This window comes from Thermobia domestica, chromosome 9 (genome assembly GCF_964235325.1).
Source record: "Thermobia domestica chromosome 9, izTheDome1.hap1.1, whole genome shotgun sequence".
NCBI lineage: Eukaryota > Metazoa > Arthropoda > Insecta > Zygentoma > Lepismatidae > Thermobia > Thermobia domestica.
Window position 1 is genome coordinate 180,163,074 of NC_137462.1, and position 121,896 is coordinate 180,284,969.

The 121,896-nt window shown below is 36.2% G+C and overlaps 1 protein-coding gene across 1 annotated transcript; it reads left to right on the plus strand.

Annotated features, from left to right (window-relative positions):
• The first annotated feature begins 67,768 nt into the window (after positions 1–67,768).
• LOC145660479 (uncharacterized) lies at positions 67,769–121,051 on the plus strand. The gene is made up of 7 exons (XM_081725551.1): positions 67,769–67,944; positions 85,088–87,225; positions 105,754–105,831; positions 110,470–110,642; positions 113,073–113,142; positions 113,706–114,636; positions 119,992–121,051. The coding sequence occupies exons 2-7, from the start codon at positions 85,197–85,199 to the stop codon at positions 120,161–120,163; spliced, it is 3,453 nt and encodes a 1,150-aa protein (XP_081581677.1). The 5' UTR covers positions 67,769–67,944; positions 85,088–85,196; the 3' UTR covers positions 120,164–121,051.
• The last annotated feature ends 845 nt before the right edge of the window (positions 121,052–121,896 follow it).

Genomic DNA, 121,896 nt, shown 5'->3' on the forward strand with positions numbered 1-121,896 from the left:
TTTGATTACTTTTTTTGACTACTAACCCGTGTTGTTGTTGTAGTTATAATCTCGACTAATAATAATATCGTTGTTGTAAACAATAACTTTATAAGGAAAATTTTCCCTCCTTTCTACATCTTAGTTCGAACACTGTTGGTGAGAAATGCAGGGTGTTTCAAAATGAATATCGGGGTTTTAAGTCTTCGTAGTACTTATTACATTTTAAGTACAATTATAAGCAATGCATCAAGTAAAAGAGCACCTCAAAGCCTCAAACAGTCTTTGCTACAAGTGTCCGATGTGAGATTCATTCGTCACATGGTACACATCTAGTCGATAGACGAGAAAGGCCCTAAACCTTCCGCCATATGGCACAAAACATTCAATTTAGGGGAGTCTCGTTTCAACTGTACCATCTCCTGAGGATTTTGTTAGATGCAAACACTATGAGTGTTCACATTAGATCTTAGGTGAAATGTCGATTTATCGCTGGAGGCGACACGATTCAGAAAATCTTCATTGTTATGCAGCAATATTTCACTTGCGAAATTGGCACGTAACCCGTAGTCTGTAGGCTTTAGACCTGTAGCAACTGCAAACGATAAGGACGTAGTTGCAAGCGTCTCCTTAATATTCTTCACACAGACGGTTGCACTGTACAGGTTCAGTCTTTATTAAAACACAAAAAGCTTTCTGCTCTCTAGTCTCCATCTTTGCTACTTGCTCTTTCTAACGGCAGACAGAAGAAACAATGCATGTGCATGCGTGCGTACAAAACTGAGTTGCTCTTTCATTTGATATAATATTTATAATTGTAAGTTAATTGTAATAGATACTACAAAGTTCAAAACCCTAATATTAATTTTGAAACACCCAGCATTACTTCAAATTCAGTCATCCTATATTCATGTCTTGTATATACATATTCAAGAAGTGCCATTATTATCAACTACTAACTTTCATCATCATACACACGGCCGGCCCTAGGCAATTTGTCGCCCCGTGCAATGGCACAAATTTGCCGCCTCCCCCTTTCTCCAGAAAGAACAAATCTTATAAGTCATGATTTTAAGTATGCTACTCCAGCATGAACAACGAAGGGGAGGGTAAGTGTATCGCACTCAGAAAGGCTTAAATACTAAAAATGCAATCCCGTTCTGTCTGTTTTTTCTTCTTTCTTTAAATATTAATCTATTATGTTAGTGAAAGACAAAGCAAACACACATGCAGAAGAAAGATGGTAATCCTTTTTATAAAATACAATATCGAGCTTCAATCTCAATGTATCGGTTTGCAATTCGAATGCAACTAGTTCTTTTATCTTTATTTCTTGATGTTTCTTCTACATCTGTTAACATTATTTAAAAAAGTTGTTTCTATCTTCAATGATAAGGAACTTATTTCTGACGAAAACAAGACTAGCTGCCATATCAAAACTGTGATAACTTACTAAATGGTACAGATATTCGCTACTATTCGAGAATTGAATTCTTGCATTTGAAAACAATCAAGCAATTTGTGCTCGGATTGATAGCAAAGTTTTTAATGCCTAAACATCCCGTCTCTACTTATAACAGATTTTGCCGGACCCTCCAAACTTGCCGCTCCATGCAAATGCACGTGTTACAGGTATGGTAGAGCCGGCTCTGCATATCATATATATCTAGTCGAGAAATTATTTATATATGATATTTAGAAAAATACTATTAGGCAAATTAGTATTAGTTTTTACCTTTACACAAGTTATTTGAATTTTATACTGTTTGTGACATTATTTTCGTACATATTAAAGGCCTACTTTCACGAAAAAACAAAATTTCATTTCTACTTTTATTTCTTAGTTGATATTGATGAAAACTGCTGAAACCTGAATTGTTAATAGGTATGGTATTCATGTAAATTGTAAAATATTTGTAGCGTATTAGTATCTAGCGTTTAATTTATGTTGCATTTTACGGTGATTACACCTACATAAAAATATTTCATACTTAAATAGACGTAAGATTCATTACAAATGACTATTTGAAAAAAAAAACGAAATTTAGAAAAAAACGAGAGGCAATGTTTTTTTTCTAAAAAAACGTACATTTCTGAAAAAATACGAACTTTTTTTCTATTTACAACACTAACCCAGGCCGAGCAGTTTTGAAGATATTTAGCCAGTGCCCTATACTTTTAACAGTATTTGGCTCGAGTGCGAATACTCAACCTAGGCCCTCAACCCAAATCAGAAGCTCGTGACAATGTCCTTGACTACTAGACTTCACGACTACCGAGGTAGGCAATCAACTAGTTTTTTAGTATTCAAAAACAAACCTCCTATCTTTCATGTTTATATACAGTGTTTTATAATAATAATTATTATTATTAATAGTAATAACAATAATAATAAAAGTTGTAGTGGTAGTAGTGTCATTGATAATAATTATATTGTCTATGTAATAGGCTCGACTCGACTCGAAACTTGACCCCAATTCGAGTCGAGTTGGAGAAAATTTTTCGAGCCGAGTTCTCGGGTCGAGCTCAAAGATGTCTGTTTCTAATCGAATCGAGTTTCAAAGAAAACTCGCTCGTGCCCATTCCTACGAGTAACGCAGTATGGCGTTTTATCAATGTTACATTATATAAAAATGTTCATATATCAAGTAAAAATTTGTCCTTGCATTTACATAAAGCAATTCAGAACGTGCAATAATAATAATAATAATAATAATAATAATAATAATAATAATAATAATAATAATAATAATAATAATAATAATAATAATAATAGAGGATTTCTTTCACATAAAGTTTCGGACCTAAAAGTAACGCGTTACTTTCGAAGTAAAGTAACAGTTACTTTTTTGGAGCAAGTAAGTTACATTTTAAGAGAAAATAAAGTAACTTGTAACGCGTTACATTTTTACAAGTAACTTACCCAACACTGCAGTATACTAGAAACTAGCTGTTATAAACATTACGTGGCGGCACCATTATAGATTGCCTGCTGTTGTGGAACTTGCAATTGAAATCCCCGAAATCATGCAAAGTTTTCAAAGATATTGTTGGTGTGTCTCCCACAATACCTTGTCGTACAAGTTGGAATTCTTATTTTGATAGTTGAATGAAGCTTCAAAATGTATAAATTAAGTTAAATGATGCATGCCTTGCACTAGGAATTCCTACTTTTAAAGATAATGAATTGGAATTTCTCGAAGAATACCAGAGCCGTAGCAGCGGTCGGCCCGGGTGCTGAACGAGCAAGATGAAAGAAAAAGTATTAAAAATGAGTAAACATGCGTCGCTTCAAAAAAAGTATTGGCGCCATATTAAATTAAAATTGTTGCCGGTTTGTGCAGAAGTAAATGTTAAAAATTTTCTTGTTCGCAACCCAAACATTTCAATAAGATTGATAACAAGTTCTTACTTTTACTTAAAATTATTATATATGATTTTGTAATGACCATATGATATACACTACAAGGTGCCGAGTAATGACTAATAGTGTACGCAGGATCGTTTTCAAAATCAAAAACGCACATGTTCAGCGTTTTGATGGTGATGAGTTTGCTTAGTTAATCAAGCTTTTCTACCAAATCCGATTAATCACGGTAGTGAGAATGAAGAGTGAAGACACATACTGAGAAAAATGATTGGGTTGAAATTGACCTATTCGTGCATATTTTAACCCAACCAAGTGGCTGAAACTGCTCCGACCCAAATAGGGTCAAAGCGTTTAGTTAAATTTGGTTGCAATACATTCAAACCCACGTGCAGTTAAATGTAGGAGTCCAACCCAACTTGGTGTACAATATGACCCAACGAAATGTAAATTCCATTAACCCGATAATGCGTTTGACGAAATGTATAGTTAAAAGTGAAGAAGCGTGGGGTAAGAAATGAACACATTGTGTGGTCGCTTGGAGAAGGGAGGGAGTACAAATAACCCAACAATGAGGTAAAATTGATCACTGTGGACTTAAAACATGACGAAATAATGGTTTAAAAGAGTAAAGGTCACACTACCCCATGCCGTAAACGTCGGCAACACCTAGTGGCCTACTTGCCGGTAAATGTCGATCGTCGCTATAGCGACGCGTTGAAGGACTGCCGCTAGTGTGCCACTGGCGGCAGGGTTTCGACGAGTCGAAAGAGAGATCTAGAGTCGGACTATTGAAGTTACCACCGCGTAGCAGCGAAAACTTAATTTTGGTCAGCGCTTCTTCGATTCGTCGCGGAGAATCGCGAAGGGACCAACACGAACTATCGCGAGTCATGTGCATGCGGTTATTGTTATGTATTATTTTTCCTGGCGAATTGATCCTAAAGTGAGCTACGGGGGTCAAGAATAACCCATGCCTCTACATCATGAAGTGAAAAATCTTGAGATGAGTGCGTATAATTGTACGAATTTAGATGACAACTGTGGCCGATCATTTGAAAGTGAATATGGGAGGACCATGAGATAAAGTAAATAGACGCGCGCCATTTTGTTATAAAATTAATGGCGAACGGATTTTATCTAATCTCAAGCGGTTATCGTCGAATATACACGAACAGAAGCACTCTCATTAGCTAAATTAGAAATACCTCAACGATTTATGCCTCTACAAGAGACGTTTTCTCCATTGCCTCCGTGGCTAAGTCGGAAGAGCACGCTCCTAGTAATCCAAAGGTCGGTGGTTCGCGCCTTCTCTGGGAATTTTTTTCAAGTGTTGTTTAGGGATGCGCACGAGTCGAGTCGAGTCGAGATTTAAGCCTGTCTCGACTCGACTCGAGAAAATGTTGTCTCGACTCGTGTCTTGACTCGAAAATATGTTTCTGTCTCGACTCGTGTCTTGACTCGAAAATATGTTTCTGTCTCGACTCGTGTCTCGACTCGACAATCTCTGTCTCGACTCGACTCGAATTCGAGTCGAGACGTCTCGAAATTCGAGTCGAGACAAAATATACGAGTTAAAATATACACACACATCACCCAGACCATTATGACTACCTACCTAATTGTTAGTATGTCCACCTTTTGGCACGAATAACAACGGCAACGCGTCTTGGCGTGGTCGCAATGTTCCTCGGTGGGTCGCTGGAGAGAGTTGGCACCACATATGCACACACAGGTCATCTAATTCCCGTAAATTCCGGGGAGGGGGTGATGCGCCCTCAGGTCACGTTCAATCACATCCCAGATGTGATCAATTGGGTTCAGATCCGGAGAGTTTGGGGGCCAGCACATCACTTGGAACTCGCTTCTGTGTTCCTCGAACCACTCCATCACACTTCTGGCCTTGTGACATGGTGCATTATCTTGTCGAAAAATGCCACTACCGATGAGAAACATGGCCCTCATGAAGGGATGTACGTAGTCTGCAACCAGCGTGTGACGCCTCGGCCGTCATGGTGCCTTCCTCGAGCTCCAATAGACACATGGATGCTCACCTGAATGTTCCCCAGATAATAATTAAGCCGCAGCCAGTTTGTCTCCGCCCCCCAGTACAGATGTCAAGGAGCTGTTCCCTTGGAACACGACGGATTCGCACCCTCACATCGTCATGATGAAGGAGATTTCGGGATTCATCAGACAATGCAACGCTCTGACATTGTGCCAAGATCTAGTGGCGATGGTAACGTATTCATTTCAGTTGTAGTTGCCGATGTCGTGGTGTTAACATTCGCCATCGGTAGGAGTGTTCGGTGCACTGTGTGTTCAGACTAGTGTTGTGAAGGTCTGTGAATAAAACAGAAATTTTGGGTAAAAAAACAGTTTTTTTACGGTTTTCCCGAGCTGGGGAAAAAGCGGAAAATTTGGGTCATCAGAATCATCATTTTTGCTAATCACAGAATCATTTTAGTTAATATGTTAAATCAAACATATTTCATAGAGATATCTTCATTGTTCTATGTAAAATTCCGGAAATTTTGAAACCATTAGAAAAAATCATTTGTTCGGAAATATTGGCAAAAACAGGAAAATATAGTTTAAAAACTATTTGTTGGCCTGATGCTAGTAATCTTACTTGCTGTAACATGTCTGCAACATATACAGTGGGAAGTCGAAAATTCGAACTAATTGGGACCACAGGTAGTTCGGATTTTCAAATTGTTCGAATTTTCGAAAATGACCAAGAAAATGCCATTTAGGCTTACATATATTGTATGGTATGTTCTTCTATCGATACAGTGGTTATTCAGTACATACAGTAATTACAATACCGTACGTAAGGCTACTTACATCTGCTTGTACTCTAAATAACACTGTTCTTGTAAGTCACACTTAAAATTTATAGGCCTAAGAAAAAAAATAAAAATAAAAATACCTGACGAACAATTACATATAAATGAACTTTTGTAAAAACACTGACTTCACATAACATCGATGGACACGCTATTGTTTGTTTCTCACTAGCGTTAAGACAAAATGTAAAAAGCTTCTAGGGACCGCATTCTGATTTTTGACGTTAGGATTATCGACGTCCTACTATATATGCAATGTATTTCGCTAACGGAAAAATACTTAAAGCAACAGGTTTTAATTCTACTTTACACACATATACCGCACAAGTGAGTAAATTTGAGCAGCGAGAAATATATTAAGTGAAACTTCCGTTAGTTATTATTACAGACTAGCAGAATATCCGTTCTTCGCACGGGGAGAATACGTTTCATTTTGGACGCAAAGGGCACCAAAACTGTCACCAATGAAGTTGTGGAGCACCAAAACTATGAATTTGACATTAATACCGATAATTTTCAATTATCTTTACATGTCACCATCCCCCTTAGAGTACTAATGGGGCTGAATTTGTGGATTTAAACGGCATCTTCTGTTCATCTCAGCGAGTATGGATTCGAGGCCATTTTCGATCATATATATATATATATATATATATATATATATATATATATATATATATATATATATATATACAGAGGCGGATCCAAGGGGGCTATCGCCCCCTCTCTTCACACTCAAGTATACACTGCATAAAATGGGCTTCAATCCTGCTTTACACTGGATAAAACTGCAAACTATGGTTTAGCCCCTCTCTTGATCATATCCTGGATTCGCCACTATACTGTATATAATGCTCAAAAAAATTAGGTGTTGATCTGAAACATCACACAAGACCTTAAGATAGTCTATGAATAAGCTTGTGTTTGACTCATATATATCATACAAGAAGGAATGCTTTAAGATACCTTAGAAAAATGGGGCACATACTGGTGTTGGGGCACGGAAAACCTTGTTCACATGGCTCATGCCACAAGACGGTTATGTATGTACTCCCATGCGCAAAAAATATTGCGCGTATACTGTAACTCACGATTTTTCGCAATTATTCCATTTTCCTTATGTTTATGGGTAAAATTCAGTTATTAGTATGTGGAGATAATAGAAAGCAATCCATCTAAGGAGATATTTCCAAAAAATATAATAAAATAATAAAAATATAAGCAAAAAACAAAATTATGTTCGGTTTTGTGTATACTGGCAATAATGTTTTCGAGGGATTTTTTGCAGTAGCACAGCACGATTGCAGAGGGAATAACTTTAGTTGAATCAAGGAACTGGAAAGTGGACTAATATATTGCATTTATTGGCTTAAATCTAGGGTGTAAATTGTCTACCAAATATAAATTAGCTTCTGTAACCAAGATGTTATACGGAAGTATAGAAACAAAGAGAAAAACTGTTGTCTTAAGTTTGGAAGTGACATGCTCTATAGCCATGAGCATTTATTTGTTAAGAAAAAGACAGGCAACAAAAGGTAGTCTGTGTGGTCAAGTGGGTAGAGTGGCGGACTAGTAATTCTTATATTTTTTTGACACCAGATCGAATCCCATGCGATCCCATCCAATTTTTTCTTTAAAAAACATTGTAGAAAGTGTATAATTTTTATGTTAATAAGAACCGAAACAATATAATAATGAAATAACTTTTTGTTTTTTCTGATGACGTATTTATTTAGAATTAGTGTATTATTACTAATAGCGATTGTTTTCAGTTTATGGTATGATATGCTTAATCATTCCCTCTCCGTCAGCAGAAGTAACTTCAACTCACTGCGAGTGTCTGTGAGTCAGGAACAGTTAAAAAAAAAAAAAAAAAAAAAAATGCGCGACCTGCTGCCTTACACACAGCGTGGCGAACACAGTCACAGCGATAGCTCGTTGTCATGAAGAAAAAACAAGCTGATGTTAAATTACTGTTCTAGTGTTTCAGTGTGTGTGTTTCTTTTTAGAGTATTGACTCTCTCTATCTCTCCTTTTGTTTCATATCCACAAGTGCAACAAATGCAATCATAAGTCTGTGTAAGGAAATAAAGGGTGCTTTCTTTAAACAAAACTAAATTAACAGCTCTATTTGTGAGGAACACGAATGCTTCCAAAAGATGCCATGGGTATTAATTATAATCATACCGAATTATACAGTAGCGTGAAAAACTGATAATAAAATGATGTAACATGCATAAGCTTTTTTTTTTCTAGCGTGACAACACATTAAACATAACAAATTAAATTTTTGGGATTACAAATTATCACCTTACGCGTCGGTATAGGCCTATTCGTTTTCACAGTCGAGCGACGAAAGAAGAAAGTGTGGTGATAGTTATAAAAACCGAATACCAGATTTCAATGAATTCAAGCTACAATGTTCCTACATATCGAAAAAACTATTTTTCGATGTCTGTCCATCTATTCGTCTCTCGGTTCGTCACGCTTTTACATGCACTCAAATAGAGGCCATACTGTTCAACGTATCTGGACCGAATTCTAGACATAACGTTTTAATAACATACTATCTTTCGAATTTTATATCCTTCGACACCTAAAAGTAAGGGTAATTTACTGAAGGATTAAAATTTAAAATAATTCAATTTTCTCAAGAAAAAAAAGCTGTGACGATTTTATTTACTTTTTATAAATATATATTTTATTAACAAATATCCACCGTATATGAATATTTTTTCTGAGAAAATATATATGGTGTAATTTACTGTATGGTATGCGTTCTTTTTCCACAATTTTCTCAACCACATTTCATAAATAAACGTATTATTAATAACCTAACAATATGACAACTCGTTCGAAGGAATAGTTTACTCTTAGGGCGAGCTTTCCCCCGATGGTTTTCCCATTAATGCCTCAGGCAATTTTGTTCATATTTCGTAAAGAAATGTTTCATTAATAAACTAAGATACAGCATAAATCGTTTATTCCGTTAACATACAGAAGAAGTGGTTTTCTCAAGGGTTGATTTTTTTTTTTTTTTTTGACAATTTTCTCAGTAATAAACGAGACAAATTTCTTCTAATTTCAGTAAAAATATTGTCTGTAACACTCTTATAATATGCATAACTCGCTTGTTCCGAAAAGAAAAATCCAAAAGAGAGAGTTTACTTTGACAGTGAAATTTTTCCCGACGATTTGCTTAAAAATTATTCGATATACTGTCAAAATTATAGATAGAAGAGTTTACCTTTGGGGGTAAGCTTTTAACGATGACCTTCCTAAAAACAACTCAGGAGATGTTTGTTGTTCATATTTTATAAATACATGTTACATAAATAACCTAGCTATATGGTATAATTCCCTCATCCGGAAAATCTAGAAGTGATATAATACTTTTGACAGTAAGTTTTACCCTGCGATTTTCTCAAGAACGACTCAGGCGATTGTGTTCGTATTTCATAAATAAATGTTTTATGAAAACACTAACAATATAGCATAGCTTGTTTGTCCTGAAAAGATCCACAAAGGATAATTTATTCTTGGGGTGACTTTTTCCATGATTTTCTCAGAAATTACTCAGACGCTTTTGCTTATTGTTCGCATACAATTATATCCTTAATAATTCTAATATATGGATCAAGTTATTTCTAACCAAAATATGACCAATGGGTACTTTACTTTTGGGCCTGAAGTTTCTTCTAGCAAAGTTTTCCAAAATATTATTTTATTCGCAATTTCCCAAATAAATGTTTCAATAATAGTTGCAGCCTAACACGAGTCAGTGTAAGAAATTCAAGCGAGAAAGTACAGTGCGTTTGCTCCGTACCCTTTCTTAAATGTATTTTTAATGTTACACCTAATCACAATTTTCCGAACAAAATCGAAACCTCTTTTTAAATGTGCCTTGTTGTGGTCAAATGGTCCAAGTGCATTGGTTCTGGATTTGATTTCCAGTGAGAGCTAGTGTATTTTCGTCCAAGAGATGTTACACGTCGGTGCAAAGAAAAAAAGTGTTTAAATAAGCCTAACCAAGCTAATCAACAAAGAAATAATACAATGTTACGAAATTATCGTAGAAACATTGTTAATATTAGGTAGGTGCGACTGAAATGTCCAAACGATGATTGTCAATTCCAAAGGTAAAAAAGTGAAAAATACAATGCCAGGTTAATCAGTGGCCTCTAGGTAAAGCTATCCTACTAACATAAGAAGTGATTGAGACGCCAAAAAATGTTGTAATCGCTGGGAGACATGTTAGGAGAATACAGAGGTGAGAGAGAGTTTAATACTGCGAATCATGGATAGTCTTCACTTTCGTTTGAGGGCGAATATTGAAGTCCGTAGGCCTACATAGGTTTGCATTGAAATGAACATTCTTTGTTTTCGGCCGGCGGGAGCTCAGGTGGTTCAGATTCCACTTTAATCAGTAGGTCCACGTCTCATATAGCCTCGCTGCTGAAAGAGACGATAAACTCAAAGTCACATCACACATCTTTGTTTTCGCCTTTGTTTTAGCCCATAAATGTCTCTGTTCATGAGCTCCTTAGTGGATATGCGGTTAGCGCATGCGCCTTTGGCGTGGAAGACACGGCTTCGATTCCCGGCGAGAGCTCACGTGGTTTAGAGTCCACGTTAATCAGTAGGCCGAAGTCTCATATAGCTTCGTTGCTGAACGAGACGATAAACTGAAACTCAATGTCTTTGTTCATAAATTTCTTTGTGTATGGTTTTGCATATACGTGGCATGGATATTAAATTTTGATTTCTACGCCATATGTATCTAATTACATACACACCTATAAAACGAACACAACGAACTTGGAAAATCTACATTGTTTGCGTATGGAAAATCATCACGTTCTGCTGCACAGGAGAGCCGTGTGTATGGAATTCCATACACGTGGCAATCAACCTATTAAGAAATGTATAATAATAATAATAATAATAATAATAATAATAATAATAATAATAATAATAATAATAATAATAATAATAATAATAATAATAATAATAAACAGAAAACGATACGATCATTTACATAATTTATAAACATTTAATAAGCATATAACTGCAATGGAATTAAGTTGTTTCTCTCTCTCCCTTAACGCAACAGCCCTTATTGTGTTAAGGCGTAGAAGAGAACTTGTAGCACTCACGATTTGGGGCGGTGTGCGGTCAGAACATCGGATCCCTTTGTTGTTAGTCCTAGCTTTCTAGACGGATGCAGTTATTCCCGATAGAATATACAAGCAAATAGACTTTTGCATTATCCCTCAATGTGATACTTGTGGTTGCTTAACCGTATACAGACAGCTGTCCATGGAAGAATCGTTGATAATAATAGTAATAATAATAATAATAATAATAATAATAATAATAATAATAATAATAATAATAATAATAATAATAATAATAATAATAATAAATAACAGGAACTCGACAAATATTCTTGCAAATAATAGGAAACAGTTTGCGTCACACTGTTCACTTTGCTAGACACACCAGTGTGCCGCGTTATACCAATTGTGCCACACTGGAATATAGGGTATGGCTTTTTAATTTTTTCCAACTATTCCAACTGCTTCAATTGAAATGGATCTATAACAATAAGAGAGTGAATTTAGTCTTCTTACCCTTCGATTTAGAAATAAGGTTCGCGAGAATTTCATAAAAGAATAATATACTCAGAATTGTATATAGTAGTTTGTTTTATTCGAAATTACATACTTCCTACAACTGTTTTTTGATTGAAATGATTTGAAATGAAACCTTTAAGTTTTACGTCCCACGTTATGCCGGCTAGGCTAAAGGAGACAGTGATGATAAGAAATGAATGAAATGGTCGAATGAAGAAAGTGGAATAAAACGGGAGAACCCCGAGAAAACTCACGCACACAGTGTCCAGCACAAGGTTCACTTGGCGCGAGCATAGATCGAACCAAGGACACCATGCACAAGAGGAGAACGCTCTACCACTGAAACACCGTGGCCTCTGAAATTGCTTAAAGGAGAAAGGGACTACTTTATGAAAACTTGATGACAAACACATTTGTTAAAAAAATACATGCTTTTCGTGAAATATTGCTTATAGACATGGGCGGATTAAGGCTTTTGGGGACCTAGAGCCGACTATTTTAAGGGGACCCTATGTTAAGAATAGTTCCAGTGCATAAATTTTCTTTGCTGCCTTCCACAGCCTCATAGGTTTATGGAACTACCGAGAACTATGCTGTAATATTTGAATGTGCTCCAAGTTTACAATAATTAGTTTAGTTAAATCCATTATTAACAATTAAATAATTGCATTCATTATTAACAGTTAAATGCTGCTGATGGAAAGACTTAAATCTAGCGATACCGCGAGCGTAACGAGCGGAAAAAAATTAGCATCGGTCTGGAGCCTATAATATAAGTTGATTACTATATTTTACTGTTAAACAGAGGGATTTTAAAGAGCCCTCTGAGCTTGGGGTCTCGAAGCCTGGGCTCCATTGGCTCCGCCCTTAATCCGCTAATGCCTATAATTATAAATTAAAGGGGACGGGCAGGGTCCGTTCTAAAAATTCCGGCCCGTGCAGACCGCTAGCCCCTGTGTATATGCTATCTTCGGAAATACAGTAGAGTTTCGTTTATCCGACATAAAACAGACAGGCAGAATGCCGGATAATATGGGTGTGTTAAGGAAAGACCTATTAAAAGTCAAACTATGATATAATTTTACATATTACTCATCTAATAATCATGTTTTGCAAGAAACAAATATAATGCATTGACTCAGGGACGTATCCAGCGTGAGGTCCTGGAAGCTGTCCCTTTCCAAACCTCAAACAGTTTTTAATAAACCTACTTTTTTCCTTTTGAGGTTCTTTTATATCAGATTACTTTGAGTCAGTGTTCAAACTGTGGGCAATGCGTTGTTGTTATAATTCTAACAAGTAACACTTCCCCAGTGTAACACTCCGATTTTGATAAAATTTGGCAGGTAGATACTACACATAAAGTAAACAAATAAGTGCTTTTTTATTTTTTGCGGAAAAACGGTTTTAGGGGGCAAAAGCCCCCACCCAAAATTTTGAAAGTTGACGCCCGAAAGGCAAAAACAAGTGGACCAAAGTGAACGAAATTGTGCACAGATATTGCAGACGTAAAATTAGGGAATACGTATTTTGTATTTTCCTGGAAAAAACGGTTAGGTGGGGCACAGACACCTCCAAACCTTTGATCATGAAATATCAAAAGTGCTAGTAACATGTAAGATGTGTGTAAAGGACATGAAGAATTGCAACGACACTTTGTGTATGAACAATACGCAAAAAATAAACGAATACGGTTTTTGTTTATTTTCTGCGGAAAAACGGTTCTAGGGGAAAAAGCCCCCACCCAAAATTTTGAAAGTTGACATTTGAAAGGTAAGAAAAAGTGAACCGAAGTGAATGAAATTGTGCATAGATATTTTAGACGAGAAATGAGGGAATACGGGTTTCGTATTTTCCTGGAAAAAACGGTTAGGTGGGGCACAGACTCCTCCAAACCTTTGATCATGAAATAACAAAAGTGCTAATAACAGTATGTCAGAAGTGCCCAAATTTACATGAAGAATTGGAACAAAACTTTGTGTTAGGACAATAAGCAAAAAATAAACAAATACGGCTTTTTTTATTTCCTGTGAAAAAAAAAACGGTCTTAGGGGGCAAAAGGTCCTACCCAGAATTTTGAAATTTGACGCCCGAAAGGGAAGAAGAAATCGACCGAACTGAATGAAATTGTTCACAAATGTTGTAGAGGTAAGATGAGGGAATACGTGTTTCGTATTTTCCTGAAAAGAAAAATACTGTTGAGTGGACCGTGGTGTTGAGTGTCGGAAGGAGTGGACCGAAGCCAATGAAATTGTCTATAGATATTGGATATGATAAATAAAGCCTCTCCTGTGTCACAAGTGTCTCCATCAGATTTATTCAAATTTGGCAGATCAACAACAATCACAAACAGTATAGCGTATTTTATAGTATTTCACGAGGCAACTTTAACCCTTACAATGATTTTCCGCATAAACAAAAACACGTGCCGATTAATTTCCTGTTTGCTGTTGATGTGCCAAAATTGATAGGGACATCTTAAAAACACGAAAGTCCTTATTTTACATACAGTCTATACAATATCTACACACAATTTCATTTGCTTCGGTCCACTCCTTCCTGCACTTTTACGGTAATATTTTTTTTTTCGGAGTGGCTCTAGGCTCCAACACTGTTTTTCCGTACAAATTAAAACACATTTCATTTAATGTTTTGCAAATTGTCCCTATACGAAGTTTCGTTGCAATTCTCCATACTTTTAGGAACTTCTGACGTATACTTATTTGCACTTTTGATATTTCGTAATAACCAACTAAGAAGATCCGTGCCCCACTCAACCGTTTTTTTTTTTTTTCAGGAAAATACGAAACACAATTACCTCAATTTACGTCTAGAATATGTGTGCACGATTTCATCCAATTCGGTGCACTTCTTGTTGCCTTTTTGGCCTTAAATTTCAAAATTTTGGGTGGGGAATTCTTCCCTCTAAAACCATTTTTTCGCAGAAAAAAAACCGTATTCGTTTGTTTTTTGTGTATTGTCCCTACACAATGTGTCGTTCCAATTCTTCATGTAAATTTGGGCACTTCTGACATACTGTTATTAGCACTTTTGATATTTCACGATCAAAGTTTTGGAGGGGTCTGTGTCCCACCCAAACGTTTTTCTTTTCTTTTTTCCAGGAAAATACAAAACCCGTATTCCCTCATTTTACGTCTACAATATTTGGGCACAATTTCTTTCATTTAGATTCACTTTTTCTTGCCTTTCGGGCATCAACATTCAAAATTTTGGATGGGGGCTTTTGCCCCCAAAAGCCATTTTTTCGCCAGAAAATAAAAAAAAACAGGTATTCGTTTAGTTTTTGCGTATCGTATATACACAAAGTGTCGTTGGAATTCTTCGTCCTTTACACACATCTGACATATTGTTACTAGCACTTTTGATATTTCGTAATCAAAGGTTTGGAGGAGTCTGTGCCCCACCTAACCGTTTTTTCCAGGAAAATACAAAATACGTATTCCTTCATTTTACGTCTGCCATATCTGTGCACAATTTCGTTCACTTTGGTCCACTTGTTTTTGCCTTTCGGGCGTCAATTTTCAAAATTTTGGGTGGGGGTTTTTGCCCCCTAAAATCGTTTTTCCGCAGAAAAAAAGAAACATGTATTCGTTTATTTTATGTGTAGTATCTACCTGCCAAATTTTATCAAAATCGGAGTGTTACTTGTAAGAATATACCGTAATGCCATTGAAACCAGGTGGAATTAAAGCACACTTTTAAATGGGATTATAATTTCGTTTCCGTTTTGTTTATAACATTACTGTATTAGAACGATACACTCATAGCCATTTGCTATTTTTTTATGTGATATACGTAGCAGACAGTTTTCCTTACATGTCTCTAGAAAATATTTTTTGATTTCGTTTGTGTTACAATGCAGTTTGACCGGTTCATAAATGAAAAGTAAGAAACGTTTAAGAGAAATACAGAACTGTTGCATTATTATTATTATTATTATTATTATTATTATTATTATTATTATTATTATTATTATTATTATTATTATTATTATTATTATTATTATTGATATTTTTGAAACATTAGAATTACATGCTTAGGATAATTCGTGTTGGGCCCCCTCCGAAAAGAAAAGCTGGATACGTGCCTGCACTGAATGATAGACGTATGAGTCATGGTATAGACGGGCGTGCTAGGCGATCGAGTCCGGAGCATCGAAAACAGACCACAACTTGCAGTTCTTCTTGCCAATTGATGCTGCTTTTTACCTGCTATGATATGTCGGATAATAATGTGGAATAAACAAAGGTCGAGACCATGGCGTATTGGTGTTTCATGCACCTAAACCTGTAAAATATTTGTGCTGAAAACATCTTTCACTCACTAGCTAAATTTGTGGGTATGATCGCACATCTTCCCTTATCAAGTTTAGTCTTATAAAGAATATATATAGCATACTAAAAACCTAAAGACCAAATTCAATAATTTTCTATAGTTTTCCTTTTTAACAACGGGAAACTTGTTTAATTCATCACGATTAATCACGTTTGATACTAAGATGTCTGTTTCTGTCTATATATATTTTTCATACTTTATTGGAGACAATTTTTTCAAGAAAAGAGGATGATAAAAGAAGCTATACAACAGCATACACTAATTCTAAATAAATACGTCATCAGAAAAAACAAAAAGTTATTTCATTATTATATTGTTTCGGTTCTTATTAACATAAAAATTATACACTTTCTACAATGTTTTTTAAAGAAAAAATTGGATGGGATCGCATGGGATTCGATCTGGTGTCAAAAAAATATAAGAATTACTAGTCCACCACTCTACCCACTTGACCACACAGACTACCTTTTGTTGCCTGTCTTTTTCTTAACAAATAAATGCTCATGGCTATAGAGCATGTCACTTCCAAACTTAAGACAACAGTTTTTTCTCTTTGTTTCTATACTTCCGTATAACATCTTGGTTACAGAAGCTAATTTATATTTGGTAGACAATTTACACCCTAGATTTAAGCCAATAAATGCAATATATTAGTCCACTTTCCAGTTCCTTGATTCAACTAAAGTTATTCCCTCTGCAATCGTGCTGTGCTACTGCAAAAAATCCCTCGAAAACATTATTGCCAGTATACACAAAACCGAACATAATTTTGTTTTTTGCTTATATTTTTATTATTTTATTATATTTTTTGGAAATATCTCCTTAGATGGATTGCTTTCTATTATCTCCACATACTAATAACTGAATTTTACCCATAAACATAAGGAAAATGGAATAATTGCGAAAAATCGTGAGTTACAGTATACGCGCAATATTTTTTGCGCATGGGAGTACCTCTCGAACTGTTCACAAACAGGCAAGGCAACAACACTGATTGTTCCTTAATATGTCATATGATCACTTCGAATAGCCAACAGAGCCTCGCACCTGCGTGGCATGGATTCAATCAGATTATCGATGAGTTCTTGGGGAATGTTGTGCCACTTATCCAGAAGAGCGACTTCCAGCTCTGGAATGGTTAATGGATTTACTGGCCTAGCGGCAATTCGTCTGCCATGCATATCCCAGACATGCTCAATTGGAATGAGATCCGGAGAGCATGTTGGCCACTTCATCCGAGCGATACCCTCAGCATCTCATCCACTAACCGAGCTCTGTGAGGACGAGTATTGTCATCCATGAAAAGGAACGAATCACCAATGGCACCAGCATAGGGAAGAACAAGAGTTTTCATGATCTCATCCCTATATCTGAGAGCCGTCAAAGAGCCATTTCGGATGATGTGGAGCTCAGTACGCTCACCAATGCTGATTCCTGCCCACACCAGTCCACCACCATAATACTGGGATCTTTCTGGCACAAACATGGGATTCTGTCGTGTTCCACAATATCTCCAGATGAAAACACGTCGATTATCAGGCTCCACACTGAATCGAGACTCGTCAGAGAACAAAACATTGCCCCATTCATTGCGTCCCAACCCACGATGTTCCTCTGCCTTCGTTCTTCGATCAACACGGTGTCGTGCAGTTAATGGGACACACGCCATAGGCCTACGTGCGTAGAGATCACCTTCTCGAAGGCGATTGCGGACCGTTTGAGTGGATATTGTGCGTCCTGTTGTTGTTCGGAAGGCTTGCGGGAGCAGAGTTGTATTCTGACGCCGGTTTCGACGGGCTGTTAACAGGAGATAACGATCGTCTCTGGCTTTGGTTGCTAGTGGATGGCTCTGTTCTTGTCTTCTTTGAGCACTTCAAGTTGTTTGAAATCGATTCCACAATCGGGAAATCACACTTTGTGCCACTCCTATGGCATGTGACACCTCCCGCTGTAACTGACCAGCTTCCAATCTGCCGACAGCTCGCCATGCCAACGATTCTGGCAAATCACGTTGTTGCGCAATTTCACTACGTAGATTTGTGACGCACTAAACACAATGAGAACAAAGGTATCCTGGAGCTGGAATGTGTTGGCAGCGCCACACTACAAAATGATATCTGTTACCGCCACGTCACTGATCACGTGCACAGATGTTTCAAACGGTTCGTTTGCACGTTGGGCCTTCAGGATTTTAATCTGAACTGGACAAGATACAGTGTTCTCACATTATTCGTAAGAAGTTTTACATGTGTTTTCATCTGATTCTCTAATTTTTTTGATCAATATATACAGGGTGTTTCAGATAAAACGTCCAGTGCTTATAAATCCGAAACGGCTGAGAATAAAAAGATGAAACAAAAACTGAGATAGGAAAATCTCATAGGGCGCATCACAAGGTGTTGTTGTGGTGACCCACAGGGCCCTCCTTCAAGGGGCCCAGGGGCCAAATTCAAATTTTCAAATAGGAACATGTATTGATTCATACCTCATTCAATAGTACTTGAAAAACGAAACAACTTTTGTAGGAAATAATTTTCGATTTGGGCCACCGTTTTTAAATGACCGCAAAAAGTGGGTCCTATATCAGATAAAACGTCCAGTGCTTATAAATCCGAAATGGCTGAGAATAAAAAGATAAAGCAAAAACTGAGATAGGAAAATGTCATAGGGCGCATGACATGGTGTTGTCGTGGTGACCCACAGGGCCCTCCTTCAAGGGGGCCCAGGGGCCAACTTCAAATTTTCAAATGGGAACATGTATTGAATCATACCTCATTCAATAGTCCTTGAAATACGAAACAACTTTTGTAGGAAACAATTTTCGATTTGGGGCATCGTTTTCAAAATGGCCGCAAAAAGTCCTGTATCAGTTTGAAGTTGGCACCTAGACCCCCTTCACTGAGTTTCCTGAGGGTCACCACAACAACACCACTTGATATGCTTTATCATCTTTTCTATCTCAGTTTTTGTTTCATCTCTCTATTATCAGCTGTTTCTGATTTAGGCCTATAAGCACTGGACGTTTTATCTGAAACACCCTGTATATATATATATATATATATATATATATATATATATATATATATATATATATATATATATACAGTAAAACCTGTCTTCAACGGACCCTTTATTAAACGGAAAACTGTCTTAAACGGAAATATTTCACGGTCCCATGAATTTTGGAGAACAAAACGTGTAAACCTCCCTTCATTAAGCGGAAACTGTGTTACGCGGACAACGGAAAGAAAAATAAACATTTAACGGAAAATTCTGAGTTCCGGACTACGGCGTTTAGAAGATGTTTAGACATTCTGTGAGACATAAACATTACACTGTCTGCGATAAAATGTTCGTTCTTTTGTTAAATATTTCTGGACAGTGTTTACCTTCCCCAACCACTACTCATATTCAGCCCCACAAATTGTCCTTAATCCCCGCAATTTAATCGGAATCATACGGAATGTCGGAAAGAAGAACACGAGACAGAGGAAGAAGAGGAATGCGATACTGAGTTCCAAGAAGAGTGTAGAATAAATACATATCAAGATTCTCTCAGAAGTTTAAAGAAACTGCAAAAATTTGCCTTACGAAAAAAAGATTTTGATTCAGTTTGTATAATTTCTCAGGCTAAAGTGCATACGGAAAGTCAAGCAGCCAAGCAGCAATGTACACAGAAAACCCTGCTTGGCTATCAGAAACATAAAGAAAACGTGTGCTTAGCATAATTTGTATTCATTTTAATTTTTTTGTGTATTTATTCGTAGAAGAAAGAAGTACTGTAATCGAACAATGTACGTACAGCAATATATTTTCTCAGTATGCCCCTTTATAAGAATGTATTTTTTTAAAAGAGGAAAAGTCTACCTCCACTAAGCGGAAACCTGTCTTTAACGGAATTTTTTGCAAGTCCCGCTCGATTCCGCTAAAGACAGGTTTCACTGTATTAGATAAATATATCCATTCTTCGCATGGAAGTCAAGGCCTGTGGAAGTATTACCCTCATTTCCGCGACCGCGAAAACTATGGATCTGAGACTAAATCGATCATTTTGGATTACTTTTACGTGTCTCGGTATATCCCCCCCCCGCTGATTCTCGGTTCGCATACAATGGTAGCTGAATTTGCAAGTGATCACTAATGAAAGTGTCACCATTCATCTCAGCGACCGCGAAAAGTATGGATTTGACACTAATATCGGTCATTTTGTATTACTTTTACATGTTTCGGTATTCCCACCCCCCGCTGACTCCCGGCCCACATACCGTGGTAGCTGAATTAGCAAGTAATCACTAATGAAAGTGTCACCATTCATCTCAGCGACTGCGAAAACTATGGATTTGACACTAATATCGGTCATTTTGTATTACTTTTACGTGTTTCGGTATCCCCACCCCCCGCTGACTCCCGGCCCACATACAATGGTAGCTGAATTAGCAAGTGATCACTAATGAAAGTGTCGCCATTCACCTCAGCGACCGCGAAAAGTATGGATTTGACACTAATATCGGTCATTTTGTATTACTTTTACATGTTTCGGTATCCCCGCCCCACCGCTGACTCCCGGCCCACATGCAATGGTAGCTGAATTAGCAAGTGATCACTAATTAAAGTGTCACCATTCATCTCAGCGACCGCGAAAAGTATGGATTTGACACTAATATCGGTCATTTTGTATTACTTTTACATGTTTCGGTATCCCCACCCCCCGCTGACTCCCGGCCCACATTCCGTGGTAGCTGAATTAGCAAGTAATCACTAATGAAAGTGTCACCATTCATCTCAGCGACTGCGAAAACTATGGATTTGACACTAATATCGGTCATTTTGTATTACTTTTACATGTTTCGGTATCCCCACCCCCCGCTGACTCCCGGCCCACATACAATGGTAGCTGAATTAGCAAATGATCACTAATGAAAGTGTCGCCATTCATCTCAGCGACCGCGAAAAGTATGGATTTGACACTAATATCGGTCATTTTGTATTACTTTTACATGTTTCGGTATCCCCACCCCCCGCTGACTCCCGGCCCACATTCCGTGGTAGCTGAATTAGCAAGTAATCACTAATGAAAGTGTCACCATTCATCTCAGCGACTGCGAAAACTATGGATTTGACACTAATATCGGTCATTTTGTATTACTTTTACATGTTTCGGTATCCCCACCCCCCGCTGACTCCCGGCCCACATACAATGGTAGCTGAATTAGCAAGTGATCACTAATGAAAGTGTCGCCATTCATCTCAGCGACCGCGAAAAGTATGGATTTGACACTAATATCGGTCATTTTGTATTACTTTTACATGTTTCGGTATCCCCGCCCCACCGCTGACTCCCGGCCCACATGTAATGGTAGCTGAATTAGCAAGTGATCACTAATTAAAGTGTCACCATTCATCTCAGCGACCGCGAAAAGTATGGATTTGACACTAATATCGGTCATTGTGGATTACTTTTACATGTTTCGGTATCCCCGCCCCACCGCTGACTCCCGGCCCGCATACAATGGTAGCTGAATTTGCAAGTGATCATTAATGAAAGTGTCACCATTCATCTCAGCGACCGCGAAAAGTTTGGATTTGACACTAATATCGGTCATTTTGGATTACTTTTACTTGTCTCGGTTCCCCCCTCCTCGCTAACTCCCGGCCCACATGCGATTGTAGCTGAATTTGCAAATCATCGCTAATGGAAGTGTCACTATTGATCTCAGAGACCGCGAAAACTAAGGATTTGACACTAATATCGGTCATTGTGGATTACTTTTATATGTCTCGATATCTCAACTCCCCCTTCCCGTTGACCCCCGACGCAGTGCCGCATAGCATGAATTTGGACGTTAATGCGATCGGAGTTTTACCATTGATTTCAGCGACCGCGAAAACCATGAATTCAACACTAATATCTGTTATTTTCTACTACTTTTACATGTCCCGGTAAACAACCCCTGAGACCCCCCTGGTTCGAATTTTGACAAAATCGTTTAACTCTGGTCTGGAGCCTGGACCAAGGTATTCGTGACTAGAATTTTGTAACTCTCGGTCAATTTGTCTGGTTCCCAAGCCGGTTCCGGAAAACGCCTCCCCATGAGACTCCTCTGGTTCGAAATTTGTAAACAACTTTTAGTCTTGATCTCGGGCCTAGGCCAAGGTACCCCTGACCAAAATTTGGTAACTCTCGGTCCATTCGTCTGGTCCCCAGGCCGCATACAGACAGACAAACACACAAACAAACTGTTTATTTTATTTATATTAGACTAGATAGATTCTTGGAAATTATACCAGATTTTCATATTATCTTTCCAAACTAATTTTAAAGACCCGCTCCTACTTATCTTTATATGTATAGGGGAGAGGGGGGTACATTTGAACATCTGTTTTCGAATATTCGTTTTTGCTTCCAAACACACAGTAAATTTCCCCCTAGAACTGTAGCAAAAACTAAATATAATATACATTATATTTGACATAAAATAGAGTACTTTGTTTGATCTTGTCATTCTGTGCAAGGGCGCAGGGGGTGTCGTTCAAATGTACCCCCTTGGGGGGTAGATTTAAACAAGCATGGGGTAGATTTGAACATACGTGGGGCAGTTTTGAACAAACCATTATTTTACTAGAATAATCATTATTTTCAGGATGAATTCGTTTACGAACAACAAGGCTAATGTAACAAAGCACCATTAACGGTTTAAGGCACAAGAATTAACCAATCGCGTATGGCAAGGAAATAATAATAATAGTAATAATTGCTGAAACATATATGCAGGCCCGTATTTGTATATTGTGCGCCTCTGTGCTCTAAAAAATTTGCCTCCCTTCGGAAACACATCTGAATTGAGTTGAATTCATAGTTTTTGGGGTCACTGAGATGAATAGTGACAGTTTTAATCCAATTCAACTTCAAGGTCATACTCAGCACCCGAGTGAGGCGGGCGAGAGTTTAAAAGTAATCGAAAACGACAGATATTAGTGTTGAATTCATTGTTTTCGAGGTCGCTGAGTTTAAGGGTATCAGTTTTCATGATGTTCAAGTTCATCCTCACCCCTTGGGGTGGGAGTAGGAGAGAATGACTTTTTTAAAAATAATCAGATAAGCTAGCTAATTAATAACTACCGTAATTAGAACGAATTAAACTTTTTCTCCCTCTTGCGCGGGACTCTGAGTGTGATAGTATTAAATATAACTTTATTGTGAATCTTTAAAAAAAAAATCCAAAATTTTGCCGCCCCCTAAATTGTGACGTCCTGTGTTCGAGCAGAGAATAGTAGTTACCTAAATACGGGCCTGCATATATGCTGTACGTTATACGTTACACACACAAAAGGATATGTGGACAACATATCTATAGGCGTAGGTGTGATCTGAAGAAAAATTTAAAAGAATACGATCATCGTAGTATATCTGTGAAAATATGATTATGATTCACTTTTTAATTTTGCTCGTCATACCTGATAGGCTTAATGGAAAACCTATTACTACTAGCAATCTAAGAGATCTAAGAAATTACATTTTTTTCACCACTAACCGGGTACTGGACACAAAATTTATTCTACCCTAAAATTCTGCAAATCAACATGAAATGTCAGAATTTTTGCAGTACGCTTTGTCTCTCCAGAAGTTGTGAGATTAGAAAGTCTACACACAATATCAACAGTTGGCACTGAACATTTGTCTTCCTTGTCTGAGAACACAAACATGTTGGTGGTACTTATAAGTTTCAGAAAAGTAGAGGTAGAACAATGTTCAAATGTGCCCCCTAATTTTTGTTCAAAACTGCCCCAACCGGCATGACCAAGCGGAATTTGGTAATACCCAGATAGTACAAACTATTGTGAAATACAAAGGGAAACATTAGATAAGTAAATTAATGTACTTGCTTCTGTAATGAATGGCAGATAATATCAAAACACAGGCTTCTGTCAAAAATCTTACAAAACTTCACAAAAATTCCAACTTTCCACCCCACAAATGTAACAAAATACTGCTGTTCATAAACAGTTACACTAAAATGCCAGATAACAGTTGACCGTCACGCAACGCAGTTTCGCCAAACTAAAAATTTTGAAACCACCAGATATGCTATTATTTCTAGCCTGTTATCTTAAATGTTCAAAGGTACCCCCTGTTCAAATGTACCCCCTCTCCCCTACAGTATATCTATATTTATATCTATATATGTATATAACAAACGCAGGAATTACCCCATAAATAACGCTCCTGGAGGACCCCTTTCTCAAGAAATTGCTGGGGAAACACTTGTACAAACTTCAGTTTTCATACCGGATGATTACCGAGACCTGGTGAAAAAAAAAAAACTGCTTTTGCGTTCGAATTAAAAAAAAAATAGTTCTCCTCAGGTTAGTATTCACTGATAATATTTTTATAAAATTTAAATTTGATGGGTAAATCAATGGACTTTGAATACATCCACATCGTATCCACTGAGTTGCAAAATTGTGTACCTCCAGACATGGACGGCCGAAGAAAATTTTCTAGGGGAACATCTTCAATGTTTGCTATATTAGTCTGGCATTTAATGTGCATGGTTTGTTATATTACGTATACATTTTCGTGAGCCAGGGAGGTTCATTCTTATCAAACACGGAGATTATGAAGGAGCAGATCTACTGTACAAAATATAATAAAAACATCTCTTTCGGATTTCTATCATCCCGCAGTCCAACCCCGAGACGGAAACATAAGAGATAGGCTTTTTGTTTTTAAACAAGATAACGTGTCTAGCGAATGCTTTACATTGTGAAGATTATATTAGTGAAAATTAAACGAATATAATTTTACAACTTAATATACATATTACTAAATGTTTATCTCCCCGTTGCTATGTTGTTAGCGATACGCCTTTCTCGAACGAGGTTTGATTCATGGTAGGAGCTCATGTGTTTCAAATCCGACATTAAACTGTACGTTCACGTCTTGTAGAGCTTTGCTCCTAAAAACGACGCTAAACTATAATCTAATTTAATATTATTAATATTAAAAAATAATGACTTATCAATGTGACGTCAATTTGGCAGTCATCAAATCCATTTTATACTTTCACTTAATCTAGTGGATATTAATATAACAATTACGAGACACACGCACATATAAATACTCAGAAACAAGCACATACACACGTACAAATACACAAATATGAACACTTCAAATCTATTTACATGTGTTGGACTGCACTGCATCAAGTATCTTCTCATGTATCTGCATTTTCTGATTCATCCACAGATTTGTTATTTGTACGCATCAATCATTTTAGCATTTTCGGGAAGGTTCAGGGTTCGTTCTTCATTTAAAGAGTCGGTTCTCTGTATTGGAAACAGAATGAGGGGAGGGTGGGGGAATTTATACTTTATGAATGGATAACATTTTAAGAAATATATACAAAACATGCCGCTTCCGACGCAGCACTAAAGCATTTCTTTTAGCGGTGTACTACTAGTGGTACCCTGATGATAATACCCCCTCCCCTTTCAAGTTGTAAAGTGAGAAGGGACAGAAACATCCCAGACACTCAAGGTTCAGTTGACAATAATAAAACTATGGGTAAGTAAACATCTTGTGCAGAGTCACGTTTTGCTTATTTTTGAACATTTCTGTGAAATCAACAATACAACAGCGGAAATACTAACTGGTTTTATTACTCCAACCATCGCTTCAACAAGGGATAATTCCCAACGGTCAGTGTTCTCTTTCTCTTTTTCAGTCCTCATTCTTATTCTCCACATCTTTAATGAAGTAGGGGGCGCCCAATCCCTCGACATTTGGACGTCTTTTCCTCTTGGTTTCGCCACTTGTTGAAGACAATCACCACAGCACTCTTCGAACACCTGACAAGTCCTGCAGTTTCCGAAATTCTCGTGCCGAGTGTTTCTGAGCGAGTACTTTCTTCAAAATAATATTAAAAATTATAGAAAGATTTTCGAGACATTCGAGTCGAGTCGAGATTTTTACCAGCTGTCTCGACTCGACTCGAGTCTCGACTCGAAAATTCGAGTCGAGAAATACGTTTGTCTCGACTCGTCTCCAATTTTACAGAGTGTCTCGACTCGAATCTCGACTCGAATTCGAGTCGAGTCGAGTCGAGATTCGAGACATGTCTCGACTCGAGCGCATCCCTAGTGTTGTTAGACTTCTTAATGTAACAAATTACGCATAAAAGCAATTTAACATATTTTGGGGGAGTAATTTTGTTGTTCATTGGTGTTTCGTCGCGTCTCTGCCGCTAGTGGTATAATTTTCAAAACGGAAGTGGGGCCACCGCGGATCGTCGCTGCGGGGCTGCAAATTTTTGGCGAAATTTCTGAATTTGGCGACACCTCTGAACACTTCCCCGGAACCTCGTTCCCTTTGTCCTTTCCAGGGAGGGAACTTGGTAATGACCCCAACCTTCATGTGTAATTACAAAAATTAAATTTATATAGAAATAAAAATCGTAAGTTTCTCAACTTACTAATAAAGAATCTGTATCGAAATAGAATCTACTCCTAGAAGTTTTAGGCTAGTTTTAGACGGAAGCATTTATCGTAGCATTTCTCATAGCAAAAATCGTATCATCGACATCCTATCGTGTAAAGTAGCAAATGATATAGCATTTCCCATGCCATGGCATTTCTTGTCGATAGAACCTGCCCTATTTCGTAGCACTTTCCCCAGCATTTCTGGTCCGATTGCAGCGCCGTGTTGTGTTAAAAAGAAGCGAAAGATTTTGTGCCAAATATCCATGCTCTTTGTTTTGTGTGGGAAATTGAATTGTAGTAAACCAAAATGAGTTGTAGTAGGGATGCTCTTTGCGCATATACTTCTTTGTGATTTTCGTTTTTTAATGTGACCGGCGAGAACTGTTGTTACAATTACTATAGTTTTAGCTACCTCACGCTTAATTTCGGAGCCATAATTGCGCTCTTCTCCAGTGATTTGTTTGCTACGTCACGACAAATGCTTATCAAAATGCTACCGTTTAAAAACACAATATACTTTTGATGCCATAGAATATTATATGAAATTTTTTGGCAGCACATCTGCTACGATAAACGCTTCCGTCTAAAACTATCCTTAGTGCAGTGCAGTGGCGTATTTAGGGGGAAAAATGAAATGAAATCTTTGAGTTTTACGTCCCACGGTTATGCCAAAGGAGACGGTGATGATGAGTGATGAATGAAAATGGTGGAATGAAGAAAGTGGGAGGAAACAGGAGAATCCCGAGAAAACCCACGCACACGGTGTTTGTCCACCACAAAGTCCACTTGGCGGGGATCGAACCCGGGACCCCAAGCACCAGAGGTGAACGCTCTACCACTGAGCCACCGCGGCCCCGCGTATTTAGGGGGATAGCTATCGGGATCAAGCCCCTCCCGAAATAAATTTGATGGTTTTTCGCATTCCACGTAGGGGTACAACAATAATCCTTCTCATAATTTCTAAGAATTTTATTAACTTTCCATTTTCTTATGCTCTATGTTCACAAATAGACCTAATACTGTATTTGTCAAATTTCATTCCATGTGAGAACTATGTTCTTTTTTCTATCTTTTGTCCATTCTACTTTTCTTTTTTCTTGGTAGTTACTTTCTTTCGTTTCCCCTATCATAGTTTTGACCGTTGTTGGTTGTGATTTGAATTGGCCGTCGTCAGTAACACCAAAACTAAGAGAAGCTGATAAGCGAAACTAATGTTCCACATCAACTTGCACGAATATCAACATAATGGGACTTTAGTTATTATCGGAAAGAAATATTTACATCGTTTAGTTATAAAGAAAAGTAAATGTTTGAATTAAAGAAAATCGAGACGGGAAATAAGTAGCCCGGGAAATTAGGTACGTCAAGAAGATGCTCCCTTTTTCTTCTATGAATAGAATGAAAGGTTCGATACACTGTTAAATTTTTGTGTGTATTATATCACAAAAGATTCACAAGTCTACAATTCTTGCCATTAAAACTGAAATCAGTATATTTCAGCTTCAACTTGTCTCAACATTTTCTTTCAGATAAAAACTTTCACAGATAAAACTGAATATTTCCATTTTTTCTAACTTGAAATTAGTTAAGTTGAAATAAAGTTGCAAATATTCAACGTGTATTTGTAGGAACGTCATTTCGAATTTGCCTGAGAGGTAAGATCCTCAACCGACATACGAGTTTCAAGTTTTTTCCTAGTACAGAATTAGTAGACAATTGATTAAAATATTAATTCTCAAACTCAGGTGGGCAATTCTTCCCCGTATTGTTCATAGCCCTTCCCGAAACAAAATCCTAAATACGCCACTCGTACAGTGAGTTATCGAAACGCTGAAAAGTAAATCTCCTGAACAGTGAAGAGATTGAGGTGTGTTTCAGTCTCTCAGGTTTAGTTCTATGTTTCGTTGGAAGCTATTTTACTGTGAACAATGAATATAAGACAGTTTTTAACGAATACCTGTTCTACCTTTTCTGTATAATACACCTCTTTTAAACAAAAAGGTAAACTAGAAGGAATAATTTGAATGAATATTCATAATAATTGCGGTTATGCATATTTGTAACTTAAATTTAACCTTGGGTTCTAGTGATTACAAAAATTACAATTACGAGCACAACGCTCTCATAGAAAATACCCAAGATACTTTATACACTATGTACGTTAGAAAAACTGATTTTTTAAGTCTTTTATGAGAAAAATACTGTGAACTGAGAAACTATAACCTTTTCCATATTGTAAAGGGGTATTTTCCTGCGAGTACAAGATTCTTTTGGAATGTGTTGAGAAATTAACACAGTCCGCAAGACAATGGCGTACTTTATGGACTACCGGGCCTACCGGCAGCGCCCCTAGAATATTACAAAATAAAGTTATAATATGAACCAAATTATATTAGGCCCAATAATTTTATAATTTAGTACCGTAAAACGGGGCTACTTTGACAGGCTTTGGACTAGTTTAGATGTATACACGGGACACTTTCTGCAACCAATGAATGATACTATTCTCATCATAACAATAGGTATCTAAGTTATCACATCCGCTACTAAACCTAAGTCTCTACAAGTAAGTTTTGGCGGGAAGAAATTAAGAAATTAAGAAATACCAGTCAAAGTAGCCCCGGGGGTGGGACTACTTTGACATCTTATGTATTTGCTGCATAAGGTCAATGTTACTCAACGTATGGAGTTATTTTGACATGAAATTTATGTAAAGTGTATAAAACACTGTTTTGGTCATGTGTAAGGTACGGTATGCTGTATACTTGATAAGCACGAAATCTTTATTTTGTTGTGGTACCAAATTTCACATAAGTAAATCCCCACGCTAAGCGGGTTTGCATATCCAGGCTCCTAACTATGAAAATATTTACGATCACTCCAACCCCAATCATTTCACAGATTCAACCTGTTGTATATAAGTTATTAGGACGTAAAATTGAATGTAATTTATACGAAAAACCCTTTTATGCATTGCAAGACCTGTAACGTCCAAATATTCACCACAAACTTATAGTTGTATCGACATAAACAAACAAACAAACCAAAAAAAAAGTGTGAAGCACGAAACCACTTTACACAAAAGTCAAAAGAGATCATTGAAGACATAACAACTGGTCGAGCGGTTTGTGTCACTAGTCTATCAATCAGAAGTTTCTGTGTTCAAACCCTGTAGAAAATATTCTTTTTTTTCCTGAAAAGTGTGTTCCTCTTTTCATCAGAGAACTGAGAACATTTCTTTGAATAAATCTTTGGAAACTACTTTTCTCTCAAATTCGATTAGAAGCGAACATTATATGAATTGAAAATCTAACATCCACAGCTGAGAAAAAAATATTAAGTATGTTCAATATGTCATTATTATCATTTGATTTGTAATTAAAAACTAATTATAAGCATTGACGATTTCAGAAGATTCTCCCCGGTAATGGTCAAGATATGAATGAGAAAAAAACTGATAAAACATTATTAGTCTACTTTGAGCATGATCGAAAATAACTTATGGCCACGAAGGGGAAATTTATGTCGACAGGGTCTCAAATTCTCCGACGGGTCATGACCTGAAATTATCATTGTTTGAAAGGTTTCCTTAACAAATAGAATATTATATTTATTTCTCGTTCTACGTTTTGAAATGGAAAAATCATAATTTTAAATAGAATTATAATACGATAAGCATAAAGATTTATACAACTAATGAAGTAAATATCCTTGTGTAAGTTATCGATTTCTATTCGGATTAAAACTCGAATACTCGTTTGCATCACACTTTAAAGTAATTCCTCTCTCTATATATATTTCCTACTGGAAAGCATGTTTAACTCCAATTACTTAATCAATATTTTTAATAATATATTTTTATTGTAATACTCTTACTATTCAATGTTGTATGCACTTAATTTCTCAAAGCAAAACCTCACAAATGTATAATTGACTAGTAAATATTATCAAATAAATTATCATTTAGTTTACGTAAATATTGCATCGCCTGATTTGAAACTTCGTATTTTAAATAATAATAATAATAATAATAATAATAATAATAATAATAATAATAATAATAATAATAATAATAATAATAATAGTAGTAGTAGTAGTAGTAGTAATAAAATCATAGCCATATCTTTATCAGAATTTCAGGCTTAGTCAATAAATGAATTCAACATAGTCTCTATTCGAAGCTCTATTTAATCGAATCAGATAGAAATACGAAGAGGAACTTCGAGAACAGGTAAAAGAAAAATGTCACTTTGGTGGGTTTGGAAGTAACTTTTAAGAGTTTTTTTTTTTTTTTTTTACAAATTACAGACAAATGCCTTGGACACTTTTTTCTTTTCTTTAAGTTAACTGATTCACCGAACGTATCTGACATATGAGTAACTTGTCTCTATTTTCTACTCGGTTATACACTCTTTTCCATTAACCTTGAACGACAAGAACACGAACACAAAAACATCCACATAGGTATGACAGTTAAAATTCCTAACTACCCCCTCGGGGAATCGAACCCAGGACCACATACACCTGAGGCACACGTGCTAGCCACTAGACCAGCGGGAAGAGCAAATGAAAAGTATTTTGTAGTGTCTGAAGTTTATAGCTATTTCACCCTGTTGTAGTAGGCCTATGTCTATTGATTTTTTAATGTTTACCGTATTCGTTACTTTGAGGAATGATATATATTATTGATATAGGCTTTATTACATATTCGGCCATAAATATTATATAAATTATCAGAATTATTCATGATCTTTCATGGAAATTCACTGGTGCATGCACAGTAGACAGACAGTGTAATTGGAAGATGAGTTCAACAGAGATTATATATTCCGCCGATTATATTTTATTTAATAACTATTTAGAAGAGATAACGAAAACTAGTCTACATAATGAAGATGGAATTTCCGTAGAAGATAGAATGGTGAGGTGTATACGGTTTGGGGTTGATATGGTTGTTGTTGCAGAATCTAAAAAGAAAATTAATAAGATGTAGAAAACTTGAGAAAGGCTTGTGAAGAATATGGGATGAAAATAAATGTTAGAAAGACAAAATCCATGGTGATTGAAACGAAGCGATCGGTGTGAAATATAGAAGTAGGAGCGGGAAAAAACAACAAGTGATTAGTTTTCCATATCTGAGTACTATTACTAGTGATGATATGACATGCGAACGTGAAATAAAAGCAAGGATAGAAATGGCGAAAAGAGCCTTTAGGATGGAGGAAATAGTATTTTGAGGGGACCACGAATAGAGTTGTAAAGAAAAAGACTCATTAAAGGCTTCGTTTACTGTATTTTACTGTATTTATAGGACATAAACATGGACGAAACTGTAGAAACTGTTAAGAAGGAACTGTATCATGACGGATGTGCTAGAGCAGCGTTTCCCAACCGGTGTGCCGCGGCACACTGGTGTGCCGTGAATGGGCCGCTGGTGTGCCGCGAGGAATCGAAGCAAAATTAATAATTTTATAGCAATCAAATTGCCAAACGTAGGGGAAAATGTATATTTGTATTTCACATGACTATGAACCTCTACTATGAATCTACAATTTTAAGTTTCATACAGGGTTACTGTTCTGTACATTTCTAATGTTGAAAAATGTATTCGTTATAATTGTTATGACCATTATTGCTTGTTTATTGTTGCAGATTTCGTAACTTTAAAATTTAAAATATAATTCAATCCTTTCGACAAATTACCTACATTTGTGTTTTAAAAGTATAAGAGGTTTGTTCGTTCGTTCGTTATTTAGTGATCTTCCTTCTTAGTAAAAGGTTGGATATAGTTTTTAAAAAGCGTATTTTTAAAAACCTGAGTCCAATATTTCACTGCAATTGTTTTCTATTTTTAAAATAGAATGAAAAATAAGCATAATGATTTACCACGGGGGAAAACCTTTCTGAGAAGGAGATCAATAATCACAGAAAAAATACCAATGTGTTTTATATTTACAAATAATGTCTATAAGTGTGCCGCGAGAATCCAAGTAATATCTATAAGTGTGCCGCGAGATTCCAAGTAACACCCGTAGTGTGCCGCAAGTTGAAAAAGGTTGGGAAACGCTGTGCTAGAGGGTATGGTTGGCAGGGAAGAGAGGGAGAGGACGAATTAGACTATATAGAAACAGAATTAGGCTATTGGCGATATCAAAACAGAAAAATCGTATGTGAAGATGGAGAGGTTAACAGAAGATCGTGGAGCATGGCAGCTTCTCAGCTGCGGTAAGTGACCCGCTGGTAATGGCGGAATACTTCTGATATAATGGTACTGATAATGCACAGTAGGAACAGAAATATCCACTTTACTGTCATTGCTAATACGAATCACAATGCAAATTTCTACAGGTTTGCAAAATACCTCGCTCTAAAAGCTGTAGAAAACTATCTGTTACTATGCGAGGGAAAATCATAGGTCGAGCAACAATTAGAAAAATTGCCATTCAGATAGCTAGGGGTATGAGCTGTGACGAGAAAACAGTGAAGAAATTGATTTAGCGGTATGAAAAAGGTAGTGAATATTTCACATCTTGGCCAAGAAGTAGGAGACCAATAATAATAATAATAATAATAATAATAATAATAATAATAATAATAATAATAATAATAATAATAATAATAATAATAATAATAATAATAATAATAATACCAGGAATTTATATTTATTTCCAGCAAGACTTTTGCATACCCTCCTAGTGCAATATGTTTTTGTAAAACGGCAATTATAAAATTGTCAAGCTGAATTTGAAAGTCATAATAAGTAGTGCTTTATTTATTTATTGCACAATTCTTTTATGCCAGTAGCTTTCGCCACCTTACTCGCTCTTCATGCTTACTCAGGAGAGAGCTGCGGGTCCCTAGGTTGGGAACTACTGCTTTCCACCAAGGAATTCAGACATCCTGTTAGAAATTTGTGTTCTGACCAACATCAGAAAGTTGTGTTCTTCTGTTTCTACTGCGCATGCACCAGTGAATTTCAATGAAAGATCATGAATAATTCTGATAATTTATATAATATTTATGGCCGAATATGTAATAAAACCTATATCAATAATATATATCATTCCTCAAAGTAACGAATACGGTAAACATTAAAAAATCAATAGACATACTACAACAGGGTGAAATAGCTATAAACTTCAGACACTACAAAATACGTTTCATTTGCTCTTCCCGCTGGTCTAGTGGCTAGCACGTGTGCCTTAGGTGTATGTGTTCCCGGGTTCGATTCCCCGTGGGGGAAGTTAGGAATTTTAACTGTCATACCTATGTGGATGTTTTTGTGTTCGTGTTCTTGTCGTTCAAGGTTAATGGAAAAGAGTGTATAACCGAGTAGAAAATAGAGACAAGTTACTCATATGTCAGATACGTTCGGTGAATCAGTTAACTTAAAGAAAAGAAAAAAGTGTCCAAGGCATTTGTCTGTAATTTGTAAAAAAAAAAAAAAAAACTCTTAAAAGTTACTTCCAAACCCACCAAAGTGACATTTTTCTTTTACCTGTTCTCGAAGTTCCTCTTCGTATTTCTATCTGATTCGATTAAATAGAGCTTCGAATAGAGACTATGTTGAATTCATTTATTGACTAAGCCTGAAATTCTGATAAAGATATGGCTATGATTTTATTACTACTACTACTACTACTATTATTATTATTATTATTATTATTATTATTATTATTATTATTATTATTATTATTATTATTATTATTATTATTTAAAATACGAAGTTTCAAATCAGGCGATGCAATATTTACGTAAACTAAATGATAATTTATTTGATAATATTTACTAGTCAATTATACATTTGTGAGGTTTTGCTTTGAGAAATTAAGTGCATACAACATTGAATAGTAAGAGTATTACAATAAAAATATATTATTAAAAATATTGATTAAGTAATTGGAGTTAAACATGCTTTCCAGTAGGAAATATATATAGAGAGAGGAATTACTTTAAAGTGTGATGCAAACGAGTATTCGAGTTTTAATCCGAATAGAAATCGATAACTTACACAAGGATATTTACTTCATTAGTTGTATAAATCTTTATGCTTATCGTATTATAATTCTATTTAAAATTATGATTTTTCCATTTCAAAACGTAGAACGAGAAATAAATATAATATTCTATTTGTTAAGGAAATCTTTCAAACAATGATAATTTCAGGTCATGACCCGTCGGAGAATTTGAGACCCTGTCGACATAAATTTCCCCTTCATGGCCATAAGTTATCTTCGATCATGCTCAAATGGACTAATAATGTTTTATCAGTTTCTCATTCATATATTGACCATTACCGGGGGAGAATCTTCTGAAATTGTCAATGCTTATAATTAGTTTTTCACTACAAATCAAAGGATAATAATGACATATTGAACATACTTAATATTTTTTTCTCAGCTGTGGATGTTAGATTTTCAATTCATATAATGTTCGCTTCTAATCGAATTTGAGAGAAAAGTAGTTTCCAAAGATTTATTCAAAGAAATGTTCTCAGTTCTCTGATGAAAATAGGAACACACTTTTCAGAAAAAAAAAAGAATATTTCCTACAGGGTTTGAACACAGAAACTTCTGATTGATAGACTAGTGACACAAACCGCTCGACCAGCTGTTATGTCTTCAATGACCTCTTTTGACTTTTGTGTAAAGTGGTTTCGTGCTCCACACTTTTTTTTTGGTTTGTTTGTTTGTTTATGTCGATACAACTATAAGTTTGTGGTGAATATTTGGACGTTACAGGTCTTGCAATGCATAAAAGGGTTTTTCGTATAAATTACAGTCAATTTTACGTCCTAATAACTTATATACAACACGTTGAATCTGTGAAATGATTGGGGTTGGAGTGATCGTAAATATTTTCATAGTTAGGAGCCTGGATATGCAAACCCGCTTAGCGTGGGGATTTACTTATGTGAAATTTGGTACATCATTATACACCACTATACAAGTTTTTCTAAAGCTTTACTTTTAACGTCTTTTACTTTGAACATACACGGTGCTTTACCTTACATTGTTACTTTATTTTTACTCTATTTTTTTACTTTACTTAACTTTTAACATAATTACATATGTACCGGTATGTTATCTTTACATGTAACAATGGAAAGAAAAACCTTAGTCGTCAACATCACAGTCGTAACAAGCATATTGAGGATTTTTTGATCCATAATGATGGATTAATAGAATCCATGTCTGAAAACTCAATGTTAGTCAGTTGTAAGGTCAGTGTTGATAATAGAAAAGTGAAAATACACATAATGACCAGAATAAGTTGCTTGGAGGTTAACACTGAGCATCCTCCAGTCAGTTAAATCTATTGGAAGACGTCTTGTCTTTGAAAGGAAGAATATTTTGAAGTACCGTGGTGCAAAACGAAAGAAACTGGTTGATTTGAATTGGTTGGAAAACAGAGGTTGGCGTACCCGTAGTATTGTCGGCAGTTTCTGTAACCCGTAAGGGCACAACCTGTTCCGGTTTGTTCGGTTCAGGACGGGGACGTGCTTTGCACTTGTATCTAAAAGTGGGATGAGCATCTTCACAGGTACTACTCGCTGGTGGATTCTTGAGGTTTGGGGTTGGGTTTGGGGTTAGGTGAAAACAGTATCCGTATTTCCCAGAATTACGTCATTCGGCTGTGCTATGCGAGTTATAAATTTGGCATTTTTCACAACACAATGGAAGATGAGCTGGGGTGTGTGATGGTTTCACTCTATGGCGTTTTTTGCCAATGAAAACTCCATTGCAAAGTAAATCATCAATGATCTCTTGGAAGTTAATCAAAACGCGTACCATGTAAGTTACGTCATGCACGCTTTTGATGCGTAAACACTTAAAAATGGAATGTAGTTCAACTTTTAGTTCTTCGCTGACTTCTTCATCACTTATGCTTGGTTCGACTGCACGTGTGAAAGCATGTTGTCATCGTGGAGGAGGTTGCTGCTTCATATGTTTAGGAGAAGGAGCTTTTGCAGATTAGCGTTTTAGCCAAAAGTTTCAAATGGGTATTTATTTTGATTAGTGCTTGCGAAGTTGGGATGTGCTGATTCAATTATGATCCCGCTGCGAGTTCTAGTGATCCGAGTAACTTCGCGCTCGAGTGAAGTACTTGGTAAGTTGAAAAAAGATTCCCTTCTCGCTTTGGTACTTCGGATCGCAATTAGTAAGTAAATAGTCGATAAATAGTAAAAAGTCGATTTCGAGATGTCTTGTAGAGAAGAAATTGCTGATTGTCGTCGGGAAATGGTACTTCCATCTCGGTAGACTTAGATTGCACAGGTTGTGATGAGTGATGCTTTTTTGGCAGTGGTAACTCTTGTTGACTAAGAGTGCTACAGATTGGAGCCGGGGATCGCGAGCGAGATCGAACACCTGTCCGAGATTCCTTGCTGTTTCTGCGTTTATCGGTCTTGTTGATAACGCCAGTTAAACCAGAAGTTGAGGGTGTTGATTGTCCACTATCGATATCCAAATTCGTCTAGGTCGTTCAGATGAACCAACAAAATATGTAGTTAAGATGAATATGTACTTAATGAGAAGACGAATGATGCAATAGCCAAAAATATTTGGCCTCACTCGGGTGAAACCCCCGATCTCGCCGCACCACTACGCCTGCCTGGTTGCGTCCACAACTCAGGATCGATCACAGCCTAGAATCGATACCTACACAAAGTACCTCGGTCGTAAAGTTGAGAGCCAATCGAAAGTAACAAAAGTAGACAATTTTTGTCGTCTGCCGTTTAAAGGGCTGCGCCCTTTATTCGGGGAAGTGTTGCATTGGTATTTCAGAGGCTATAAAATCGGTAGTTGGTGTAAGAGATTTTTTAATTCATTATTTTAAAGTAATTAACATACATACAGTAGACATTAGCTAGAATAAGTGGCATACATAAATCTAACAAAATAATGATAACAAAGATAATATGTGCATGTGCATGGAGGCAGTTGGAAATATGAAACCAGAAAAATAACAAAATGTATGTACCAGTATATGTGCTTGAAAATAACAATAAGAAACAGTAACAGGAATAATAAGTCAAAGCAATAATTATTGAAATGGTCTGGAAATTAAATGAGGATGAATTGTACTGGACGCCACAATACGAGGTTCTGTTAGTGGACAGATGCAGTTATCTTCTGTTCCTAGGGCTATTCAGGAACTGATTTTGGCAGGAGAGGCCCATGTTAGTTGGTAATTACTGTCCATATGATGGATATATGGAAGATGACAGATGGGGTGAATAATATATTGCAAACACTTTTGGGTCTCGATTGGCAGGATCCATTTGCAAATGGTATAACGTGAAATAATGTTGGAGCGGAGTGTCGACGTGTCGTGGTAGTGCATCATTGTCTCGGTCATAGCATATCATATCCTGAAGGGGTGTTGTAAATCAAAACGTTTCGTAATGTAGCGAATCCGAATCTGTTCTAGATGGGTGAGCAATGATGGAAATTCAGAGATCATAGAGGAGCCTGGTTGAGCTTGGGAAGTTAATTCGATAGGCCAATGTAAAAGAATGTTTATCCATTATAGACAATTATTTATAAAATTTGTCGAAGGCTGCGGCCTAATCTGTGTGGCCACAGGTTAAAATAATCCTCATAAAAGCTTCGTAAGTGTGCAGGACAATAGGTGGTCGTAAACCCTAGCTAGTGCCAACTAAGTGTTTAAAATATTTAGTATGTTCTTGGCTTGAGTAACATTTTTTTTAAGTTGCGTAGTCCATGTAAGGTTCGTGTCAAATATCAACCCAAGGCAAGTAAGAGGCGGTTCAAGAGAAACTGGCATGTTGTCCACGTAACTATTTAATAAATTCCGATTGCGAAACACTCTGAATCGTCTGTGTGGTGGTAGGAAGACGAGAGATTGTTTTCGAAGAATAATACTGAGTCTCTAGAAATGACAGCAACGGATAAATGTGTTGAGAACTGGCTGCATGAGCTTGTTTATGTTACTCTGAATACTCTGAATAGTGCGAGCTGTTGTGAAAAAGGCTGAATCGTCAGTGAACTAATAGATTTGGACCTGAGAAGTGAGACGGAGATCAGTAACGTAAAGTACAGCAAAGGAGACAATGAGAAACTTTGAGGTACGCCAGATTGTAAGATTAGATGAGATAGAGCGTTGTTAATAGAAATATTTGCAGGATGTCCTGTTAAGAATATATTGATTAATTATACATAAGATATGGGCAGTACGTAGTTATGTAATTTGTATATCAAGCCAAGATGACCTTTCAAATGCCTTTTCCAAATCAAACGTAACTAAACAAGAAGGTAATCCTTTGTAGCATTGGTTATAAATTATAGTGTTAAGTCGTAATCTAGTACTAATATAGTGGTAAGTGATCTAGTTTACTGAAACGTGGTCGGAAACCAGCTTGATGGATCGACAGAAGATTGTGCATTAGGAAGTGGGTGTGAAGCCGTCGAATGAGTATACGTTCTAACAATTTACAGAGACAACTTGTTAAATGTATTGGACGATATAACTGGTCGTCGGATGGTGGTTTCTTAGGTGTAGGAAATAAAAGTACTTTAAAGTGATTCCAATCGAGAGGAAAGAAGCGAGTACGTAGGATGAAAGTATAAATATGTCTTAAAATCAGAATGATAGGAGGTGCATGTTTGATGAGAGAATATGTGATATAGTCGAGTCCAGGTGGCGTACTTCGTTTGGTTGCTAAAATAGCTCTGTTGTCTTCCTGGTCTGAGTAAGTGGATTATTAGGTTCCAGAACATGGTGGCAGATGATTGTACTTAAATGAACAACGATCGGATCGGCGTGACGATTGATCGAAGATTGAAGGCGTTGCAGTGTGTGCCATCCAGGAAGCGAAGTGAAGACTTCTTGGAAAATTACAGCATAAAGATTCGCCTTGTCGATGTCAATAATAAGAGCTTGCTGGTCATGAATAAGAGGATATGGTATATTAGACGTTTTGACAGTAAGTTGATTCAATTTACGCCAATTTTGCTGGGATGAGTTTCGGTGGTACGTTTAAATCCACTGTAGGCTACGATGTAGTTGTGTGTTATTCGGAGATATTGACGGTGTAAGCGAAGTGTCTCCAGGTTGTCGCTTGTTTAGTAGTCACGGTAAACTCGACGTGAAGTAGAAATTTATGCGAGATATCTCGATGACAGTATAGGTTTATGTAGATGTACATGAATAGAAGGAATGGAATGTTCTGCTGCACTTTGAACTGCTGCGGTAAGGTTCGTGATGATTGATCAAGACTATGCTGCGATATAGGTGCAGTGAGTGCGTTAATGGCGTCATTGATTATAGATCGGTATTGAACCCAGTTAGCCTTATGATAGAGATATATTCTCCGAGATGGTAAGATCATGGTGGGATCATGGTGGATTTGGTGAGATCATTGCACATCGCAGTTCCAGTTTAATAGGAACATAATCACTGCGGATTAAATCCAGTACAGTAATGTTAATAAGAGAAATAGAGAAGAGAGATTATTACTACGTCAGGTGTTGTGTTGCTAGCTGGTCTCGTAGGCTATAGCAAGGTGTGAAATTCCCCTATACTGGAACTTAGTATAAAATCAAGGAAGAGCTGTTTGTCTCGCTTTGTTCGACTATGGAAATTCAAGTCTATCATGACGATATAATGTCGCCATTGTGTATCAATGAAACGGAAGAAATCATAGTTGAGAATCTTTCCTGGGCGAACATAGATTGTAGCAAAGGTGACTGTGCGACTTCGATAGTAGATAGTAGTGTATTCAGCAAGATTGAAAGCTTCAGGCATGGAATAGAGCGATATGGTAGACAAGTGCTAATACCAATAGCTGTACCGCCGTACAGACGTGGCCCGGACGGAGCAATGTTATATTTTGGTATGTAACACTGTAGGTAAGGAGCTAAATAAGTTTCAATAAGCGCAAAGGCTGAGATTTGTTCTTCCTGTAACAACTGTGTGAAGAGTACTTGATGGGTCAATAGGCAGTGGATGTTCATAAATAATAAACTGTAAGTCATCACGAAAAAACTGAAAAGATAGGAAATGAAAGCTGCCATATAAACGTAAACTTCGAGAGGTTGGATCGGAAAATGAACTGTTGGTCCAGAGTAGGTAGCATGAAGCTGAAGATTAAACGGTATGGCATGGCGGGATGAATGATTTGATTCAGAATGTGAGTACGAAGAAATGGGTGGATGTTGTGTACACTAATCGTGAGAAAATGAACCAGATTTTCAACAGTAACTGGACGAAGTAAAGAATTATCAGATTTAGTAGGATGGTCTACAGATCTTATAGGTGCAACAAGTTCTGGTTTTGAAGGTTCAGGTTGGGGCTTAGCCTGGCATCTGTAGCTGTATGTCGGCTGTTTCTCAGAACATGTACTGCCCTGTGGTGGTGCCTTTTGATTTGGACAATCGTAGAATGTTGCAATGAACAATAGCCTCATTTAATATTGTTAGTGCATTCGGATGTGGAATGTGCGTTATACAGTTGACATTGCTCAGATAGAAAACGGTAGAGGAGGGTGTGCGAGAGGGTTCAACTTTATAACGCCATCGATAAATGTAAGCTCCGTTAGGCAAAAGTTGGTCTATCAATTGTGGCTGAACTATGAGTACCCTCACAAGATATGTTGCGCCGTTATTGTTCTTTATCCGGATACGTTGTTTAACAGAAAATCCTTATTGATCTAATTCCTCATAGATTTCCTCATCGGTGAGGTCCGGTTCCACTCCTCATATAACAACTGATAGCATTGGCGATCGCCTAGGAGGATGAGGTGTTTTGCGTGTGCTTGGAGTAAATGCTATTTTAGCTTTTGACCCAATTATTTCAAAAGTGGCTTTGTTACGCACTTGCGATACAAAATTTGAGTTGGTAGACTTTAGGATTATGTCTTTACGAGCTTTTATGATTTTGCGTATCTGAGGACGAGGTACATATTTAACCAACTCCTCAAAAGCTGCGCAAACGGTGTTGCATTTCGGAGCATAATATATTAACAAAAGGTTATGTACCTGTTCTAATTATTGGTGTATGTTGGAGCTATTGACAGAAGTTTATACCCAATCCATATTACTGCTAATACTTTGATCAATTTTAGGTGTAATTTGTTGTTTCTTCGGATCCATTGTTTACAATCCGAGATAGACCGTGAATGAATGTGATGCCCTTTAGCAATACGGTCAGAAATACTAGTAGAAATAGGGGTGTTTAGTCCTGATCGTAGCGTTCCAGTAACAGTCCGAGGTTGAGTTTTCTGGCGACCATTTGTGTCTATATTAACTGTAGCTTGCTGAGCGAAATGTAATGGACCGGGAGCATTGTCAAAGTCCGTCATGATGAGTAAGAAGCCTAAGTCGAAGATCAAATGAAAATGTAAATGAAAAGAAAGATGTTAAAATGAGGTCAAAATGCAAGTGCCCTTCAAAAGTGAAAACTTTCGTATATATATCCAAGTTTTGATCACGTCTATTTTTCATATCATCTATTTTTTTCATTCTTCTCATGTTCAGTGCTTTTTCTGTCATCCCGCGTGGCCCTCATAGGTATTTAATGTTGGTATAGGAGCAAGCGTCTGTGATGATCTCAGGTTTCTTCTTTATTTCGGTAGCATATTGTAATTGGTTGTAAGAGTAGTGTTTTGGACAAGTTTGTAATCTTCTTGAAGCTTCCTTCTTCTTCTTCTATTTGACAAACCTACTACCATTGTTGTAGAAGGTGTACAGCGGGCCACATAAATTCTTATGGTACAAAATCCGTGAGATAGACAACCCAACTAGCGCCTGCTCGAAGAGTAATTACGCCTGGTAGTAGCTAGCACAGCAGCGTGAAGTTGCCCCCAACTGTTAAAAGCACAAATCGTGAAGAGTGTTTTCGTGCAGAAGTGGAGCAAAACGCTGGCTGACGAAATGACAAAAGAGAGTCTTTGGATACTTGTACTCACAGTAATTCTTGTTTGTATGATACACACGTAAAACTACACACAGCCACTTGAAAAAATATATGGATATCAGAGGCGCTGATGAGAAGATAACAGTCGGGGGAGGATTATATAATCATATAACTATACATATCCGCGTATCAAATAATATACGGATAGATTATGCGGTATATATGGTAGGTTATTTTTTTAAAAACTAACTCAAAGCTTTGCGCTGAGTTTTGAAACTACAGGGTGTCCAATGTATCCTCGTCGCCATAAGTGCCTTTACATCGCAGTGACGGGTATGTGACCGCGCAGTACTCCAAGGAAGGGATGGTTGTATAAGAATTTGTGATTAAGTTTGAAGAGTTTTTATTTTGACTAGGGAATTAACATAGGTATAGGGAGTAAAGACACAGATTTGAAGCATCAGTGCACGAAAAGATTCGTATTCTCAGTTTTTCTATTTATTGTTTTATATATTAAGTTAAACACCACAATATGTATCACTGATATCGCAGATCGTATTATTTTGTAAAATCGTGTCTGTAACCTATTGTCAAAGCATTCATCTCCAGACATGATGTAGAGAAAAGAAAAAGAGATAAGACATCTGTAATATATGTATATGTGACTCAATAATTAATTGTAGAAATTAGTTAGACACGTAAGAGAGCGAAAAGGAGGTCTAGAAGCCTGAACATTTTTTAAGAAACGTCCTAGATAGGTGAAAATATAGTTAAAAATTGCAAAAGGTATCATGTAATTTATCTTTCTTTTCTTATATCCTAGTATACTTTTTCTTTCACATCCAAACATCTCTATTCAGAATTACGAGATAAAGGTGAAGAGAGAAACATTTCCATCTCAAGACTTATATAAAAAAAATCTTTTGACGGGCTAGATTCGAACTCGTAACCCTTGAATCCATGAGTCTGCGCTCTACCGATTGAGCTAACAATTGCTGTTGCAAAATCCTGATTTCTACAACTAACGGTTGCTGAATGGTGTGTATTAACGAAATTGGCCGAGATAATTGCTTCATATAGCTATTGCAATAATAATAATAATAATAATAATAATAATAATAATAATAATAATAATAATAATAATAATAATAATAATAATAATAAAGAAGATGAACAGGATTTAAAAAGTCGCATTGTTAAAAGTTTGGTGTGCGAAGTTAGTCCTAATATGAGATTTTATTAATTATATATAATAAATGTAAGCGTGGTTTATTCGTGCGTGCTACTCAAACTGCGCAACTCACTACCGTAGTCTCATAAGGGTTGTACACGTATGGTACAGTAGCCTTGCGTCCTCCAACCGTGAAGAAAGATTCGGTTTGAACCTATGCGTGTCCTAAGAGGACGGAGGAGATTCAAAGAAAGAAAAGTGGTTTAGAAATTATGCAAAAATAGAATATATCACGAGGTGAGGTGATATAGAGTTCAGCGTGTCTTTCAGCTGTGACTCTATACAAGATATGCATCTACGACGTAACGTGGAACCCGAACCACACGACTTCTGCCGGAAATCGAAATCCGTATCATCTCTAGCTCTATCATGAGAGACACACAAGGGCGCCCATATTGTGGTTTTCAAATGGGGCAAGTATAAGCGACATTTCAAATATAGTTGCAAATTTTGGGGTAAATATTCAAACAATTTTTGGGTTTTCGATTTGCAAAGTATAATTTCCTCTAGAGGGGGCAAGCGCCCCCTCTTTCGCCCTTAATGGGCGCCTCTGGAGACACAGGGATATGCAAAAATAATCGAAAACAAACGATATTAATGTTAAATCCATAGCTTTTGAGTACATGAATTATGAAACCTTCTATATCGTTCACATCAAAGTTTAGCATTATCGGCATGGAGGTTTAATGGGAGGGGTGAAAATTTAATAATTCTTAATTGAAAGATATGAGTGTCTATTCAATAGTTTTCGGGGTTGCTGAAATTAATAATTACACTCCAGATACCATTAAAGCCCAAAGCTTTACTCCTTCGTTAGCAGGAAGGTTATTCATTTACTTAACTCAGGAGACCTTAAAGTTAAGGATATGAAACTTAATGCATATATTTCTAATTCAAAATTATTAGATACGTATTGTAGTTTAGACTTCTAAGGAGGGGAAGGGTCAATTTATGCAATGATTTCCTTCACACTCGAATAAAATACTGTTCCATTATATTGCGAAAACTCATTTCGAGTAGTGTCATTGCTAATAGTTTTCCGTATTTGTTTAGATCCCTACTCATTTATAACAGAATCTCACTTTTCCTGTAACACCTAAGCAAGCACTCAGTAAAGTAAATGCCATTAAAATCTATATTCATAGGACAGTGGTGCAAATGCAGTTGAGCTCTTCGGCAATCTTTAGCATGGAAAGCGAAAAAAGCCACCACATTGATATTGGAAAAGTAGCTAATGAATTCCTCCCCGAAAAAGGTCACCCGCACATTTATTTTACAGATGGTGGTTTATAGCTATACGTAAGTTTGTTGAAATTGCTCCATAGTTGTGGGGGCGAGACACTGAAGCCATCCGTAATAAGGGGGGAAGTGGCATGTAAAAGTACTCAATATGAACAATATTAATATCGAAATGGTTATGGTATTAGTTTTCGTGGTCGCAGATGAATAGTGACGCTGTCGATGTTGCTTAAGTTCAAGTTAAGCGTGACCCACTGTGTCCCACCACTCACCATGACCGACTGCGATCCACCATGACGCGCTGCGACCCACCATGACCCACTGCGATCCACAGACCGACTCTGATCTACCGACCCACTCTACTTACTGCATTGTAAACAGTATCTTCTCAACAGTATATCTTTTTCACCCTCGACCCTAGCCATGGGAACTAAATACATGTTTCTGATTGGTTGCAGTTTGAGACTTCCGAACCTTCTGTTGTATGTATTGTATATTATAGTAATAGAAGAAAATTGTCACTTTCTTAGAATTAAGAAGAAAACTGAAGAAGCAACTGAGGTTAAATTAATACCATGGCAGTCAAGCTGGAACAAAACGAGCCCTGTGGGGCTTCTGACCCGTTGTTACTGCTGCTACTACTACTACTACTACCTATACTATGGAGTCGTGTAGCGAAACTGCACGCGTAACGTAAGTAAATCACTTTTTTGAGTATTATTTTTCATATTTTATGGAAAAGTAATAAAAAAATAAAATATAAGAATTAAAAAAGTTTCTCTGAGTCGGGTTTGAAACCACGCCAAAAGTAATTATAATTACTAACTAGTTGTGCTAGTAGTCTCGGAAACGAAGACTGACAGTAATAGGTCGTTCATTTCTGCTATATTTATGGTAGGTGGCGAGAAACGGATAACTTCAACTAATCAGCTCCTATTGCTATTTAGCTCCTATTGCTAGGCTCGAGCGTCTTTTAAAAATATGCTTCTGAACACTGGTCAATTTGTCAACTTCTTGTTTTACTTTCAAGGCCTCCATTACCCTTCCTTTTTCATTTGTTTCTGTTTACTTACCTGAGGTGAGTATCTCTAAGTGAAAAATGAACTTCAGGCATTTGTGGACATTGATATTTGTAATTGCAATAATAACAATAGGACTTATACTACTACTTGGCTTTCAAGATACACAGCCTGTAACTTTTTAGAGGAGCTAACTACTGGAAACAATACATTTTTCAATCACTATACTATATAAATTATTATATAAAAATGGATGTAACTATGTGTGCATGATCATCACGGCCAAATTGGAAAGTAAAATGAAATGACTTTTTCTATATAGTTAGGCCTTAATCCAAACTGGGATGTTATCATATCACTTTCATTATAATAATATTTTAAGGGGGTAGCAGAGATCCGAGTTTTTGCGAAAAAATGTGTATCTCACAAGCCGTTAAACTTATGGAGCTGAAATTCAGTATATCAACTCTTTATTGAAAATGAACACAACGTCTCATAACATTTTTAAAATTCTTCTTTATGAGGGGGCGGCACTCTCCATATATGCAAAATTGGTAGTGGGTTGGTTTGTAAAAATAATCGAAAACGATCGATATTAGTTGAGAAACAAATTCACAAACAAATTGAGAGACAGAAACCAGGTGCTTTCTACTATAATACTTGTGAAGCTTATGTTTATTATATGGAGCGCTTAGGGCACAGGGCAATCAAGCAATAAAGTTGTGAGAAAAATAGACATAAAATTTGTAATGTACACTTAATTACACGATAATTTTAAGTTTGGACGGTACGTTGGTCTACTTCCGTTGATTTGGGACTTCCAAATTTCATGCGTTTTTCCGCTGAAAAGTATAGATAATTCAACAAGGAAATTATTATAACATGATAATTCAATTTAAATTCATCGAAATTTGGCCCATGACAAACACTTTACCATTTTATATCGTAAAGGTCAGATCCACCGTCATTGTAACAGACCGGTGCTTGAGCGAGTGACCGTAAAAATTCAAACTCCGATTAGCTAAAATTTCAAAACCTGGTTTTATTATAAGTATAAACTCGTTAGTCAGTAGAGAAGAGGCTGTGTACCATGTGTCAGAGTTGATAACGATGTGTTTTGGTAGGGTCATTGTGGATGGTGGGTCATGGTGGGCGGTAGGTCCGAGTTGGTGATGGTGGGTTGTGGGTGAGAGTGGGTTGGTAGAGATTCATGGTGGGTCATGGTGGATCTGGGTTAAGTTTTCATTGACCCACGCCATCACTGCCTCAGATAGTTCAGTCCTCGCGGTCCCGTGTTCAATTCCCGATGGGAGATCCTTTGAAATTGCATATATCCTCGATGTATCTGTGTTCGTGTCCCTGTCGTTCAAGGTTACTGAAAATAAATGTAAAACGAGTATTACTAAGTATAATAAAGACAAGTTACGGAGATAGTTTTGATGAATCAGAAATAAAAAGTGGTCTGAGGCACTATATGTCTATTTTTGATTTTTAATTTAAATTTGAAGTCTCTCGACTATAGTATTCTACCATGACAGAAATCAGTGTGTTTCGTCGTTATCGTAAAAGTGCAATTTGCTTCATAAACGAGCGTTTTCTTGACTCTTACTAACCTAAGAAGTCTTAGCGTAGTGGCGTGAGCATTCGTTTCGTAATTCAGGGGTCCCGGATTCAATTCTCGCTGCGGTAAGTTGTTTTTATCAACTACAATATCCATACTTCTGATATGTAATAAAATGAAAAATACGCAATTTCTTTCGGTCTTACAAGTTAGAGTGGAGACGGCTTTCTTCACAGGGGAAATACTAGCAAAATGACGTAACACGTCTGTCTACAACCTTGATTCGCATTGTGTGAAAACGTAACGTGTTTAGCAAACAATTCATGAATACGACCCCTAAGGATCATGCTTAGGTCCTAGTATGGGTCATAAATGTGTCTGAAACGATATTGTTTCCGAGAAAATATTCCGAACGTCTTCCACTATTACTGCTACTGCTAGAAATAATAATACTTTCGTTCTCCATTTCCAACACGTTCCATATATCCGTTCAACAAAAATTTGTAAATAGGAACTGTTCTTTTTATATTGGTGTGTATATTTTGTTCAAATATCAATATAACACATACATAATCCAAAGTCTTCTATCCAAAGAAAACACGTTACTATGTATCGTTGTGAAGACAACTCATACTTAATTTCTGTTTAGGCATCCGAAGTTTCGATATTAATACTATCCAGGAGCTGACATATTCTTTCTCCCCTCTCGTTTCCTTTCAGACACTAATCCCTCGACCGTTTCCTTTAGCGTAACCGGCATAACCGTTTGAAGTAACACTCAAATATTTCATTTACTAATCCCTGGAAAGTATCTCTTATCCTTTCTTTTTCTTTGACTATCAACTTCAGTATGCTTATTTATATTGCAATAGGACGTAATTTTGAGGTCTTAAATTTTCAGTAATAATAATAATAATAATAATAATGGTATTAAAATTTTTAAAGTTGCCCTAAAATTAGGCAAAACTTACAGATAAGTCGGTATTTTGGGAGGGTGTCTGGACCTCCAGGACACACCTTTGCAACTACCAAAATTTTAAACAAAAGCGTTGCACTAAAGTTTCATGTAGAAACTATTCTACTGTACGTTTTGAGGAAGATAACCGTGATAAAAGTAACTTCCCTAAAGCACAAGATGTGCTAGGCACGTGCCATTTAGATGTCCCAGCTACTTTTTAGGTACCCGACACTTGGTACATATGCTATTCGTGTGCTAAGTATATACTTCAGCTAACTAAAGTTTTAGGTGCTTTTTACACCTGATTGATATTTGCGACTATGTACGTACCACAAATGTAGAATTTATATACCTCGTTGAATTTCGCGCTGTGATAGTCATTTGTTTTTATGTCGTCACTTGGGACAAATTTTTCATGTTCGAGGTACTTCCTTTCGGTGCATACTTTTTCAGATACTTATGACACATAATTGATATCTGCAGCGTTGCACGAATGACAGCTGTTTGCATTTGCTCATGCGCAGTAAGATGCAACGGTTCCTCGCGCTTTCTGCTCCAATTTCTGTCCTAGTCAGTGATGAAAATTATCCGGAAAATTTCCAATTCTTAAAAACATACCCCACTTATTCCTACATCGTTGTTTACTCGTGATTTGAGGTGGAAAATTTTCTTCTATATTTTTCCGGAAAATTTGCCATTCTTAACAAATATCAGTGATCAAGTAACAGTTCCTAAGTATTCACAAAATTGATTTAAATAATGTATAGAAATGTTAAAAATTGAAAGATCGTTTAAAGAATCTGAAGATTTTCATGGCTCAGACAATTTTCAGTACTATGTGGAACAAGTGAAACAATTTTTCATGAATCGAAATATTTTCTGTCTTCTATGGAAAAATTTTAAAACATTTTATGAATCGAAAAACTTTCATCATTTTGAGGCAAAAAGTGAAACAACTTTTTTTGAATCGGAAAGTTTTATTGTAAGTACAAACAAGTGAAAGAAATTTTCATGGATTAGAGAATTTTCATTACGATGTACAAACAAGTGGAAAAACTTTCATAAGCCGGACAGTTTTGGATATTATGTATAGTGATGATAGGTGGAAAATTTTCCACTATATTTAACTGCAAATTGAAATATAAAATTCAATTCCTGTAGAGGAAAATTAGACAGCAACAAATTATAATTTTCCAATTAGCTTTCGGGAACCAGAAAATTTTCTAATATTTCAAGTTGGGAAGTAAAAATTTAGACAGTGTTTCTCTCTCTCTCTCTGTGGTTGTGTGTGTGTGTGAAGTGGAGGGAACTTACATCGAGTTCGTAGAGAACAAAAATCCCATTCCAATATTTAAAATTTTTACAAGTAATCGAAAACAAACCTTTGTGAATTTATCAATTATTTGAAGAGCAGAAAATTCCACTATTTCTTCATATGTAGGCCTGCCTATGTAATGAAATAACTACATAAAAGTTCCTTATGAGGATTATTTTTGTAACAGAAAATAAGAAGAAATGCTTTGATTTTATTTTGTTTAACACTCGTAAATCATAATTTCAATATTGGAATTTTGTATAATCAACATCTTAGAGCAGATATTTGTATTGTAAAACTACAATTATTATGTATAAAAATATATGGGAAATAATGACGATTCGATAAAACAAGTACATACATATATAAAAAGGGAATATATTTTTAATTTAGAAAATTAAAATGAAATTACTTGTTGCTTTTAGAACGCAGCGCTAATACGCTTTTTACGTTTCTTTTATTATTTTATTGGAAGAACAACTACACAAATCAGATTCCTTATTAGTTATATTTCACTTTATCTTCTGAATGAATAAATGAATAAATGAATGTTTATTTCCAGAAAGTGGTCAGTATTTGTTTTTATGAGGTACTTAAACTCGAATTTTGGATAGTCAAAAATTTACAGTAGGCACTTTATATTATCTCTACTTATTTATAAATGTTGCAGTATATAAATCTAGAAAAGTAGTAAAGCTATGGGAAAACTTCGTCTTACGCGTATTGGATTCTGAGGGAAGAATGCATTGAAGTTTTTGAAACATTTCTGAAGAAATGAAGAATCGTTAGATTTTCACTTCATGAAACTTTTTAAGAAAATATTTATTACCAATAAATTTTACGGCTAACCAACGATGTGCGAGTAAGTGAAGTATGTTTTTATGAATCGGAAAATATTCATCACTTTTAATAAATTTAAATTTTAAATTATAGAATGGGATATTTGTACTCTACAAACTCAAGGTATGTTCTCGGCACTTTACATACTCTCTCTCTCTCACACACACACACACACACAGAGAGAGAGAGAGAGAGTTGAATTGAGTTGATTTTGAGTTTAACATCCCTTTCAGCAGCGAGGCTATATGAGACGGGACCAACTGCTTTACGTGAAATCCGAACTTCATGAGCTCCTGCCGGGAATCGAAGTAGGTCTCCTATGCCAAAGTCGCATATGCTAACCGCTTAGCAACGAAGGAGCTCGCAGAGGGGAAGAGAGAGGGAGCGAGAAACACTATGTAAATTTTTACTTCCCAATTTGAAATATTAGAGAATTTTCCGGTTCCCGAAAGCTAATTGGAAAATTATAATTTGTTTCTGACTAACTTTCCTCTACAGAAATTCAATTTTGTAGCTCATGTGCAGTTAAATATAGCGAAAAATTTTCCACTTAACATCACCTTAAATAACATCCAAAATTGTCCGGCTTATGAAAAGTTTTTTCTACTTGTTCCTACATCGTAATGAAAATTTTCCGATCTATGAATATTCCTTTCACTTGTTTCTACAGAGCAATAAAACTTTCCGATTCACAAAAAGTTGTTTTACTTTTTGCTTCAAAATGATGAAAATTTTCCGACTCATAAATAGTTCTTCAATTTTTCCATAGAAGACAAAAAATATTTCGATTCATGAAAAATTGTTTGACTTGCCCTACATAGTACTGAAAATTGTCTGAGCCATGAAAATTTTCAAATTCTTTCAACGATCTTTCACTTTTTAACATTTCTATACATAAATTCAATCAATTTTATGATTACTGAGGAATTGTCATTTGATTACTGATATTTTTTAGAACGGAAAATTTTCCGGAAAATATTCCGCTGAAAATTTTCCACCTCACATCACTACTTCTAGTAGGCAATCGCTTGGAAAAAAGAAGCAATAAACGCATCAAATTTGGAAGATGAATTTAGAAGAAAGAAATGATATAACTGACGAATAAAAATTAAGATGAATCTTATATTCATATATGAACAGTAAATTATTTACGTAGTTAGGGGTAAAGAATTGTATTTTTTAGATGCTAACTATCGCCGATCATTTGAAAGTGAATATGGTAGCATCATCAAATAAAGTAAAGAGACGCGCGTCATTTTGTTATAAAATTACATGGTGAACGGATTTTATCTGATCCCAAACGGTTATCGTCGAATATAAAGGGTTACAAGAGGACTCTGATTAGCCAAGTTAAAAAGACCCCAAGGATTTATCCGTCTACAAGCGACGTTTTTTTCACCGCTTCCGTGGCCAAGTGGGAAGAATTCGTGCTTAGTAATCAAAGGGTTGGTGGCTCGCGCCCCACCCCCGTCGTGTACTTTATTTTACTTTTTTAAAGTGCTTTTTAGACTCACCTTAATGTAAACAAATTACACATAAAGGCGATTTAACATATTTTGGGGGAGTAATTTTCGCTTCCAGTATGGGGAAGAACATACCTAGAAGTTCCTCAGGTACATGTCACGCATGTGCCTACGGGCGGACATAGACTGTGACTACTTGGTGTCCTTGAGATTTCTCTCTCACAGGGACATAAGGCACATACTAAGCACATTCCCATGTACCTGAGGAAACATCATAGGCATATGCCTGATATGTAATTGTACTGTTAGGGTTAATATCATTGAACAGTAAGGCATATAATAAACTAACTTTTAGGATATGCAGAAGTAATTATAAAAGCTTTGCTACAAAAATACCTACACAGACCATAATAAATTCAATGAACTCCGAAATACAAAGTAACAAAATAGCGTATGATATTCAATCTACAAAGCAATTGTTACTTAAAGAATGGACATACACTATATCGAGAATTGAGATAAAACGAAAAATGTTTACAATACTTTTCGTATCGTCTCGATTTCTATCTCCAATGCGAGACAATAATTTGAGTTAGCCTTGTCCCGTCTTGAATGTAAAATGTTAATTCTCGTCTAAATTTTGTTTGTTTTGTTTCAGAAGCGAGATGAGAAATTTTTCTTCTCGTGAGCAATACTAAACAAAACCGAAATATTCTTGCCAAATGTTACATTTCTGATTGTAATTTTATGCCGTGAGCGATAATAAGCTAAACTTTTAATGTTCTGCAAGATAATAATAATTATTATTATTAGTTTATTATTATTATTATTATTATTATTATTATTATTATTATTATTATTATTATTCTGAAGATTTGATAGTTAAAGTATTGAAACATCCGAGTATTCAGATATCAGAAGAAAATAAAACGTGTGTCATCGCGGATTAATCGCCATCAAAAATTCTAAAGTAAAAAAAAAAAGTACTGGTCGTTCGTGGATCCGATTCGATTCGACTACTTTGAGATTACGGGTTGAGCGCCTTGACCACTTAACCACGATTATTACGCATGAATTGATTTGTCTTTAGTTTGTTTACGAGTATAATACACGCACCGTATTTGATAGAAAATAAAGGAGTTTTGTATTTTGTTTTTTTAAAAATCTGTAATTTTGATAATTTAGTGAATACAGTGTTAAAATGCCTCCGAGTCCTCAGTGACATATTCCTGTGTTTTGCCAATCAATCTGACTATTAACAAGCTACTGTTTTGAGCGAACAGAAAAGGCTCTTTATTTAGGTGAGCCGGAAGAAGTAACGCTTTAGATGAGTGGTTAGGGGTGTAGTTTCCTGATCCTACAACCCGTGTTCGATTCCTGCCTTCTACGTTTACACTTTTTAAAATGTTTCATTTACAAGGCTGAACTCCAGTTGGATGCTGTTAAATGAAACATGATATCCAGTGGAGAAATTCAGTGATGATGTAGTCCTGAAAATAAAGGAAGGAAAATAAATGGAGAAAACGAGTTACAGAGTTAATTCTATCAATGGTTCTATATTTGATATTAACCGTTAATTTCATGCATTTTTAAATTATTGTTTATTGACACTATATTCTCTCCTTTTCTCTTTGTGTCTCAATGTGTAAATTTGCACAAATATTAAACAAAATCGCGAACCGTCAGCTATATTTACAACCTAAGGAGAAGTACACTTAGTACGGGTAAGTTCTCCAACTCGTTTAAGTGTTATCCAATTTTGCATTTTTAATATTTACAAATAAATTACTATATACCAATATTGAGCACTTTCAAAAGTCATTTAAAGAATAATGAAATGAAACAAGTTCTTCTTTCTAAGTAACATTACGTATCAATCAGTGGCGCCGGAACTTAGGAGCTCAGGCCCTGTGAGACCCCCAAAATTTTCATTAGAGGCTGGTTTCTTCTCCTGAATGATCAATCCATACTTTAATTGATTTGCGGGTAGGATTACTGTTAATAGTTTTAAAATTCAGCGCAAGGCTTTGTGTTTAGTTTAAAAAAAATAAACTAATACATATACCGCATAATCGATCCGTATACTATTTGATATGCATATATGTATAATCATTTGAAGTAAGTTAACTTGTTTATATAATCCCTCATTCGAGTTAATTATATGACTATTTAAGTCCCCTGACTGTTATCTTCTCATCGGCGCCTCTGGTATCCGTATATTTTTTCTGGTATTTTGCTGTGTACTGTGAGTGCAAGTATGCAAAGAATCCCTTTTGTCACTTCGTCAGCCAGCGTTTCTCCTCACTCCTGCACAAAAACACACTTTACGATTTGTTTTTTTAACAGGTGGGGAAACTTCATGCTGCTGTTCTAGCTACTCTACCAGGCGTAATTAATCTTGTAGCCAGCGTTAGTTTGGTTGCCTAACTCACAGACTTTGTACCTCAAGAATTTCTGTGGCTCGCTGTACACACAAAATGACTACTGGGAAACTTGGCGGCTTAAGTCTTTCCTAATTCTGTTACCTCAATTGGCTGCAATTTGATTACTGCTTAGCTACATTTGAGCTATGCACACTTTTGATGTAAATTTCCAGAAGCTGCGTTCTCTACTTGTGGCTTTAAACCAGTTTTAATTAATGAATACTGTGCCTCCATCTAGAAAATAAAAGAAAATACCGTAAGATGGGATTACTTTGCATTTCAGGGGTAATTTTGCACAAAATTTGAAAAGAGTTGCTTAGTCCTCTGTCGGTAATACCATAAACTGTAAAAAGAAAATTTCAACTGCTATGCTAAGATAGAACATCTAACTGTATTTTGGCTCTAATGTTGGCGGTTAATGTAAGTTCTAATTACCCGGAGAGTTTGTTGTTTCAGAGGTATGGAAAGCAGTCACTGTAAAGGCCGACAAAATTTGAAAGATATTTCGTACAAGAATTTCCGTCAAAGTTAAGTCAGTTTCGTAAAATACTACTGTGTATAATGGGACATTGAAGCAATAGTTGAAATTGAAGTAAGAAACGTTTTAAAGCCATTAAAAAAATACAACTGTAAGAAGGCGGTTTCAGTCCCTAATCAGGGTTACTTTGCACGGGTCCAAAGTAACACCTTAAATAGGAAATTACTACTGCTGGTACCTCCTGCCCCTTAATTCCTATTTAGGTAGATGTCGGAGTGGATTTCTTGTTGGAAAATAAATCGTGAACAGTGGCGGATCCAGAAAAATAGCCTGAGATGGGCTTCACTCAGAAAAGCTTAGTTTTGTTAGAAATTACTAGAGTTTTGTAGAGAGCTTGAAGCTTATACGCATAGGGATGACTAACATTAGATATTTTAAAAAGAAATCATTCAATTTAGGTGGACTTCAGCCTGAAATCCTCTAATCCCGTAAATATTCCAATGATTCCGTTTGGGATGATTTTCTTGGACATAAAGAGCAACCAAGGCAAATCAGTACACGGTGATTTTTTTCTGTTTCTGATTTGGCATATGCTGAACTATCAAAATGTGATTCCTGTGCCGGTACCAAAAAATACATAATTTTCTTTACAAATATCGATAATTCATACTAAGTACTGATACCGGTACCATCATTCTAATATCAATATTTGCAGATTGCACGCAGTTTTGTGTAGGAAGTGAAATGTATAAATACTGAAGGTAAAACATTGCACAGAAACATTATGTTGGTATGTTGAACATACTTCCTTTTGTATATTTTGCAAAGTATCCCCCACCTATGGGTAACTTTGCACCAAAGTTTATATTTTAATAACTATGGTCATACTGAATGTTTATTAATGCACTTGCACAAATGTTTTCCTTGTACAGGGTGTTTCAACACAACACCGACAATGTTTAGGAGGCGATTCCTGACACCAAGATAAGACGAAAAGTGTAGACCAACCTGGGTGCACAAATGCTTCCTTTCGGAGTTGTAGGCTGCCAAAAACATGAAAAAAATGAACTATAAAGGTCCATAGCTCCATAACCCTAGGACTTGATTGCTGTCTTTGATTTTCCTTATAGTGTTCTCCAGACCAAAGTTAAATAATAATCGCAACAACGCGTCTCCTTGTTTCAGGCCATTCTCAACGTGAAAGCTCGTGAACAAGAATTTCTCTCCTCAAAACTTACTTTGGGATTAATTTAAACATATCTTAATTAATCTACCTTTTTCGGTATTCCAAATTCTGTAAGCATGTTGTACAATGATCCCTCCTACCGAGTCTAAAGTCAATAATTGATTTGCCAGTATATTATAGCAAACAAATTTCTCAAAACTTTCTTACTTTAGAAATGAGGCTCACCTTAAACGAGCACATCCAAAAGATTGACCGTCTTTTAAAAGATCTGCGACAAGACTTCGAACTAATATTGCAAGCAACTATAAATGCTCAAAAGGGAATTCTTCAACCCCATATAATAACTCCTGCTGAGATATTTCGCCAATTTAAGGCGAGTGTCACTAGTTTACCCACTGGACTAAGTTTACCTTTTCCAACTAATTTGGCATATGGATACTTACTCCTTAACGTCATGTCTTTAGATGTTTTCATTCATGATAATATATTGGGTTATGTAATTAGTTTACCTTTAACTGAACACTTACAATTCGATATGTATCACATCATTCCTATGCCTATTAGAATACAAAATACTACCAATAAATATATTTATGTGCAACCCACTAAGGAATATCTGCTACTTGATAATACCCAGCAGTACTATGCTAAGTTAAGTGAAGTAGAATTCTCTAAATGTCAAAGATTGCAAACCAACCAATATGTATGTAAACAAAGTTTTCCAATTATGTCAACCCATTTACATGAAGAATGTGAGGTAAAATTATAACAATATACTAGAGAATTACCAGAAAATTGTAACCGAAGAATTGTTCACCTCGAACAAACATTGTGGACACAGATAAAAACGAATGGTTGTTTATTAGTCCCGATAAAGAGAAAATAACAATTCTGTGTCAAAATCAAGAACCTTATGAACTTATTATTACTAATTTAGGTAAGCTAACATTAGAGCGAAATTGTAAAGATTATGGAAAACAAATAATGATCCAGGCACATAGCATTTATGAATCCAATACTATGTCTAAGGATTTAATACCAAAATTGAATCTTACCTGTGATTGTTGTGATGTACATGGACAAACAATAAGTTTGGACGAGATACAATTAAATGTACCAATTAATCATATAATTAACAATTTTAATGATCTAAGATATGCTTCTCATAAGATTGATGATATTGAGCAGGCTATAACTGAACAGGAATGGAAACTTCCGTATTCTTCTAAAATGTCTAAGATATCTATCTTTGCTTACATTGTGTCTATTATAGTGCTAATTATTATGATATTTTGTTGTTGTAAATATTGTAAATGTTACAAGTACACTAGGTGGACTAAAGATGATAGTTGTTGCAGGGCATTGTGTTGTTTCAAGCCAACCATAATAAATAAAATTCAAACTGACCCACATAAGGTAACTGTAACCCCAATTGCGTTCTCTGACCTTAATAAAAGTGAGTCAGAATTGTTAGAGTTAAGGAAAGTTGAAGACTCAACACGCAGTGTTTCCCAGACGAGCCCTCCAACGCAGTGTTTCCCAGACGAGGTTGTCCAGCAGAAAGGCACTATCTAGAACAAGTCGCTGAAAGGGGTTTCAGCTCAGCCATTTCTCAAGTAATCTCAACATTTTTTATGGTATAAAATAAAAATGGTGTATCTACGTATCTAATTATGTAAAAAAAAAAATGGTTTATGTATATGGCATATAATCCAAAAAAGCGTTAATGTAACACTTTTTTTTATTATCTTAAGGGGGGAGGTGTCGTATCTTGGCATCTTTACCTACCTTTTTGTGTATCATCTTTTACTTTTATTTTGTTTTTCTTTCTTTCTTTTCTTTTCCACTGATAAGTGATCTGTACATTACATGTAAATGAGTCCACTAGTGTCAATAACTTTTATGACAGAGACATTGGAGAACGTAATAATATAATCTCCTTAAAAGATAAAGGAAAGGTCGCCTCATAGAGCAACAACCGGATTATGGAGAAACTACGACATTAGATGTATGTATGGTTAGGATTATTGACCGATGCATGCAAAAACCTTGTGAAGGACTCAAAGATAAAAAGTGTAATGCTCTTAAATCTCTTTGTTAAAGTTAATACAAACAGATGCCAATGGCATGTATCAAAATCATGTGATGTACGAACACTTGACTCTCACATGAGGCTTACGTCAATGATATCCAAACTGGAGAGTATAAAACCTCCAGGAGGGACCACTTTCGTCACCCCTTCTCTCTACACTGAATCTCGGCTCGTCAACTTCGTAAATTTCGCTTCATTAGAAGAGATCCGGTTTGTCACCTGCGGTTGTGTCTAGTTGGACTTAGTCTGTCAAACGTTTTATCATTTACGTATTCCTCTTAGTGAGAGTCTACGTTCAATCAGTCTGTGTAATTTCCTATAAATCTTTATTTTCTGAACTGTACATCTTCAACCAATAAATCCCGACTACAAACAAGTTCTTATCTACGTTTCATTTATCTGGAACACTGTGGTACTCTACCTGAGAGTCAAACTAGCGATCGTCAGCCGACGCCAGAAGAAGAGACGCCGCCCAAACCGCTCGGGGCGCTACAGGGCAGATCCTCTATTTTATAACATCCTTGGGTATCGTGACGTATCGTTCAAGAGAACAAGAGAAATAGTGCATTATACAATTACGCTAGTTGGTAATTGGTGTACTGTTTCAAGATGGGCAAAAGTTCCTCCACAAGACGTCACGGACAGGGAGCCAATCAGAACGCTGAACACGAACTGGGGCTACCTGTTATTTTATATGGGAGATCTTCGGTTGACAAAACCAGAGCACCACACAATATGACGTCACTAAATGTGATAGTAAGTTGAGCAGTGTTTGCAACTGATTTGGTGTCAACTTATTAATTTTATACTAGAGTAACAGACCGGTAAAGAAAATCCGCCTTATGCAGAGTCGTTTTGACGTTTGATTAGTGTCATACTAAAAGCCTGACTACTGCAGGAAACAAATGTTAGTCGAGCTCTTTGGTAGGGCACTAATCATGCGACAAAACGACTCTGCATAAGGCCCAATATGTTTAAAAATGATTGTCTGTTAATGAAGTAATATACTTAAAGAGATATTTGTATATTTGTATGAAATCATAGCATCTCGACACGCGAAATTTGATGATGTTCTCCGCGAAAGATTTGTTGCTACAAAAAATTTGGAGATCCACAATATATAATTGACATAAAAATTAATGATAGGTCTAAATCATATTAGTATGTGACAGGCCCGTATCCATGGGGTCTAGGGGGCGGGCTCCCCTCTAAATTTTTACTGGTCCCTTAAAATTTTCACAGTACGCTTGCAAATGAACTATAACAGGGTGCAAAATTTCAAAGTCAGACGCACTCACCAATCCAAAAATAATGGTCGCCAGTATCTCTCACGTACAAATTGAGATGCCCCCTCCCCCCCAAACGGCCTGTAGTTTGACAAAGAAAGACTTCACATTCCGGTTTTCTTTTACTCAGTGACAATTATTTTCTCACGAAACAGAAAATGCGCTGCCCTGTGAGTTCAGGCAGAAACCATTTCTACTGAACACTGGTCGCCAGCTCTAAATTTCTAGTCGCCAATGGCGACTTGGCGACCGAAAAATTTGTGCGCTGAGCTATAATATGATGATTAACTATAATACGTTTGGATCGGGACCCCCTCCCAAACTTCTACCGGGCTTCCCCTAGATTTTTGGGCTGGCTACCAGCCTAGTATGTGATAAGTGACAGGGCCGTAACTTGAGGAGGGAGGGGGCAAATGCTTCCCCAAGGAAGCCCCCGACGTTCAGGGGGACCCATTTTAAGACAAAATTTTCTTACTCCGTATACGATACGAACATGAAATTATAAATGAAGCATCGAATATGTCCACTATATTACATAAACAAAACAACACATAAAAGTTAAATAAAACAAAAATGAGTCGTGGGCCCATTTCAATAAAACAGTTTACTATTAGGGGCCCTAGAAATAATGTTTATTCGTATGGCTTTGATATTTAACAATATTGTCCCCTTAATTCATTTGTCATGTATGGAACGGGCCCAAAGGTGTAACTAACGACCCGGGCCCATAAAGAGTAAGAGAAAGATGGAAAAAGGGAGCTCAAGAATTAGAGAAACAACTCCTTTCTAGGAGCACCAAATACGCGTATTAATGCTTAACCCCCCCCCCCCAAGAAAAATCTAAGTTACGGCGCTGGATGAATGGATGCAGGTGTAGAATACATAAAAACAGTAATTTATTATTAAAATGAATGACGGCCTGTGAAATAGGACTGTAGTACTAATTTAAAAATTATATAGTGTTTACTGTATGTAGAAAACTATGGTGCTGTCCTACTTTATGAATTTGAATTTGCAAAATTTACGAAAGAAGTATGTAATTTCTCGGGTTCTGTAGGATTACGGGGGACCAAAACCAGGTAAAACTACAATGTTTATAGATGGAATGAGTTCATGTTGCGGAAAGATAATGATATTGATATGTGAGTAATTTGTGAACTGAGTAGACTGGAAATGCCGTGTGCGGAATGGAAAATTTTGCAATTACTATTTGCTATTAATTAGAATGGATGAATACAACGTGCATTGCGGCGTTCTAACCCGACTTCGCTTGCTAGCGCTCGCTCGTCAATATTTATTTATTTATTTATTGATACCAGTCATGGCCATTACCGGCATCTATGGCCTTAAGCACGTCACGTTGGAGGTATGACATCCTCGGTGAGCACACAATCACAGTACGGGGAGGGATATAAGGAACGGATAAGGAAAGAAGCGGCCTGATGCCTGTAAATTAGATACCATCCCGGCATTTACCTGGTGTGAATGAGGAAATCACAGGAAAAACTTTATTTAGGATAGCTAGCCTAAAAAAGCTGTTACACCTTTTCGACCGACTGAACCCTGCCGGAAATCGAGCCCAGGACCAAAGGCGAGAGCATTAGCGACTACTCATGTTCAGCAATACTGTCTGAAACTCTTTAGTTAGTGGTATGTTTGGCTTTAGGTAGATTAACCTCAAAAACATTCAAGAGAAAAGCAATGATTTGCAACAAAAAATGCTTTCTCACCGTAGGCCTAATCCGACATATGGCTAGTTTTCAAAGCACATACCGAGAAAAAGAATTGTAGGTAGCGTACTTAAAACAGTAGATAACATGCGTAATTCCTGTAGTTTTTGAACTTAACGTACAGCAAACGTATAACTGAAAACGCATGTTTTATAATACTTTCCGTATAAGTGTTCCATCTATACGTACCTTCTGTTCTGTCTGAACAATATAGGCGGTCAGGATCTCACATACAAATCGACGCAGAATGTCCATAGTAGAATAGAATATAGCTGCAGAATGTAACATAGGTGATATACAGAAAACTGTTAGATGTCAGACATCCTGCAATGACATGATGTACCGTAACATCTAAGGACAGTGTGTATGTAGCATATGCTCCATACTGATTTCTATAGTAAGCAAGAGGATTTCATATATTTGTACAATATACCGCTGTCCGGAGAACGGATTTTTCTTAGTGTGCAGTTCATAAGCAAGGGCGCCCATGTTGTGGTTTCCAGGGGGGGGCAAGTATAAGCGACGTTTCAAATATAGTTTCAAAGTTTGCTGGAAGTAATGTAAAAATTCTATTGGGTTTTCAATATTCCCAAGTACAATTTCCTCTTAGGGGGCGTGCGCCCCACCTTGCCCTCTCTGATGGGCGCCCTTGTTCATAAGTAATGCAGTTATGTGGGTGCTGAACCTGTGGGTTCAGTATTTCTTGATAAATCCATTAAATGTTGTGCGTGTAATCCACAACGCTCACAGATATAGGCGGGAATTCATGTCACTTAAAGACCTTTCCATTTTAAGGCAGTAATAAATGCGAAAATTGTCGATAAGTGATTCGCCTACTTTGATTTTGCGAATAGTTCGTACTATGTGCGACTTTGTCCATGCGGCGTCTAGGGTATGGTCGACGTCGATAAGCTAATAAAACGAAATACTTCAAAAGTTGATCCAGTGGGTGCGTAAACGTAAACCTCGTGTAGCTTAGGTATAGGCTGCATAATTACTTTATTACATCAGTGTTAATGTGCATCCTTAAATTGGGATAGAGCAGTTTCCGCAGTTCAGATAAACAATACGTGGACAAATTCATATTACTATGAAACTCACATTTCTTTATGAAAATAGTGTCATCACGCCTTCTAGACTGTACATGTGTTGGCGCATGCCAGTGATCCACCAGGAACAGGTAAAATTCAGGGGCGCTACAAGAGATAATTGTTCAAAAATTACATTTTTTTTTAATTTATGGGTGCACACTTAGTAGTAGTAATAGTAATAATATAGTATAGTAGTAGTAAGACAATAGTAGTGGGGTAGTAGTAGCCAGGCCCTCAACCAGAGGAGGCTAGGGGTGCCAGGTTCCCCTAAACTTTTTGTGGCCGCTCCAGACTTCAATACAAAATTTTATTATAAATACAAAAAACACAATTTAGATATTTATAAGATAATTTTAATGACTTGGCCCCCCGTAACATATTCACGGCCCTCACAAACCTTTGTAGCTGGTTTCGGCCCTGGTAGTAGCAATGATAGTATAATAATAGGCTAGTAGCAGTAGTAGTAGTAGTATAGTAAGGCAGTAATGGTAGTAGTTGAATAATAGTAGTAATAATAGTATACTACACTAGTAGTAGTAGAGTAGTTCGGGTTAGGTTAGGGTAGGTTCAGGCAGCGAAATAGTCATATTTCAAGACCCTTGTACATTAGTTTGCAGCCCAGGAATAACGCCCCTTATGGAGAGTTTCATAGAAATGAAAGGAACATCTTATTGCTGTATCTATGTTCACAGATGACTTACATATTCTGCGCCTTCATAAATAAATTCCCCAAACATTTGTCTTTTGTTCTGAATTAACACCTTTTACCTGTAAATTGTAATTTTTAAAATGTCCTCGTATTCTTAATCCCGTCTCTGCCACTCCAAAACACTTATTAAACCTACAAGAGTTCATTTGGTGCTAAAAGAAATTGATATATCATGAATGTCAGTACACTTATAAATTAGAACATAACTGAAGAAACCTGAAATTTTAATCTTGATACACGTATCAGTGCGCAGCACAAAATGAGATTTTAGAAAAATCCCGGCGTTCTCCCCGCCTTTGATGGGACAAGCCGCAATTATTTACTCATTATTCAGGGCATTGTTTGTGTATAATCTTGTTCGTTGGTTGAATGTAAAACGCAACTCACACAACCGCTATAACAATATAATGTGTTTTTTATTGTCCACCAGTACACGAACAAATTCCAGGTATGTCTTAAATTATAATCCACCTTGGCATATTATCTCAGCCGTAATGCTGTCAACAGAGCCGCCTTGCTTATGGATACACTGCGCATTAAGTGCTCCAGGGTAGTGACGACATTACGTGACGTCATATCCTGTTGCTTTGGTTGTGTCAACTTAAGAACTCCCTATTTTATATACCTTGTATCTAGCTATTATATGTTTAAACTACAGTGTTGTAAATCATTTCGTTTGTAAGTTACATGCGATTTTCTTTAAAATTCCTTAAATCTGGTGCAAAGTAACCCCGTTTTACGGTATATTAAAATTATTTTGGGAAATTCTGCAGAACAAGGGAAAACAAAGCGTGCTGATATCACTAAAAATCTTGACATTGGAACAGAATCGATGCCAGATTCCTGTTCAGTGGTTTAAAATATATTAAAAAATATTCATAAAAAATAAGAAACAAAATTTTATATACCAATGACCGTAGAAAACACTTTATTATTGTTTCTACATAAAGTAAAATTTATTTCTTGTCCTAACTTGTAATACTAGTTGTAACTAGAACTTGTTAGGTTAAACATTACACTACAATTATATATAGGGCTTCCAAAATTTTGCCATCTGCAACGCAATGCGAAAGCTTGGAAAAGTCATTGTATGTGCAATACAGATTGTCACAATGTAAAATGCAAACCATTAAGCCGATATACATCGTCATAATTTTCCATGAAATGTATCAATCTTTTCTTTGATGGTAATTTGGTCAAATGAGTTTGCTAAAACTTTCGCACCCATTATAAACGATCAATTATTAAGATCAATATCCTTGCTCATTTGTTTACATTTCTTGATTCAATGTTAGGTTACTTGAATCGTGGTGTAGTTTTATGGTGGCACATGCTTGTGTAACTATAATAAGGTTGTAGAAATGGATGAAATTACTACTCACAGTTTCCTTTCTTGTTCAATAAATATAAATACGTATGAATCTATATTATATTTATTTGTACGATGCTTAAATTTCGTCAAATTCAGTTAATTTTTGAGTAACTTTTGTAACTTTAGGGCACTGATTATGAATAAATACTTCGTTATAAAAATGTTAGGTTTTACAGTTAAAATGAGAGAGTACATACGAAAGAGGATTTTTTGGTGTAGGAAACCACTAATCCATATTTAGTAATGGGAAAATATTACACGTTCTCTAACCTATGTGATTTTATGCAACATCAGGAGTTTTTCGCACTATCCTCAATTACACCCACCTTCTATCACTGATACACCTGCCTCTTGCGAACTCAACTTTGCGCTAACTCGCGGGTCCTCTGTTGTGCCCCTGTTCTAAATCGGTTAAATATCATCCTCGCTTTTAATGGCCATCTAACGTAAATTGCCATTTCTGCGGTCTTTTTTAATGGTATTCGTGCGACGCCTATATATACAGTAAAGAAAGTCCTCGTAAATTGAATATGCGTTCATGAATGCAACTCTTACCCCAAGAAACGATTTTTAAGACACTACAAATGAATTTCGTGAAGAAATAATTACATACGAGTATAATAAGATAGCACATAACCAGTCCAAACACATCATATGTACGAATATTGTTAATCTGTAGGCAATTATTTCAGCATGCGCAAAAGTAATAACATACCGAAACGTCTTGAAAGCTCATTTAAATCAAGAAAAGTGAAAGATTTGTTTTTAATTTCATGGAATATTCTTAATCTACACCAATTTTGGGAGGTCACCTGCGGTACTTAGCTGTAATATTCTTTAATTTTATAGTCACACAAAACAGATTACTGCTACAAGAATGTCAACTGCTTTCCGTGTCCACGTCGTACTCAATTTTAGTGACACCGCATAACAATTTTCGTTTGTTTTCTTTGATACAATGTTGGATAGAAATAGAACAAATTCTAATTTAGAACAGTTGTATCAAATGTTGTAACCAACAAAAAATTTGCATACAACTTCGTATCGTACACGTTCAGATTCCACTTTGATGAAATATTTGATGCAATATATGATGGAATATTTTATCGTCTATAATAGGCTTTACGGTACTGTATGCGTCCCATAGCCCACCCAATTTTGTCATGGGTGCTATTATTATTATTATTATTATTATTATTATTATTATTATTATTATTATTATTATTATTATTATGTAGGAGAGACCTTAGTTTAGCATAGGTAGTAGAAAGTAACTAATACGCAAAGTTTTACAATGTGTCCTTATACGCAAAATTTTTTTTAAAAAATAATAAAAACAAATTCCCTCTATTTACTCTACATCCAGATAATTTTAAACTCCGATAGATGCTTGGGCACTATTACTGTCATTTCCGTAGAAGCGTGGCGTGGAGTCGTTTTCAGTGGGCGAAGCTTAAAGGTAAAGACTTTTGAAAGGGGGTCACCATGGACCAACTTCCGCAAAGGTTTTCTTACAGCAACACAACGCAAAAAAAAAAAAAAAAAAAAAGCAAAAAAGGGTCCTCCACATATTTCGTAACGCAGCAAGGAGGTAGAGCGGGTTCGGCCTTGCGTACGAAGTTTGACAATGGGAGGGGCGTTTACGCCTTCGTTTCGTAACGCATGTTTTTTTGTGGTAACTTTTATTTTAATTCTCAGGTTTTTATGCAATCTTTTAGACAAATAATTGTATTCAGTTCTTTTCTTCTTTATAAATAAATACTTATATTGTTTTGGGAACTTGCGAATATAAAATGAATCATGCAAAAGGGATTTGAAGACTCTACTAGACGCCAATATTACTGGTGGCAAACCCTGTGTCCATTACAATAAAATAGACTTCGTTTTGTGGATATTGCTGCATTGCATTTAAGACACACAGGGCAGTATTCAGAGAGAATGAGCTAATCGTGGGTTTGTCTTGGACTAGTTAATGCCATACTAGATCTTTACTAAGGAAGTTGCACTTTTTTGGAATTCAAAGTCTACTTTGAGTACAACTAAAACTTTGATTTAAGTATGATTAACTTACACAACCCCAATGCGTCGGTGAGTAAAATAAATGTGGCAACTACGGAAAAGTAGATGAGCGCATGCGTAGTCTTTAAAAATGAAAATAGATGAATTACGAAATCCGAAATATTCGCACGCTAAACCGTGGGTAAAAGATTATCCTCTGCTCTAGATTAATTAGTCACATGTGATTAACTTCGTCAAATACGACGTCCTAATCAGAGACTCTGAATACAATTTTTATAACTATCCTTTAGTCAAACTCATAGTATGGCTTTAATCAGACCTCAAAACGACTCTGCATAAGGCCCAATAAGTTTTTCTGGAGTTAGTAGTTAGCAATCGTTACCACAGCTTGAAAATGCCCTGGCGTTCCCACTTCATTCACAATTTGAGAATGACTCAAACCAAGAATAATTCGAAAAGGGTAAACTGAAGTCCAAAGTTCAATGAAAATGCTCAAAAGCTTGTTTACAAACGAGATGTTCCTGCTCCTTCACGTAAGCAGTCACGTCGAATCTGTGGTCGACTAGGATATGAATTTCTTTATATCCTCATAAGACAGGTTAATTATACAATCTTACGTGGTTAACATATTATTATAGTACTAGCATTTTGTAATTCTTTGATTTGTTGGCGAAAAAAACCTTTACAAATATATCCAAAATTCGTGCATTTTGTAATAAAAACTTCTGCCATTAAAATTAGTTTTTTAATGTAATAACTCGCAAGTAAACAAACTTGCTAAAAAAATCAAAAAGCGTTACGTGACAAAAGGGTATGGTGGGGTTCGGCGATGCGTTACAAAGTGTATCAACGGGAGAGAGAATAAAAATGTTAAAATTACTGTTACGTAATGTGAACGCCCCCAAGTCGTTATAAACTGCTAAGCCAATTATCGCAAAATAATCCTGAACTTTTACATTGCATTTATGTAAACAGTTACCGAATTTGCCCGAAAGTCCGGTTACTTCGTTAATATTACATATATAAAATAAAGAAATATTTCTTTATTATTCCGCATATTGTTTTGTTTTAAACTAAGATAAGTAAAAAAATAGTTAAAACATTAACTGTAAATGCTATGCCCATTATCGCAAACGGAAACGCACTTTTCACTTTGCGTTGATGAAAGTATTCAATGAGGCTCAATATCGAAGTGTCCAAATGGAGAAAATCTCACTCTGGCAACCTTGGCATACAGGAAGGAGGATGATTGGGAATGATAAATGTTTGTATTAAGTATTTTGAATGATGGTGGTCTAAGGAGCATATTTTTTTTAAATATTAGGAGACGTTGTATATAAATGAGCGTTGTCAGTGTGGAAATTAAAAAAAAAAAAATAAAATAAAGGTAAGAAATCACAAGAAAAAAATGTTTTTTATTTTCAGAGTTGGGGGGAAATAAAATTGGTTCAAAAATACATAATTTTCATTTTATAGTATAAAAACTTAAATAATTTTGTGTGTTGTGCAATTTTATGGAGGTATAAGTTCATAAAATCTGCGATGGAAATATGTTACTTTAGTACACAATAAAATCACGTAGCCAAAGTACTCAAAATCTATCAGGAGTTTGTCTCATATGTGCGATAAGGTGGAAATACGAAATGCAAACTTTTTTAACATAGTACACCATAAGAAAGACATGATTAACTAGTTTCCTATGTAAAGACAGGTACAAAGTGATCATATTAATGTCAACAATATGTTTTGATGCCATATTAAGTGCTTTACTATTCTCCTTGTTAAAGATACACACCGTCAGTTACGCGTTTGCTCGCTACGTGCATGCAACGCTCCACCAAGCATAAGTTGGTTTGTTTGAGTTAATTCTAATTGAGGGGGGCAATACAAACCATGGCTGATATTTATTTTCTTCCTCCAATTTTCCAAACATAAGATCTCCGGTCTTACTTAATTCACAAAATATAGCTCAGCGAGCGAAGGAGGTTAGAAGACCCGCAGGGCTCGTTGTTTTCTACCTTTATCACAGTTTAGACAAGAACAAGGTACTCGTTTCTGCAACCATGAAACGAGTTAGGCGACATACTGAGGTAACTACGGGCTCCAGCACTGAAGGCCATTTCTATCTAAATTGTGATAGATGTAAAAAACCAACCCTGCGGGCTTCTAATCCCTTTCGCGTGCTCAGCTATATTTTGAAAAGTAAGTAATTCTGGCCCCCGTAAATAGAATTTGTAATTGTGTTTTTATGCACTAATTTTTAAAACCATATGTTCATATGTAGTTATACGCAGCTCTCCTAGAGTACATCTACACACATCAATGCAGTTGTTTCTTACACATTTTCTGAGGCAAAAAGAATGTCCACATTTGATGAATATAAATATGACCCCATAAGTTGGGATGTCACACAGTTTTGTTATTTTCTATGGCATTTATGTTGTATCGCCGGACCACACGAAAATTGAAAAAGAGAAAAAAGAGAAACCTACCAAAATGTACTACCCTTTGGTTAGATTACATTACGTACCTTAGGTAAGATTGACTTACATGTCGTTTATCAAACCGGAGGAGTGTAAACTTTTACAATTTGTAACAGGAGATTTCTATAACTACGGCGTCAGGATGCATGGGAAAAAAACTAGCGTACTGGTTTACTTTTGGCGCACAACTAATAAGAATTATTAAAAAATTATAATTCTCTTACTAATTTCATTCTTTTGTTCCCTAAAAGGTTTCCGCTGGGACACATGAAAATATTTCACTTGGCACAGATAAAATTCAAGGCGGCCGTGTGAAGTAACTCGTGAACTGTTTTACGATTTACGTATAAATACGGTTTCCTGATTTGTGACATACAAACAATAGCGCAAAAACACAAACCAACACGTGATAGGTGGCCACTAAAAAGCCCGAATGCTATCTAACAAGTATCAGACTAAGGTGGAGCTGCTGGGTTCGCACGATAGAACTGGGGTGCGTCCCGAAGGAGTAGGCGCGTTAGCGAGGATAGTGAAAAGAAATATATTTTTGTCAGTAATAAAAGTTTCAATAGTAATTGTTATGATTTCGTACTAATAACGCTCCTCTTATAAACATGTTCTCTACACTATGTAGAAATACACCGCTGGTGGAAAATAGCACCTAATGAAGAGACCTTTCATGTGCACTCTCTTATTTCATCCGTCGTAAAGCAGTTGTAATGATTCTACAGTAGTAACCACCTACACCTGTAGGACCGCGGTGACTCAGTGGTAGTGTGTTCATCTCTGGTCCACTTGGTCCTTGGTTCGATCCCAGCTCGCGTCAACTGAACTTTGTGATGGACAAACACTGTGTGAATGGGTTCTCCCGTTTCCTCCCCTTTCTTCTTTCCACGATTTCATCCATTTCTCATTACAATCTCCTTCATCCTAGCCGGCATAACTATGTGACGTAAACTTAAAAATTACATTTTTACTACACTAGTAAACCTAAAATACAACTGTATTACTTTGTATCTACGTCTACCGCCTCCAGAAATTTGTTCCTTATAAATGTGCTTTTCATGCAAAATGTTAGAATTTACCTGTAAATCTTCAAAAGTGTTGTGCGCCAAAACTACATCAACTCCAAATAGAGTGCAAAAAATATTTGGTCTAGGAATTAATTCGTGCGGGTGGACAAGAGATGGCGCAACGAACGGAGCGTCCCACAGTTCCATGTATCCACACATGTGTTGCAAACTCCTGTCATCGCGTATCGTTCGTAGTATAGTGCAGTGGATTAAAGCGTCAACAACACCAGTTTGTAGTTAAGTGCACATGGCTCAAATTGTGCCTGATAAAGTGTTTTTGCGGGGTGTCCTGCTGCATTACTTTAACATGCAGAAAAGTGCAACAGAAAGTCATCGTATTTTGGTGGAAGTGTATAGTGACCAGGGTTTGAAAAAACCCGGGTTTTTTTGAAAAAGCCCAACCCACCTGGGCCCATGTGGGTTTAATCGGGTATTTTCGGGTTTAATCGGGTTTTTTCGAGTTTAATTGGGTTTTTTCGAAATATTTCAATGTCTTTGGGGTAAAAGTGTTAAAATGTGATTTATATTTCAAGATTATCATTGTCACAATTTGCAACAATTTTCTATTCACTGCTGTTTTGAAAAAATGGCTGCCATTTTGAAATTTTACGTTAGATCGCCGCCAAAATATATACATCTAATTTAGAGTGTCTCATGCTTATATTCTAAAAAATTTCAACTTAAAAGACCGAAAATTGCATTTTATAGTGTGGATACCCGCTATTTTTTTAAAGCCACCATTTTGAAATTGTACGCTGTTAGTGCCGCCAAAATCTATACTGGAAATTTAGTGTGTCTCGTGCTTGTACCCTAAAAATTTAAACTTAAAACATCGAAGGTGGTACCCTGTAGTATGTGTGGTACAGGCAGACGAACGAACAAATGTAGATCGAATCATCCCAGAAGCCTCAGTGACGTTTGCCAAATATGAACAACAAATATATTAATTTAACAGCGTAAAATAAATGGATTTATTTGAAAGTCACTTTCGATAGTTTGTGCGTTCAATTAGGTGAAATTCCCGAGCATTTGTTGCAAGACGTTTCTTTTCAGAAAATTAATTTAAACAATTAATAAAGATATAAGTCATATTTTATAAAGTAAATGTTTCAAAATGTCTTAAATGAAATTAAATATCTTCCAGCGTAAAATAAATAGTTTTATTGTTGAAGTATTCAGTTCCGATGCTTTGTGCGTTCAATTGCGGGAATTTCCCGAGCATTTCTTTCGCAACTTTTTTCCCCCTCGAAAATGCAGCTTTCTTTACTGTACATCGAAACTTCCACTAGTACGGAAGTTTGAATTCAGCACTTGTAGTAAGTGTTACGTAGTTTTCGGAACTCTGAGCATTAAGCTTCTTAAATTGAACAAAAATGTTTACGCTATTGTCGGTGTTGATTCTAAAGAATGCTTATTTGAAGAATACCAACAAATAACTGAACTAAACTGTTATTTTTGGAAAACTAAATTTTACTGAAGAATACTTGTGCTACCGTCAAAGATAAGAAATAATATTAATAGTTTTACTAATGCACTCCATATTTACTGGTAGTACCGGCACGTATGGCTTTAAACTCGTCAAACGTAGGGGAAACCGGGACACATTGTCACAAGGGGCACGTCGTCACAGTAGCAATTCTAAAAAAAGCGAAAACAGCGCGCCGGTGCTGCTTTCTTGTTTACTTACTAGATGTCACTACTAACTGTACTCGTTTGGAGATGCGCGGAAACAACGGTGCTGCGTCAGTTGAACTTTGTGTGTTTTCAGTGCCGGAATGTAAATTTTCCGAGTCCTGAAATTGCTGTTTTTGTGTGTTGGTGAAAGCGGTAGAAGCAAATATTTTTGTGCGGGTTATGTAGGTTACAAATAGAGCTTCATAGTGTGCTACTTTGAAAGCGCCTAATCTTGTCGTTTGGTATAGATATTTTGTAAAAAGAGTAATGGCGACGCGTGGGGCAAGTTGTCACAAATAAGACGGGGCATGTTGTCACTGTGACAATGTGCCCCACTCTGTTTCGCAGACAGTGAGAATATACAAAATAAAGACAGAGAGGAAAGCACCACCAATGGAAGATCTACTGGTTGCAGCAAGAGCTATGAAAAGAAATAACAACCCCATATCAACACGTAGGCCTAAAGCTGCTAAAGAATTTCATGTCCACTACAGAACATTGGCAAGATTCTGTGCACGTGTTACAGATGGCGAACTACAGTTCGGCCAATGCTCATTTACATTAGGTTACTCTTCGTAATACTAGGAAAAATTACTAGTTTCATACCAAAACAAGCTTCGCACATATAATTTGGACTCACTTACAACTATGCAAAAGAGCTAGGATTGAAATGCCCATAGTCGTGGAATGAAAAGGCCATTGCTGGCCCAGACTGGTATCCGGTATTTCTGAAAAGACATGGTGAACTCCCCAAGGAAACAGTTTTGCACCTACAAACAATGTCAACGAAGGTCCAAAGAAGATTACGATTCTTCCTCAGAGGACGACGATACATTGAGTTTAGTTTATGGCGGTCCATACAGTACGAGTACATGTAGCGAGAAGTGGATTCAGTGCATTCGCTACGGAATCGACCTACGAAAACTGAGGGAAGCAGAACTTGTTTTACGTTTGTATTAACTGTGACTCTGACGATGATCTCCAGGTACGGTACTTTGTAGAAGCAAAAGGATAAACATTTTCAAATTAGTTTGCGGTGCGTACTAATAAAACGCAACTAAACTTCGTAATAATATTTACTCCTGTTCTAGCTATACAGTAGTCCTATCAGAGGAATTCTTTGCCATTCATAAACTACAATCAGAAACAACTTAAATGCAATTGGCTAATTTTGTGTTGGCCTATTGGAGAAGTAGGCTATGATTTGATAATTTTGTCATTTTGTTATGACCTTTCAATTTGTAGTTTTGATTCCTTAGCTATGAGTTAGTTCTGTTTTCATGGCCGTTTTGGTTTTCCTACAAAGCCTGATGTAACAATAAATCTTTTAGGTTGAGAAAATATAAGCTATGGAGCCCAAGGCATATATGACAGTTTTAAGAGTGGTTCAATATTGATTCAACAATCACAAGGTCCCCCTATTTTTTACCTATTTAACTAATATAGTTTTCCCTTACATTTAATGATGTTTTGATTCTCTTTCAGACGGTAAGTATTTAATGCTGGTAACATTTACAGTCTTTTTGCATTAGTAATAGTTGAATTAATAATATCTACCAATTTCTGGAAAGTGCCACAAGAATAACATGTGACAATTTGCCCCATATATTGTGACAACTTACCCCGCATATGGGGTACATTGTCACAACTGTATTGATCATAAAACATAAGTCCAGTTCAGAGCGAGTTACATTGGACAGAGAAATATATGTTATGCACAAGATAATAAAGTATATGTATACTGAAATTTATAATTTTCGGCCTTAGACGAGCATCACAAGAAAATAAAATGTTAAAATTGTGACAATGTGCCCCGGTGTCCCCTATGAGGGATAACGTCCCTCGGTATAGCCGAGTCGGCGAGCACACTATTTACGGAAAGTATTTTCTAAAATATAAAATTGCATTTTTTCAAATAGTCTATAAGCATAATTAATACATTAATTTGTTATATAATTATCTCAAGTTAAGGTAAGGTTTTTTTCATTTATTCAGTGCATTCAGAACTTTATAAAGGTCTTATGTAGAATGTTGTTGTATACCATAACGTGAAAGCATTTAATTCGCCCGAGGAAAGTCCAAAATTTGATAAAAATCACTTTCAATGTGATCAACTTTGTTGTAGCCATAATATATTAACAAAAAGCTCAAAAACCCAGGTGGGTTTTAAGGCGGGTTTTTTCAGGTGGGTCCAACCCGAAAAAACCCGGTGGGTTTTTTCGGGCTGGGCCCACTTGGGCAAACCCTGATAGTGACCATGCTCTAGCTGAGCGAACGTGTCAGAAGTGGTTTGCACGGTTTAGAAGTGGTGATTTCGGCTTGGCAGACCAAGAGCGAGCTGGACAGCCAAAAAAATTTCAAGACGAAGAATTGACAGCATTGCTCGAGCAGGATTCGTGTCAAACGCAGGAACAACTTGCAGCAGCATTAGGCGTTGATCAAACAACAGTCTCCAAACGCTTGAAAGCCATGGGAATGATTCAAAAGATGTCACATTGGGTTCCACATGAATTGAAAGACAGAGACGTTGAAAGACGAAAAACCATTTGCGAATTGCTGCTTCAACGACAGAGCAGAAAGGGGTTTCTGCATCGAATTATTACGGGTGATGAGAAGTGGATCCATTACGAGAACCCTAAACGAAAAAAGGCCTGGGTGAAACCAGGTGAACCAGGTCCATCACAACCAAAACGAGATATTCACTGTGCAAAGGTTATGCTGTGCATATGGTGGGATATGAAAGGTGTGGCGTACTATGAGCTGCTGCAACCGGGTGAAACTATGAATGGAGAACGTTATCGACGACAATTAATGCGTTTGAAGCAAGCTCTGGCCAGAACACGACCAGAATGGGAGAACAGACATGATAAACTTATTGTTCAACATGATAACGCTCGCCCACATGACGCAAAACCGGTCAAAACCTATTTAGAAAATGTCGGATGGGAAGTTTTACCCCACCCGCCGTATTCACCAGACGTTGCTCCTTCGGACTACTACTTGTTCGATTGCATGAACAACGATTTGATTGGACAGCGGTTTACTTCTTCAGAAGATATCGAAACATGGGTCTCTGACTGGATCGCTTCCAAGGATGAGGACTTCTTTCGCCACGGAATCCGTACATTGCCTGACAGATGGGCGAAAGTGGTGGCTAGCGATGGACAATATTTTTCTTAAGGTATTTATGTATTTTGTGTTTGTACTACAGCTTCAATGTGTGCGTACCAACCGCACGAATTAATTCCTAGACCAAATACAACCTGTGCTAGGTGGCCACTAATCACAAACGCTATCTAATCAAGTCAGAGCAGTACGAAGCAGGTCGCCCTGCGAAAGATTGCGGGGGTGCGTCCGAAGGGAGCATGCGCGTCAGCGACGGTGTGTACGCCCGTAAGCGAGGGTAGGGAAAACAGGTGAATTTTGGGAATTATACGAGTTTCAATAGCATTTCTAATGGTTTCATTGGTTGTTATTTTTTTTCCCCCTATAAAATTCAAACGCGATATGTCACAACTTCGACACATACACGTCACATCTACTTTCTTAACTTCAGCTATTCCCCTCACCTGTGTTCCACTACTCTTCCTCATAAACTAAGAAAGTTTCTAGAATTCAGCTGGTAAATTTCAAAAACATTGATCCACCAAGACAGTACTTAACCCCTTTCTATGGTAGATTTGAATTAATGGGTGCAGATTCACTTTAAGAGGGCTTACTTCGCACGAGATGTGGGCATATGCTATAAGACACGAACCAACCTGTACTAAGTAGTCACTAAAAAGCACGAATATTATTTAACCAAGTGAGGGCAAGACCACAACAAGGACCCCGCGTGGGGATGCATCCACAGCAAGCAGGTGCTTCAGCAACGGTTGGTAAGCGTGTAAACGAGGATAGTAGGACTGAGTTATATTTTTCCACTAAACACTTCCTCAGGTCCTGGATTACTTAAGATATTTTAGACTTTTTATTTTTGTGCAGCTTCCCAAATAATTACGTGGAGGTTGCTAATATGTGTACAAACTGATATGCCATATAAGCGATTATGCGAAAAACACTAACCTGTCTTAGTTGGCCACTACAAACAACACTTGCATATATTTCGCGTCGGGACAGGACGGAGCTGGTAGGCACATGGGAAGGTATGTCTGCAGAGAACAGGCGCGCGAAGCGCCGTTGACTATACACAGAAATGACAATTCATGCAAAATAAAACGCCTACCAGCCTGTACTAGGTGGCAGCTACAAGCAAATACTGTCTATTACTTGTCAGAGTAGGACGAACCTGGTGGATCCACGCGGGGTGTATTCGTTGGGACCAGTGACGAAACGACGGTGGGTATACACAAAACATTATTCATACAAGATAGTACGCGCCAACCTGTGCTAGGCGTGCACTATAAACAACAGTTCGATACTGCTTGTGTGTTTTATTTTCGAGTATCTTAATGTCATTTTTGAAGTGTTTCTACGTGTATGATGCATATGGGATTTCTGTTGTGACAATATAAACTGTCTGCTTTAAACATTATTGGAGTATTGGAATTTATTGGAGTAAATTTTACAATACCTTCTTCAGCTGTGTATTGATAACTAGTACTACTGTAACAGGGTACAGTAGAGTAGAGTAGGGTCGGGTTAGCTTAGCAAACTTTGCACCCATTCCGTTAAAATTAATCGAATGTAATTTCTTGTGTCTGCGTAAGGATACAAGCTGGATAGGGCATTGTGAAGTTTACACTACTATTGTAAGTAGTTAGAATTATCAACAGGTATACGAATTTCTGTTTCGTATGTAATAGTGTTATAGTAGTAACCTTACTTCTCTATACATATAATTCGGCTTCCTGACACTGCAGAAATACTCTCTGTGTAAATTAATATTGAATACAACCCTCTTTCGTTTATACCAACTCCTCATTTTAACCATAAAATTATATTTGTAGCGATCTATATAACCTGCACGTAAATTTCGAAGCTCTCCCACTGGGTATTGGACCCGGAACCCCGTACACCAAAGTCGGTTTCACTAGCAACCAGGGTGGAAAACATCATGATTTAAAAAGAAAAAATTCTTGATTTTTTTTTTTTTAATTTAAATCAAATCTTTCTCCTCGTATAATACAAGTCGCAAACTGAAGAAAAAGCATTAGAAATTAGTATTAAATGCTAATTATGCCATTTAAGTGAAAGTATTGGGGTTGAATTTTCAATTATCCTCAATCGTTAACCTATATCAATCCCAAACAATGTTTCTTGACCCTTTTAAATTATGGCTCTTTTTAAAGGTAAATTATAGACTTTCAGTCAAGCAGCTACAGCATCATCCCTACTTATCCTAGGATCATGGTACATACATCACTCTCTTTAGAATAGAACAGCTTTTGATACGGTAACATTCACATTTCCCTATCATGTCCCTGAAGCGGGAAATTTTGAGAGTAGTCGGCATCTTTTTTACTTTTCTTTTAAAAAATGTTAATCCCCTCTTTCCCCTGTGTTAACGCACAGATCTCAAAATCAACTGGGACATACTAAGGAGTGTACTAAATGTGTGTACAAAATTTCTAACTTCTATCTTGAGTAGGAAACTATTTGACAATAAGCTAAGAACATTCCCACAATGTCCCAGATAACTCGGATGTAATATAAAAATTTCCTCAGACATTCCTATTTATCCTAGAATCATGATTTGTACATTATTCTCTTCAGAATAAAGCAAATTTTCAAACGGTACCCTTCAAATTGTTAATATCCAATACCACGAAATACCTTGCTCCCACCACCTTATTTAAGATATCCTTAATTTTAGGGATAACATAAGCACACTTTTCCGTAAACCGGTCACGATTAACTGTCTGCTTGAAATCAAAACATAGACTTATATCTCCATTCTTTTTCCGAACTACCACCATCGGTGTCGCCCAATCCGGAAACTCCACTTTCTGCAAAATGTTTAACTTACATAACTTGTCTAACTTTTCTTTAACTGCACCCATTAGAGCATTAGGTATTTCGTAGGCTTTTCTGAATATTGGTATGGCATCTTCTTTTATAGGTATCGTGACTTTATATCCTTGCACTGGGTTATCAATATATTCAGAAAATACTGATTTAAAATCCTGTAAAATTTTCTGGTGATATTCTGGATCATTTCTTGTTTCCAACACATGTGCTAACATATTTTGGTTCAAAAAATTACCAACACATTGCTGCCTCCATATCGGCGTTAAAACATCTAACCAATCGCGGCCCATTATGGGTATTGGTATATCATGTTGAAGAATGACTAACGGCAGGTTAAAGTTTTGGTTCTGAAAGGTAACCACGACATCAATATAACCCATAGTAGCAATGGATGTTGCATCTGCATTTCTTAATGTATATTGAAATTTCATTACCGGTTTTAATGGAAACCATTGCTGTTTTTGCTTACTACTTATAGAAGAAACAATAGCACATGTATCTAGAATAAATTTAATATCGTGATTTTCACATCGTAAAGAAATCGTAACGGGTTTCGATAAAATCATTGTGCTAATTATAATTTGTTTGTTGGATTTATTTTATCCTACCGACTGCGCCAAATGTTAATATCCAATAACACAATTGTGTTGTTCAATCTGTTTATTCTGAATCTGTACCATTACTTTTTCCGAGTTTCATTAAATTATTCGAATCAAATAATCTAGTTATCTTACTTGTATCACAATCTAAATATTAAATCTTCTTACTTAACATTGGTCAACTACACAGTAATCTTGTTTATGACATCAATCTATCTGTTTTTATCTTTTTTATCCACTCATTAACTACGTCACAGTATGTATTACATTTGAAAGCACTTTGTGCCACTCACTTATATACAACACAAATGTCTCCATCATGTATCTGGGGCGAGTAAATCACGAAGAAAGGAATTTTCTGTTAAAAATGTATTTTTTTAAATTTTTACCTCTGTGGGCCCCTCCCCCTGTTTTAAGGCAGAGATCTGAAACAAATTTGAAAAAAATACTGAGGGGTGCACTGAGTAAATGTGCAAAATTTCAATCTTGTAGTTGCAAAAGTAAGCTCGCGAAAAATAATATTCCCCAAATACCCCAAAGTCCCGTATAAAACAGGATCTCAGGTAACAGTTTCCTGAGACATCCCTATTTATCCTAGGAGCATAGGACGTACATCATTTTCTTCAGAATAGAACAACCTTTCAAACGGTACCATTCATGTTTCCATCTGAGGCGGGAAAATCACGAAAAAAGCTATTTTTGTTAAAAATATCCTTTTTTTTAAACATTTTTGCCCCTCTGGACCCCGCTGTTTCCACGCAGAGATCTGAAAACAACTGAAAATTATTAAGGGGGCACTGAACGAGTGTGCAAAATTTCAGTCTTCTGAATGCAAAATGTAACCCGCCAAAAATAATAATAATACACATAACAAAAAAATATCTTTTTAAATTTATGACGTCAGCACACACTATGCCTCAACGCAGAAAGGCGTGAAAACATATGTAATGTGTTCTAAAATGCCTCCAGTCTTGAAGAAAACGAAGTAAAAAGTCTTATTGGTATTTTTTTAATCGAATAATGATTCTACCCTATCACCTAAAAATAGGTGATACAATTTAAAAGGTTAAAAAGTACATTAAGGAAAAAGTACAGCAACGTTTAACACAATGACACTTTTTTTTTCACAAAAGTTACTGATATTTGGCAGGAACCTATTTTTAAAAACTCAGAACTAGCTTGCGGCATGAAATACACAAATTTCGCCTAAAGTCATAAAATTAACAAAAAAACTTTGGAGAGGGGGATAGGGCTCCTCTAAATACTCCCTATTATCTGGGAACAAACAGACACGCACAAAAATGAATTTTCGTCTTAAATGTCGATAGTGATTTCCCCGTTGGAATAGTTAACGGTTTTAAAACCCAAATCCAATATTACGAAAAGAAAATTAAGCAGGATTGCTCCGTTGAATGTTCAAAACAGGATTTTCCCTAATCATTCTCTGCATGACACTTGTTTTCATACTATACTGTACATTTGAGTCTCTTGTATTATGATTATTAACTTCCATAATCGAAATAACAGAACAGAAACGGAATTTTACTTATTTTCACTTTAAATTAATTTATTTCAGAATTCGATTTAAATCAATCCACCCTGCTAGCAACTAGACCAGAATGGAGGACTTACACAAAATCATCTATTGACATCTCACTTTGTAGCTTTGTCTTCGTTGGCTCATTGAAATAAAGTATGAAAAAGTGACCATTTTCTGATATTCATTGCATGTTTGCCGGTTTCCAATACATTTGTATGTGTGTATGTGAGAGAGAGAATAAATTAATAACCAGAAAATAGTGAATATACGAGGCATGACGCACACACAAGAAAACAAATTGAAGTAATAACTCAGAATACTTACATTATTGGTTTCTGTCGGTGGTGTCACTTTCAAAATATTCCTCCTCTGCTTCAATACACTTCATTCGTCGTTGCCATTGTTTGTAACGTCCCTGGAAGTCATAAGAGTCTTTAGTATTTTTTTCGTTTTTTTAGCAGCATTAACTGAGGTAAAATTTGTTTCTTTTTTCTTTTCTTTTTTTTTTGAGATTTTTTTTTTCGGGGGGGGGGGGCACAAGGTGCCAAATCAGGCAAGTATGACTTGTTTCAACCACTGCATTCTTTTTCAAATCAAAAATTGCTATACGGATAGTGCCTTGTGGACGGGTTTCATTGTACTGATGTAAAATCCATTCACTTTCCTACAATTGGGGCCTTTTATTTCGAACGTTTTGGATTTAATTTGTCTTTTAGAAACCAATCAGTTATCTGACGAATCTCAAAGAACACTAATTTGGACGTTGATATTCGAGCCGTTTTGGGCCAGGGGGAACTGGGGCACCTCCACTCCATTGATTGGTGCTTTATTTCTGTGCTGTAGATGAAAATCCAAGTTTCGTCGACAGTTACAACCAAGTCCAACAAATTTGGTCTTCATCAGTCCTTTCCAAGATGTCCATACACAATTCCTTTCGGCACTCTTTTTAATCATGTGACACTTTGGGAACTACCTTCGCACAACTTTTTTTCTCATTTGTAGTTCTTCTGTAAAGAGGCATCTAACTGTCTGACTCCCTGTCTAAATTCACAGCCCCAGCAATTGCTCAAACACTCAATCTACGGTCATTTCTCACAACACGATGAACATTTCCAATGTTTCAGTCACAGAAGAATGCAAGTGAACTGATTGTTCATCATCATCATCACAACTCTCCCTGCTCACGAAAAGTCTTTCGTGTGACTCGAAAACTTGTGTCCATAACATGCACATTTCCCCATAACCTTCCCTCAGCATTGAACTGTTTCATTAAATATTCGATATTTCACGAGAAACGTGATGTTCGCTCCTTATTCTACTTTCACACACATCATTTTCTTGGTAACGCACTGACATACGAGCTCACACAGTGACACTTATTTTGCTAGTGGCTGGGCCGGGTGAGTCCAATACACGGAGTTAGGAAGGGCAGATATGATAGTTTATTCCTGCAAAAGCAATACGCATCATCAATTTAATTATTTTTAGTAATACAACCACAACGTATGTGTGTGTTGGCGGGGGAGGGGGGGAGTCACACTTCGTATTGATCCACATATTTAAAGAAATACAAATAAGCTTCTTTTTCGCTAAGTGCTTCATCAGGAAACTAGAGGAAGAACTAGTGACTTAAAAAATACAAATTGAAGAATATAGAAATGGCTGTGAAGCGTCCAGGTGGGTCGGTCTTCTGTTGGAATGAAGGACATCTTTGTATATCATATATATGGGTGTTGGTGTGGTTGAATGGAGGTTGGAACGAAAAGATCTGGAAACAGGTTTTGAAAAGTTAATTGTTTCCCAGAAACATTGTAAATGTTAATTAATAACACACATGTAATAGTGTTACCGGGTTAAAAGAGCCTTTTAAAATGGTGGAAGATCAAAATTGGGACAGGTTCATCGGTAACTGGAGAGAGAAGTTAATAGAAAGAGAGATTATGTGATAAAATTGAAAAATATTAAATTGATTATAGAAATGTTTTTGAATAAAAAATTGAATAATCAAGAGGTAATACAGAACGAAAAATATTTACAAGAAATTAGTAAAATTGAAAAACTTTCTAGCAAGAGTAAAAATACTTTTATGGGCCAAGGAATGACTATTGGAGTTGTATAGGGAGTTAAATCAATGAGAAGGTCTCGAATAGTGTGGTAATCTTTTCGTCTCTTTCTAAGAAACATTGAATAGTATTGTGGAAGGCTTTTGAGGACAGTATTTACGCGCAAAGTGTGTTCAGATGTACTGATACTCTGGGTTATTTATTCTGGTAAAGGTAGATAGGCAATTCGGGAGCTGCAGAAGTTGGGAGAATCGAAACTTCGGGATGTAGAAAGTATGTTTCTTTTTGATAGAATGTGGAAGGTGAAAGTGGTATTGAGTGTAGGACAGTTTATTCAGTTATTTTTCTGGCACTTCGTCGTAGGGTGCGAGTGTTTCAAAGTTCTCTTAATGAGGGTATCTTGGTGGAACTTCGGTAAACGATTTTGAAGCTGGTCGAGTAAACCTTTTTTGTTCCACATGAGGTGGTAAGTGCGGGAGAAGCAAAATTCATTAGTTTGTCTAGAAAGTGCAGCCTGAGGTAGCATTGGATAAGGAATATCAGATTAGGAGATTTTACAATGATGGCTTTTGAGCAGGGTTGGCAAAAACCCTGTTTTTTATTGATAAACCAAAAAACCAGGTTTTTTTGGTTTAAATTATTTTTTTTGTTTGTTTGTTTGTTTAAATAAGTTACTCTCTGTATTTATATTAGATATGAACAGAAATTAGTTTGTATCACCTTGGTGTTATTATGCAACAACAAGGTTATGCTGGAAGAGGTCACATAAGCTTAAAGCGGAATCCAAATCGCTTCTCGGCTTACATCCAAGAGAAACTGTCCATTTCGACACGAAACTGGGACTAATTGGTCACAAATGTTATTGCCGACTCACTCACGAAGGACTCCTGATAAAAATACGTTGTACTGATCTTTACATAGGCCTAGTTGTTAATATAATTATCAAGAGTCATTTCAGAAGGACAAAGAGATAAACAGTTAAAACTATACAAAATTATATATATCGGGAAACTCCCGGCTTAGCCATTGGGAAAATTCTGTTATTACTTTAAATGTATTTATATATAAAATGTTAAGGTCACCGTATCATAATCACTACGCTAAAACTGAGGTATTAAATTACAAATTTGGTATGTAGATATCATTCAATAAAATTAAAACAAAGTCGAATCCAAGCTGATGTTGGACGCTACGTAGTTGATAAATTTTGCCAATTTCTATCAATATATTTAAGCAACCTTGGCTTCTTAAATAGGCAACAACAGGCATTCAGGCAAGTAGAAATATATCATTTGGTTTCGTTTCGTATGTTTAGGCGTAACATCCTTATGAAATACCAAGGTTATCACGGAGAAGACTTTCGCTTAAAGGACACCTCGAATCGCTACTTGGTTTACACTTGAAAGATGGGTTGTGGTTCGACCGAGAATTGAACACGGGACCACTTGATTAAAAGGTGAAAAGTAGATAAACGTAATGCAAATGGTTTGATATGTGGATACATCACCATGAAGTTCACACGATTTAAAGCATTTTTCGTTCTTTTTTTTTTTGGTTTAAACCAGTTTTTTTAAAAAAAAAAAAAAACAAAAAAAAACAAAAAAAAAAACAGCTGGTTTAAACCACCTTGCTTTAAACTAGCCAACCCTGCTTTTGAGATTTGTGGGCTTTGTTGTTTTCTTAACCCATGAAGTTAGTTTAAAAGTAAAGCCCTAATTATGATATTAATAAGAGATACTTCACAGTTTAAAAGTACACTTTTGTTTGCATGTGTAATCCTTTATCATTTAAATTCTTTTTAAACTATCTGCAGTATTTTGTCATACATGAGACTAGAAATATGTAATTAATTAAATTTTTATATATATGAAGGAATGGGAAGTATCAACCGATTTTCCTTGACAGGCTGATAGGCCGTGCGAATTCTGTTTAAATTCAGAGTGAAAAAGTGCGGGACTGAATCGATCTCGTATCTTCTGCGCATCGTGCGGATGTTATTTCTTGTGATGCCAAGCTCTAAATAGCGATACACGATTCATTCTTAAGGGCGATCCTCCTATATTCCGGCCATATGGAATGTACGACAACGTCTGTTATGTTTGGACAATGCAGTGAAATAATAGTAACAAATAAATGAATAAATACAAGGCTTGTCAGGAAAGTAAAGATACAAATACATTTGCACGTTAGAGGCTTGTGTAATATGGAGCAGAGTTGGCAGAACTGTCAGTAACCTTGATCCATACGACGAGGATGGGAGTGATAAGTCATTGCTGTGGTGAGTCTTGTGCAAGGAGCACGTGTTGGAAATGGACGCGGCAAGACGGAATCCTGCCAGGTGTGAAGTGTGCAGCATGATCATCGAGAAGTTTCTTGCACCTAACTACTACTATCTGTTCCTGTACCTAAAGAAACATCTAGGTAGAAAACACTTTGACGACGATGATGCGGTCAGAGAAGTTGCAACGCAGAAGTTCCAAATGGAGGCACCGAAGTTCTATGATTCTGGAATAGAAAAACTTCTTTCGCGTTTGAATAAATATTTGGACAATGGTGGCATTTATGTGCAGAAATAGGCTCTGTACTAATGTATCCATTGTAGCTTTGTATCTTTACTTTGATGACAAACCTCGTAAATAAATACCTTTAAGATCTTGTTAGTTTTATATTTTATGTTTCTTTTATTTAGCATTCCATTATAAACTTAGGAACATACGAAAGAAACTGAGATGATCTTTTCCACTGCTAACTTGCAAAACACTTCTTCAAAATAGACAGATGACGTGGAAAAACAACAACGGTTGTTTAAGTAGTTCATCAGTTTCCCTTACTGCTAACACCATCTGGTTTCTTGCAATAGTCATCCGTTCAAGTATTGGCCAGAACCGCACTGCGTGACTTCGATGATTTCGCAGAAATCGATAGACCGGCGCCAGGGCGTTGGCTCAGTATAGGCAAATCACTGAACCTAAATCGCCGTATAATATTGAGAGACATTGTTGTTTTAGTGTTTAAATTTATTGTTGTTAACATGTTTTCTGTTATCGGAATTGTAGTAGTGTATTATGCTTTACAACTCAATGTATTGCTGTAAACATACTGTTTATGTTGATATTTTTCGTTTCCAGTACTTCTGAAGAATGATGGAGTGTAAGAGAAACTAAAGATGCTTAATGGAGCCAATATCAACAGTCACTGGAAACACTGGGATGGTAGTGCCATTATTTTGGTGCTACGATGCTACTATGGACACTTCACCAATTTAGAGGCATATTTTTTCAATCTTTTCATCAGTGGTGCCGTAAACAGAGTTCGGTATTTAGCGTTTTAGAGCATAGTGTCAATAATTCTCATATATATACAGTTATTAATAGTCTGTTGTGTCCACGAGCGTCCCTAAGAGCGTTTGATGTTCTTCCCACCTTGAAATACAAGGTAGTCATGCCAAAGAGAAAGATATCAACATGTAGTAATGCAAAGTATAGATCGAAGAGAATAAGAGTGAATGAACCCGTGAAAAATCAAATTCAAGTCGCTCAGTCTAAGATTAATAGTAATAAATCTTATCAAGCAATTGAAAATATAAGTATTCGTTCAAAGAGAAGTATTAGAGGCACAATTATTAATGATAGTGTGAAGTACGGTTTGAGAACTAATTATTCAGAAGAGTGTTGTGTAATTTTGCCTTTAAGTAAAGGAACATCATCATTACGACATAAAACTTATGGTCCTACGGCGAAACAAAAACGTACGATCAGTACAGGAAAAAGTATGAATACTGGAATTGGTGATAAACAGACGACGGAGCATTTATCTTCATTTCGGAGACGGACTAAAACACCTTTGCTCCCTAGCATAAACAGTATAGTGAATCTAGATGAAAAGAAATCTTCTGTATCAAAATCTGGGAGTTCGCAGTGTCCTACTTTGATTGATATTGCAAATGAAGAAGTAGATAACTTACACACCAACAAGAAACGGTGTCGGAGTTCTAGAAGCAAAGATATTGTGTGTGAGGATTCTTTTGAACCGATAATATTAGTAGACACGATTAAGAAAGTCACACGAAATTCACTTATAAAGACTGCAAGCTATCAACAGAAACTGACTTCAAAAGAACGTGATAAGAAAGAGGAAAATAATGATGAAATATCAGTTATTTCTGAAGATTGTACCGTGGTGTCACCTATAGAAAGGCGTAAGTCTGATTCCGTCATTAGCATATCAGCTACCAAAAGAAAGAGACCTAGAGTTTGTGATGCTATTTCAGCTTCTCTCAGTGCTTTAGTTGCATCTTCCAATGTGACTGCTTCATCATCAAAACCTTTGTCACCTGATGTTAAAAAGTCCACAAAGATAAAAGAAAAACAAAATAAAAGTACCAAATCCGATAAATCGTCTCCTAGGAAGTGTATAGTACAAAAGCCAAGTGACATTAACAATCAAGCAGTACAAGAAATAATCGATATTATTGATGAAGAACCGTTAAATAGTACAGCTGATAATAATAACATAACAGTTGTTCATGAGAAAGTTCCTGCGACGAGATCACGTTCCAGACACCGTGAAAGAAATGCAACTTCTGACTCTAGTTTAAGCAAAGATGATAGTGTCAAAACCGTGAAATATGGTGGTAATTCAGAAATCTTGCTTTTGTTTGAAACAAAGAAAAGAAGTCGTAGCACTTCACGAAATGTTTCGAATGTGGAAGAGGATGAAATCATTGTTGAAAGTGTTGAAACATTTGTGAAACACAGAGATAAACAGAAGAAGGAATTACAAAAGACCAGTAGAAGCCGAAAATTACCTGATATTTCTGGGACAGAGAAAAACAACTCGGACGAAAATGAAATCTTGATTGAAGATAGTAGTGATCATAAATTGAGGGAAAAGGAAGAAAGAAATAGTGCTAGTTCATTAAAGAAAAAGCATAAGAAGAGGAGCAAGTCAAAAAGTCGAAAGAAACATCGCAAGAAATCACATAGTACGTCAGCTGATATCGAAATGTATTCCATAGAGGATAATACAGATGATGAGGAAGTTCTTCTATTGAATATGGTAGAAGGGGAGAATGCTGCTAGTCAAACACAAGGAGCAGGTTGTTCTGATTTAGAAAAAATGGAAGAAATTTATGTCCGTTCACTAAGACCTTCGCTGCATCTAATTGATGGAGAACCAATCTACCAGCGTTCCTCACAGAACGTATGCGACGAAGATTTCTTATATGGTGAATCTGGGATAAAAATATATAATTATAGCGAAGAAGGTAGGTTTACATTTTTATTGTGTTCGTTTGTGTATCGACAACTAATTAGCCATAGTATTTCAGTGTTCTTAGTGTTGAAAAGTTGGAAACCACATACTCCAAGTAAAGAATGTGTGAACACAAAGAAATCAAATTCTGTTACCAAATGAAAACTAGAATCTTCCAGTTGCATGGGTTATGTTCTACAGGCTAAAGAAGACTGGTGGTATGAAATTGAATGATTGTGAAAGAGTTGGTGGAATAAGAATATGGAAGAAACGGAAGAACCCCGAGAAAACCCACGGACACAGTTTTACAATTTTGTTTCCACAAATTCACATGACCTTGAGCCACCATGCCATCTCACAATTAAACGTTCCTTCTCAACATATATTTAAATAGAAGAAGGGGATCTGGATGGAATACAGTTAGTCTGTCTGGTATGCAGGAAGGGGTTGGGAGCAGGAGGCTGGAAAACAAGTCAGAGATACAGAAAAGAGAAATGAACTGGTTATATAGGGTCAGAACAGGAAATGTGTAATGTACACATGTTTGTCAGTGCATACGTGTATCTACTTATCCGCTCCTCTCCTCTTCTGATTATCTCTTTGCTGACCTGTCTCATGCTCAGCAGAAAATCGCTTCGTTCCTTTCCCTCATTTAGCTGAAAGGTATTCCTTTATGTATGAATGTTTATCGTCATCTGTCTCCCACTCCTGTTTGAATCCTAGAAAACTACTACTACGTCATTTTGAAATAAAATATTTCTGTTTAACGTCTCACGATTATGTCCTTTAGGCTAAGGAGACAAATGATTAAGACAGGTGAATGACGATGGAATAATTAGTTCAATGAGAATGAAAGGAAATGCTATACCTCGAGAAAACCCCACTAATACACTGTTGTCCATCACAAAATTACTTGGCCAGGAATCGAACTAGAAACCCACGCACCAGAGGTAAGCACTCTTACACCGTGCCTTCCTACGTCGTTTCGACCACTACCGCCTCAGTCCGGTGCATATGTCAGGTGAAGGCCATACTACCGTATGTAGAAAGGTGAAATTTCGACAGTATATTCCCTTTGTCACGAAAGTAAGAGGTAATAAAGTTTTTTTTTTTTTTTTTTTTTTTTTTTTTTAATATTCATTTTAAGGGTGTTCAAACTTTTCCCCAAGAATAGTGTATCTCATGAATTGCTGTAGTTAGAGAGATGAAACTCAGCCTATGAACTCTCTATTAAAAATAAGGGATACGTGTTTCAACGTATCCGAAAATTCGCTCCAAACAGTGAAAGAGGGACATTTATAAAATGCTCAGGTTTCTTTTTATTTAAAGTGCCGAATGTGAGGATATGCTTAAGTTTGAGATTTAAAGTTCGGAAGGAAACACTTACTTCAGTGATTTTGATAATTCCGCTGCAAAGGGGTAAAATAAAGCGATTTCAATCATAGTAAAATTTTCTTTTATTTATTCAGAGAGTACCGAATGTGAAGATTCGCTTAAGTTGGAGATGTGAAATTCGGTGTATAAAGTCTTGAATAAAAATCAAAGAATACGTGTTTCAGCGTTTTTCGAAAATTCCGCTTCTAAAGAGGGTAAAGGAGACAATTTCTATATTAAGATTTTTGATTATTTAATTCAGAAAATGTAAGGATTCGCTAGGTTAGAGGTGTGAAATTCGTTATATAAACCCCAAAAGTCCACTCCTCAAAGGAGAAGGGGGTAATATGTAAGATTATATAGAAGAGAGAAAGTGATTCATTGACAATTCAGGCCATATTAATATATCTAGAAACGTGAGATTTTGACAGAAAACTTCTTTTTGTTAGGAGAGCAATGGATAAAAAAAGGAATTTTTTCAAATACATATATACTGAGGGCGGTAAAAGAAATCCAACCGTTTTGCCCTGAACAGAGCACCACATAAATCCCTGAGGTTAGGGAGATGACTCTTGGCATACGAACTACGCATTAAAAATAAACAGACACGTGTCCCATTGTTTTTAAAAATTCCTGCTTTAAGAGGCGTTTTGTGTAACTTGTTTTCCTTCTCATCAAAAGCCATGTTGTATGTTATTTGTGATAGCATCATGGGAAAATGAGATGAATTTTGGAACATACTTCGTATCTACCTCTATCTAGCTTTTAATCGCCATTTTCATTGAAGATTGTCCCCCCCCCAAAAAAAAGGGGGGGACAGGTTAAAATTTATGCGAAAAATAGAGGATTTTATGAGCACTTCAAGTTAGGAAGGTGAAAATCTGTACATAAATTTCTCATTAGAAATAAGTGGACCCAGCATTTTCCAAAATTTCGGTTTAAAAGTTGGGGTAAGGTGCAATTTTTATATTGTTTTCACAACATTGCAATAGAAGTTGTCTGTTGTTATCACGGAAATCGGCTTATCCGTTTGAAATTAATTTGGAACATAGTTAATTCTTGCCTCAAGGTTTCTAGAATGTCACATTCATTAAGGTGGATCACTAGGTGTTCTCGGTGCTATACTAAACCGTGCTTGAATAATGTGGCGTTGCCAGATAGTGTTGAGTGTTTACTTATTCCAAGATAATCAAGGGAGTAATCATGGAATTCTGCTTGGATACTTAATGCAGAAATTAGTTTTCGACCCTTACCGCAATCTCGCTTCTCTAACTGCAATACTAGAATCCAGGAATTTTCTTATTGTGACTACTACAGTAAACGTACAGATTTGGCAACAACGCATTATGGCGTTCTGCGCAAGTTTCGTCTCAAAATTTATTTCCTTAAATGTAAATTGATATTTAAATAAAATATGAAACTAACACGAAAAACGGTAAAACAATATATCTATTTCGTGATAAGATTGTTACCTTACAATACTTTACACATATAAATAAACATTTCATAAAATTGAACACTTCTAGTAAGATCTAACAGCAAGTGCCATCTTGTGTGCTCATAGTAAAACGAATCAAATATTTTCTTCTATTTGTTACCTTTTTGATATCAAGAGAGACAACCAAATGAATCAGTGTCTTGTGCTGTAGCTGAAACATTACTCTATCTTGTAGTACAATACTTATAATATGTAACGTTTTATTGCTCTATGGTTAAGGGAATAAGCTAAAATATATACTGACTTCTGGGTGGTGATCCACCTTAATGAGGGTATTCTAGGTGAGTTCAACATGTATGCAAAAAATAGAGTATCATATAGGGTTTTATAATTACACTTTCATTGAAATGCGTATCGTAAGGGGGGAAGAGGGTTCAAATATTTTCCATAAATCTATTTTCCTTGTGCGAAGAACAAGCATTTGAGCATGTTTACCAAACATATATTTTCTGTTCATAATTCTGTAATTCGTAATTAAATGTCATCGAGTGCTTAGCGAGTTAAAGTATATTTTTATCTTTGAAGATAAAGTTATCATATTTTCTCTTATCTGTCTTCTTTTTTGTTTCCTTCTTTTTTGTTTACATAAAAATGGGATATTTTTAAAAGATAAAATCAATTTTATATTTATACGTCTATGTATACTTTTATGAAGATTTTTTTCCTAACAGTTAAAAATGGTTTTAAGGCGATTTGATGGACGTATGCTAAGATACATATGTAAGTGTAGGTTCCAATGAATTTGTTTTCTTTATTGAGAACTGGTTTAATAAAACAGTTGTAGTATATAAACAGCGAGAGGGAGAAAGCTCAGTTTTTCAATGTTAATATCACATCAGTCTCATCATATTAATGACATTCGCTAAACACTCAAGTTTTCTGCGATTGTATAAATTAGTTGTTTTTTGTTGTAACGACTCGTATCGTCACATGCGTTCTTCTTTATTATTATATGAACATTTATTTACAGCAGCTGATCGAGAATACATAATTGCATGTTACTGTTTACTTTGTTTGGTATGTAACGGCTTTTTATAGTCTTTTTTTGCTGTAGGCTCTAATTCGGCCAACGATCAGGTCATCAGATCATAGTGCTAGTTACGTTTTTTTCTTTTTCTTTTTTTTAAAATTATTAATCATTTCGTTTTATACCCATATTAGAAATATTTATTATTTATTTAATAGAGATAAGACTTTCTGTTCTTTGCCATTGAACTGTCACACAAATTACGCATTGAAAACTTTAATGCAGGCAATCAACATCGAAGTTGTTTGGCCCCATCACGATATGTTACAAGGTTAGAAGGTACACTTCATAATGGGCTGACTGCGTCACTAAACGGGCACAAAAGTTCATAATGTAACTAGCAAGAAATAAAGATGCAGATGGTAGTATAATTCAAAAGCAGAAACAAGAAGTATAAACGCAGAAGGTAAAAGGAGAAATTACAGAATAAGTGTTAAAGGAGAGAAAATGAAATAGAAGAAACAAACAATACAATATGATAAACATAACGAAATAAAAATCTCAAGACAACAATAGTCACATTGATAGCACGAGTAATACGAAGTATGGAGGAATTAAAATTAACATCATTCTCCAAAATACTTTTAAAATCGTTCGATGATCGGGAATATATCCCCTTGACACTAAATATTCTGGACAGCACATTAGAGCATGCTGCATATTCAGAGGAATGATACATTCCTCGCAAAGCGTATAAAAAGGTATGACTAAGCTGGCAATGTGATACATAATGGGCCTGTATTACTTCATCTCTGCTACTAGTACACGATATCTGGTAGCCCCCCCCCCCCAAAAAAAAAAAATCAATGCTTCACAAAGTGAAGTTTATTTCTGTTCGCCTTGCCAAAGGAGGCGCATGGAGAAAATAGCAACAAAAGTAGGAGGCAGGAAGAAAGACTCCGAAGCAATCGCTTCCAAGGCGACGTGCTGGACTGCTGTATGAGCACTTTCGCTTCTCTAAATGTCGACATGGCCAGGCACCTAGCAAACATCGATGACACAACTCTGTTGCTGTAATCAGTTGTATCTTACTAGAATGTTGTAAACGAAAGTATCCACTGAAAAGGTATTCTGTAGACTTCGAAGGGTACTACAATTCGGTACAAACAGGGACAGGACGCAGTGAAAGCTCAAGTGCATTGTCGAGGGCATGTTCTGGTATTCAGATGTGAAGACTGGACATAAATGGGGCATACTAATATAAAACGAGCAATGTCTATATTGGTCTATGTTGGTATTCCAGGGTACGTTTTCTCTCTTTACCATGCAAATCCAAAAGAATGAGAAACCTTGTTGGAACTAAAAGTCATAAAAGTTTTGCTCAGAGCGGTTACACAAACTCGCCACCAGCGAGACTCAAATAGTGGAGTACCGTGGATATTTAGTTCGAAAGTGTACGTCATATCACTGATAGCGTTCTCATTGCTACAGAGATAGACAGAAGTAGGCCAACGATAGAGCGCATGTGAACGGCGTAATTCTACAGGAGTCTTTTACAACAGTAGACCAAAGGTGGTGGTTCTACTTCAACGTACAAACTACCAACAGCTTTAATACTGAATACTGATTTCTGTAGAGCAAAACCTGTAAATGCTATCAAAATGCAGTTTTTTAGCAATCGATTCAGTGCCCCAAGAATAGGTTCTATATGTTACTTTGACCATCCATTCAAACCGGAAATTTCTAAATTAGCTATTTTTCGATTTTAACGTTTATCGCCATAGAACGAAAACAGGAACAGATAGCAAGAAGCTGTTTTTTATTTTTTTTTTCAAACGATTCAGCGCCCCAAGACAATATATGACTATCCAGAGCACTCTACCGGAATCGAAAGTGGTTCAAATTTATTATTACTTCCGGTTTCGATAGTCTACAAAAACGATAAATCCTATCACGATTCGGTTTCTTGTAATCGATTCAGTGTCCCAGGATAGGTTTTATCTTCTCCCTTAGCCCTCTGTTAAAACTGGAAGTGGTGGATATAAATGATTTTTGATTTCAGCCGTTTTCGCTAAGAACGAAAACAGAAAGGGATAGCGAGTAATGGCTTCTTGATTTGGATATAGCGTCCCGAGAAACAGGCTCTATCTTTAATCTTATTACTCAGTTGCAACCAGTACTTATATATGCACTACTTCAAGTTAGAGTGTCGAATTCACAGTTTGGAAGTCTTAGTTTCACACCACTGTGAAACGATACTCATTTGTTTTGTATTCATTTTGTCTATTACCTATACTTTCCTCAGTGTTAAAATATTGTGGGCGAATAGTGTTCATTGTTCAACAACAGTTGTATTTTGGCTGTGTAAACAAACCACTGAAAATAAAAAAAATACAAAAATCAATTGCGTATTAACACTACTATTGATTCAGTAATATTGTAAACAGACAGTGACGTCTCTTAACATAATTTTTCGGTAGTTCACAGTCGTTAGAAAATTCTATTCTAGAATTTTTTCAGTATTCTAAATAAGACGAACTATAAATAATCAATGAAAGTAACTATATATATATATTTACACATAACGAAAAGTACCAATTTATAAACAATGTTATTTATATTTATTTTTTTATGCTCCATTTCATTCGTATATGAAATTACTTCTCATGTTCTTCTGGGCAATCAACGTGTCAATAATTCTTCTGAAGTTTAGTTTTTAATTCTTTTCTCTGTTGATACTATAGCTGATGCACTGAGACTATTTTGAGCTACGGTACTCCTTTAAAGGCTTTCATATTCTTTAATATGGTAACACAACTTTCAGTTTCTGAAGTCAACATTGGATTATTTGCTATCATTTTCACGAATTTTGTTGTATGCCATTCTCTTTCTTCAGACTCACCATCAATTTCACAATATACTAAATGTAATCTCATGTAATCTCCATTAGTATCAAGACTGCAAACGTCTGCTGTCTCGTATATTTGAAGAGCTCATTCGTGGCTAAGCGGTTCGCGTGAGTGCCTTTGGCATGAGAAACCCGGATTCGATTCCCGAAGAGAGCTCATATTGTGCGGATTCCACGTTAATCAGTAGGTCCCGTCTCACATAGCCTCGCTGCTGAAAGGGGCGTTAAACTCAAAATCAACTCAACTCGTATATTTGAATTGCCATATATGCCTTTTAGTGAACTGTTAGCAGTATACACGAAACATGCAATGTATCAAATTATTATGATAGTTGCAGAGGCACCTTTAATTAGGAACGCTTTGTCCATGTACTTTTGCATTGTTATCTCAAGACATTTCATTACTGTTCCGACCCCTTCCAAAGAAAAAGCCTTTCCGGGTACAGCTGAACGTACGTTACTGCAAATCTCAATACTCGTCTTTTTCTATTTTGCATGTGTTAAAGATAAATGTTGAAAAAAAAAATTCCAAAATTTCCTTCAGGTTCCCACAATACAGAAGGTAAGATTTTACCATTGTAGCAATATTACCAAGTACAGCATGTTTTGATAATCTATTCGCTTTTCTTACAAACATTTACTTTATTTAGGTAGAAAAAAACGTAGCCTAAAGAAAAATCAGAGATTATACATATTTAAAAAAAAGTCTTGAAAATAAATTAAAATTTAATTTAAAAAATCTCTGGGGAAGGGTACGGCTTTTTATTTCCTTGGTAGACCTCGGAAAGCCGTAATTTTGTTTGTTCCATTAGTGTATTTTCATTACGAGAAATTGAGATAAAAAGAAATGTAGATAACTGATTGAAAGAATGAGTTATTTAGTACTATTATATTCTTCTATACATTTTAAGTTGCAGTTCATTCTATGATTCTGTTTAAAGCGCCGCGTTACTGGAAATTAGTCAACAACAGCTGTCAACGCAGAAGTTCATTCTTTGATTCTGTTTAAAGCGTCACATTGCTGGAAATAAGTCAACAACAGTGCTGTCAACGCTGCTTGTGCAAATCTTGATTTGAACGTCGGGAGAGCTCAGTTCCTCCCCTCAGCTACCAGCGTTTCCCTTGTGTACTACATACAGAGCTGCCTATCAGACTCGCTGCTCTGTTGTGAACGTGCTGTGATGATGGAATGCATATACGCAAGGGGCAAAGCAAGCGAAAAATAGAAACGAAACTACAATATAATAATAATCTAAATATTATTAAATATCTTAAGGAGCAACAAACAGCACACGATACTTGGTGGTTCACGTGCTCTTGTGAACTGCACAAGGCGACGCCACTGTAAACAGAGTAAAGTGAACTATAGCATGTTTGTCTAGGAGTCGTGATATCATACATTCCATTTGGTGTTAGTATTTGTGTGAAAATAGTTTTTTTTTTTTTTTTTTAATGTCTTCGTTTTCAGTAATAAAAGGAAACAAGTGAGGAACTCAACAGACATTAGAAGTTACAATTAACAATAATAACAATAAAAAACAAGAAGTCCTTACCTCCCTCTTGCATGATAATATTCGAAGTGTACGCAGTGCAGCAATTAGAAAGGAGGCTGGGTTTATAAAAATAAGTATATAACAAGTGAAATCAGCTTATCTCGGTTTATTCAAAGTAGGAATCCCCTTCAAAACAGCTTTGCAAGATCCGGGGGACTGTAATGGTGTTCAAATTTCTCGTCACTATTTTCCGGATGGGAAAACCTCTTCAGAGAAATAACTCGGAGGTTCTATTAATTCGTGGAAGCGAAAGAAAGTAACCACAGGGTAACAGGTATGGTGAGTATGTGGGATGTTGTAAAACAATCATTTTTTTGAAACAAAACCTCACGAATAATCCCTGCCTTATGTGCTTAGGGCATTGTTATGGAACAACTTCCAGTGGAAGCCATTCCGATCTCAAAAGTGCGATTCTTTGCAGCAGATGTTTCAGAACTTATACATAAAAAGCTTCCGGGGACAGTGTGGCCACTGGGTACAAATTTACGGTGAACAATTTCTTTGCTGTTGTAAAACAGAAAAAGGATGTCTTTAATTTTTATTCTGCTGGACATGGTTGAGGGAAGGGGCGGGGTTGGAGTGAATCAGAGCCCTTCCGCTCAGAGTTTGCATCTTGGTTTCAGGTCGTACGGGAAAACATATTTTGTTTTGTACAGTGGTGGTCTTGAGGAAATTTAGTTTCCTTTCAGCAACCACCATCATTTTATGGCAATGATGTACTCTTTCAAGTTTCTGCTTCGTTCAGAAATGAGGCACGAGACATGCACAAAGCTTCCACTTTAAATTTTCCGTTACGAACAGTTTTCTTATTCGCTCCCACGATATGATATTACCCTGAGACTTGCAGTTCTGTCATTCAAAATATCATCCCGAACTTCATTAATCATTTCAGATGTTCTAACAGACGTGCTCGAATCTTGACGCTCATAATTTCTTAGACTCTCTATCAGTACAACCTTTTATGCTATTCAAAAAACGGCAGCAAGAAAGCCAATTATTCTCATAAACTTTCTCAACGTCTCAGATGTTTCCTCTTGAGTTCTCCCTAAGTGCACACAGAAGTTGATATTAACACATTGTTGAAACGGTGACGAGGTATTCAAGACTAGTCTATACTTATTCGCGTTATGTACATGCGACTGACCAAGCTGGCAATTTCTGCATATTTCCCAAGGTTACACAAGATTCACTACTATGAGAAACTTCCGTGGATCAATCCATTCGAAGTCATCCAATTTCAGAAAAAAGGATCGCTGATAAAATTAATTATCATTTGATTTCTATACACAAAGCTGTGCTATACGTTTCTCAATCTTTCTTATGTCACGTACTCCTTGTAGCAACTGCTGATTCTCTTCGTGTCCCCATGAAATCAAAAATTAAATATATATATATATAATGAAGTACTAAATTACAATTTTACAACACTGAAAGTTATTTATAACAGTAAATATAAACAAAGACGTTCAGAAAAATAGAATACTATCAATTAGGTCTAATATTATGAATGCGATCGGTAATGATGTTTTTCATACGCCAACTTCCGTTTGTCTGGATCAAAATTGCATAATTTCAGACGTAGATTTGGCTGCACGTTAAGTATGTTCCTGCATAACAAAGAAAAATAAGACTCAGGTATCAAACATTATAAGAAATAAAACTGTCTCTTATGTTTTCTTGGAAATTTTTAACATTAAAAATGACAATTTGCATTTTTCAAACTTGGCTCTCAACAAGTTTTCCAGATATTTGTAGTGTAGTAGACAAATGTGCACTGGACATAAAATGTACATTAATACTTTTTTTTTTTTTTTTTTTTTGTCAGAATTTTCAAAAAGAATTGAACTTGAGTTTACTGCAAACCTTTGTAAAGTACAAAATGTCTTCTACAGTGAAATGGCTGCTTAAATGAACATCTAAAAATTCAATGAATGCTTGTTTTAAACTCTACATATAATACAACTTCGTGTTTAAAAAAAGTTTTAAAAATATATATTTTGTTAGCAACCGTCATTGGTTGGTTTGATATGGATTTACCCTCATACAAAAACTAACTTTGCAACAAAGAAGAAAAAAAGGTCTCGTTTCGTAATTGCTGCCTTGTGTAATAGAGTAGAAATAACATTGGAGAAGATAAACATCAATATTTGGCATAAAACACAATCTAGTAAATATAAAGATTGAGTAGTTTGAAGGACAGGAGGCGATTCTTTCCATGACCTTGGTTGTTGCTTCGCGTGATATACTCGTATATATATATTTTTTTTTCAAGCACGCGAATAGCATTTATCAGTAGGGGAGAGGGAAGAATTGATTTCTCTCAAATAGTAAGTTAAGCTTTGCAAATCATGCATTCCGCGTATATGTTTTCATAAGTTACTTCCGCATTGCTTTAGTATTATGATCGTAGTAAATATATTTCCATTACTTGCAGGTAGGTTATATATTTGTATGTGGAATGGAATGTTTTCTTCAGAATAAATTATTTCTAGTATTCTTTAGCTTGATGCATAGAAAGCTTAACCCAGGGCCGGATTTACGAAATATTGCGCCCGGGGCAAAGATGTTTTTCTGGCGCCTCCTTCCTTCCAAGTCTAAACACCTTGTGTTAGGACTGAAACAAATCTTAGGTTAAAAATATATTTTAAAAAGTTTAGATCAGCCTTTTCCAACCTGGGGTCCGCAAGCCGATCTCAGAAGGTTCGCAAGCCAATCTGAGAAAAACACACCTGAGGAGAAATACATCATTTTAAGTTAATTGATCGAATTAAAAGTTTCTTCGTTTTCAAGTTAGTGACTGAAAGATAATCATCACATGTCTTGTTGCCCGTCTGATGTCTTCTGTGCGCTCCTGGATAGTAGTGAATACTTGGATGATATTCTGTCCTAGTTCATCTTTTGTGTTAAATCTTCGTCTGTATACAGTGTCCTTCAATAACCCTCACAAGCAAACATCTATAGGTGTTAGGTCAGTTGGACAAGGTGGCCAGTTAGCTGGTTCTCGACTGATCTAGCGATTTGGAAATTTTTGATCAAGATACTGACGTACAACGTGGGGAGCGTGAGATGGTATTCCGTTATGCTGGTATATTAATAACAACCTAGTTCAAAGAGGGATATTTATAACAGTCTTGTTAAGTTATTGCGTAGGAAATGCAAATAGGCTTCATCGGCCAAAACGCTGAGGCAGGAAAAAGGATCAATAATCGCAGCCGAAACATTTACCGTAAGTCGTTCTTGATGATTTCTTACTGTCGTTACCCAAGTGATGCCCGTTGCAGGTGTTGTTGATTTCGTTCCGGGTGAAAGTGGTCTCATCAATAAATAGAATGAATGGCAAAACATTAGGATGCGCCTGTACCCATTCACAAAACGCAGCACGTTGTTCACTGTCTTCTGAATAGAGATGCTGTACGCGTTGAAGATGAAATGGATAAAGCCCATCTTCTCGAAATACATCATGTACATACGTACGGGGAAGTTGAAGACGACGCGAAATCCTTCGAACATTTGCTGGACTCTACTGCACATCCTGAATAATGATTTCATCGTGATCGTATCGTGAAACCTGCTCCGATTACACGTACGCTGGAAAGCTCACGAGTCTCATGTAGTTAATCATACACATGTGAGAACACGCGTGAATTGGGATTTATAGTTAGGAAATCTTTGTCGGTATTCCTCTACTGCAATTATGAAACCCATAGACGTGCAGCATGCTCGCATACTCAGCATGTGTGAATATTAACAGCATTTTACTGTAAAATTTATTCTTAACACACGCCAACTTTAGTACTCTGATACAAATGTATAAATCACCTCTCTACTGTTACTATATATAAATAATAGTTCAGAAATTAAATTTAACAGTATCTGTACTGTACATCATGTTTAAATGAAGAATATAATACGTATTCCGCTGTAACAAAATAACAAGAGTGGTATCATATCACTTCAGGCTACGTTAAAATATGTAAAGGGTTTGTGTGTAGTACAAATAGTAGTTATTTTACAAATTCTGCCAATGTACTATGATGGGTGAGTTGGTGTAGTCTGTTCTGTGATGTACTTCACTACATGTTTATTTTACTACTATCTGTTGTTCACAAATGTGTGTTTAGCTGTCGAGACTTTTTGGGACAGTTATTTGACACTGTTTTCTGTAGTTTAATGTTTGTATGTATCTGTAATGATATTTTGATGACAGTTAATGTAAATTAATTATTATTGCAATTAAGTAAATTATTATTGAATTATAAATTATTGTTAAATACCATTATTGAAATAAACAGTCGCAAGACCCAAGCAAAATTGCTTTTACCGGCGTACAGTTACATTAGAATTTTTTCTCTACTGCGGTTCATACCAACAACGTGAATCTTTATCATCATCGCCGGGATAGAGTGTATATTCACCCAGTTTTTCTGTTGCCCTAGTGACAGTGTTTTTACTCAATAACAGGAGATAATTATATAAAAGGGGAATTTGAAAGGGGTATTTTTTAAAATTTTCCCTCCTTTAGGCATACGTGCAATAATCTCTATATTATCGGAAAGCTTCTTACTTCGTTACCTTTCGAATGAGATGTAATTTTCGTTTTTACACCAACAACAAAGTGTGCTATATACAATTAACTGAAACTCAGCGTTTCAGGAACTGAAAAGGTATCCTTCTATCTTGGAAACAAGCGAGAATAGATTATATGTCCATAGAAACTTTTTGGCGTAGTATGACTTCCCCTAGCACCTCCCAAAATATATGTACTGCCTACTGGACATCCTGTATGTATATATCAGATAACTTCAACATAAACTCACCAATTTTGATGATTCTTGTTTATTTCAAAGAGCGTACTTTCCCGGTGGTCCAGTATAAATTTCGTTAGGTCTTCGGAGCTAGACCAACGGTGCAGTGTGAAGACCATACGTGGGGCGTTCAATAAAGATGTGGCCTGACCCACTTCGAGTTGAGAGAGCTGCTTGACTTTTTTTTTTTTAAGAACTTACTCCTTCTCTACATGGCCACCACGCAAATTTACACTCTTCTCCCACCGGTGCTTCAATGCATGTATGTCATACTTGTAAAATTGTGCAGGTTGCTCTGTGAACGATGCTGATGTAAGGTCCTCAGCTGAAAAGAAACGTGTTCCCTTAAGAAATCTCTTCAACGTGGGAAAGAGAAAGAAGTCGGACGATTCCAGATCCAGGGAGTACGGGATTGCGGCAAAATTTCGTAGTCACAAGTGGCTGCTTGTGTCCTGGCAGTGTCAGCATTGTGACATGGTGTATTGCCCTGGAGCAGCAGCACACCTTTCGACAGTTTTCCTTGTCTGGATGTTTTGAGTTTCGCTCGTAACTTTTGTAGCAGGTCACTGTAGTGTTGTCCAATAATTGTGGCACCCTTGGGAAGGTAATCGGTTATGGTGATGCCCTCATAATGCTAAAAATCACTCAACATCATCTTGCCACCTGATAACACCACACCACACGAACCTTTTTTGGGTGGTGGTGACCCCATGTGACACCACTGCTTGGACTCCATTTTGGTCTCGGGATCAAACGTAGAGATCCATATTTCGTTCTGTTTAATGAGACGGATAAAAAAAGTCCTTTGGGTCACGATTGCACAGTTCCAAACATTGCCTTGATGCTTGCACGCGTTGTTCCTTCTGAAAAGGTTGTAGTAATCTTGAAATCCACCTGGCACTCAATTTTTACAGGTGCAGATGGTCATGGATGATTGTTTCGATGAACCTTACACTTATTTTGACCTGTTGGGATAGTTGCTGGACAGTTATTCGTCTGTCTTCCAGGATGAATGCCTCCACTTCTTTCACAGTGTCATCATCAATGGCTAATTGAGGCCTTCCTGGACTTGGGTCATTTTGCACTGATGTCCGACCACATCTAAATTCCTTGTGCCACTGTTTCACCATGCTGTAGGATGGGGCAATATCTCCATACACATTGGTCATCTCCTCGTGAATCTCTTTGGGCGATTTCCCTGAAAAAAAAAAAAAAAGTAACGAATCACGGCTCTGGCCTCAACTTTGTCCATAGTCGCGCCTTGTCATGGATTAGGATCTGAAACAAACAAACAAAAATGGTGTAGGTTCAAAAGCTGATATTTTGCAATATTTCTATATAGATATGTACCGTTTCACATTATTAATATCTATAATATATATCAACTGGAAATCAGACCACATCTTTATTGAATGACCCACGTACTTAACAAACTTTAATATGCGTATGTTCAACCATAACTTCGACACAGATGCACCGACTTGAATTATTCTTTTTTCGGCATGTCTGTTCGAAAGATTGTCCTCTTACGGTGGTTCCATATAAACTTCGTAAGGATCTAATAATAGCCTTCGAAACTAGACAATGAAACTCCTTAACGGCTGACAGTGTTCATACCATAACTGAAGTGTATGAGAGAAAAACAGTGGTAATCTTCATTCGGGAAATAAGTGAGTTCGTTGCAGAAAAATAATGATAACACTCTTGTGAGCTGAATTGTGAAAACAATTCAAGCTAGAAACAGCAGCATGCTGAAAATTCTGTTCTTGTTTGAAACTTCAAGTTTTTCCACAATTCAGCTCACGTAAGTATTATTGTTACTCACTCGATTTTAAAATGAGTTACCATTATTTCCCCCATGCCCTTCAACTGTGTGTATGACCGCGTATAATTTCGACATAGGTACTCCAATTTTGTTGATTAACTTTTTGCTTGAAAAAGTATGTTTTCGCTATCATTTCATATGAACTTCATTAGGATCTGATGATAATAACCAGAGTTAGACCATGAAACTCCTTAACGATTGATAGTGATAGTGTTAGTGTTAAGTGATAGTGTTAACATCGTAATTAACCGATTTCATTCTATAAATGCACATGCATAACTTCAATACAGACTTATAATGCTAATTATTCTGTTTTAGTTTCAGAAAGTGTACTTTCAAGAGGTTCCGTGTTAAATTTTATCAGGATCTAATGATAGTCTTTCGAGTTATATCATGAAACTCCTCAAGACTTGATAATATATGGTCATTTGTGTTTCCTATGCCTACCCATTTTATAGGAAATTCGTGTTCTACCTTTAGTTTAGGTATCTACTAAACTACAGAGGGGACGAAGAAATGGAATTTTGTCCAGTTTACAAAAATTTGTGGGAATTTTGTTGAATATTCACTTCAAATAGCATCAGATTGTAAACTGCAATGTTGAGTCTCTGCGTATTCTGAAGTCTTTTCTGTATCATAAAATATATTTGACACCTCAGTTCATCTTTTGGGGACTTATAAGTATATCTTTTGTGTTGGTGAACTAAGGTTTCCTACTTCAAGAGAATTCTGACTTCAGAAATGTGTTAATCTCATTCTTCTCCCGTAAGTTCTCCTTATTATACTGTCTTTTTGTCCTTTCATCTCAGCTGCTTTAAAATCCACCATTACAGTTGCATGTACTTTTTATTCTCACTTTTACCTTTTTGTTATTCTTTAATTTCTTCATCGTGTGCGCGGTGATTTGAAAGATGTGTCTATACCTCTACGAATAATCTTCCCTTAATTATGACCATGAAACCGCGATAACATTTTCATCTACAAATTTTTATTTTATTACCTTTCTTGTGTTGCTCGCCAGAATCACTCCCATACGTTATTTCCATTGTTTTCATTACCTTTAAAGAACATTTCTATAGTTTTCGCTGTGACTTCCCGACTTTCTTAAAATCGATTATATTTCAGTTATTTAACTTGTCTCTTCTTTCAAATTATCCTCATTACTATAATCATGTTCTGTTTTCAGTATTTGATATGAATTTGTCAATTTACTTTCATTTATCCCCTCTCTACCCCCTCCCCCACATAGAAGATTCACTTTCCTGTACAGTGCCACCAGGCGCTGACTCCTTTTTCCTGAGGTCGCCACTATCGCTTGTTTACATGTGTTTTTACAGAGTTGCCAACGGCTTAAAGCGTTAGGAAACTAAACTTGCTAGAAACAAAACCAGAAGGAATCGAGAGGAAAAAACAGTATTGGTAGCAGCTAATATATGTTATAGTGCTTCGTATCTTATCCTTCTTTAACGATCGATGAATTCAGAAGAGGCCGGACATCGCTTAAAGATGAAGAGAGAGCTGGACGTCCAGCAACAACTGTGTCAGATGAAAACATTGCCGCTGTGAAACAAATGATTCGAGAAAATCCTCGAACAGCTTTCAAAGACATTGAATCTACAGTGAACAGTGGATCGCCAGCAGTAACAAAAATTCTTCATGATCATCTTCGGCTCAGGAAGGTTTCAACTCGTTGGGTGCCTCACACTTTGACTGAACAGCAGAAGCGCATGCGTGTGGAATGGTGTGAAGAAATGCTTGCAAGATTTGATGGATGCAATTCTCGACGCGTCTCTGACGTTGTTACTGGTGATGAGACTTGGATCTATCAATTTGACCCTGAAAATAAACGCCAGTCTACAGTTTGTATCTTTCCAGACGAAAATCCACCCACGAAAGTTAAGCGACCGCGAAGTGTGGGGAAGAAGATGGTCGCAACTTTCTTCTCCAAATCTGGCCATGTTGCAACTGTTCCACTTGAAGAACAAAGAACTGTTACTCCTCAGTGGTACACCACTGTTTGCCTAACAAAAGTGTTCCAGAAGCTTCGGGAACGGCGTCCAAGAACTGGATTGCGTGGGATCCTGCTTCCTCATGACAACGTGTCCGCACACACGGCCAACATCACAATTCAGTTTTTAGAATCTGCGGAGGTTAAACTTATGACTTATCCGCCGTATAGCCCTGACCTGGCCCCGTGTGATTTTTTCTGTTCCCCAGGATCAAAGTTCGCATGCGTGGGAAGAGATTTTGCAGCCCTGAAGAAGCTGTAGTGGCTTACGAGAATGAACTTTCAACACTTGAAGAAAAAGGCTGGCAACACTGCTTCCAAAAGCGGTTTTCGAGGATGCAAGTGTGTACAGTGTAATGGTGAATACTTTGAGGAAATGTAAGTGTTAAATTGATTTTAAGTATGTAAGTTATTTCACGTCTCAAAACTTTCGTAGTTACCCTAGTACTTTAACATTGCAATAATAAAAGCAAATAAATCTTTCATTTGTCTAGCACTAATAACATCGTTGAGATTAATTGATTTCGAGAATTATTAGCTATTAAAGAAAAAGGAAGCGTTACAAACTTTTCTTGCCCAGGGATTGTAAGAATTTAAAGCGATGCTAGCTGTATGTTGCCATAATAAATTGGAGTTATCTTCTTTATAAATAAGCAATACTTGAAAAATGCTTCTATTCAATGCAAGTGTAGTGTTATACTGCATTGTATCATTTTCGTAAACCTCTCTGATTTTACTATGATTGAAGGGAATGAGAATGCACTGTTTTTTTTTTTTTTTTTTTCTGGTTCTTTGCCGGAAACAAAGGAGATATCAGCGTAGATAAGACATGAAGAGAGGTTAAAAGGAATGTTCGAGTGGTGAGGTCAATGTATGCACCCCGCAGATTTCGGTGAACTAGAAACACCTGACAAATTTGATAGTGATTTGTTTTACTTTTCGTGGAAACATTCGAAATTCTAAACACAGTATTAAATAATATTGCACAACACCATTAAATTAATAATGTACTGAATAATATTTCAGAATTCTCGTACATTTCACACGACATTCGATCGAACAAAAATGCGTGGGATGGACGCAGATTATTGTAAATATTCTGTAGTTGGTAACCCTACTGCCAAGGGATGTTTTGATGTTGGTTTCAATTGTGGTCATGATCCGCTCACTGCTCTATCGACCTATAGATACAAAAGAAAGTATATCTTACTTCTGGGCTACCATATATCGCATAAGATTCTTATATGCATTTGTGTTTTCTTTCTTTTTGTTTCTTCAATTTGCATCTAACTAGGGAGAACCATGTAGTAATTGCCAGTTACCTTTCCATCCCAGTGTTTCATCTATTATTTCGACCAAGCCTGCAACAAATGTCAAGATGACACTAAACACTATGATATTTAGTAACTTGATTACTGGAAGAATTGCTGCCTTCTCTCTGACACACTTTTTGTTACTATTCCATTTAGATCAGTTCGCTAAACTGATTGTCGTAGTATTATTTTACTTACGATTTGTCTGTAATTTTAGTATAATGCCAATTATGTGATATATCTAAAGTATTTTATTTTATTTGTTATGAACCCTTACATTTGTTTTCCAGTGGAACAAGAGATTTCGAACTTGAAAGCAGCGAGGGAGTGGCAATACAGTAAACTAGGAAAATGTTTCCAGGAGACAGGTAAGATTAAATAATAATAATAAGCATCTTTGTCTTAGATAAATTAACAGACTATTTTACCTTTCTAGTTTCTTTTTATGAATAATCAAGAAAGTTATATTTAATTTTATATTGCGGGCCATGTTAAAATAGTTTATCTAAACTTCGTTTGTGGAATCGGAATTATCCTTTATGACAATGCCACATTCCTGGTATACTATACTGGGATATATTCTACTATACTCCTCACTTTTGCCTCCTATCTTTCAAAGAAAGTTAATAATACTAGAATAAAGCTTATCTAGGTATTTAAGTGTTAAAATTTGTGATCGAGATAGACTTCGGGATCCATAGATTATGTGTAGTTTTGTTGCGTGATGTTAAGAATGTAGTCTGGGGTAAAGAAGGTATATAGGGGTTATTCCATACCAAATCATGCAGCTTAGATATAGTTGTCCACCCCACCATCTCACGTCACCATTAAATTCTACAAAAATAATCAGAAGTAATACAGGGAAAATAAAAAAGTGCGGGTTCTTATTTCAATATAATTGATATACATCAGGTTTCATGAAAATGTGAGAGCTCCCTTGCAGCTAAGCGTTTAGTGTACGTGCCTTTAGCGGCAGTGACCCGGGTTCGATTTTTGGTGGAAGCTGTGATTAGGATTCCAAGAGAAGCTGTAGATCTATGTTTCATTTGTCATTGGTGTTGAAAGGGATGTTAAACTCTAATCCAACCAAATCATGAAAATCTGAGGTGGTTGGGTGGCTACCTGGATGATGTAACGTTGAATGACTCATAACTTTTTTTTCTTGTAAGAAGAAATATACAAGTGGTAAAGGTAAGGATAATTCTGTATTTGATTACGATGTACAATTCGTACACAATATAATAAAATGCTAAATACTCGCAGCTCCGCAAATAAAAGGCATTCATGGCAATATGGTATAAACATTTGCCCCTCTTGTCACCTAGTGAAAGATAGTGTATTGAATTTGAAAGGAGATAAGGGGGCGCGGTGGCTCAGTGGTAGAGCGTTCACCTCCGGTGCTTGGGGTCCCTGGTTCGATCCCAGCTTGCGTCGTGTGGACTTTGTGGTGGACAAATACCGTGCTCGTGGGTTTTCTCGGGGTTCTCCCGTTTCCTCCCACATTCTTCATTGCCCCATTTCATTCATTCGTCATAATCACCGTCTCCTTTAGCCTAACCGGCATAACCGCGGGACGTAAAACTTAAAGATTTCATTTAAAAGGAGATAGCAGTCTGGTGAATATAAGTATGGTGGTGGCTGATACACAACTGCGATTACCTCAGAATTAATTACGAACAGTGCATGACACTTATTTGTCTTACATGTGACGAAGCGGCATAGAATAGACATGTGATATCTTAATAGACAGTAAGATCTCCATACTCGTAAATACGTATTTACGAATGTAAAAATTTATGGATGGTGGGTTCCTAGAATGCTGACATCCGATTTCAGAAACAATGTGTGGCTAATAGTCTGCCACGCATGATAAAGGTCTACAACCAAAACTTCGTATCTTAAGTGCAAATTCCAAAACATTCAGTGGAAAGATCCTCACGTTTTACCCCGAATGCCGAAGTAATTATTTGTTGACTGATAGCTTGCAACAAAGGAAGGTAATCCCTGGCCATTATTCAAATTTAGCCGCAATTCACCAAGCTGGCTTTGAATATGTCACATACACCCTTTCTCCACATTTGATCCCTAGTGTTTACCATTTGATAACCATAAGGAACGTATAGGGAGAACATCTTGGGAAAGTTTTTGATAATTCGGAAGCGATTAATGCTGTGGGTGCTTGGTTGGAGAACCACAGAGATTGAAACTCTTCCTCTGTGGTCTTTAATAATAATAATGTTGCAGGGAACTGTATTAAAAGATGACTCTGGATAGGTTTTAGTTTGAGAAGAGGGGGTTTCTCTAAGTCAGGGGTGAAGTGTGCTGAACATCCTTTCTATAAGACTTAGAAAGGAAAAAGACAAATGGGATTGGGAGTGAGTTACCGACCAATGTGCAACTGAAATCAAATGAACCTGCAAACTTTCCTTTATTAGAATCTCTTACTCTTAAGAAGGATTACAATGAACAATAACATGCATTCTTTCTCCTCCGTCTTTCTGCAAGTCTGCAAGCAAGGTATCAAAACATGAGTGTGAGTGGATAGTTTCCAAAAGAAAGTTGTGTTTTAGTTGTACGACAAAAGTATATCCATTCTCAATTATAACTTTTTCTTCGTTAAGAAAAATATTTTTTCTTAACGTGTTATCCGTTTCAATATCACAGTAATTTACTTTTGTATATACTGATAAATCTTTCATAACAAATTGTGCACTACACAGCGTCTCAAACTAACCGTGTACGATACTATGTCCGCTTCCCATAAAATGAAGACTATGTGCTGAACTGTCTTCATGACGAACTATAACAGTGGTTTTAAAATTTTTAGAAATCACAAAACTCAGTGTTTTTACAGAAAGTCAGGGAAGCATATAAGTAGTCAGGGAAATTAACTACTGCAGGCTGCTAATAGATAGAAGATGAATATTTAAAAAGTAGTAATATTTTCAAATTACTAGATGAATTGAGATGGTCTGCACTGCAGTTCAGTCGAGTCCGACTGCGAATCCAGCAACACGTGTTCAATCCCCGGTGGGTGTAGAAATCTAGTGCTCATTCTTATTTGAAGAACTTTATAATTTGACTTGAGCATTAAATGAGTCGTTGCGTAAAACGATGAGTTTTTCAAACTGCAACAATAGCGTGCAAGTTAATTACTATTGTCATAAAGTGACCATCAAATCTTCAATTGGTGCAGAATGTAAATATTGGTTTCGCAGCCATATGTATCTTACCTACAGTAAATGTAGTGACAAGAAACGGTTGAAGTTTATGTGGAATGTCGGAAGTTTCTTATAGCAATGGTGATGAAGCTGCTGGAGACGTAACATTTGAAGTTTAATATTCTACGTATGCTATTTTCACTAGACCCTGCAGTGATCAAGCAAACACCCAAATTAGGTAATTGTAGATTTGATGTATTACGGAAGTAATTCACAATAACAACAATAATGATAATTATAATAGCGGAAAAAGAAAAAATGTAGTGTTTTACTCTTTGTACTGCAAGTAACTGTGGAAAGTGATGAAAATGCCCTTTATTTTATCTCATAGTAATACAACCGGGGAAAAGTGGCTTTTCGATTAACAATCAGTTTTAGTAGAGAACATGCATGATGCTGTCCATGAAGCAGATGGAATTAAGCAAATATAAATTGATAGAAAAATGTTACATTATGTTCAAAAAGCGCGGCGAAGATATAAGGAACACTGAGAGATTAATAGTAAATTACAAGAGAAAGAAACAATTAAAGATATGGGAAAGAAAAAAATTAGTAACTGAGTTAAAACAGGTTTAAAGAGGAAAAGAATTTTGTAAGACTAGAACCAGATTCTATGCTGTTAGCCATTAAAAAGGAAGTACAAGAACTTCGAAAGGAAATTAGCATGAGTAAAATTTCTTTGTGTGTGTATCAGTATCATAAAGAAACGAGCACATTCCGTGGAATTAAGACATTTACATTGAAGTAGTGCAAGAACTGAAAAAATAAGGAAAAGAGAAAGAGAAATGACATTTAAAATTTTGTGTTATTAATTTCGTAAGTAAGTTGTATCAGTTGAGTTAATATAATGGACAGCCAATACTGTTATAGTTCATAAAACAACTACAATTACAACAATAGAAGCTAAAACAAGAATATTAAAATGTAAACATTTATAGGAAGGTTTATATATCTCTCATATTTCAACTAAACATTAAATTGTATTATTAAATATAATGTGAAGAAGATAGAACATAAAGGCGAGGAATGGCAGGCTATAAGAGGAGGAAGAAGCCTACAAAAAATGTCAGGGAGATTAAAACTATAAGATACCTGTAGAAACTGTATTTGATACTTCCGCTATCGTCTTTCAGTAATGTTTTATTTTATAACTTCTCGCTTTCGTTGTTATTGCTGAATCTGCAATGGTTCATTTAACCATTTCTGAGTTTTCATGCAAGATATTGTAGTATCTCTGTTCGTTATTTTTTTTCTCCGTCGAGAGGACGATCGCGCAGTAGTAGTATGCTCACCTGTGGTGCGAAGGGCCAATGTTTCGATCCCAGGCCATATCAATTTGTGGGGTACATAATTATGTTCTTGTTTTTTCACGAGTTTTGTTTCCTCCACATTTTTATTCCACCAATTCTCGCAAATAATTCACCTCAAATTAATCAACCATCTTTTAGCTTACAGAGAATAACCCTTGCAAGTAAAACTGAAGATTTCTTTTTTTCTCTCTCTCTCACTCTTTTCAGTGTGAGATTCATCACAATTGCATATTAACAAAATTTATAAGTGGATCAGCAAAATGTATATCAGGAATATTTGTTTCCAGTCTTTAATTTTTTCTGAACATAAACAAGCTATAACTATTTTTATAAATGTTATTTTCAAGATATAAAAATTCAGCAGAATTTAATTAATTCGTCATGGTTTAATCAAGCCTTGTGCTAATCAATAGTTTTCTTTTCAAAGTGAAAGTTAATCAATATTGAGCATTGCTGTTATTTCTTCTTTTTGCAGATTTTCAAAATACTAGCAAAGAGTTCATCTTTTCAGTGATGTCATATAACGTTCTAGCGCAAGCTTTGTTGCAACAGCATCCTGAACTTTATGAAGAACATGACAAGCGTGCACTTGTATGGGATTATAGGAGTAAAGGATTGATAAGGGAATTCAAGGAATTGGATGCCGATGTAAGTGTAGTTGTATAAATGTATATAAAATCAAATGTGATATTTATTATAATTGAAAATGGACATTATTTTTATTTACTTATGTAAAAAAATCTAAACAAGATAGGAAAATAATGTTAACAAATTCTAACTGAACTATTTTTATTTGTATGTATATATTGATTTTAAGCAATAGAGTGAAATAAATACATCGTTCCGTTTTTTATGTAAAAAAAATTTTTTTACGAATTGTCTTGGTATAAGTAGTACTGTTTTTGTCAAAAAGTGGCGTTCTTCCTTACTTGGAGTTTCGATTTGCAAAGAATGTTTTAAATAATAATAAAATTATATTCTTTCCTCTCAAATTAGAAAAAAAGTTATTAAATTATGTACATCACGGTTCATTATTTCTCAATACTAGTACCGATTAAATACATCTACGTATGAATATGAAGGAAGTACCCTCCATTTCAGAAAAAAACTGCAGGAATAATTGTATATTTTCTTACTAATTTATAAGGGTTGTGGAGTAAGTCATGGTAGCCCAGTAACATTTCGACAATTGAAGGCTGTATTAAAAATGTGTTACATACAACCGAAAGAGTATCTGTAATCGATATTTTATTGGCAGGAATCATGAAAGAAAACTCAAGTAACCCTGTGGCATACATGTCATTATTGCATATACAAAAACTCATCTCATTATGATAAACCCTCAAAATATGTTATGACAGCCCAATAATTTTTAACGATATGCAAATATGGACGGAAAATGCAGATTGCAGAAGGAATCCTGATATAAGTACTTTACCTTCTGGTCAATAAATGGCTTTGTGTTGTACTGGATGTGCACAGGGTGCTGGGAAAACTGTTGTAAGTCAGTCATGGTATAAAATAGAAATGATCAGAGTGGAACAGCAATCATACATCAAAGTGGCTGTTCTCCGGGACAGAAATGCGAATGAGTGTCACGAAGAATTGGTAGAAGCGTTAAAGAATAATGCTGTACCATATCACACTGTCGCAAAATGGGTAGCAGCTTCTCAGCAAGGACACTAAGCAACCAGCGACATAGAAGGGTCAGGCCCGCCTGTGAGTGCGCGGACCGATGTTTCGTGTGCTGTATTGGATCATTTGTTGGAGAACGAGAAACGATGGACTCTGCGTAAATTAGAGACGGAGACTGGGATTGAGAAGCACACCATTCATAAAATTCTGACGCAAGATCTGAACCTACGTAAAGTTAAATCGAAGTAGGTTTCACGTGCCTTTATGCAGCTTCAAAAGTGGATACGATATCCAGTTTATTCCAACCACCGACGGCGCTGTGAGAATAAGGCAATCCATTTTTTTTTTCCAAGATCATCGCCGTGGATGAATTCTAGGCCAGGACGTATGAACCTGAGTTGAAATCGCAGTCGTCATAATGGAGACATCCAGGATAACCGTATAGGCAAAAGTTTCAACATAATCCCTTACCCACACGATTAATAGTGAATGTAGCATATGATACAGGGGAGTCCTTGTTTGTCATTTCGTTCCTCGTGACACCACAATCACATTAATTTATTACAAATTTCCTGCAGCGACATCTACGATGTGCCGTTAGGAGAAGCGTCTAGATATACTGCATAACACAATCACACTGCACAATAATACAAAGCTACATAAGGCAGCTTGTGTACGGTACCTACTTCGCTGATGTGGATGAGAGTGACCCAACATATTCACTTGATTTGTCATCTTGTGATTTTGACCTCATCCCCAATGTGAAGAAACCACACCGTAGTAGACGATATGCCACTCGCCTGAATGTTGAAAATGCTGTGCGCCAACAAATCAGCTCCTTCAGGCATGGTGCAGAGGATGGTGCTGCCGATGGTATTCGACGTCTTCCACATAGATAACAGCATGCTGTGGACAATGCAGAAGATCATTTTGAGGTTTTATCATAATCAGACAAGTTTTTGTAGCATGTATATTAATACACGTGTATGTCACAAGGTTTCTTGGGCTTTCTGTCATGATTCCTACCAACAAATAAATATCCATTATGGATACTCTTTCAGTTGTATATAACACATTTTTAATATATCCTTCGATTGTCGAAATACTACTGGGTTGTCATGACTTACTCCCCAACTCTCGTATAAACGTGTGCATTGGTTTGAAGTTTAGCGTCCCTTTCAGCGGCGAGGCTATATGAAACTTGATACGTACACTTAACTTGGGATTCGAACCACACGAGCTCCCACCGAAAATTGAACCCCGATCTCCTGCACTAAAGACGCTAACTGTACAGCCATGAGGGAGTCAGTGTAGAGGGCACTTTTTTAGTTAACGCAAAAGAAGGTAGAACATTAAAGTTTCGATTACTTCATATAGTAATGATGTATTATTATAATAAATTTGTCTATGTTTCTATATGTTAATATATATGTAATTTTACAGATTATTTGTCTTCAGGAGGTTCAAGAGGATCATTTCATCTCTTTTTTTAACGTTGAACTTAGACAGTTAGGTAAGTGCGGGTTTATATCTACATGTTTGTATCTTCACGAGATTTCATTTTGTTCACTGATATTTGTCTTGTCATATTCGTACTTATGTTCAGAAATGTATTATATTGATGTCGACTTTGTTCTTATTAAATTGGTTATTATTCTTGGGTGTTACGGAACCTGTATGACAGCATTTGCTATTTATGGGTTAGTTATTGGTTGGTGTTTGTAGTTGTGAACCTACCATACCTTTTCACCAAGGAATTTGTGTAGGATATGTACAGCTTAATAAATTAACCAAGTCGCATAATGATTCACCAGAAATTGAACCTAGATTTCTTGCGTAATAGCCAGAAACGCAAGTAACTTAGCCGGGAAGGAGTCATTTTGACGTTTAATAGACGAAATACTCAATGTTATGAATTAGTTTCACTTTCCAAACAATAGTTGCAATGTATTGTAGAAGTCTATTAACAAAGTTCTTAATAGTTCTCTTTCTCTCCCTCTCTCTCTTTTTTTTTAACAGTTTTATTATTGATTCCTTTTTTAGTAGTTATTTTAACATTTGTCTTGTCTTTTTTAGGCTATGATGGCATATTTAAACAAAAGACGAACAACAAAGTAGATGGTTGTGCTATATTTTACAAGACAAGTTGTTTTAGGCTTGCAGAGTACACTTCCGTCGAGTTCTATCAACCAGGAGTAGATATCTTAAATCGGGACAATATAGGTCTGATTGTTAAGCTTCAACTTAAAGATTATCCAGAAAAATGCTTGTGTGTAGCTACAACACATCTTCTGTACAATCCAAATCGCCATGACATAAAGTTAGCACAAGTTCAACTGCTGTTGACAGAAATCGATCGTTTAGCGTATCAAGGAGTAGATCGTAATCAGAATCCCAAATATCTTCCTACAATAGTGACTGGTGATTTCAATCTTGAACCATACACTGGAGTTTATGAATTTTTGACTGAAGGGAGGTTGCAGTATGAAAATTTAACAAACAAGAGGTTGCAGCAGTGTGGGGTTGGTCGTCTTTTGTCCAAAACTTTAATTCCTAGTGAGTTAGAAGTTACAGATCAATGTCAACACTTGAGCGTATTGAAGAAAAGAATAGAAGATCGTAAATATCATAAGTGCGTAGACAGAAATGAAGAGATTAAAATGCTAAAACTGTACAATAGTGATCATCAGAAAATAATCGAAGAATTGGATACAACTAGGCCGCAGCATCAGTCCTTTCAAGCTTTTGTAGAAAACATGAAGAAAGCAAATTTGAACAATTTCGTTGAAGGCTTTGGAACAGGTTCGGTTCCCAGTGAGAACACCGACAATTGTGCAGTTGCAGAAGTCAGTGCATTACTTCAAGACGCTAATCTATCATCCCCAGATTGGAGCTTCGAATCAGGAATCTTATGTCATAAATTTAGATTTCGGTCCGTTTATCGACATCGAAGAGAAGCAACTACGAAACAGGACGACTGGATTACCGTCGATTATATATTATACAAGTAAGTAGTGGTATCTGTACTATGCGCACATATATTCTCTTTACAGAAGTATATGTTCCTAATGCTAGGAAATGAGACTTTCTAACGTTGTTATATTAATAATAATAATACGGTACATTGTTTGATCCAGTAAAAGGTAGTGAGAAGGGCTAATGATCACATACACGTTGTAGTTTTTGAACATATTTTACATTAGTCTGTAGCTAGCAGGTCCATTGGTACAGCAAGAAGTGTTGGGTGATCTATAACTGACAGAAGTGCCATTCATCATACAAATCAGTAATTAAGCCTTAATTTAAAACCGTGACCCTTTAAGTGTTAAAGTAAGCAGATTACAGTGATAAACCTTAACTATATTACGAATGTTTCAGTGAAATTGCGCACAGCCATTGTTTCCTGAGATAGAATATCTGGGGGTTATCCAGCAGCACTATCAAACCAGAAGTCAACGTTCTTGATCTGACCCTGCATTCTGTCGCTAACAGTAACCTTGTGGTTGAAGAACTCAATAGTCGAGATCTAGGTTAGTCGAAAAAGGCGTTATAAGACATCTCTGCTGCTGACGTGCTTTTGATTTTTTTTCGAGGAGATTCAAATTGCGTGTTGCTCTTTTTTGTTGTGGGCTCGTAGTGATAATGAGCTTTTAGCGCCATGAGTGATGTCACTGTCTTCGAGAGGAGTGTCCGGTCGCTTCCAAATGCTGCAGTGTACCGGGTATTTACATACTTCTTTCTGGCACGCATTAGGTGAAAAGTTCCTTGTATCCAAACTTCTCATAATTACCCACCCATATGATCCGCGGGATCGTATAGAGACCTAACGATGTTCCTTCCCGCAACCTACGTTTCTCGGCCTATGCATGTCGAGGATGGTCATGTATAACGCCTGGGTCGTCATCGGAATGAAGTGCTCGCGATCTGACGGAAATCGCATCCACTTTTGCAGTTTTTCTGAAATGCAATCTTTCCTATATACGGGAACCATTCTCTTGTGAATGTCAATTGACATGGTGCCTCCCGTTCCACACAATATTCACTTCAGATAAATTTTCCAATCGACGTGCCATAGTATTTTCATGAATTCACTAGGTACCTGGATTGCTGCACAACTGACACTATCACCTATCACGCTTTCTCCTTCCTAGTCGCATATCAGACCCAAGATATGTCCATGTAAGATTTCCACTCACATCGTAATGCTCAAATGTTTTATATATATAGTATACTGTCCGAGGTGTATTTACGGAGCTTGTTGTCTTTTAATTTGACCAATCCTCGTAAAAAGAAAATGAGGTATTTTAAATTAGCAAACCATCTTGATCGATTTCATGCTTAGAATAATAATGTTTCATCCTTGGTTTTAGGTCAATTTAGAGTAGAACCATTTAGTAACGCTAACGAGTAAGTGAAAGTACACTTATTGCATAAGGAGGCATCTGATACTCCATTTAACTTAAAATCCATTAGGAAAAGCTGAAAAAAAGGAAATAATTAGGGAAGAATCTTTTCCTTCACAGAAGTGTATTTTCAGTTGTACTGGAATATTAAAGAGCTGTTATTATTAAAACTGAAGTAAGTCTTTCTCTGAGCTTCTGTTGTTGCTCACATCGTAGAAGCAGCTGTTTTTAAATATAGTTATCAAATGCTATAATTAGAGAAGCGTAGAACTTCCTTTTCTTAAAAACATCAACTAAGTTTAAAAAAATATACATATAACTGTACGACTTCGTTCTGAAAAGAAAAGATAATCCGAATTTAAAATAGGGTAGTAGAAATTGCGAAGATACATTATAGAGCGCCTTTGTAAGAATCAATACCACGGATTTTCTTTATATATATAAAATAGTTGCTTTTAATTACTAGCAGCACGCTCTTTTCATATTAAAAGTACAACCAAAGAAAACTTTCATTGTAATGATTGAAATATGCTCTACGGTCCATTTTGCTAAAATAAACTTTTACTTTTCATTGTGCAATGCAAGGTTTTATTATAAAAATTTCGTTAAGTACAACAACGTTGCTTTGTAACTTCCGATCAACCATGCTGAAGCTTATGGTATTTTTTTCTTCTTTCGATTTGATCTATGTTGATTAAGGGGCTGTAATCTTTAAGGCATTTGTCGTTTTGGTCTTAATCAGTTCTTGATTTCGACCTTAACCGATCTTATAAAAATCTAGTAGGGGGGATGTACCTCTTTTGGTATTGTCGGACTCGAATAGCCATATTCTGCTTTGGTTTCACGGTATGCATCCAAGTTTTAGTCTATACATATATAGTGAACTATACTACATTTGTACAAGTTTTCTGGTCATACACTTCCTTACTGTGTGTATAACGTGCTAGTTAATTTATGATAACGGAATAATATATATGTACCTTTTTCTCGGAAACCATATACAGAATTTTCTGGAAATTTGGACCACTTATTCTAGTAGTTAATGTGATTGCTGTGAACCAAAACCATTAATCCATTTTGAGTAGTTTACTTGTGGCAGATTTATGAAAATTTGTTGTTTTTTCTATACCTTTTATTTATGATATATCCGATATTATGATACACAATTTCAGAAGTAGCATAACAATTCTGGTTCACAAAATACAACTAAATATAAGCAACATTTGTTCAAAGTTTCATTGCTTTACATAGAGTAGTTTTTGAGAAAAAGGTACATTAATGTAGGAAAATGTAGTTTTGAGAAAATTTGAAACTAAAATACACTACCCATCTTGCACAAACGAACACTTCTATGTTCTTAAAATGTTCCATATCCGTAGACTTCATCGTTTTGTGTATCTTCTTCTGCTCTTTTCAGTCTCCTTTTCTTAATTCTTATTTCCTTTATGAGCTCATTCATTGACATCTCAGCTTTGGCTAGTTTCTTCTTATCCACATTCTTTAAAATTTCCACTCCCGGCGTTATTCCTAATTGTTCCAGTACATTAATTCGGGAGGAATAACCACTGTTGAAACATAAAGCAGCATCATACACCGCTATTTGGAGAACTTGTAAAAGCTGTTTTGGGGCAGCGTTGCCAGATCAAGGAATTAAAGCTTTCGTTTGGATTTTGTGTTTTACCATGTAGACATTTTTCGAGAAGTTTTGGATCTGCAAGTGCTCTGAAAGTCGGTTTTATCGTATTCATCACACTGCAACTGATAGGTAGTGCCTGTGACTATACACTTCTCCAGTTTCTTGTCCTCTGTTGTATCCACACCATGATTCTTTGCCCTTTGGACATAACATGTGCATTGGATTTTCGTCAGTTGAAGTCTTATGGAAAAATATAGCCCACACTGCCTTTCTCATGGTTTGTAGGTCATTTACATTCTCTCGTATTGGCTTGCCATAATAAACTTGTAAGGAATCAATTTCTTTATATGAAACATTAACTCAATATGCGACTTTGTGTATTACATAGTATTCTCCTAACGACAAAAAACTACACTAACAATGATGAAAAATTTCGCAAGCAAACTGTGACTACAGTCAACAATGAAAAATTGCACACCCAGTTGGGTAATGTGGATAAAAACATTCATGGTCCAAGTACATAGGATTGAAATATGACGTATGTAAAAAAGAAACTGAAAATTTTTAACACATATCTGCATATAAATAAGGTTTTGAGAAGGTTTCCGGAGACATACACACTTCAAACTTACAGGAAATATTCTACAGGTATCATATATTAAGAAAACGTAGAAATCAAAAAATTTTGACCCCAAAGAGGTACATCCCACCCTCCATTAATGACCTTTCTTCCAGTGTTACAGCTTGGCCTCGCCCGTTTTCAGCTACGTTAGACAGACAAACTAAACAGGATATCAGTGGTCCTCATGTCAATTTTGGCCGAAGTCGGTCAATCCTTTGACTTATCAGAACCGAACTCGCAGACTACTACGTCAGTTATCATTAACGATGCCAGTTTTGTTATAAATTAGTCAAACATTTCCTCTGAAATAATAGATTCGTCACTGAGTTTCTTCTTGACTGCTACCTTTAGTTGATGGAAATTGATCAAGTCGTTCGTGAGAAGACAAAAACTTTACAAACAAGATTGACGTGATGCGAAACTGTAGTGATTTCAGACAAGACATAAGTGTAACAACAGTGCAAATATCCATTTTTTCCCCGAAATCCATTCCATTCCATTCCATTCGTGAAAAATAATATATATGTTGTTTTTCGTCTTTGACTTACTCAAATTTAGACTTCGGCTCTAACGGATCTGAACAAAATTTAGCAGACCAACTGGTAGATCATTGGTAATTTACATGGCACGTTCATAGATATCATGGAAAACTATGGTAATCCATCCGAGAGCATCGAAAAACAAAGTAATATAGAAAATAATTTTAGAGCTTAAAAGTAATAAAATTATAAATTGAATATGTATTTGGTTTGTGTGATACTTACACGGTTAGGAATTACATGTAATTTACAAGGAGCGAATTACTTTTTGAAAATACCTATGCAGCACACTCACGAATCGCGCCATTTCCTGTTTTAAGAACAAGTCTGTTGACTATGACTTCCAACTTCATCTTTATTTTATTATTTGACATTCCAATGTGTTCTTAATTTATAAAAATTCTTGCCACATGCCGATATCTGATAACTTCCACAAGTAAGAGCTCGAGTTTTTCTTAGAAGCTACAAGTGATAATTAGAATTTGGTAATTGGTTATGCATATCGAAAGAGAAAAAGGAACTATCAGCTTGAATTTTTTTCTTGACATAAATCTGAAAATAGGTAAAATAAGTCTTACTAGAGAACGACTGTTAAAATATTGCTGTTTCTTTACTATTGGCATAATTTCTTCATTACAACCTGTATAGTAACTGAACTTGAGGTTTTTTATATACTATTGTTCTTCAGATAAAATCTTCTTCCGAGTTATAATCGTGCAACCTTTTAAAATCCTTTTCTGACACTTATAGAATATAGAAAAGATTTAAAGACATCTATAGATTCATACAACCGTACAAAGAGCTTTTAAAAGGATTTTTTTAAAAAATCGTTTGACTTACAATAATTCGGTCAATAAAATATACTGTATGTCTGCCTATTTTCATTCATTACTTAGGTAGAATATCGGACTTTGTTGTTTTGTCTCGTAGCTTCAACTTCCAATTGTATTGACTTACCCTGATCTAATTTTCTGTGTATGGAGAGAAAATATGTATGATGCCTTCTGTTACTGTAGGAAAGTTCTCTACTGAAATTAGCTACCAATTAGAGGCAATATCTCATTTAATTGCTTTCGTTAGTATTAGTAGCGCCTTGTTGACAGCGATGTGTTTAGAAGTTTTCTTAGTTGCGAAGCTAATTGTTGATATGTATGTCTTTCAGTACTGTTTGGAACGGAAAACTGCAGAAGTTCATAGAAGGAAAGCTGAAGTTGCTTGGAAGATATAGTTTACTTTCCAAGAAGCAGTGTAGAAAGATTGGAAACATCCCTAATCTGGCTGCACCGTCTGATCATTTTCCGCTTTTGGCAAAATTTATGCTGAAGCTAACGTGAAATTTCGAAGGGCAAAAATGCTAGTATATTCGCAGACATTTAAGATAGCATTGAGAAGAGACTAATATTTTGTATATAAAGTACTTTCAATTTGTAAATTCAGACTGTTTGTGTACAAAACTTAGTTTCATTCTGTAAATTGTAGTGAAGAACGTTTATTTTTATGCTGTTAGAATATTAAATTATAAAGTGAACGTTTGAAAATTTAAAGCACAATATGTACCTTGTGAAAGCATCATTGCTTTCATTTTAGTAAGAAAGGAAATTGAGAGTTACGGATCAATACTTTTTTAAAAATAAATCATCAATATGGAATCTAAAATTTCTACAAAAGAAAAGGAACAAATTAATTTCGGAAGAGTAAATGTATTTTTAAGTATGCTGGTAGTTTTGATAATGTTACTAAGTATTATTTTTGATGGTGTGGACTGTTCATAAGTGATAATAAATAGATTACTTCATCAGCAGCAGGAATGCAAAAGTTGTAACAGATTGAAAAAAATGACTGCACAAAAATATACATATTAACGATTCCAATTTAAACTACCGCTTCGCTAGGTTTGTAGTTTGTTTCCTATTTAGATTTAATTCGTGAATTTATTTTGCAGCTCTACTCTCAATTCAATATTTCTTTATACTTATAGTAATGCCACTATGATCTGTAACTTCACGTTAATGTCTCACTAGTGCAATTTCTAAATTTTTCCTTTGAATATATTCAAGGGCAACAGGAAAAGGTTAAGTATTGCAGTGTTTAGACTTTGGTTTAGGTTTGAAACTTTTGCGTATCAGTATTTTACATATCGTATACGTTTACTTTTTCTATATATCTTTTTCTGTTGAGGAAAAAGCATAAATATTAAAAAAAAAAAAAAAAAAAAAAAAAAAGTCAGTAAAAGACAAAGTATGCAGATTTAAAAACTCCTTTCATATCATTTGTGAAAAATGAGACAGATGGTTTCTGCATACGAGACGAAGTCCTGATTGATCTTCAGAAATTAAACACCTTAGATTTGGAAATGAAGAAAAATAATTGAAGCATTAATACATGGAAGGACATGTCATTATTATGTTTATGTGATGTCATATGCCAGATGCTATACGTGTGCGTATTTCATAGACTTAATAATTTTCTCTCTAATCTTTGCATGCTACCTTGAAATGCGTTACTGATTTTTATTAGTTTGGGACTTTAATGGAATTAAGTAACCATATTTATTCAAGTACTGTTTCTCAGAACATGTCTAGTTTCGAAGCTGCTCAGACATATTTTGCATTTTAATGTATAGTAAAATTGAAATTTAATTTACATCTTTATGCATAGTATTGTTTTAGTTCAATATTTCGCCATCAGTTACTTCCGATGCCATTGTGTGGGTCAACTAAATCACAAGATAAATTCGAGTTACTGCATAGGCTCACATTCCTGCTCTCTTACTTCAACGATTTTATCTTTTCTGTTTACATTCATTGCTGTCCGCCATGCAACTTAAGTGTTACCAAAGATTGATAATAGTGGTTTACTAATATCAGTTTCTTAGGATTGTTATCCCCCCTATTTTGTGTACAGTCAGTTATTTAGTTATATGCCAGAAAAAAAGTTTGTGAATGCATTTATAGAAGTCAGTGACAGAAGACAAAATTGTTGAAGTACGGAGAGAACAGAATGTTAAATCTACGCAGTAATTCGTTTTTTATTTTCTGATTTAGTTGCCCCAGACAATGGCATCGGA

Excerpts from the sequence above, each read along its gene's own strand:
- LOC145660479 (XM_081725551.1), top strand. The coding sequence starts at position 85,197 with ATGCTACTATGGACACTTCACCAATTTAGAGGCATATTTTTTCAATCT. Across the intron at positions 87,226-105,753 it reads ATATAATTATAGCGAAGAAG|TGGAACAAGAGATTTCGAAC; the intron begins GTAGGTTTACAT and ends TTTGTTTTCCAG. Across the intron at positions 114,637-119,991 it reads GTCGATTATATATTATACAA|TACTGTTTGGAACGGAAAAC; the intron begins GTAAGTAGTGGT and ends TATGTCTTTCAG.